The sequence below is a fragment of the Gigantopelta aegis genome, chromosome 4 (assembly GCF_016097555.1).
Source record: "Gigantopelta aegis isolate Gae_Host chromosome 4, Gae_host_genome, whole genome shotgun sequence".
NCBI classification, from domain to species: Eukaryota; Metazoa; Mollusca; class Gastropoda; order Neomphalida; family Peltospiridae; genus Gigantopelta; species Gigantopelta aegis.
Window position 1 is genome coordinate 104,320,806 of NC_054702.1, and position 127,383 is coordinate 104,448,188.

Genomic DNA, 127,383 nt, shown 5'->3' on the forward strand with positions numbered 1-127,383 from the left:
GGTGTAACAAAGGTTGTGGTATGCACTATCTTGTCTTGAATGCTGCATATAAAACATTCCTTCCTGTTAATCTGAAAGAGTTGCCTATTGCATGACAACAACAGGTTTCCTCTCTCGTTAGCTGTGTGGTCCTTGATCATATGTCACCATCTAACTAATTAAAATGTGTTGTGAATTATTAAATAAAATATTCCCCCTCCTCAAAGTTCTGAGACACCTGGTGTGAGACATAGCCCATTGGTAAAGTGCTCGCATGATGTCCGGTCGATTTGGGATCAATCCCCATTGGTGGACCCATTTTTCCTTCCAGCCAGTGCACCACAACTGGTATGTCAAAGACTGTGGTATATGTTATCCTGTCTGTGGGATTGTGCATATAAAAGATACCTTGCTACTAATGGAAAAATGTTGCGAGTTTCCTCTCTAAGACTGTATGTCAAAATTACCAAATGTTTGACATCCAATAGCTGATGATTAATAAATCAATGTGTTCTAGTGGTGTCATTAAACAAAACAAACTTCTGAGACACCTCTGCACATCTCAATCCTTGTGACATGTACATTGTTTTGGTATTGAGCTATGTTTCAGCTGTAGTCCATGGGAAACACCTTTATTCATGCTGTGGAATTTATTACACATTATTTATTTGAGACCCAATTGGACACAAAAACAGTATTTTGTTATTTCCAAAAAACTTTTACTTTTCTTCTTACATCAAACAAAACTGAAATTATTTATAAAAAAAAATTTGTAGGAGGATGGGACAGACTATAGGTATATATTTCATAAATATAATTAATATTTGGATAATAGCATATATATACAGTCAGTAACACAGGTGTTTTATTTTTTATCTATACAGTAAAACCTGTTGCCATCACATCAAGTCCTTGATCAATACTGTATCCCTGCACAGTAAATCACAGTATTTACTGACATGTTATGATGACCAAATAAATTTCATCATTTTTACTTTGGATATTTAGAAAATAGTGCTTAGTTATATTCTTTAATTTGTTTGTTAACAGGACCTCGGGTAAGAATATCTAAGTGTTAATTACGGTAATTATTAAAAAAAAATTATTAATGTATTGTACATTAGGGATTGATTAGTCGACAGGCAAAGCCTATTGAGATCTCACTTTGAATTTTAAAACTAAATCCTATAACCGTAGCATGTCAGCATCATCATCGATATTGTGATAATTGTCATCAGTATTGGCATCACAACCACTACAATACTATCACCACCACCACCATTATCATATACATGTAGATTTGGTAAAACGTATCTAGGTCATAGTTCTAATGAAATCCACCTGATTGTGTTTCAGTCACTGTTCCATGACTGTTGTGTGAGAATTAAGCCATATGTGTTATTCTTGGCATGTGTGTAGATGGGTTGCCTTTACTGTTGCAAGCAGATTTTCTTTTTTTAATATATTCTTCAGAGTAGCATGATTCATACCCCTAAAAATTTCACTTGCCACAGTTTAGAAATCCCCCCCCCCCCCCCCCTCTCCCCCAAATGCACAGATTCCTACACACATCTGTATTCAGTCTTATAATGAGTGGGTTTCCTTTCCATCACTTTCAGACAATATCACAATTATAATGTGTCTTGACACCTAACAGCTGTGTTATTAAGTAAAACATATTTTTCATGATCATCTTTATCATCTTAATCATCATGATTATCAGTTTGGGATTGATCCCTGTCAGTGGGCACATTGGGCTGTTTCTCATTCCAGCCAGTGCAACATGACTGATATCAAAGGTGTTGGTATGTGCTATCCTATCTGTGGGATTGTGCATATAAAAGATCCCTTGCTACTAATAGGGAAAAATGTAGCGGGTTTCCTCTGTGAGACTATGTCAAAATTACCAAATGTTTGACATCCAATAGCCAGTGATTAATGAATCAATGTGCTCTAGTGGTGGTGTTAAACAAAACAAAACTTTCATCATGATTACTACACAGCTGGTTCTATACATTGCCAGTACTTAACGTTATTGTCTTTCACATTGTACCTGAACAAGGGTGGAGCTCTGTTTGACAGTCGTGGTTTATTAGTTATCTCTGTGAGTGGGATAGATTTCACCCTGCTTAGCAGTACCACTGGAATTGAAACCACCCCTTGTTATCTTATATCCGTCCACCATCCTCTGTCCAGACAAGGTGAGTGTCAACAAATAATTAACCTGCATATTGCTATGAAGGGTCAGTAACATGTTTCCAAGTGCCATTGGACAATAGGGAATCCACAGCATTCCCAGGTTTATGCTGTTTTGAAGAGGTTTTCATACAGACAGCCCAAGTACTGAACACAATAACATGTCCCCTGGTGTTTTTCTCTGATGCGGTGATCTCTTTTCTTTGATGAAAACCTCATTTTGTGAACATTATATTAATCTTCCTAGGGATACATGTACAAGCTGATATTTTAGTAAGTATTTCATGTATTGTTTTACATTAATGTATTTGAAAAGTACATATGTACTTCCAAAACAATGTACATGGTATGTTACATAGAAATTGATACTGTTTTTATGTAATAAATTGTGAAGTGTTCAGGATTTGTAAAATTAACATGCTATGGTATATAGTGCATTAGCCAGTCTTGTGTATGATGGGATTGGTTAGTCATCCTTAGTGGAGCCATGGATGTATTTGTCATCACAACTGTTTCTCATTCTTACCAGTACTCCACAATTGATGTAACAAAGGCTGTGGTATGTATTGTCCTGTCTGTAAAAAGATCCCTTGCTGCTATTAAAAAAGAACAGTTTATGGAGTGGTGGCAGAAAATGTTGATTTTCATTATCTATGGCGTCCTTGACCCTTTTAAAAGAAACTTTTATGCCTTCCATTTCAAAGATAATCTACAACTGGTATATAAAAAACATATCTGTCCATTGAATTTCATGCTTATGTTTAAATAAGGTTGAAGCATGCAGTCCATGCCAGGGAGGGCTGGGATGTAGCCCAGTGGTAAAGCGTTTGCTTGACTAAAAAGGGTCAGAGTTCAAACACCTGGGATCAGTTACATCAATGTTAACCCACAGATACTTCAAATGTTCTTCTCTTATCTGCATATTGTTAACAACTACATGTATCTGGTGTGAAATAATGTTTACATAGTCATGTCTGTATACAAATACTTTTAAGTTTGTTTGCAATCTAAATATTCTTATTTGTGACTGTGTTTTAAACCTGTAATAGAGTTGGTTGTATCTGTAATCTATTTGGAAAATGATGCTATCAAAACAGTTTGTTCAGAAAAAGATAGCAGTATCTCGCTAAATGATAATATATTAGTTTATATACGTGTATGTCATTTCAACACATTTAAAGTTAATCTGTGACTTACAGAGCTACTCAAATGGAACACAACTGTCCATTTAGAAAATCATTTGGTTGAAAGAATTTCTCCATTGAGTGGCGGGATGTAGCCCAGTGGTAAAGCGCTCGCTCGATGCGCGGTCGGTCTGGGATCGATTCCCATAGGTGGACCCATTGGGCTATTTCTCGTTCCAGCCAGTGCTCCACAAATGGTATAACAAAGGCCGTGTATGTACTGTGGGATGGTGCATATAAAAGATCCTTGCTGCTAATTGAAAAGAGTAGTCCATGAAGTGGTGACAGTGGGTTTCCTCTCTCAATATCTGTGTGGTCCTTAACCATGTCTTATGCCATATAACCGTAAATAAAATGTGTTGAGTGCATCATTAAATAAAACATTTCCTTCCTTCCTTCGATGCCAGGGATTAACGTTGGTTAATTGTTGGTGGTTAGTGAGAGAGAAGTTGGTATAGTGCATGACATTACATTGTTACTTGGACATGATTAGATGTCATGATAGAATATACCTGTTCTTAATAGCTTTGTTTTTACGAGAGGTTGAAGTATATAGTTTTCCCCCATTGCTGCGGAACTCTTTTCCAGTCAGGGGGAGGGGGTAATCATTTGATTCCCTCTTTGTTAGGGGCCAGCTGTCCATCTTCACTCACACTTGACCAAAGATGTTTCTACATTCATCTTTCATCATCTTTGATCAGTATGTTATGTTTTATTTTTAAATTTGTGGTACTGCTCTTCTTACTACAAATTTCCCCCACCTGGAATCAATATTAAGAGTAGTGGTTTACTCTCCTGCTATTTCTGAATGGAGAAGTCTGGTTTTAGTGAGGTTGAAGGTGTAATCAAACCACTTTTCCACTAATCTTTTACGAAATGATTGATCAATTAGAAAAGAAAAAAAAATTACTTGCAAGCCAGGAGTGCAAAAGTTGTAATCTTGTAAAAATTTGTTGTATATTTATACCCATGCAGTATACATTATGTTATACTTCATTTAGAGTACACTATTTAAAAAAAATGGTTGGTTTTATAATTGTATATTGCCATTTATATTTACAGCTGTCATTATATACTGAGAGACTTTAATAACGCAAAGGATATTTCACTGAATATTTTCTTTCAGAAATCTCATATCATATATATGAAGCATGCGGACAAATGACATATTATTAACAACAGCAGCAAGGTTAAGTGGATTTTGTTCAAATCAGCAAAAATGGAATAAACTGTGTTTCAAGCAAAAAAACATAACTTGGTATTTATTACAACACAATATTGCATATGAAAATCTTTTTGTGTTACCTGCACTTTTCTTCTTATAATTTTTTTCCCCGTATGCCACAATAAGTAATGCTAAAAAAATACTGTTTTATTGCAAAACAAAAACAAAATAAGTTTTTTTCCAAAGCATTTTATTACCCCCCCCTCCCCCCCAATTTGAACAATATATTATTCCATTTACAGCTGTTACCAGTATCTCATTTGTCCACATTTTAATATAGATGATATGACCTTTTTATAAGAAAATATCAGTGAAATACATATTGAGTTATTTATGCCTCTCAGTATGTAATATATGTAAACTGTCTTTAATACTGTGCCATTGTATGGTCAAAGTTGAGGTGAAGAGTTTTGATGTGCATTTTCCAAGCCAGCTGTTATAGTGCACGCCTGTCCTGGACACATGTTCTGACTACTGCCAGGTTCTCCGTCCAGGACACTATATGGTGGTCGTAGTAAACTTCTGTAGTCACCTAATTTGACCTGAATTAGACAGCAATCAGCCTTGACAGATTGTATTTTGACAGAAAGATAATTGCTTGCTTACATTAGATATACCTGTATCAGTAGTGGCTATATAGTTCAAGGTTAGAGGTTGATTATTTACCTGCATTGATGCTGTTACTGTAATATTTCATTTATATTAAAGTCCTGCTAGTATGTTATTCTCTCACTAAATGTTTTAATCCAAATGGTAAATGTTTTTATTTCAATAAATTAAATTAATATAAATAATTTTTCTTGTTAATTCTGTAAAATCTATTATTCATGGAAAAGTTGTGTAGATTAATTACATCGGCTGTGGTATGTCCTGTCTATAGACAAGTGTGATCATTTGTTGCTTTTTGTAGCTCTCTCAACAAAATGTCAACATCATCATGCTAGACACCAAATAGCCTAAAGCTGTATCCTAACCAGCCGCGAGCAATGCGAGTGATTATTTTAGAAATCATTGATTTCAATTGCTGTATCCTAACCGCACATGTGTGACGCGACATATTTATCTGTCGTGTCATGTACGTGCGGTTAGGATGTGGCAATGGAAATCAATGATTTCTAAAATAATTGCTTGCATCGCTCATGGCCGGTTAGGATAGAGCTTTAGTCTAAAATGTGCTGAGGTGTCATTGATTTGCTTGGTACTAACTGTCAGTTGTGTAAATTCCAAACAATTTTCATCACCTATAAATAGTTTTACAATGTACAGTGTTGAAACTGTATAAAAACCCAGTATAATAAAACCACTCAACGGTATAATTATAGGTAAGCATGATCAATATTCCAACCACGTTTGTAACATTGATCCTGCCTACCTATGATTATATTCCATTACAGACCAGTATTAATGAGCTATTTATGGACATCTTCTAAAAAATGTGTATGTGATTGAGGTTCGTGCAGAGGAATACTTTTTTGATGTTTATACAAGTACCTGGTGTTTGCTTGGCATTGTTGCTCCCGGATATATACTGCCATTCCTCCAATATCATCACTTAGTAATACCAATAGAAATAGGCAATTTTAAGCTGTATGAATTTTTATACACCTATCTATGATGGGTCATATTATGGTATGGTGTTGTCTGTCTGTCTGTAAATCCGTCTGTTAACTTTTTCTTGTCCGGACCATATCTTGCATACAGATGACCATCAAACCTCAGATGTATGAACAACTTGGGATGGTGGTGTGTCACATACTATTACTAGGCCACTGTGACCTACTTTTCACGGTCTACTGCACATAACAGTAAATCCTTGTCCAGACCATATCTTGCATACACATGGGCGGATCCAGGAAATATTTTTAGGGGGGGGGACCAAAAAAGAAGGGCACATTAACTCGTCAAAAGGGCACCTTACTACAAGTTTTGATATTTACAATTAATATGAATTCCTACAGTTCTACGTCATAATATACTAGCAATAATGAAGTAAATTGGCGTCACTCGCGTTAGAACCTCAATGGGGCCCCATTGAGACTCAATAACACAGACACATATCTGCAAGCTTGCGCATGTACACGAAAATCTTGATTTCATTTAATCACAATATAATTATTGTTTACTTAAAAAAAAAAAAATTCTACAAACAAAAAGGGCACTTGGACATTTTGAGGGCACTTGAACAATTTTTTGGGGGGACGCGTCCCCCTGGTCCCCCCCCTTGGATCCGCCCATGATACAGAACCATTAAACCTCATGTAGGAACAACTTGGGATGGTGGTGTGTCACGTACTATTACTGATGTAATGTAATGGAATGGCCTCTTATTTTTGATTAATATGAAATATATTATGGGGTTGTGTGTTGGATTTTTAATAATAGGGTTATTATTATTTTTTTAATTTATTGACTTGAAATATGTTGTTTTTCAGAAATGTTTTTTGAATATTTTCAGTTATATATAGAATATCAGGTTTCTACGTTTTGATATTGTGGTTCTTTGGCATGGTTTAGATAATGGTGTAACAGGTGAGCTTCAACATGTTTCAGTCAAAAGTGGTATAGAAACTATTAGTTTATCGTGTAGAAAATACTACCAGAAGTAGGACAAAAGCATCTTAGGAATGGCATAGCCAGCCAAAACGTTATGTTTCCAAATTTTAAATAAAATACTTTGATTATATTTCAAAGTCTGTTGTGTCACAACATTACAATTTTTGTATTTTTTTTCTGAGGAAATAAATAAATGTTTGTCTGACCTGAAAAAGATCTACATCACTGGCTGCTAGTGGCTGTGATATCGGATGCTGTTTCAATGTAAGCATTATTTGCAGGAAGCTACTTGCTTGTTTATTTTAAAATGTTTAATTCAAAACTTTGCTAGTTCCAAATGGGTGCAAATAATGGAGAATTGAAAAATAAGAGATAATTTAATGTTTTGGGACGTGTAAATGCTATATTTATTTATGCAGTTCAGCAATTATTATAAATGGATTTTTGCAAAATGAGAAAACTACCTACCTGAAAATTTAGCAAACATCCATCATGTGCACAACTCATTTCCTAGTGAACTGATAACGCTTCAAATGAATATCATGTAGGGGTTATCAGGTCACAGGAAGCATGGCTGCATGATAAAAAAATAATTTTTGAAAACGTTTTACTCTTTAACTGTTCTAATGGAGAAAAAAAGTGTATTTTATATAACATTACCACTAGAGCACATTGATTTTTATTAATCATCAGCTATTGGATGTCAAACATTTAGTAATTAAAAAAAAAAAAAACATTTAAAAAACGATATTTGCCAAATAGTTTTTTTTTAAATCATAGTGATATTTGTATAGTTTTATCTTGAATTGTGAACGCGAAACGATAAACATGAAAACATATTTTTTTTTTAATAATAATCACATATGATCAGTGAAAACCCCCCACAAATTATATATATTTTACATAAAAGAATAAATAATATAAAAAAGGAATAAAAGTTATGAATTTTAATTCCCATATATGTATAAAAAGTATGAGTATTCAGTACTGTATCTTGAAAATTTATAAAAGATGGCACTGTTGAAGTGTTTGACAGCCTGAGCTAGCACATGTTTAGACAGAGAGTAATAACGTCATCACTGATTGGATGAAATTTGACCTCTGCTGGCTCTTGAGATAACAGTACATGTAGCTGTTCTGCTCACTCCCACTTGTTAAAAAACCCCAGGTGGAAACCTTTTGTTAATTTTAAAATCCTTTATAATTATTGGATACACTACATTGAACAGTCAACAATAAATACATTTATAGATTATTTTATTATATTTTATGCTATTTTAAGCAGTTTGTATTGCACAAAAGCCTCTTGCTTTGGACTAGGACAATCGACCCGACAGAGCTCCGTACACAGTGTTGACAGGTGTTGATTGTAACCAGTTCCACTATTTATTTATTATTTTAAATCATGCACGAGATTTGTCTGGGATGACCAATAGGAATTTGTTCCAATAATAGAAATGGACAGGTGCTTCAGATCAACAAGAATGACAAAAGTGGGACCGGCAAACGTGCGTTTTTAAAAAATAATTTCGGTCTCAAAGATCGAGAATAGGTCCCAGACCGGGAAAAAAAAGGGCTTTTCCCCACCCCTGTTACGGACCACACAGATTTTGAGAGAAAACCTGCTGTCGCCACTACATGGACTACTCTTTCCGATTAGCAGCAAGGGATCTTTTATTTGCACTTCCCACAGGCAGGATATCACAAACCATGGCCTTTGTTGAACCAGTTATGGATCACTGGTCAGTGCAAGTGGTTTACTCACTCAGTGTTTGGAGTCGGTATCTGGATTAAAAATCCCATGCCTCGACTGGGAACTGAACCCAGTACCTACCAGCCTGTAGACCGATGGCCTAACCACGACGCCACCGAGTCTGGTCATTTATGACAGTTAACGTAACGTAATTTAACAGTATTTTAACTTCCTCTAATTTGTGCCATACCTGTATCCATTTGTATGTTTAATACACACAATAAAAGTTATACTTAATTTGAGCAATGAAAACATTTTTTTTTTTTTTTACAGATTTGGCAATCTCCAACCCCCCCCCCCCCCCCCCCCCCCCCCCCCCCCCCCCCCCCCCCCCCCCCCCCCCCCCCCCCCCCCCACCCCCCCCCCCACCACCCCCCCCCCCCCCCCCACTTATTTGGTGCCAAATTTGTCACGTGATTAGAACGATCATTCTGTCTTTTGTTTCCACTATCTACTGATATTTTGTCAGTTGTAACTGATGATTTTTACTTTGTCATTTCTGTCATTCTGTTTATTGAGTAGTTCTTTATAAAATATTGTAAACTTTTCATTTTGGGGGGATATCACTGCTTATTAAAACAATGGAAGTGGTAGTGTTTATCATTAAAATAATTTATCTTGGGTGCCAAATAATATATACACTGCCTTTACAAAAACAAAACTACTTTTTTATGAGCTGGCAATTTTATCGATTCATTCGATAAAGATGGAAATAACAAAAAATGTATCCGACATTAGGGGATCACTTTACAAACATATTTATTGTTTTTGGCATATCTTGATATCTTTATTAAAATAATAATATTAAAACTGATCGGTTCAGCAAAACCGGAACTGCCCGTGAAGGTCAACCGATAACATCTTCAGTTCAATTAAAAACGAGTCTGCTTGCATTTCATATAAACTTTTTGCACTTTTTTGTAGACAAAGTCTACCCACACACAACAATATGGTAACCAAGCCACCACACACACCCTCCCCCCCCCCCATTTTTATTTAGTTTTTAGATAAAAAAAATTGGGGGGGGGGGGCTGCCCTCCTTTAATTTTCACCAAGCATGAACACTGCATACCACATTTTTTGATATACCAGTCGTGGTGCACTGACTGGGTCGAGAAATAGCCCAATGGGCCCACTGATGGGGATCAATCCCAGACAGACCGCACATCAATTATGTACTTTACCACAGAGCTATGTCCCACCGCTCTTATGGAGAAATTCTTTCAACCAAATGATTTTCTAAATGGACAGTAGTGTTCCACTTGAGTAGCTCTGTAAGTGACAGATTAACTTTAAATGTGTTGAAATGACATACACATATATCACCAATATATTATCATTTAGCGATATACCTTTTTCTGAATGAACTGTTTTGATAGCATCAGTTTTCAAATAGATTACAGATACAACCAACTCAGTTATAGGTTTAAAACAGAGTCACAACTCAGTTATAGGTTTAAAACAGAGTCACAAATAAGAATATTTAGATTGCAAACAAACTTAAAAGTATTTGTTTCATGGTCTCATACAGACATGACTATGTAAACATTATTTCACGCCAGATACATGTAGTTGTTAACAATATGCAGATAAGGCTCAACATTTGAAGTATCTGTGGGTTAACATTGATGTAACTGATCCCAGGAGTTTGAACTCTGACCCTTTTTAGTCCTTTGTTATGATTTGTAGGTATTCCAAGCCACACTGTGACTGTATTTCCCACCTGGTTAACATGGGATCCAGCAGTTACTGTCTGTCACTGGTTTCACCTGTAGATGGATGATGCGGATGTTGTGAATACCTCGACATGCTGTCTAATGTGTGACAACTCATCCAGATGTATGGTATAAAGAAGAGCCCACTTGATTGTAGCATGATGGCCTGTTTCTATGACTACTCACAGTCCTGACAGTTGATTCTGCAGAGTTCATATCACAAATGGTGAGCACACTAAAATTGCATTTCTAAATTTAATTTCTGTTTTTTTTTCTTCTGCTTTTGAATAAATGAACATTAGATAAATTACAAAATTGGGAACAAACGTTTGTCAAGATCATGTTTCATTTTATTCATAAATTAAATACTGATAGTCATAGCCAAGTTGTCCAGGGTATAATATTTCAAAATCTTAGGTAACCCAAAGTCAGTTCACTTGAGTTTTACTTAGGTAACCAATATAGTGAATATAGTTCTCGTAACCGATGAGTTAGGCCTGTCTAATCCTAAAACACTTGAACTACGGTTCTTTGTTACATTGGTGGTTCAGTTGTATTTAAAACAAACTGATTTTCATTTTCATTATTGATATATGGTACTTTTAATTTTGGAATGTAATTGTAATTTTGGAATGTAATTGTTCGTGATTTTAAAGTTGCGTAACCGACACACGAACAGAACAATTCAATTCAATTCAATTAATTTATTTCCTTATATTAATTATACAAATTATTTCTTGAAATATTGTGCCCTGGTTTTCTACTATTGATGATTTTTATTGTTATATATTAATTTAAAAAAACAAACAAAAAAGCCCTGAACAATAATGTTGGACATGTCTACCTCATCATTATGGTAACATTAATTACAGAAGAGTGGTCTCTGTGTTACATTGTGTTATGAGTGAAGATAGGGATTACAAAAATGGCTGTATTTAATGTTGTGTAAGTGTTATATGGCCTCAGACTGTCTTGCTGTTATGTATTAATGTTATGTTTTGGCAGTGATGGATATTGTTCTTTCTTTTGAGACAGAATAGCTTGCATAATCATCCAGCATTAGTTGAGGTCAAATGACTTGCAGTCTTTCACTTGTTTGTGAATAATCAGCATATTTATTAATTAATTATTCCAGCTTAAAATAATTAACTTCTTTGTCTCTTAGATTGTAAAAATTTGTCTAAAAGTTTATATTTGCTTGCCTGTAATAAAATAACTTTTTTAAATAACTGTGGATAATCTACAACACACATAAGCCAGTTACTAATTTTGCACTTATTGAAAGGAATACATAACTGGTTCAACAAAGGCCATGGTTTGTTCTATCCTGTCTGTGGGAAGCACAAATAAAAGATCCCTTGCTGCCTGTCGTAAAAGAGTAGCCTATGTGGCGACAGCGGGTTTCCTCTAAAAAAAAAACAGTGTCAGAATGACCATATGTTTGACGTCCAATAGCTGATGATAAGATAAAAAATCAATGTGCTTTAATGGCGTCGTTAAATAAAACAAACTTTACTTTTTATCGAAAGGAATAAAATATGGTGGGTTTTTTTCCAGATTGACTTTGAGAGAGATGAGTTTGAGATGTCCCCCTTCTCACATTCAGCCATTCAAGGATTACCACTACAAAATGGCTGCCAAGATGGAGGGACATATGCTGGGTATCCGGCGAATCAAGATTCAGATGACGATTTTGAAGGATATCAGGTTCTTTTTTCTTCATAAACTTCAGGGTGGGACGTAGCCCCGTGGTAAAGTGCTTGCTTGATGTGCGGTTTGTTTGGTAAATCACGTTCCAGCCAGTGTACCACGACTGGTATATCAATGGCCGTAGTATGTGTTATCCTGTCTGTGGGATGGTGCATATAAAAGATCCCTTGCGCTACTGGAAAAATGTAGTGGGTTTCTTCTAAATCTGTCAAAATTACCAAATATTTGACATCCAATAGCCGATGATTAATAAATGAATGTGCTCTAGTGGTGTCATTAAACAAAAACAATCTTTTTGTCATTATGAAAAGTATTTATTATTTATATTAATAACAAAATACATGTATGTATAATTAAACCTTTGAACAAGAGAGTGAGGAATGTATTAACAGTGACACTGTCAAAACAGTAATAATGCCAGGTGTTTGCAAAAAGATGAGCATATCTTTCCCAATTAATGACAAGTGTTAAGTACATTGTTTATGGTTAAAAATATCTTTATACACTCAGAACATAAACATGATATGGAATGGAATCTTGTTTAACATCCTATGAATAACATGCTGTAAACATGTGCAACCAGGATTCGAAACTTGCCAAAAAATATTAATGCATGTTGGCAAATTATAGTCAGCTAAACACGAGCAAGATTTTAATGTGGAATATAAATAGTAATAGTGGCTCATATCTTTTAGCTCTAAAGAAGATAATATTATTTGGGCGACTAACGCCATTATTTGTTTAATATTTAAGTCGCCCAAACAGGACATATTGGTCGCATTTGGTGACCTGGCCACAGGCTGTTTCAAGCCCTGGCAACATGTTTACCATTATCTCAACCAATGCCCCACACCTAAATATCAAAAACTGTGGAAAGTGCTGCCAAGTCTGTGGGAAAGTGCATATAAAAGATCTTCTGAAGACAGGGGACAATATTTCGAAATCTGAGGTAACCGGAAGTCGGTTCACGTGGTTTTTACCTAGGTAACCAATTGTTCGGTTACGTGAATTATATTTGCGTAACCCATGGGTTATCTGATCGGTTACCTCAAAATTACGTTGAAATTATATTTTAAATACATAGTTTTTAGCTGAAACAAAGTTAAAACAAATACAAAAGAAAACATTTTAAAAAAATAATAAAAAATGTCTTTAATGCTTGCTAAAGAAATTTTCATAGAATTATGCACGCCAAAGGCGTGCCCGAGCGGGGGGATTCGGGGGGCCTCCCTCTGTGAAAATTTTGAAACTCAGGACGCCTGTAGATGCATTTTAAAAAATCTTTTTTCGAATCAATTTTAAGAGGATATTTTATAGAACAATTACAGACAGCCTCGACCTATTCCCGGATTTTGTTTTTGCATTACGTACTGTGCGTAATGAGTGCTACGCCTTTGAAATGGATAAATACTCATTTGTAGGGATTCCTTTTTGCGATTTGCGGTGGCTATGCTACTTTCACTTCATCGATGGTACTTATATACTACAGTGACGTTCCAAATGTGGGTTTTTTTAAAGCTCATTATGCGATTGTTCAATTTTTGTGACACTTTTGGATTCCTGTTTACGTTAAAACTGTTTTTAACATATGTAAAATTATAGCCAATCCAATAGTATGTCTACAAGCGGTCCGAGCACATTTCTTTAAAAATGTTTTAAAACTGTAGACTGGTCGCAAGTTACAACTGTTGCAATATAACGTTGTTTACTGGTTTGCTGCGCATCAAGTATCTAAAAATCAGTCTAAAACATTTGTCGGAATACCAGTAGTATGTCTGCATGAATAAACTTCCTGTAATCGTGAAGTTTGCAAGTTTTAATTTCTGAACGTTTACAGATCATGACGTAACCGATTTGCGGTTCGCATAAATTTAATTTTGCATAACCGACATGCGAACAGAACGGCGGTTCGCGTGAAATATTGTGCCCTGTGAAGACCAAATGTCATAATTACCGACTGTTTGATATCCAGTGTGCTCTAGAGGTGGTATTAAGCAAAACAAATATTTAACATGCAACTTGGTATTTAATAACTTAAAATAATAGTTTTCATATCATCAGATGGCCTCTAAATGTTTATTACAAAATATGTTTCAGTATCATGTTTTAACAAATTATTTCTTGACCATATGGTAGGAATGTAACGTACATCATAAAATTACTTTTTAATTCCATTTGACCAGGAATAGTTATATTGAGTATCATGTTTTAACAAATTTGTTCTTAACTGTACAAATATAGGGTACATCATAAATGATTGTTTAAAATGAATTTTTTTTTTTAATTGTTATTTCAGGATTATACTGGTGAATTTGAGATGGTTGATTTTTACCTGACTCTGTATGCACATGAAAAGCGTTTTGGTTTTTCTGTTATGGGAGGACTGGACGAAGGTTTTCCACCGCGCATTGATGACATCACTCTGGGTAAGTAGATCACTGATGAATGTTTAACGACACCCCAGCACGAAAAATACATCTATGGTAATGGAAAAACAATATCAATAAAAAAATGCAATAGTAAAATAAAACGTAGTGTAAAGAACTGTGCAAAAATACAAATAGTAAAATAAAACAGTGTAAAGAACTGTGCAAAAATACAAATATCACAAATAGATCCCAACTTAAAATTTAGAGTAAAATTCAGTATCACGTAAATATTGTAAGATAATTTCTGGATGGAATCGAAATGATTCCATCACATTTCTTTGTCCAAATAAATCTTTTCGAGTTGCTGACAAATGCTTACACTCCACCAAAATGTGTCACACCATCAGAAGACACTGACAGTGCTCACACTGAGGTGGAGGATCTTTCTTAAAAATAAATGAATGGGTCAAGTAGGTATGACCGATGCGGGCACGACACAATCCTTCCTGCACTGTGTATAGGATGACTGCCACTTTTTCAAGACGGCTTGATGGCATGAAGCTTGTTCGCAACCACACCGTCCCAATCATGTTGCCAAGTTGAATAGATAATTGGTTAATACTATATTTAAAATCAGTATGCGGTACACCAACCCTGGCATGAGGCAAATCCAAAGCAGACTTGGCAGCAGAATCTGCCTTTTCATTACCCCTGATACCATACCTGATACTAGGTACCCAACAAAATACAACATCTTTATTGGCAATAGATAAAAAGACACACTTTCGTATCACCATCCCAATTAAGGGATGGTCCAGCTTCATATTGCACAAAGCTTGGAGATACGAAAGTTAGTTGGTAAAAATAATAAATTTGGATGCACTAGAATCCTTTATTTCTTCCAAGGCTTTAATGACTGCCCAAACTTCAGCACTAAAGATCAATGCTGAGTCAGGCAGTCTCATGGAAAGTATTGTGTATGATGGAAAAACTAGCACAAGCCACAGAATTCCCATCCCATGATCCATCTGTATCCACAGGAATGTAATCATGGTACTGGTCTTGAATTTCCATGAAAAATTGTACGATCTTTCTTCAGATGTGCAAGATCAAACACAGTTTTAGGTGATGTAAAAAAAAATAGGACACTGTAAGAACATTGATGAGTTCAGACTTGTTGCCCATATTGATAATGATGCTTTCATCTGTATTATGTTTGTGTCGGCAAATAATGATTTTCAGATAAAGCAAAGGCTTATCCTGCTACTAGCAAGATATGACTTGTGATGTTGTGGACACGACGATGTCACATTCACTTATAAGTGACAAAACCTTTCTTTTGACTTCGGTAATTGATCAGTTAACCGCAAAAAACAAGAATAATAATTTTTTCTTGTTTAGGCCTAATAGGGAATTTCTACTCTGTTTCCACATTCCTATCCCTATCTTCCCAGGATAAAAACAATATCCCACATCATGAACTAATGAACTATTCTCTATGTTCAGTCAAATAAATGTGTATTTTAAGAGCTGGTCCAAAAGAGAGCAAATGATATTAAAAGACTGAGTAATTGGTGCACCGATGTGTTCAGTTATACAGTGGGTTCCACCTAATCGCATGCCGGGTAATTGAATATATCGCCTAATTGCAATATTTGTTGAAACACCAAACCATTTCCTGTAGTTTGAATGCAAGACGTGCCATTTAATTGAATAGATTCTCTTACCAAAATCTGTGTAATTGCAAACCAAAATAGCAGAAAAGCAATTTTAAATGTGTATAATTCAACAAAATCTAATTAAGCATGCCTTTATTTCATGTCAAAACAAGTTGTAGTTTAAAATAAATTACGTAAGCGCTGTAATCAACAACTGCAAATCCATTACGCATCTGCGAAGTCGTCCATCTTTGTTGTGTCACGTGACACCGCCGGATATCGTAAGTCTGTATTACAGACTGTAGTAGTCGATAAAACTTGAGTGGTACATGCTGGTTAATTGTTTAGTCCATTCACAAATTTTCTTGTGTGGGATAACTGTTTTTATTGTTGTTTATTTTAGCTAATAGATACATAATAAAGGGATTATCGGCAAATAAAATAATTCTCTTGAAGTTTGTTGTGAGAAGCTGTGAATGTGAGATCAATTAATGTTTACCGCTGGTTGCTAAAATCATTAAAAGATTACTAGAGAAGAGGTTTATTTAGCGACTGAGCTGTCAACGATCAAAGAGCTGGGATGGTAATTTTGTATTACAAGTATACTTTAAATAAAATAAAGTGACAAAAGAAAAATAGTTGTTTCTTTGAAAATGACTACGGGTATTAATGAGCAATCAACTGATTAGGGCCTAATTAGTAAAACAACTCATTTTCACAAGGGCCTCTTTATGGCTTTTACTTTTAAGTATGGACACATGGAATGCACAATTATTCAATCGGAGAAATGGCTATGAAACGCAAGAGATGCGATCTTTCACTAGGAGACAAATATGAAGCAGTTAAACTTTTGGACCAAAAGATCTCTCAGACTGAAGTTGCAAAGAAATTGGGTTGTTCCCAGTCCCAAATTTGCAGAATTTCCGCCAAACGAGAGAACATCAGATCAATGTTCGAGTCAAATGCCAATCCGGCGAGAAAACGACAAAAGTCCGGAAAGGCAGCTGACGTCGAGGGTGCCCTAACAGATTGGTTTGAACAAGCTCGAGTAAAAGATATCCCACTGTCTGGGCCTATCTTAGCAGAGAAAGCCAAAGATCTCGCTAAACACCTTGATAAAGAAGATTTCAATCTAACCACGGGGTGGTTGTCAAGATGGAAGAAAACAAACAACATAGTATACAAGAAGTTACATGGTGAAAAGAAAGATGCCGACATCAATGCCGCTGATAACTGGACAACAACTGTGTTACCCGGATTGCTGCAGAAATACGCACCTGATGACATCTACAACGCCGATGAAACCGGCGTGTATTACAGAGCATTACCAGATGGAACATTAACAAAAAAACGGTCAGCGGTAGTAAGAAGCAAATGGAGAGAGTTACAGTGCTGGTGGCATGCAACATGTCGGAGAATTATAAGCGTAAATTACTTGTAATAGGAAAAAACAAGGACCCAAGGTGTTTTAAGGGAGTGAAAAGTCTACCTGTAGTGTACAGAAACAACCATAGTGCATGGATGACTGGAGAGATTTTGAGAGAATGGATGAAAGGATTCAACAGGGATATGGCAGCTCAGCAGAGAAAGGTGTTGCTGTTAGTAGACAACTGTGCTGCCCACCCAGCTGACAGCGCCGACAGACTGGACAACGTTGAATTGGTTTTCCTGCCGCCTAGAACAACATCGGTATTACAGCCATGTGATCAGGGAATAATCCAAAATTTGAAGGCCACTACAGACGGCATGTAGTAAAGAAAATCATCGACGACATTGACCGAGACACCGATATAACAGCCAATGAACTTGTAAAAAAACTGACGATTCTTGACACCATACAACTGGCAAGATCCTGGAAAGCGGTGACAGAAACTACCATCAGAAACTGTTACAGGAAAGGGGGATTCACCACACCTGAAACGACAACTAGTGATGAACACGAAGAAATTAACCCTCTACCTGGAATGACCGATGAGGAATTCACAGAGTATGTGAACAAAGATGAACAGCTTGAATGCTACACTATGCCGACAGATGAGGAAATATGCAGCAAGTTTCGTCCTCCACAACAGAAAACGGCTAGTGACGACAGTGACAATGACGACGAGGAGTTCGTTTTACCAGTGACAGCGGGTGAAGCAAGGAGTGCTCTATCCACACTGCGAAGATACTTTGGTGAAAGTAACTGTGATCACTTTGAGTTATTGTATAAACTTGAAGACATGTGTGAAGCTACCGCTGCTAATAACCGCTGGCAGACCAAAATCACAGAACACATTAACTGGATTCCGTGAAGATAATGACTACACGAAAGTGAACATTACAAATGTGAAACCTGACATTATAATTTAGTAATATTTACTGTTTGTTCTAATTTAATATTAATGAATTGGCTAAATGCAAAAGAAATTGTTTGTTTTATTTATGTTTAACCATGTGTCTGAAGTTATTAGTGCTTCATTAAATTGAACACATTTAAAATCAGTTGTTTTCGTTATTTATTTTTTATCGTTAACTTGAATGGGACATTATATTATATTATATTTTTTATATTTATTATTAATTTTTTATTTAAAATTATGACTTTAGTGTCACAAAAATTATTAGCTGGTCTTCATTTCTGTGAAACAGAAATGTTCTCGTGTACCGTAACAAATGTATGAAGGAAAAATGAAAAACAGTCATACAGATAACATATTCTTTTATTTAGGGACAAATAAAATTACTTTGTCACTGGTCCGTGACAATATGACCGTAATCTTGCAAAATAGCCCGGTCAAATGTACACTGTTTACACTACTTCGTTCTGGGGCAACGGATACCAGTTTAGTATTAAACTGGTGTAGCCAGTGTATACATACATGACCGGGCTATTTTACGAGATGGCCATAATGTGCCACAAAAAAAAATGTAACGTTTAAGCAGAGTGTAATGTGCAAAGAAAAAAAAGAAAAGAAAGTGGAACGTTTAAGCAGAGCGTAATCTTACAAAATAGCCCGGTCAAATGTATACTGTTTACACTATTTGTTTCGGGGCAACGGATACCAGTTTAGTATTAAACGGAACGAAGTGGTGTAGCCAGTGTATACATACATGACCGGGCTATTTTACGAGATTGCCGTAATGTGCAAAAAAAGAAAAAAAGTAGCGTTTAAGCAGAGTGTAATGTACAAAGACAAAAAGAAAAAAAAGTGGAACGTTTAAGCAGAGCGTAATCTTGCAAAATAGCCTGGCCAAATGTACACTGTTTACACTACTTCGTTCCGATGCAACGAATACCAGTTTAGTATTAAATGGAACGAAGATGTGTAGCCAGTGTATACATATGTGATCGGGCTATTTTACGAGATTGCCGTAATGTGCAGTATCAACTGAGGAGACCAGTTACAGCCTTTCGCGTAAATGACTAGATCGGGTAATTGACGTGTAGTCTATTTGCACAGAGACTATGCAATTACGCGGAACCCACTGTATATGTAAAATAAAATTTATGCTATTGTTTTAAAATTTCTTTCATTGGTGCATTTAGTGGTTATTAAAACACATTAGCAACTTCCTCTGATAACCAAATGTTTGACATTCAATAGCTGATGATTAATTAACCAATGTGCTCTAGTGATGTCGTTAAACAAAACAATCTTTTTTCTTTCTTTAAAAACAGTGTTGTACTCCGAACAAAAACCCACATGCTGTGTCACTGTTAATAAGATCTAAATCCCTGATATTAGACACCTGAGTAATTCAAAAGATTTCAATTGAAACATTTTCTGACATTTCATTTTCTGGCACAATTTGGTAGATTCTGGTCAGACAGGTGGATGATTTCTTGTTCTAGCCAATGCACAACAACTGGTTTACCAAAGATTGTAATTTGATAATCCTACGTTAATTTAATTATTCATACATTGTGCAAGTCTCTTAATTTGATTTGACTTCCCTTGTGGAAGTAATTGACAATTGCATAATTTGTTTACAAAGTGATGTGAATCATTGATTACTGTCGATCAAGTTAGTGGTTAGTAACAGAATTAGATACAATTCAATTACACGTGCTGACATGTTGGAGTGAACCTTCTCTTTTAAAATTAATATTGTAAGAATTGTTTCAGAATTATAAGATTGGGATGGGAGGTGAAAGATCTACACCCATAAAATATAAATTAAATTCTCATGCTGATTTCTGTTGATGCTGTAGGACAGGAGCGTCACCGACGACACTTTTGAATCACTGATTGATAAAGCTCCTTAAAGGGACATACCCAAGTTTTTAAACACTAAGGCATATTTTTCACTATTAGAGCCGTTTTTGTTAACTGAAATCATACTTTACTTATGGTTTAGATTATTAATTTCCATACCTTCAAAGTTTTTTGGTCATCCTGGTGTTTTAATATCACAACATTCATTTCTCATATTTTAAAAAAAGCACGTGCGTCTGAGAAGTAACAGTTATGGAGTTGAGTTTTAGTCTATTTTTAGAGGGTATTTCACCATTTCAAAGTCACAGACTCGTGTTTCACTAAATTGTAACTTCATCCAAATGTGTTACAGGTTTGTAGATTAACTAAACTTAGTGTTAATTTTCATGTGTTGAAACTAGGGTCTGTCCCTTTAATGAAGTCAAAACGTATACACTTGGTGTACATTATCTTCCAGTATTTAACATTTGTTCATTTGAAATATATCTACATACAGCAAAATAGCAAATGTTTGACGCCCAATAGCCAATAAATTAATGTGCTTTAGTGGTGCCATTAAAGAAAACAAACTTTATTACATAAGTTTGCAGATTATTTTTTTTGTTCATACCCAGATGAATGAAAAAGAAATAACAGACAGTACTTATAATTAAACTTGAATCATACTTGCTAATAATAACACTAACACTTCATACTTTATTACTGGCCTCGGTGGCATCGTGGTTAGGCCATCGGTCTACAGGCCGGTAGGTACTGGGTTCGGATCCCAGTCGAGGCATGGGATTTTTAATCCAGATACCGACTCCAAACCCTGAGTGAGTGCTCCACACGGCTCAATGGGTAGGCGTAAACCACTTGCACTGACCAGTGATCCATAACTGGTTCAACAAAGGCCATGGTTTGTGTTATCCTGCCTGTGGGAAGCACAAATAAAAGATCCCTTGCTGCTAATCGGAAAGAGTAGCCCATGAAGTGGCGACAGTGGGTTTCCTCTCAAAATCTGTGTGGTCCGTAACCATATGTCTGACACCATATAACCGTAAATAAAATGTGTTGAGTGCGTCGTTAAATAAAACAGTTTTGTTTTGTTTTTTTCATACTTTATTTTGAATGATTTTTTTGTCCATAAACAATAATACTCAATAAGACAACTTGCCCATATAAAATTATGTCATCAGATATGACATTCTCTGATGACGTATGTTTTTATGTTTATCGTGTAATGAACAAACTCGCGTTGCTACATCTAGACCAATGGGATGACGTTATGTTGTAATGAAGGTAACGGAAATTTAATTATATACTGATGGAAAGAAATGAGTGAGCATATAAATATTACCAGATAATATTGATTGCAACCAAAGAAACCACCCAGAGTATCAGTATATGTAGGAAAATAACATTTCAGTCATGTTTATTAATAGCAAAAGACACTTTAAAAAAAATTGCCATAGGCAGGGTTAAAATTGCCATTGGTGAGCTGTTTCACACATAATTTTTTTTAAAAGGTTCCTGTGTGAGACAAATTCTTAATTTCGAACCCTGTGGTATGGAGGTACTGTAAAATCTTTTATTTTCATAGGCTTAAATTTTCATTGTTTTGCTAAAATATACATTTTGTTGGGTACCTAAATTTGTGGATCAAAAATGTATCATAGATTTTATTTTCATTGTTGTTAAATTCGTTGACTGTTCTAGTCCACAAATTACATGAAAATTAAACCACCACAAATAAAAGTGATTTCATAGTATATGTTTAGGTTAATGCTGAAACTCCGATGGAAGTTTGTAATTGATAATCAGTCGGCTTGCATCAACTGATCAGTTGCCAATGAATTAGAGACACTATACTCTCTCTCTTTCTCTCTCTCTCTCTCTCTCTCTCTCTCTCTCTCTCTCTCTCTCTCTCTCTCTCTCTCTCACACTCACACTCACACTCACACTCACACTCACACTCACACACTCACAAACACCTATACACCTACACACACCTATACGCACACTCACACATTTTCACTCTCACTCACTCAGAAAAGAAAAGAAAAAAAAAAAAAAAAAAAACCCACTGTATCTGTTTCTATCTTGCCTGTCTGTCTCCCTCTCTTTATGTACGTGTTTCTCCTCTCTACTTTTACATGCTCATATACCACTGGGGTTTCTTTTTAATCATGAATAAAGATGTTAAATTTTTTTTTTTTTAAAGTCTACAACTGATATTTTGTTGACAGCCTTTGAATTAAAAACCAACATAACCTGAATACAATAAATATATAGGTAATACCAGATGCATAGTGAAGATGTTTGTCAGTTTGAAAGGTTAAAATATCAGTTTTGTAAGAGATGTCGCTATTCCCCAGCTGGGCATTAAAAGAATTCATTTGATTATGTTGGTTATCCCAAATGTTGGTGTCCCAGGAATGTTGTTAGCAGGGATCGAATTTAATGGTGGCCATGAGGAAAATTACCACAATGCCCTAGCCATTTGCTTCAATGCCTCAAAAATTAAACAGTCTTGTGGCCAAACTGGCTGTACGTTATTTTGCATGCTAGTAATTGGTCATCATACTGGAACATGACTCCTGAAATATGTTTTATTGCAAAAACATGAAACTTCACGCTTATTAGTCCCCTACCGGTCCAACTGGAGAGGACTATAAGTTTCATCACCATCCTGTCTGTCTGTTCTTCTGTCCTTATGTCCGTCCGTTCGTCCAGCTATCACAGATATAGTTTTCTCAATCTTTTTTTTTTTTTTTTAGAATGCCATGAGATATTCAGCTGAAATTTTGTGTATATCATGTACTATTACAGATCAAGTTTAACTTTCAGGGCAATTTACCAATTTTTATATGGCCATCAATGATGGGTCATATTATGGTATGGCATTGTCCGTCGGTACCTTTTTTCTTGTATGGACCATATCTTCAATACAGATGCATACAGAACCATCAAACCTCACATGTAGGAACAACATGAGATGGCGTTTTTGTTGCATACTATTACTAGGTCACTGTGTCCTACTTCTCACGGTTACTGCACATAACTGTAAATCCTTGTTCTGACCATATCTTGCTTACAGATGCATACAGGACCATCATACCTCACATGTAGGAACAACTTGGGATGGCAGTGTGTCATGTACTATTACTAGGTCTCTATGACCTACTTTTCATGGTCTACTGCACATGACAGTAAATACGTGTCCAAATCATATCTTGCACATTCAGATGCATACAGGACCATGAAACCACATGCAGGAACAACTTGGGATTGGTGGTTGGTCCAAAACAAACTGTTCATCCATCCCATTGCAAACATTTCACATAATTATAATTGAATCATATCTGTAAAATATTCATTAATATAGATATGGTTTTCCATCAAACTCCTGATAGGCATATCATGTACCTCACCAGTACTCTTTGTTGATAGAGTTATGGCCCTTGAACTTAGGAGATATGGAAAATGTTTTCCCCAGACTATTGTTTTGCAGTGCCTGAAGATATTGAGGTGAAATTTTGTAATTTGCTTTATCATGTACTTTCATGGTGATTTACTCACTTTTGACAGGCTTTTGAATTGTTGGGTCAGGTAGGGGACATGTATTGATTTAGCAGTACACTCATACTGCCTGTTTATTTTGAATGGGTGCTGTTGTGTTTCATTAAGACTGTTGAAGTTTGCCATCTTGCCCTTCTGGCTGTAATGCTTTTACAACAATCTCTATCAGTCTAAACCAATTTACTTGCCAAATTCAAGGCCTGTGTTAAGAATTGGTCTTCACAATATGTAATGATTTGTATTGCAGGCCCCTGTATTGCAGTATATTGTAATACAAACATTTTGGCAATATCTTTCACTAATATACATATTAATGACCCTTTGTGGTTAAATGACAATAAGAATAGCTTATGTGGTGGCAGTGGCTGTGTCTGCTGATTAAACTTTGTGTTGGATGTATGATTAGATGGATGGGTGGATGATTGTATTGTGGCTGGCTTAATGGTGGATAAATGGGCACATAGACAGATGGTTAGATAATTAATAAAAAGGTTAACCAGTTAAATGGACAGAAATGAAGACATATGGATATCATATACAGTTTTAGAAGGGTCTGTAGGGGATAGATTACAAAAAACAAAAACAAAAATCTAAATTGGATACTGTAAGTTTTTTTTATGGAATCGAAATTGCTTTTCACAGAAAGGCCTCTACAGGCAAATTTCCAAAGTGTTGATTTTTCAATCTGATTAGTGTTCTTAAAAGGCCAACAGACGCAGTCCATAGCAGTCTGAGATTTCATTATATTTGATTAGCCAGCATAGCCACAACTCTTTTTTTTTTTTTTTTTTATCAAATGCCAGTTTGGTAAGCTCTGGTTTAATTTATTGATTCCTTCATACATGTAAATGAAAATACTAGGCTATCTGTCCTCTTGAGGAAATTAACACATCCACTATTGGAAAAGACGAGTCTCATTTAACAAAGAATCAAAATCAATTCACAATGTATCATTATCTTCGAATGCAGAGGGCTGTTTTGGTGAAAATAGGCAGTTATATGGCTTAGACCCTGAAGGTTTTTGACATTAGATTACTTAAGACTAAAGATAAAGTCTGTGTCACTGGTCACAAAAATATATGCCTTCCACGTATAAATGAAAGGAAATAAAGCTTTATTTGATAACATCTCATTCATCCATCCCATCCATCCATCCATCCATCCATTCATCCATCTATCCATCGAATCATCCACCCATTCATCCATTCACCCATTCTTCCATCCATCCATCCATCCATTCATCCAACCATCAAATCATCCAATCATTCATCCAATCATTCATCTATCAATCCATCCATCCATCCATCCATCCACATCCATCCATCCATCCATCCATCCATTCACCCATTCATCCATCTAATCCAACCATCCAATTATCCAATCATCCAAGGAACCATCCATCCATGCATCCATCCATCCATCCAACCATCGAATCATCCATTCATCCATTCACCCATTCATCCATCTAATCATCCAGCCATCCAATTATCCAATCATCCAAGGAACCATCCACCCATGCATCCACCCATGCATCCACCCATCCATCCATCCATCGAATCATCCATTCATCGACCCATTCATCCATTCACCCATTCATCCGTCTAATCATCCAACCATCTAATCATCCAAGGAACCATCCATCCTCCATCCATCCATCCAACCATCCAACCAACCAACCAACCGTCTGTTCATCAATCCAACTACTCGTCCGTCCGTCCGTCCATCCATCCGTCCATCCGCCCATCCGTCCATCCGCCCATCCCATCCCATCCCATCCCATCCCATCCATTCATCCATCCCATTCATCCATCCATCCATCCATCCATCCATCTATCTATCCAACCAACCATCGAATCATCCAATCATCCAATTATCCAGTCATCCACCCATTCATCCATTCATCTATCCATCTATCCATCTATCCAACCAACCATCCATCCAACCATCGGATCATCTAATCATCCACCCATTCATCCATTCATCTATCCATCCATCCATTCATCCATTCATCCATCTATCCATCCATCCATCCATCCATCCATGCATCCATTCATTCATCCATCCATCCATCCATCCATCCATCCATCCAACCATCGAATCATCCATTCATCCATTCACCCATTCATCCATCTAATCATCCAGCCATCCATTTATCCAATCATCCAAGGAACCATCCACCCATGCATGCATGCATCCATCCATCCATGCATCCATCCATACATCCATCCATCCATCCATGCATCTATCCATCCATGCATCATCCATCCATCCATCCATCCATCCATCCAACCATCCAATCATCATCCATTCATCCACCCATTCATCCATTCACCCATTCATCCGTCTAATCATCCAACCATCCAGTTATCCAATCATCCAAGGAACCATCCATCCATGCATCCAACCAACCATCCATCCATCCATCCATCCAACCATTGAATCATCCAATCATCCACCCATTCACCCATCCAGCCATTCACCCATCTAATCATCCATCCATCCAATTATCCATTCATCCACCCATTCATCCATCTAATCATCCATCCAATCCAATTATCCAATCATCCAAGGAACCATCCATCCATGCATCCATCCATTCATCCAACCAACCAACCAACCGTCTGTTCATTCATCCATCCAACCACTCGTCCGTCTGTCCGTCCATCCATCCATTTATTCCATCCATTCATTCCATCCATCCATCCATCAATGCATCCAACCAACCATCCATCCATCCAACCATCGAATCATTCAATCATCCACCCATTCATCCATTCACTCATTCATCCATCTAATCATCCAACCATCCAATTATCCAATCATCCAAGGAACCGACCGGCCTCGGTGGCGTCGTGGCAGGCCATCAGTCTACAGGCTGGTAGGTACTGGGTTCGGATCCCAGTCGAGGCATGGAATTTTTAATCCAGATACCGACTCCAAACCCTGAGTGAGTGCTCCGCAAGGCTCAATGGGTAGGTGTAAACCACTTGTACCGACCAGTGATCCATAACTGGTTCAACAAAGGCCATGGTTTGTGCTATCCTGCCTGTGGGAAGTGCAAATAAAAGATCCCTTGCTGCCTGTTGTAAAAGAGTAGCCTATGTGGCGACAGCGGGTTTCCTCTAAAAAAATCTGTGTGGTCCTTAACCATATGTCTGACGCCATATAACCGTAAATAAAATGTGTTGAGTGCGTCGTTAAATAAAACACTTCTTTCTTTCTTTCTTTCATCCAAGGAACCATGCATCCATCCATGCATCCATCCAACCATCCAACCAATCAACCAACCGTCTGTTCATCCATCCATCCAACCACTTGTCCGTCCGTCCGTCCGTCCGTCCATCCATCCATCCATCCATCCATCCATCCATCCATCCATCCATCCATCCATCCATCCATCCATCCATCCATCCATCCATCCCATCCCATCCCATCCATTCATCCATCCCATTCATCCCATCCATTCATCCATCCCATCCATCCCATTCATCCATCCATCCCATTCATCCATCCATCCACAGGCTTCGAAATTCACGACGGCTCCACGGCATTTGCCGTACTGCCTTGTGCCTTAGCCGTGATGCCTCAAAAATACCACTTACTTTACGGCTATGAATAACCGTGCCCTTTTAATTACCTGCCGTGGTGCCCCTTTTGTGTATGTTTTTTTTTTTTTTTAAACTTGTATAACCCTAACTTTTATTTTAAAACATTAAACATGCACGAATTCGATGTTCCTCGGTAGTGTTTGTATACAGTTTCTTGGTCATGTATTATAACTGCACATCGAACGTAACAAATGATAAATTACGGTTGAAACGTACAGCATTACGGGGGAAAAACTCCACCGTAAATTGCCGAAAGTTTTAACGTCGTACATTTACGAAAAAAACCGTAAATAGCCGAAAAAGAATCCCAAGGCAATTTTTTTTTCAAAATAGGCTAAACCATGCCTAGAAGAAAAAGAAGACTAAAGAAGACAAAAATTGTCAAAAGATTATTATTATTATTAGCTATTTAAATGTCAGCTGCGTTCAACCAGACTGAGCGGAAAAAAGTCCGCTAGACTGGTTTATGCGCTTCACAATAAACCAAATGGCCACGTTGAGAACCAATCAAATAGTTCACGAACGTTAGACAAACGTTTGCTGGCTGAACGTGGGGCTATTGTTATCGATATTCTTCATGACAAATTTTGAAATTATAAAAAAAAGTCTGTCCCATCATTCTATAAAAAAAGATTTTTGCTATTAGTTTCAGTTTTGTTTGACGTAACAAGAAAAGTAAAAGTGTATTGGAAATAACAAAACAATACTAATTTTGTGTGCAATTTACAAATCAATCAGCTTAGAAATGAATAACTTATAGTAAATTTCATAGTAATAAAAAAGGCGTTCCCTGTGGGACGGACTTATAGTTTTAATGTTTATTAGCCTATTGAACGGACCCATGCTAAAATCACCCAAATTAATTTATTCCCAATTAACTGAAACACTGAAATAAATGTGAACTGTTTAATGTTTGTGGTTATTCTTTAATATTCCGTTTATTTAATTATTACCCATGCTCAGCAGTTGATAGGCCTATACATTACTGGCGTAGGAAGCGGGGAAGGGGTTACTTGGTACCACCCCACTTTTTGGTATCTTCCTACAGGCTACAGCCGTGTATATTGACAAATTCTGGGTACTAGGCCTAAGCAATAGCCAACAACGAAAATTGTACCACGTCTTCTTCAGATGACCTTCACCTTTGCATGCGGTAAAAACGTGATGACTTGTAGTCCGTGCATGTGGTATCGAGAAATCCTCGATTGTTTTGTTGAGATCGCACGTTGTTGTTTTTGGAAAATAAACCTACAATGTATGATATGACTGGAGTTACGATAATACAATATATTTTCCTCTATAGGCCTACAGTATTTAGCAGTTTGTAATAAAAGCCGTTTAATCGCCACACGCGTTACCGTACTGTCATGCGATCTCGTGTGTCATCAATTACCGTGGTACCTAATAAGAGCACGTGTTAATGATTCAAATTTCAAACAAATTAGTTATGCTCATTCAACGTCCAGGCATGTCTAGTCTGGGTCCAGTCTCTAACAACGCCAGTGATTGGGTCCAGGGCACGGCGTAAGAAGGTGCAAAAAAGTGCGGTGGGGGTGTATAAAAATCATCGCTGCTGCGCCCCCCCCCCCCCCCCCACCCACACACACCCCTCAACCTCCATTTAAAACACACACACACACACACACACACACACACACACACACACACATTAAAAATAATCCATAAATGCTGAACACATACTTAAGAAAATAGGCCATGGTGTCCTTCGACAATGTTTACGTTTTTGTGGATACGGTCACATGACAGAATGGGATTTCCCTCCACATTTTTTATTCTAATTATATGGGTCATTTGGTTAATCTTGTTATTACAATTATGTTTGTTGAAATTAGGGTGGATTTTCTTTATTATTATTAAATATAGAATTTACAACAAAAATAATATAAAGATTAAATTTTTATAAACCTAAATGATTTGGTTTGAACATTTATTTATTTAATTATTTGTATTTCAAATAATTTAACACTGAACATTTCATCCCTTTTCCTAAAGCTTTAATTGTATTGTTCTGAAACGTAATACACATATTCTTTTGGTAGTCTTCACTTGGTAGTATTGAGATTGTAAAATTGAAATAGAAATCTTGATTGGATAATTCTGAAACTTAGTACCTGTATTCTACAGTGATTCTCTGGAGATACCTTCACAAACTAATAGATAAAATTAACATATCTACTTTTATTATAGATTATTTTATTTTATTTCTTTAATGTTAAGACTTTAACATAACAGTCCAGCCATTCAAATATAATTTTCTTTCAGTCATACTCCATCTGCTCAGATGGTCCGAAACCAGTGGACTTTGATCCATTACCTGCTGTAATGAGATGGAACAGCAGCAGTGTTTGTTCAAGGAGACCAGATACGTCATAATCTCTCTCCACCAAAGTTGTCTTTAAGGACACCACAAAAAATTTAAAATACTGTTTTGTTTAATGACACCACTATAATACTTTGATTTATTGATGAATGACCAATTTAACAGAATTACAGATAAAAAGTTTTTTTCTGGTTAAAATGACTTCCTAAAAAAGATTGCCTTGGTGCCCTTTGAAAATGTATGAACGTAGCCTTTGTGCCTTTTAGGTTAGCCTTGGTGCCCTTCATTTCCTAGATTTTTAAAGGCTATTATAGCCTGCCCTTTTAACACCGAATTTCGAGGCCTGCATCCATCCATCCAACCATCGAATTATCCAATCATCCACCCATTCATCCATCTAATCATCCATCCATCCATTTATCCAATCATCCACTCATTCATCCATCTAATCATCCATCCATCCATCCAGTTATCCAGTCATCCAAGGAACCATCCATCCATGCATCCATCCATGTATCCAACCAACCAACCAACCAACCAACCAACCAACCATCCGTCCATCCATCCATTCATTCCATCCATTCATTCATTCATTCCATTCATTCATTCATTCATTCATTCCATTCATTCATTCCATCCATCCATTCTATCCATTCATCCATCCATCCATTCATTCTATCCATCCATCCATCCATCCATCCATCCAACCAATCATCCAATCAACCATCTGTCCATCCATCCATCCATCCATCCATCCATCTAACCAATCATCCAATCAACCAACCAACCATCTGTCCATCTGTCCGTCCATCCAAACAACTCAACAAAATAATCCTCACCATCCATCCCATACATACTTTGACTTTTATTGTTTTGCTTTGGCCAAGTCACAAGACACTTTTGAGATGGCGGCAGCAGCGACATCAGCTTTTGTTTTTAACTCTCTAATACATTACGTTTTTTTCATTTAAATAGCTCCATTTTTCATGAATTGTAAATGTTGGATCAATGAAACTTTATTTATTGTTATTTCTGTGAATGTTCCATCTTAGTGCATGGTAAAAATATTTAAAATTTATTAAATTTATTTGGATTTTTCATTTTTAAATTTAATTTAAGCTTTGTTTTTATTTTTAAGGAACTAAATTAATCCTAATTGTTTCATCACAAGTTACAGGTTAAAATTGGTCAGCTTTGATTTCTTTACTATGTAAACAAACAGGCCATTAATTTTGGAAATGTGAAGGTCTATACATAGCTTTCTTCCTTTTTTAAAACAGTTTTTCATGCTTATATGCAATTAAGGTTCACCATGTCCTGGGCACACAACTCTGCTATCTGTTAGTTGTTAGAATGACCATATGTTTGACGTCCAATAGCTGATGATAAGATAAAAAGTCAATGTGCTCTAGTGGCATCGTTAAATAAAACAAATTTTACTTTTTTTGTTAGATTAAATGTGTGTAACTTTGCTGAGATTTTTAGTGTTTCTGGTATATTCTTGGGTATTATTTAGAAAACCGGCCTCAGTGGCGTCATGGTTAGGCCATCGGTCTACAGGCTGGTAGGTACTGGGTTCGGATCCCAGTCGAGGCATGGAATTTTTAATCCAGATACCGACTCCAAACCCTGAGTGAGTGCTCCGCAAGGCTCAATGGGTAGGTGTAAACCACTTGCACAGACAAGTGTTCCATAACTGGTTCAACAAAGGCCATGGTTTGTGCTATCCTGCCTGTTGGAAGCGCAAATAAAAGATCCCTTGCTGCTAATCAGAAAGAGTAGCCCATGTAGTGGCGACAGCGGGTTTCCTCTCAAAATCTGTGTGGTCCTTAACCATATGTCTGACACCATTTCTTTCTTTTTTTATTTGTTATTTAAAAAATACAAATATTCTGCTTTTTGGTGGTCGATTAAAACATTTTAAAAGTAATTCTTTGCACTGTTGGATTAATTGTGTCTAACTTTGCTAAGAGATTGAGATGATGATTGGAAAAGTGCTTCTGGTATATTCTTGGATATAATTCAGAAGATACTGGGTCAATTAAAATGTCATGTCAGCAGCATATCCATCTCGGGCCCGGCCTCTGGATAGCCAGTGGTCTGGTCTGGGACAGAATCAATGGTGGTCGATTAAAACATTTTAAAGGTAATTCTTTGCACTGTTGTATCTAAGAGTTGTATCTAAGAATTTAATTTGATGATTGGAAATGTTTTTGTGCTATATTCTTGGATATAATTCAGAAGGTACTGGGTCAACTAAAACAATTTTAAAGTAATGTAATTCTCTGCACTGTTAGATTTATATCTATCTGTGCTGCGAGTTCTAGGTGATTAATGTTCCAGGGTTTCAGTTAACACATACAGTAATTATGGTGGAGAAGTCTTAGTTAAAGAGATATATTAGCTTAGTTACGGAATCTTCGGATTCTTCATTACGGTTGGGAGCAAAATCAATGCATCTAACTTTATCAATGAAGGAAGTTTTGCCTCGGCCACTTTCCAGTTTTCTGTCAGAAAGATAGATTCTTCTGTCATCATGGTGAGGTCAATTTTGTTTGATATCCTGAGTACACATATGTTATGACTTCTTATTTGTTCACCCAGTATCCAGTGTTCGAGATTAATGGTATCCCGATATCCCAGGGATACCAGATTTTAATTTTGGATACCAGACTTCAAGAAACCAGTATCCCGCCAGAATACCATATAATGTTGGGTGTTTTTAATCCTGAGTTTTTATTTTTTGTTTAAACAATGAAAGTCATCATTTATGGATGAATTTAAGTAACAGTATTTTTTAGCACATACTCAGACCAATGCTACACCGTAACAATAATTCTCCCAACTTGTACCCAGTCACTATTGTTTTTGTTGTGATGTTTCCTTCCAGTCTAAATATTCCTTCATTAGGCCTTGTAATTCCAAAGTTGATAAAAACAGTAAAAAGGCAAGTAGCCATTATAAAATGTTTTCAACCAATACAGCCTTTTTTTAGTTATTAAAATTAAAATTGGCTTGTTTGCTGTATTTGAATGTTAGGTAACCATATCCAAAAGTGGGATACTAAATTCTCAGGTGGGATCAGGGGTAGGGAAAAGCCCTTTATTCCCGGTTTGGGACCGATTCTCGATCTCTGAGACCGAATTTTTTTTTTTTAAATGCGCGTTTGCTGGTCCCACTTTTGTCATTCTTGTCGATCCGAAGCACCTGTCCATTTCTATTATTGGAACAAATTCCTATCGGTCAATTGGACTGGCCAGCCCAGACATTGGTATCTCGTGCATGATTTAAAATAATAAATAAATAGTGGTCAATATAGCTGGTGTTTCAGACGTTTGTGATTTTAAAGTATGCGTAAGTATATCGCCAGTCACTGAAGTCGGACCTATTAGACACTAGGCTAGCCATTTGTCAAAGTCACTGAGTCGGTCAAGAGATTAAACAGACGTTAACGATAGCACCATTCTTGGTTTAGAGAGCCATCAAGGTATTACATTCCAATTAAAACAAAGGACCCAGAATTTGCAACTGGTTATGATCAACACCTGTCAACACCTATGTACGGAGCTCTGTCGGGTCGAGTGTCCTAGTCCGAAGCAAGAGGCTTTTGTGCAATAGAAACTGCTTGAAATAGCATAAAATATAATGAAATAATCTATAAATGTATTTATTGTTGACTGTTCAATGACGAGTATATCAAAGGCTATGGGATGAGCTGTCCTGTATGCTGGAAAGTCTATATGTGTAAGAATGACCAAATGTTTGACATCCAGTAGCACATGAATAATAAACTGGTGTGTTCTGAAAGTATTTAAAAAGGAATCTGTTAACTGAGTTTTTACTTTTGAGGGATTTCACTGTATGTAATAAAAGATACTAACTGAGACTTTTTACATTTTTTAAAATTCAAAATTGGGAATAAAAAATGGACAAAGAGCTCTGTTAGTGAATGATGCCAAATAACAAGAGTCTTGTAACATAATAAGAAAAAATGTGTTATGACTATGAATGCTGATTCGATTTGATAGACAGTATAGAAATGCTTGATTACACTTGGTGTCATATAGAATAGGAAACTGCTATGTTATTTCCTCTAAAAGTGGCTGTAATTCCTAACTGACTTTATAAGATTGCATTATTGTCGTCATAACAGTGGCTTGCACTGTACAGTGGTCAGTGGAGTGTAATGAAGAATTGCTCAAAATTGCAATCAATGAGTGAATTTGCCAAGGGCAAATGCGGAGTCTCAATCAGCGGCATCCATCGAACTGCCTCTCCTGAGGGTTTGCCTTCACCCTTGATTTGATTCACACTATATCTATCTACGAGAAACCGTTGCATTTCTCATAATTAGACCAAGTCTATTCACACTTAATTGGACTTCAGGATGTTGATTTTATATGTAGTCTTGTCCAAGCTGAAATAATGTGACATGATGGCATCGGACATTTTCAGTACTGCATCTTACCAAGTTTGAGGCATGACACACCTGAATATTGTTTTAGGTGAATACAGTATGTTGTAATGATTACCATTTTGAAAAATGCACATGTTGATGGCACTCTTATTTTCAGAATGTAACATTTTATTACTATGCATGGGCTCAAATATCTGTTTTTAACTTCTTGTCATTTGAGGCACAATAACCATTGGTTTAAATTATTAGTATATATAGGAAAACAATAGAGACTATTTTGCAAAATGTATACTGACATTTTTGGAATTGTCATCCCAGCTCATTTTGTTCACTGGGTCTCCTTGATCTCGAAAATCACAAATCCTCCATAATTTAATTGACTTTATGTCTTCTTTAAAGTATTTGATGTGAACAGCTATTGCAAAAAATAAAGTTTTTACCTCTCCTAGTGATAAATGGTGACTGCATGGACTTGTAATGTCCGTATTGTGAAAAACATGTTGGTTTATTAAAACTGTAGTTCTTTTTTTGTGCCCATCTGTGATATCCGTTCATCTGCATGTCTGTTCATCTGTCCACACGTTTGTCCATCCGTATTTGTCTGTCTGTCCGTCTGTTAACCTTTTTTGTCCGGACCATATCTTGCATACAGGACCATCAAACCTCACATGTAGGAACAACTTGGGATGGCGGTGTGTTGCATACTATTACTAGGGCACTGTGACCTACTTTACACTGTGACCTACTTTACACTGTCTACTGCACATAATAGTAAATCCTTGTCCAGATCAGATGCATACAGGACCATCAAACCACACGTAAGAACAATTTGGGATGCTGGTTTGTTGAAAACAATCTGTTCATCCATCCCATTGCAAAAATTTCACATAATTAGATTTGAATCATACCCGTAACATATTTGTTAATATAGATATGGTTTTCCATCAAATGGGCATATCCTATACCTCACCGGTACTCTTGTTATATTTGAATTAGTAAGAGATACATGCAGATAGAATAGAAAAGTTAGATTACAGCTTTAATATGACTGGCTGCACAAGTACATAATCTAATGATACTTTCTGGTTTTATCACAAATGTAATTACAAAAGTAAAACAAGATACACATCATATTCATACTTCACTGCATTGGGATTTGATTTGTGGATTTCAAATAACTGGCAAATTACTTTTTTCCATTTGCACTGATACGAAGTTAAGACAACTGAGACCATTTAATGTCAAGGGAATTGCTGCAGTAAATTTGGATCCTGCTGATGAACATTGAGATTGCTTTAACATAGAATTGATTGCATTTAGCAGTTTTAAAATATTTTGGCTTTCGTATAAAAATGATGGAAACCAATTTGGTCTAGTAATTGAATGCAAGTTCAAATTCATGCATGCACAAGATTTAAATTTTGAGCGATACTTAGATTTGAATCTAAACCTTTGATGTTGTCCATTAATGTGCTCCAGGGGTAACAAAAAACAGATTTAAGGGGAGTGATTAACTGCTCCCTTAACTTAGATTAAAGGGAGTCATTTAAGATATTACCTTATTGATACCATATAATTTCACATGCTAAGGGAGCTAAAATTACTCTCCTTGAACTAGTGTCAGGTGAGTGATGGGGAGCGGGAGTAACAGCTCCCTTTAAATAACAAGGACTGGTCTGTTAGAAAATCTATTTGGCTTAAGTATTTTTATTATGTTTAACAATTATTATTTGGACACAGAGTGATAATCATGTTCCTAAGTCACACCCATGTTTTGAGGTGTTTGTGATGAAGGTAAAAAAATTACTCATGGGAGTAATAGGGAGCAAGAGTAATAGCTCCTCTTTGGCTTAACTGATGATGTTCGACTATTTTGCTAAAGTATTTTTTTAATTATGTTTGACAATTATTATTTGTACACAGAGTAATAATAATGTTCCCAAGCCACCAATGTTTTGAGGTATTTGGGATCGAGGTTAAAAATAAGCCAGGAGCGTAACAGCTCCTCTTAAATGACAAGGACTGATCTATTTGTCTTAAGTGATGATGTTGACTATTATTATTTGTACACAGAGTAATAATGATGTTGCTAAGCCTCAGCAATGTTTTAAGGTGTTTGGGATCCAGGTCAGACTGCCACATAAGCCCTTGATTCTTTGTGCTATGTGTACCGCTGATCCCTCAGACCACAAGGCAGTCTAATTCCCCTTTTATTGGACAGCTAGCACTTGGAGCTGATGACATGTCTTATATTGCATTACCAGCAATCTGATCAGTGGGGATATTACATTTTCCCACCGCAGCCTCATTTGGCCAGGAATGTTTTCATCAATACAACTCTACTTTAAAGTGGATGAAACGCTGTGGTAACAAAATTTGAAGGTGTAGAGCCGTAAAAAGTGTTTTTCATTAAGAGTTTTCATTAGTATGTTCATGTGTTTATGGCAAGAACCTTGTCTGTCACATAGGGGGAGGAGATAATAAATATGTAATAACTAAGACAGTTTGTTATAGTTTATGGATTAATGTAAAATATGATGCCTCATATAAATGTGGGATGGGACGTAGCCCAGTGGTAAAGTGTTCGCTTGATACACGGTTAGTCTAGGATCGATCACCGTCTCTGGACCCACTGGGCTATTTCTTGTTATAGCCATTGTTCCACAACTGGTGTAACAAAGGCTGTGGTATGTACTATCCTGTCTGGAATGGTGCATATAAAATATCCCTTGCTGCTAATTGAAAAGAATAGCCCATGAAGCGGCAACAGCAGGTTTCCTCTCAATATCTGTGTGGTCCTTAACCATATGTCTGATGCCATATAAACATAAAAAAATAAAATGTGTTGAGTACATTGTTAAATAAAACATTCCCTTTCCTTTTCATATAAAGGTGTTGTAGTTAAAGCCATCAGAGTTAAAGGTAGGGTCAACTCAAACAAGAGCCTTATGTGTTGGAAAGATGCATACCCGGACCACCAACACATACTGACACTTTAACAAATGAAAAACACGTAATTTTAGAGTTAATAAAAAAACCCATGATTATTCCTGCTAATTGGGGGCAGCCATTTTGTTTCGTTTTTGTGACATCCGGTGGTATAACTTGAGGCAAAATGATGTCAGCTCCGTCCATCTTCTCTATGCACAGTGTAAACAAACGCTCTAATTTACGACAAGGCGCTTCACTTTCATGAACCTGACTTGTAAAACAACATAAATGACTTGATAGTATAATAAACTATTTAACTAAATATATTTCAGGTTACATCAATAGAACGAAATGGAGTTGTAGTATTTTTCTTCTTTTTTTAATCCAAAGAAAAAAAAAGCATACTATTAGGCCTATTGGTAGGGCACGTTCGAGCAAAAACTACCACTCACGATACCAAAGTGATACTTTTCTTTTCTTTGGGACGACGTAATTGGTCAGGTTTGTGATTTTAGATGGGAAAGTCTACTTAATCAAGGGTTTTACAGAATTACTTACAGTAATAAAGCAGGGCGGTTAGTAATGTCCATTACGATTTGAGGTGTATCCGTGCTGTTATCACACAATACCCTGTGATCTTCATAAAAGAGGCACGTCTTTTTAATGTGTCTAGACACAGTGTCTGGGGACCATCTGAATATACACCTGCCAATCAGGAACCACAGAAAGGCCATGGAAAGAAAAGACCAATTAACCAAGAAAACACTGATTATTGTTTCAGTACGTGGGTTAATTTATGTACGAAACTTAATACAGTTATTTCAACATTTTGACAATCGTGGTTTATTTTGTATTGAATAATAGTATATAACTGGTGCTTTCTTACTAGGAAAGATATAATTACAGAACACTGCGATGCATCTGTTTTGTTTCTTCATTTCGAAGACTAATTACTGACGTGACACGTTAAGGATTATGTAACCACCAGCTCGCCAGAGGGCGTATTCACTGGGATGGTACAAAATGGCTGCGCCCGTTATATATAATAGCCGTCACATTTAACCATTTTATTAATTAACTATACAATTATACTTGTTGATATTAAGCAATAATGTGCATTATATATCGTTGAATATGCATACCAGGCCAAATGCCTTAATTGTCCCCTCCTTTAAGGCTGGTAAGTACTAGGTTCACCCCCAGTACCAGCTCCAATCCAAAGCATCTTTTTAACTGGATAGACAGTCCACATAGCTTAAACCTTAATTGGATATAACCATAAAATAAGTTGCTTTAAAATTTACTTTACTTACATCATAAATGTTTTACTAAATACATAAAAACTTGCATATTGTGTGTGTGTGTGTGTGTGTGTGTGCGCGCACATGTGCATGTGCATGTGCATGTGTGTGCATGCATGCCTGTGTATTTAACATTTAATTAGTAACAGATCAAAACATTCCGTTTAAGAAATATATTATTTCATAAACATAGTTAAAACATTGCATACAGGATTTATCAAATTTCATTCATATCTTAGCTTAATTAGTACATTATATACATGTAGGACTTTCAATGTTGTTGGCCCAAACCTGAACACAATTTTACAAGTAGGCTTTTTTTTCTTTACTTGATTATGGTGCTGAATAAAATTTGGATCACTATAATATTAAGACTCTTTTTTTCAGTTTACGTCTGCTGCAGGGTTTTCATTTAAATTTGCCTCATTATCTGACAAACACATTGGAGAAGTTTGGACAGGCAGATCTTCAGACTTAGTGAATAATATCTAAAGAATCCTCATTTTTTGTTGTTGCCTTCATATTTACAAGTTTCAAACACTCTAAATTACAACACCCTCAGGCCATTACTGTGATTATTGAGAAAATTGATTTCGTGAAAATGCGACAAGCTTGACCGAATTAGCCGTGTATTATGAGTGATGGGGATCGCCACTGATCCCATTGCCCAATAATATTCCACGCCATAATCAAATGATGCTCACAGTTTGTGTATCGAGCTAAACTTGTACCTGTTTGTCCGTCTGCTAGTGCCACAGATCGACCGGGCACTCTAGAGATGTGACCGTTCCGTTGCCGTCTGCCTGTGACATATTCTATTAGTGTTTAGTGTAGAAGCATGGATTTGAAGGGGTACGTTATTCTGTTAGTGGAAACAAAGGATGACAAAATCAAACTTTATGGTAAGAGAATGGTTTAAATTATTTTCTGAAGTAGCAAAGCAAAAGTCTTCTTTCTTTTTTGTAATAAGATTACTGCTACTATTTTAAATGTTTAAACTGAGTGATTGTGAAGAATTAATAGTAAGATATACTAGTTTGAATATATAAAAGATATTAGGAAAGATTAATCGTCATGGCTAACATATTATGTTATATATGACCAAAAAATATATGTGATGTAAATATAATTTATGGTAATGAAAAATGAAGGTACATTGTGAATATTGAAACATTTTGGTTTACTAACATGCATGTGATCAGGATTACATATGCAATACACAAGCATGCACATGAATGCGCATGCATGCATTCATGTGTGCACCCACACACCCACACACACACACACACATGCCTATAACACATAAACATACATGGCACACATAGGTGTAAAAAAAAAAATCATGTCTCTATCTCTTTGACAATTTCAATATGTATACAAATTCTCAATTTTTTGGATTCACTATAATGGCAACTACAACAACAGTTCTCGTCTTAGAACAAAAAAATAATTTCTTATTCATCAATATTTTTAACAATGGTAATAACTAAAATTTATTCTTTAATTTATTTACAAATTGATCAATAACAGAAAATTAAGCCATATCCTTCCCCAATATGTTAAAAATAATAATAATAATGGCACAAAAATAAAATGAAGGGTTAACAAAATATTCGGATTTATTCAGAATTCTGGATTTTAATACTAATCAAAAACTGTTCCTGTTCTTTTATGAATTTAAAACTGTTATCCCATATTTTTCAAGACCTTGCAAAATTTTCTGGATTTAGTTCCAGTCATTTTTATCCCAATAAATAATATGCTTTTTTTAAATTAAATAAATGGAAAATGTAGATAGAATTTAAAAACCAAATGTATTTGCATTGAAAGGATGGCCAAACAAATATATCAAAATTTCCAAGAGTTTGTTTAACAGCTGTCAAAGAATAGGACACCATTCCTCAAGTTAACTTCCATGTTTGACATGCCCAGTCCAGCTGTCTACATATTTGAAATATTAGGTGAACAAAACAAACATATATTTCCTTTTCACTTCTGCTGGGAGAGATCATAGGTGATGCATAAAACTACAACTAGATTTAGGGACTTAGTCTTGCTGGTAGGGGCAGGACGTAGTCCAGTGGCAAAGTGATCGTTTGTCTTGCTGGTAGGGGCAGGACGTAGTCCAGTGGCAAAGTGAACGTTAGTCTTGCTGGTAGGGGCAGGACGTAGTCCAGTGGCAAAGTGAACGTTTGTCTTGCTGGTAGGGGCAGGACGTAGTCCAGTGGCAAAGTGATCGTTTGTCTTGCTGGTAGGGGCAGGACGTAGTCCAGTGGCAAAGTGATCGTTTGTCTTGCTGGTAGGGGCAGGACGTAGTCCAGTGGCAAAGTGAACGTTAGTCTTGCTGGTAGGGGCAGGACGTAGTCCAGTGGCAAAGTGAACGTTAGTCTTGCTGGTAGGGGCAGGACGTAGTCCAGTGGCAAAGTGATCGTTTGTCTTGCTGGTAGGGGCAGGACGTAGTCCAGTGGCAAAGTGAACGTTAGTCTTGCTGGTAGGGGCAGGACGTAGTCCAGTGGCAAAGTGATCGTTTGTCTTGCTGGTAGGGGCAGGACGTAGTCCAGTGGCAAAGTGAACGTTAGTCTTGCTGGTAGGGGCAGGACGTAGTCCAGTGGCAAAGTGAACGTTTGTCTTGCTGGTAGGGGCAGGACGTAGTCCAGTGGCAAAGTGATCGTTTGTCTTGCTGGTAGGGGCAGGACGTAGTCCAGTGGCAAAGTGATCGTTTGTCTTGCTGGTAGGGGCAGGACGTAGTCCAGTGGCAAAGTGAACGTTAGTCTTGCTGGTAGGGGCAGGACGTAGTCCAGTGGCAAAGTGAACGTTAGTCTTGCTGGTAGGGGCAGGACGTAGTCCAGTGGCAAAGTGATCGTTTGTCTTGCTGGTAGGGGCAGGACGTAGTCCAGTGGCAAAGTGAACGTTAGTCTTGCTGGTAGGGGCAGGACGTAGTCCAGTGGCAAAGTGAACGTTAGTCTTGCTGGTAGGGGCAGGACGTAGTCCAGTGGCAAAGTGATCGTTTGTCTTGCTGGTAGGGGCAGGACGTAGTCCAGTGGCAAAGTGAACGTTAGTCTTGCTGGTAGGGGCAGGACGTAGTCCAGTGGCAAAGTGATCGTTTGTCTTGCTGGTAGGGGCAGGACGTAGTCCAGTGGCAAAGTGAACGTTAGTCTTGCTGGTAGGGGCAGGACGTAGTCCAGTGGCAAAGTGATCGTTTGTCTTGCTGGTAGGGGCAGGACGTAGTCCAGTGGCAAAGTGAACGTTAGTCTTGCTGGTAGGGGCAGGACGTAGTCCAGTGGCAAAGTGATCGTTTGTCTTGCTGGTAGGGGCAGGACGTAGTCCAGTGGCAAAGTGAACGTTAGTCTTGCTGGTAGGGGCAGGACGTAGTCCAGTGGCAAAGTGATCGTTTGTCTTGCTGGTAGGGGCAGGACTTAGTCCAGTGGCAAAGTGATCGTTAGTCTTGCTGGTAGGGGCAGGACGTAGTCCAGTGGCAAAGTGATCGTTAGTCTTGCTGGTAGGGGCAGGACGTAGTCCAGTGGCAAAGTGATCGTTAGTCTTGCTGGTAGGGGCAGGACGTAGTCCAGTGGCAAAGTGATCGTTTGTCTTGCTGGTAGGGGCAGGACGTAGTCCAGTGGCAAAGTGAACGTTAGTCTTGCTGGTAGGGGCAGGACGTAGTCCAGTGGCAAAGTGATCGTTAGTCTTGCTGGTAGGGGCAGGACGTAGTCCAGTGGCAAAGTGATCGTTTGTCTTGCTGGTAGGGGCAGGACTTAGTCCAGTGGCAAAGTGAACGTTAGTCTTGCTGGTAGGGGCAGGACGTAGTCCAGTGGCAAAGTGATCGTTTGTCTTGCTGGTAGGGGCAGGACGTAGTCCAGTGGCAAAGTGATCGTTTGTCTTGCTGATAAAATGAGTTTGCTAATTATCAAGGATTCTTTGCATTCCTTTATATCTGCATTGATTATTTGTGGAAATACTATTATCTATTGCAAATAAATTAATGCATTTTTATTTAATATACAGAACTTTGTACACTAGAGGCTGAAACTAGTGCAGAGCACCCCAAAACAATGGAACAATGATTTTCAGCACAAATTACCTAGGATTGCCAATAAAGACATTAAATAAATCTCTTAAATGCACACATTTTCCCAAATAGATTAAATGTGGGGTGTCACAATTTTATTGTTGTACTGCCTGTATGTGTTAATAACAATTGCTTTATTAAAAAATGATAACAGCAACAATGTGAACTGATTTCGTCCAAGAGAACAGTTATTTGCAATCCTATTAAGTTTTCCATATTTCAACAGTTATTTACTGTCTTGAGATATTGTGTTAGTTTGAATATTACTTGACAAAAATTTATTGTAACCATAAATATTGTAACCAGTATTCTCCATGTCCTTTTAATGATCATTCAAAATTTGTGAAATATACTTGCCCTTAAAGCAATAAGTTTATGAACTACTATAGTCGGAACTTATTAAACTAGACCATGTTTCACACTGGGTGACTTATCACTATATCAAATTTGTCATTGTAACAAATTTGATAAAAGTTATTTCCTTTGCCATAATGATGTATTGAAAAATACTGCTTATCAGTTAATATTATATCATAATTATAATAGAAGACTGCATAGCATTTAAATAATCAATGCATTGCAGTTATCAATTATAAAAAACAACAAAAATAATACATGTACATGTAATATTTAAAAACATAAAGAATCAATTGGCAGGATTTGAATATGCTTTAAAAAAAGCAGCATTGAATCTGCTAAAACCAATAGACTTGACACCAAGGTGCGTTCACTCACTTCTATGATTGGTACCTGCTTGGTACCTGCTTATGTCATATACATTTACCAACAGAAGACATAATTATTTTAGGTTAATCTTTTAATTAAATGACCTAAAGCTTAATATTTTCAAAAGCAATAATACATATTTGCAGATTTAGCTTGAACATCACGTGACACGGTTGGCTTGCAATGAAATCAAAGATGCCAAGTGGCTCTGTGTGTAATGCTAACTTGGTCATTTACTGGTGCACCATTTAATTGCTTAAAGGAATGCTAAAGCAAGGCTTTTGGACTGGTGTGCATATTCAACAATACATAATGCACATTATTGCTTAATATCAACAAGTATAATCGTATAGTTTATTAATAAAACGGTTAAATGTGACGGCTATTATATATAACGGGCGCAGCCATTTTGTACCATCCCACTGAATATGCCTTCTGGCGAGCTGGTGGTCTTCGAACTAAAGAAACAAAACATACCTGATTTTTGCGGATGCATCGCAATATTCTGTAATAATATCTATCCCAGTAACACAGCAACGTGTATATGTGGTTTATTTTTCAATACAAAATAAACCACCATTGTCAAAGTGTTGAAATAACTGTATTATATTTTGTATATAAATTAACCCACGTACTGAAATAATAGTCGGAGTGTTTTGCTTAATTTGTCTTTTCTTTCCGTGGCCTGTACCTGTGGTTCTTGATTGGCAGGTGTATATTTAGACGGTCCCTAAACACTGTGTCTAGACACACTAAAAAGATGTGCCTCTTTTATTAAGATCACAGGGTATTGTGTGATAACCTCAAATTGTAATGGACTTTACCAGCTTTATTACTGTAAGTAATTCTGTAAAACCCTTGATTAAGTAGACTTTCCCCATCTAAAATCACAAAACTGACCAATTACGTAGTCCCAGAGAAAAGAAAATTATCACTTAGGTATCGTGAGTGGTAGTTTTTGCTCGAACGTATCCTACCAATAGGCCTAATAATATGCATTTTTTCTTTGGATTTTTTAAAAGGAAAAAATACTATAACTCCATTTCGTTATATTGATGCAAATTGAAATATATTTAGTTAAATAGTTTATTATACTATCAAGTCATTTATGTTGTTTTACAAGTCAGGTTGATGAAAAGGTTGTCATAAATTAGAACATTTGTTTACACTGTGCATAGAGAAGATTGACGGAGCTGACGTCACTTCGCCCGAAGCTATACCACCGGACGTCACAAAAACGAAACAAAATGGCTGCCCCCAGTTAGCAGGAATAATCTAATTTTTTTATTAATTCTAAAATTACGCGTTTTTCATTTGTTAAAGTGTCAGTATGTGTTGGTGGTCCGGGTATGCATCTTTTCAACACATAAGGCTCTTGTTTAGTCTACCTTTAAGGCATCTTTGATTATGTAATGTCATTGTAAAGAGGTATTTTCAGAAGTTGATATACATTTGTTCCTAATTTGCTCTGTCTGTATTGGAAGGTGTGAATTCCAGTATAATAAACTGAATAATATTGAGGTATGTTTGTTCCAGACACTCTTAATAACAACGTCTGACTGCACAGCTAGCATATCTTACCCAACGTAGGGTATAAGCATATTTGTAGTTAGTTTGTTTTGTTTCATGACACCAACAGAGCATGTTGGCTAATTAATCATTGGCTGTATTGGATATCATGGTTGGTAATTTTGATGCAGTCTTAAAAGGGAACTGCTACTTTTTTCCATTCCTACACAGACCGGCGTCGTGGTTAGGCCATCGGTCTATAGGCTGGTAGATACTAGGTTCGGATCCCAGTCAAGGCATGGGATTTTTAATCCAGATACCGACTCCAAACCCTGAGTGAGTGCTCCGCAAGGCTCAATGGATAGGTGTAAACCACTTGCACCGACCAGTGATCCATAACTGGTTCAGCAAAGGCCATGGTTTGTGCTATCCTGCCTGTGGGAAGCGCAAATAAAAGATCCCTTGCTGCTAATCGGAAAGAGTAGTCCATGAAGTGGTGACAGTGGGTTTCCTCTCACAATCTCTGTGGTCCTTAACCATATGTCTGACGCCATATAACCGTAAATAAAATGTGTTAAGTGCTTCGTTAAATAAAATATTTCTTTCTTTCTTTTACTACACAGATGTCATCTGCCATTGAAACCCATGTTAAATTGCCCAACTTTAAACAAAGATTGCCAATAGAACAACATACACCATTGCGAACATACATTATATAAGCATTTATTTTCACTCCAAAATTGAGAACATTTCTGTCTCAGTTTTTGCTATATGACCGCATATGGCTGTAGTACCAGTCCGAACAGGTGGTTCATTAACCGATTCACTCCGGCTGTCTCTTGTGCTGTACACACGTCCCAAAAGGTTGATGCACAATATTACAAAATAACATGGGTAAAATACGGCCAGAAGGCTTACCATTAAACATACATATTGTTTTAATTCTTCACCATTTCCTAGAAGTGAATATGTGAACCATGACATGCCATGTGTCCAATTAGGAACTATAGTGGACCGTGATCAATGTGTAGTGAGACCTTAGCAGCAGGGGATCTTTTATATGCACTATCCTACAAACAGGACAACACACACCACTACCTTTGATAATACCAATCATGAGACATTGGTTGGAATGGGGAAAACCCAGTGGGTCCTCAAAGGCAGTTCGATCCTACAACCTAAGCACATCAGGTGAGCACTCTACCAACTGACCTAAATCACGACCCCAAGTTTGGCAATGTGAGGTTGTGAACTACAGCATTTATTTTTGCAGTAGTGGTTTATTTGGTATAGTGGTTGTTTGCCATGTGTTTGAAATCAATAACAGCTTTTCAATTCTGAACCAATACTTGAGCATTTCAAATGATTTAACTGTGAGTCTCACTTGTTCTATGTACCAAACAACACATGTCAGTCCAGAACCAAGTGCTTTAGAAGTCTTTTGCAGAAAACAAATTTCAAGGAACTGTTTTCACTTCCTTTTGAATATGTAATATGTTCATATATACTGTCACATCTTCTGTTACTCCAAAGTCCATTTCCTTCAAAAGGAATCTGTTCCCTTAGAAATGAAGATTTTGATGGATATTTGAATGTGGGATTTCCCAGCACCATGAGCTGTTTATCTACATCAGAATATTGTCAGTTCAATTAGAAACCTTGATATAAATATGCAAATGGATTTTAAAGTAGTCGGCACAATTCTTCAGCACAGCTAAATTGAAGTTTTCTTTCCAACAAGAAGAGAATAAGATTAATTGGACAAATTTAACTCACTAACAGATCCATCTCCTTGGTGTTGCTGTAGATATTTAAAATTACAAACAGTGCTTCATGACTGGTGATTCAAGCTCTCATAACATGAACTCTTATGATGGTAAAACATCTACCCACTTGAATATGTGGGGCCAAATTTACAAATCCTCTTTATGACTTACACATGTGTAACTATGTATATTTACAAAGCTTAAACACCTGCGTTTAAGAAAAACAGGCTTCGTAAATTTGGTGCATATTTTTAAATCCAATCATTGGTCTCAGAATATTCAATTAACAAAAAATGTTTCATTCAATCAATACTCATAGTGCTTCTCATTTTGTAATCGGGGCCCAATTTCACAAAACATTGTAAGCCAAGTTTTGCAGGTAAACATAAATCTTCGACTAAACCACAGTTCTTATTATTATTAAAAGTACAATAAGTATAGCTTGAAATACACACACATTTCATTTTATTTTAACCTTAAAATGCTCCCATCTTTCGTAATGATGTAATTTTCTCCATGAAATTGATGCCAAACACGTGTAAACGAACCACTGGTATAACTGCTAGTCGCAGACGTAAACTTACAATGTTTTGTGAAATTGGCTCCAGCTTTTGTTTTCTTCATTCAAATAACAAATGGAGGGCCCAGCAGAGACCTTTTCAATGAATTACACGGAATAACTGCTACTGGTACAAATTAGTGATGTTCATTATGTCAAGTATAATTGATTTGAGGTAAAACAAACTTTTACAATCTGCAAAAGACTTTGATGAATGTTGTACAAGATAACATTTAGGGATATAGAGCTTTGTTTTTGACAGATGTCAAGCAGCCGTAAATAAAGAATGTCGATACTATGTTGTCATCATTTGGATGGTGACTTTTTGACTCTTGGCTTCCGAAGGGGTCACTGAATCAACCTTCCTCCGACTTCTGCTGGAAGCAGGAGATTGGGAATTTGTATGGTGGGTGAGAATACATACCATGGCCTTTATTACATCAGTTATGGAGGAATAGAAGCATATGAAATAGCTACTGTCATCTCGAGAAACAGAAGTTGAAATGTTAGTGCACAATCAGTTTTAGTCAGTGGTAATCTGTAATGATTCCTTAGTGGCATGACTCCCTATTTGTGAACAACAAATGACATTGAGACCAGAGTCAAGTTAGGTTCAATTTGTAGGGCAAAGTCACTTCTCTCTCTTAATTTTAAGGAGAAATTTTCAACAAGAGAGAGACGTGATTTTTCTTTTAAAAAGAAAATATAAGTAAATTAAATTAAAATATTATATATTTATTCTATGCTTAGGAAATAAACAACTGGGCTACTAAAAGTTATACATCAACTTTCCTGTTGCTTTTAGCACCAGATACTGGTGTGGCCCATGTTTGACCCTGTGACATATCCCTTCAAAAAAACATAAATGACACTTTATATCTATAAAAGTTGTTTAAGTTTTTTTTACCTTTTATCTGTGACTGTATACAAAGCAGTGGCCTCTGCTATTTCTACAAGGCAGCATCAATTTCACCACAAAAGCAATTATAGGGTGATGTCATGCTAATTAATCAAAGTGAAAATTTTGATTACTTATCCTGATGCCAGTAAAGACATATGCCTTTACCCAGACTATTGAAGTTAAAAGTGTGCTTTCTCAAAAAGTGTTATAAGACTGAGTAATTACAAAATTTTTATTTAATTTTGAAATAAAATTAAAAAAATTCATACATTAGATACTTTAGTTTCTTTCAAATAGAGACATTTTTTTAATCCATATATTCTAAATCAGTCCATCTTCAGCTACAGGGGCGGGACGTGGTAAAGCGCTGGCTTGATGCATGGTTGGTCTGGAATCGATCCCTGTCGGTGAACTTGTTGGGCTATTTCTCGTTCCAGCCAGTACTCCACAACTGGTATATCAAAAGCTGTGGTATGTGCTATCATGCCTTTGGGATGGTGCTTCTAATGGGAAAACATATAGCTGATGTGTATTTAGTTGTCACAGGGGTATTAGAGTGCCCCATTTTATGTTTTGTTTAGATTTTTTTTTTTTTTTTTTTTACAACAATCCATTATTTTAATAAAGTTAAATATTATCATAAATATTGTCATAAATATTACAAGTACATTTCAAAAACAAAACCTTTCAAAGTGTCCTGTTGATGTACATGCCGTGTTGCACAGAGTAATAATGCAGCTAAGTAATCCTAATGAAGTGTGTACCTCGGACCGCTCTCAAACCTTTTACCTGATTACCCTCGTTATTGATTCTAGTGCCACCGGCTCCATGCCTTTTATTACGTCTAGCACTGGTGTGGAGATTCCCAAATGGTGCCGTCGGCTTACATATGGTAATTAATGTGCAGCTCATCCAGGTCTGGGAAGTAATTTAACAAATGTTTAGTCCATCCAGTATATTAGTGATTGGTTGTGTCAATATATTAATGGTGACCCACATTTAAGTCCAAACAAAATTGTGTGTTTCCGGCAACATTGAAAAAAAATAGATTGGGTTGGTCAGCTTTAAAAAAAAAAAATAATAATAATTTAATGTTAGTTTTGCTCTCTTCATCTTCATTTAATTTTTAATAAAAAATTATAATAAATTTATATAAAAATAATAATACATTACTGAACTTATTTTTATGGTAATGTCTGTGTCTATGTGGTCATATTCCTGGAAATTTGTTAATTTGAAACATGTAGGTACATAATATATGTATTTTATTACCTGCATGATTTACAATAAAAGATAGCACGGTTATCCTGTTAATGCATGCTATGTTTATGGCATGTGTTATGACACACAAGTGATATCATTAGTCTCTACACAGACTACAAGCTTGCAGCAGCTTTGGTTTGTGAAATAGACATAAATTAATACAATTTAAATAAGTGCTATTTACTATGTTTGTGACATTATGATTTTACTTTTTAAAAACATTTGTGACATAGTTAAATTATATTAACATCAATTAATGTACCAAATTTTGTGAAGTTTTAATTAATATAAATTACAGTATGAGTATAAGGAATACAATAGAGGGAGATACTCATATGTACTATTGACAGTGGATTCATGCACAGAATATGAATTGATTTCCCTGAATATCTTAGTGTAAGTCATTAAATATCACTGTTACAAGATGTTGCAATTGACACAAAGGTGTTTTATAATGTATGTCATTTCATGTATATAGTATGCAGTGGAAAGACATTTATATGGCCTGCAGCCCATTTTCCAATCCATTTCATTTATTAATGGAATAAATTTAACAAATTTAAGATTGCTTTTTAATTTTATGTAATTTATGGTGAATTTCCTGTATTTACAGGTTCGTCAGCCGACCGTGCTGAACTGGAGGTGGGGGATGAGATTATTGAGGTGAACAACTGTTTGGTGGAGAACTGCAGTCACGCCGAGGTTATTTCACTAATCCACCAGGTAAAAACCCACAAATGATGAGGGCAATTCCACGGTAACTGACGCAACATTCAGAGATTTTTTAACATCTTGATTATTATTATTTTTTTAAAGTATTCAATAAAATTCTTCAGAGTGTTTTTGATTGAAACAAATATGTTGTAACAAAGTCATGTCAAAAAAAAAATTCATTGCATACAATCCCAGCACAACTACAATCACAAATGAAGTGTGGGTAACTGATGCAGCAAAAAAAGTAACTTGTATTTGAATTGTCTTTGAACTTGCCAAAATTCTCTGAATCTGAAGCACCAAGTTTTCAGGTATATATAAAAATATGTAGTGCACAGGTAATCTATGATCACTAGAATGAGAACTAAGTTTTCTACAAGGAATTTTTTATAAACTTTTTTTATTAATGGGTAACTGATGTAACACTAAAAGTAACTAATGTAACATTTTCTAATCATAAAAACTAATAAGAACATATTTTAAAAATAAAACATTTGTCTTGGCAACTGGTTCATCTAAATTGTAAGACATACATAAATCTTAAAAGTGAATTAAATAAACTAACAATAGGAGCATGTTCAGGGTGGTGGGTTGGGGGTCAACCCCCCATTTCCCAACCCCCCATTTCCCAACCCTATCCCTGCTCAAAGCAAATTATTATTATTTTAATATGCATATACATGCATTTGTCATGATGAATTTTACTTGTAGAATGCAAAAAATTGCATGTTAGGACATCAGGTTCTCACAATCTCTCTTCCCCCTCCCCCCCCCCCCTAACTTGGGCAGTTGTACCATCGATGCCAGCCAGTCTAAACCCCCACTTTCTTCAAAAGTTTCTGCACACATGCCTCAACAATGAGACAACAGCTTACGTTTACATGTACATCTTGATTGGAAGTGCAATGAGTTGGGTTTTTTTTTGCAATTTCCAAGTATATATACTGCATTCACTTTCTTATGCCATTACCAAATGACTGAACCGAACGAAATGTTTTTTAAGAAATCGATGGGAATAAGGCAGATATTGTAAATAACCCATATTCTTTCTTTAAAATGTGGGTTTTTTTATTCTCAGCATGCTGTCCAGTCTCATTTTTGTTCTTGTTTGATTTCACTTTATCTTTCTCCATTTTTCACTATTCTCTCTTCTTTTCCCTCTCCAACCTCTTTCTGTCTTCATTCAAATGTGCTCGATTCTCGTTCATTGTCTAGGTTGCTGTCTTGGTAGGTATTCTACTAAAAACATCAGGATATTTTCAGGAGTAGTAACCAATTTATCAAATGAAAGGACATTTGCTATTTAGAACTATTACAGGGGCAATATCAGTTGCATAATACATTTATAAAAATTATTATTATTTTATTTATCTTTTGAAATGTAAAGATTATTCTTGAATTAATTTACATGCCTATAGAATATTACAACCAAATAACTTCATTTACAGGTAAAAAAATAATTACATCATTACAAAATTCATTTCAGGTGACCAACAGTTAATTGCGTGAAATCACATTTTGAATTTGATTTGCAATTCCACAATGACAAAGGATTGGCTGTTTTGTTGAATAACTGATGCAAACTGTTTATGTATTTTACAATTTTAGCCAAGAACTCATGGGAAACCACTGTGGCAGTATGGTGTAATGTTGATTTATTTTTCTGAGTTAATTATGAAAGATTATGTATCATCTAATACGTAGTTATTTATCAAAATAAATGTAAAAATAGCAAAATAAGTGACTTGCCACTACATGTATAAAACTGCAATTCTAAATTTGTGTTACCGGTAATTATTATTGAACATTATAGATACTGTTTACAATAAATGATGCTGTACATATATTAATCTAAAATAATGAAACAATGTCTACCTCTGACATCACAAGCAATACAATATATCTAATGAAACAAATTCTATGTGCATCTGACGTCAATAGCTATACAATATATATCTTGATGTATAAGGGTGTATGCATTGATGCTTGTGAAACTGTCATCTACATACATGTATAAATTTAAAAACAGTGTCATGATTATTTTATTTTAGTGAGACATCTTTAGATTAACTTCTAAGGAGTGACAGTATTTGCAGCTCTTGAAAACAATGTTTTACTATAGTTTTACAAAGATGTGATAATAAAGAAATTATAAAACTAACAAGTGCAAAGGTCAAGAAAATTCTGAAACTTATTGTTAAATTTTTTTATAGCACTCCTCTAGTTTGGGAATTAACACATTTCACAATCTTACATATGCTTCCAAGAAATATAACAATGGAAAATAATGCATGTGTTAATGTGTTGTGTCAGTTACTGACTAGGGGAGTTACATCAGTTACCAATAAATTTTAATTCTTGGTGTGCCCACTTAGATTATTATGTTGTCATGTTGTAAAACCATGGCACAACTAAGAGAATATAAAAAAATATAATATATGGTAGCACTGTAGGAGGACAGTATTAAAATTAAGCTTCAAAAGGTAACTGATGCAACGAGGTCATGCTATAAGTTCAAGTTTTTATTCATAAAAATCTATTACAAATTTATTAAATTGTGTTGTTTGGGAATTACCATTAAGATGTTACAAACAAAATGCAATACTTACCTTTATCATATTCATCCAATTTTAATGACATTTTTGAAAAAAGATTTCATTGCAATTTGCGTTCTATTCTTAGGAGGAAATAGCACAAATGAAAGATGGCCGCCAGGTCACATGACACAGTTTTGAATTAAAACCTGAGTATTATATCGTTTATTGATTATTAACAAATAATTCTATATGAAAAATAAAGGCATAACAGGGGAAAAAATTTTCACTCCAGAGGTATTATTTTTCGTGGAATTGCTCGTGGAATTGCCCATGAATAATAATACCTTACACATCCATGTGTGAGAGCAACTGTTTTAGATATTTTCCTCTCCAACATTATTTGGTTGTTCTAGCACTAGGTAAATGTGAATAATAATGAAAATTAGATATAAATTTTCTAATTATCTTATTCAACATACGTTGGAGATCACTTTTGAGACTAGTGATTGGTTGTTCCACAGTGATGACCCAGTCACCACAGCCATACCATCCAATAAAATAGCACTGCCAGAATTGATTGCTTCGTGATGTATAAGGTAATCTGAAACTGATTGCTCTGTGATGCAGATTAACTGCAAGCATGAAGTTTAGTTTGAAAAAGTGTTTCAATTTATTTTAAACCTGGTTTTCGAGGATATGTAAGCAAAATAAAATACTATGTTTGTGTCCATTGAATACCATTTATCTTTCAACTTAGAGTTTGAAAACATATGTGTTTGATATGAGTTTCTTAAAACAACTCGTAAGGTAAATGGAATCTGATGGCCACTCATGTATAAAAAGTAAGGATACTAAAAATGTATGGATTATGTAAAGAAATTGCAATTATATGATATATTTTTTAATGGAGTAATGTTTATAAAAATTGAGTTTTAAAGCATGCAGCAATTTCAGTCTGTGCCTGGAAAGGCAAGTAATCGCTTGTGATCCCCTCCACACTTGTCTTGAAAGTTTTAGACAAGTGGCAAATTGATCACCTTACATGTAAATTCTTAATGTAAATTTTATGTGAAATTTCTAGTGCTTGCTCGTCTACCACCATTTCATTTCAGGAGACTGATCTAAAAATCATCTTGATGTTGCTCATGGGAAGACTGCGTTTATGTTATTGTACATGATGTAATAATTAAAACTTAAATTCTTAGTCATTAAATTAAATAAAGGGGAAAACCCCAAAGATTTGATTAATATACAATAATGAAACATTAGCCCATCTATTTTTAAAAATATATATACTTATCTATAAATACTAATAATACTGATATAATCATTTAATAAATTTAAAAATAATAATAATAAAAAATATATATATATTTTTTAAATATTAATGTGTGGCTAAAAATATTTGTTATATGCAAAATGCTCATAATTAAATATTTATAACCTATTTAGAAATGCATATCATTTAATAATATATGGAAAAACAATAGTGTCATATTTATACTAGTATCAAGTATTAAAACTATTGTTCACAAATGCAAATATACATGTATACGCTAAATTTTCATTAAACTTTTTTTTTTTAATTGTAATTTTAATATTTATTTTATAGTAATTAAAACAGTCAATTATGTGCATTTAAATTTACAAATTGCTAGGACATAAATAGAACAGAACAGTTGAATAAACAAGTTATCTATCCAAAGGGCCATCTTTGTTTATGTTCATAACTTGATATAGTTATCTGAATGAAGCTGGCCAGAAAGCTTGCTCATATTAACTGTTTATCACATGGGCTTGTGTTTACTTTTGTGCAGGGCATAAGGGACCCATTTAATTGACCCACTTGGTGGCGGCCATATTGAATTACTGGCATATTTGATTGGTGATTACTGTTGAATACAGTGTTACTGGTGAGCAGGAAGAAAATGCCACCGAGACCTGACTGAAAGCCCAGATTGTTGAAGCAACTACCGAGGATTTACTGGTGGCAGAAGTATACACTGTACCCTGCACCACCACCGTGGGATGTATTGTGACCTGGTCTACAGGTAAAAGGTTATATTTCACACCTTTAGGCTGCTTGTACCTTTCTCCCAGGTGAGAGAGAGAGAGAGAGTGAGTGTGTACGAAGGTGTGTCCCGTACTGCTGACAGTCACTGTTGTACCCTGACCCAGCTCAAGTGTGTGTTTGTGTCTTCTGATTTCAGTGCATCCATTCTAAGGCTATACAGTTGAGAGTGAAGCGGCCCAGTGTCCGACATAGCAGTAAGTACGAACACAGCTAACCTTTACCTGTATAAACCATGCCAGTTGACATTGATCTGTTGCCAGCCCAACAGCCATGGGACTCTGCTGGCTTTGTTGACAGTCAGTCTCAGTCTTAACCCAAGCCATTTTATATTACAAATTGTTGCTCACGTCTTTTTGGTTACAACTTACACCTCAGTAACTAACTACTGTACAATATATTATTAGATACACCTACACATAATACACATCTTTTCTTTGAATTACATTTTTAGGTAAATAGTTAAGACTGTTAACAAAGCCAGTTCTTTATACTAAGATGGAGACCTATTTTCCAGTTTTGGTTCGACTTGACATTTTGTTTTAGTTTAAGTACAAGCGAGATGTGGTTAAAATTAAATTTGTCAATTACCAACTGAAACAAAGTAATTTACACATACACACACACACACACACACACACACACACACACACACACACACACACACACACACACACACACACACACACACACACACACACACACACACACACATACATACACACACACATATACATATAATATAAAAGCCACATTTTATTACTATGTCGTTTCTGTTATGGAGAGGTAGTGTAGACTGCTGGACTGTGTACCCAGGACCTTGTACCTTAATTGGATATAAGCACTTCAAATACTTGTAAGTAAATAAGTAACTATGTGGTTCAACAGGGGACAAGATCCTAAGTTTGTGTTTTGTTTTTGTTAACCTAGGTAATTAAATATAACTGCATTGTCACTTCGACCCAGAGTGTCCAAATATCAGTTCAGAATATTTTGGGAATATGAAAAAAGTTCTGGAAATCCTGAAGTTTTTATTGTTTAACTTTTAGAATACAATGGTAGGTAATGGATTAAAAGTTGTTTAATTGCCAAGCAATGAGAACTATGGTTCACAAGAAATATTATGCCCTGGTATAATGTATAGTTTATATCACTGTATTAAGTCTCAATAGACATGTACACTGACATAGTTTTATGAATATTGATAACACATGATTTATTATACAACTGTATGAACCTGACAAGAGACAAACATGTATGTAGACCCAAACCTCTTGTAAATTCTTTTGCTTGGTTAGATTAAATAAATAATAAATTAAGATACAACAAATTAAAAACAAAATCTCAAATTTTATAGCATAAACTGTTTAGCATTTCAGTCAGTGCATTTGTTATAGATACATCATATACATTATGTATATTGGTTGTTTGTAAATAGATACACTATACTATCAGCCTTTGATAATCTAGATTAAACATTTAAACTGAATTTAATCAATAAGTTATTTATATTACTTATTAGTCTACCAAGAATCAGAGAACTACATAGGGGAAATAAGTCTGTATTGTATAGCCATGGGTAATAAGTCTGTTTTGTATAGGAGAAATAAGTCTGTATTGTTACTTTGTATTAAGTTTTACTCAATTATGAAATATAAAGTTCTTGAGTAGTTTGTTCAAGTGAGCGTTGCTTGATAACTTAATCGGAAAATTATTAATATTACTGTATAGTGTCTTATAATATACTGGTACATACTCATTCACATAGGATTGAGAAGGAAATAATTCTATACAGTTATTGCAAAGAATTAAAAATGCTCGACTCTCTTTGTTAAAAAACCTGTTCTGTTTACTGACACCACCTCAGGTGAGAGCCCTACCGACTGAGCTAGATCCCGCCCCTGGTTCTCTTTGTAGACTAGTACATAATTGTTTTAATTACCCCAATAAATGCAATTAAGGTTTTTAATCGCACTTAAGACCAACAAATTGAACATATCCGTTGAAGTCATATTTCTTAGGGGTGGATCCAGTGGGGTGCTCATTACCAGTTTGTCTTCAATGGGTTTAGGTAGGGTGGAAAGAAGGTGTGAATATAGATATTGTTAATCATCTTCAAGTATGGGTAATATACACATCTTGTTGTCTATTTCATACCTAGATAGCATATATTGCTATAGTGTATAATAAAACACTATGCTGTTAACTGTGTATTTATTTCGTAGATTGCAATACTACTGTAGTGTATAACAAACTGTATAATTCATATTTGTATTGTAAATCATACTAACTATGTGTATTTCATATGAGATGAGTGTATTTTATATTTAGATTGCATATTGGTGTAGTGTATTACAGTGTATATTTCATATGTAGATGGTATCAATAAACATGGTTTGCTATGTGTGTATTTTATATCTGGCTTGCATGCTGCCTCCCATGCAGCCAGTGTTACAGTTGGCTGCTGGTCAGGTCTGTTAGATGTTACATAACACCAGTGTGTGCAGCCTGTTGAAGCAAATCAACATGCAGTATTTCATGCTGCTGTGAGGGAAGACAGTTAAAAGTGCCACTTACTATTAAGATGATTATATGCATGGATGAACAACCTGGGTGGGTATCAAGCAGTCTTTATGTACAATCACAGGATGGAAATTTACTTTGTATTCATTATATTCATACAGCCCTTCCAGGGGTAGGAAACATTAATTTTCATCCTGTTTTATGGTGTCTGTTCTACGGCTTGTGCAACTTCATATACAGTCAGACCTCATTACAACGACCGTCGTTTACTATGATATTTACACCATCCGACCACAAATTGTCGGGAACAAATGTACATCAGTGTTATTCTGTTCATTACACTGGAATTCATACCTTCCGACACCGACAGAGCAAATTGGGAACAAACGTGCATCTGATGTCTCAAAACACTTTACAATGACATTACATAATCACAGATACCGTAGCACGTTGTCAGTACACACAAAGCCACTTGATCTTGTAGTGAGCCGACTGTGTCGTTTGCTGTCCATGCTACCGATGTCTGCTAAATCTGTCTGTAGACATGTATTGCTTTTGCAAATAAGCCTTTAGTCAATCAATTAAAGGATTAACTTCGAACGATCAAATCCTCTAGTTTCATGATATTTTGTAAACAAAACAGGTACCAGTTGTAGATGTCTTTAACCAAGCAATGATTAGACTGACGGTGAATGCGCCTTGTTTAATATATTTAATGTTTTTAAAAAACCCACATATTTAATATATGGATGTATATTTGTTGTTTTTAATAATAATTGCAATGCATTAATTATTTAAATGCTATTCAGTATTTTATTGATTGGTCGTCGTAACGAGGTCTGACTATTTGATTCAGTAATGAATGTATGAATGTTGATACGAACATGGTCGTTGTAACCAGGTCTGACTATTTGGTTCAGTAATGAATGTATGAATGTTGATACGAACATGGTCGTTGTAACGAGGTCTGACTATTTGGTTCAGTAATGAATGTATGAATGTTGATACGAACATGGTCGTTGTAACGAGGTCTGACTATTTGGTTCAGTAATGAATGTATGAATGTTGATACGAACATGGTCGTTGTAACGAGGTCTGACTATTTGGTTCAGTAATGAATGTATGAATGTTGATACGAACATGGTCGTTGTAACGAGGTCTGACTATTTGGTTCAGTAATGAATGTATGAATGTTGATACGAACATGGTCGTTGTAACAAGGTCTGACTATTTGGTTCAGTAATGAATGTATGAATGTTGATGAGAATTGGTTCTTGATTATTGTAGATAATCAGGAAAGGAAAACATTATTTGTTTTATGACAACTCAGCACAGTTTTGAACTGAGATTATTTGGTGTTTAGTGTGTATAGCTGTAGTGAAACCCCTTTAAACTGGACACCCATAGCACCAAGTAAAAAGTCCAGTTTTAAGAGCTAAGCAATTTAGAGAGGTACAATAAACACATCCTGTTTGAGGGATTTCACTGTATTTTTTACTCTTGGTTGAGAAAGACAGGAAACTCACTTCCACCTTACAGGCTACTCATTTGTTAGGACTTTTTTTTTATAGAGGACAGTACATGTATATTATAACCTTTGATGTGCCAATCATGGGGAACTTGATGGGATTGGGGGAGTCGTGAAAAACATGAGCTCTATACATAATGGGATGAACAAAATTGCAATGTTTTCTACACAACTTTTGTGTGTGTTACGAGACATATTGTACAAGTCACACAGAATGAGGTAGGTCTTGAAAACAAACTACTATTTTTTACATTCACATAATTGAAAATTGTTTTACAATATCATGCCATCTGTTAAAGATATAAATTATTGTTTAATGATATCCAAATGGTATCATCATTTAAAATACATTTGCAGTGGCAGGCATTTGAATCTAAAAAAACAGAAAAGCAAATGTATGAGACTTTTATGTAATATAGAAAATAAATTGACATCAATTTTTCATTTGACAAATGCACTTAGCAGGCATTTGCATCTGGAAAACATAAAAGCATGTTGATGGGACCATTATGTACTGTAATTTAGAAAATAAATTGACATCAATTATTGATTTGACAAATACTTAGAATGCATTTGCAGCTGGAAAACAGAAAAACAGATTTATGGGACTTTTACGTAATTTAGAAGATATATTAAACCGATTGATTTTGTACAGAGAGCCAGATCATGGGTAACAGAATTCTGTTGATTGATTTACTCTCCTGCCATCTACACAATCTCCAGGCAATGACGCCACACTGTGGTGATGCATACTGACCATTGTCACTGTTTTCTGCACAACATTTGTGTGTTAGGAGACGTATTGTACCAGTCACACAGACTGAGGTAGGTCTTGAAAACAAAACCTGTCATTTACTTTCAGTTTCTTAGCCTGGGGAAATTTATGTCATTTGTTTAGAACCAAAACTGTCTTGTTGACAAAGGTAGTTGATTCATGTTTTGAACAAAAATTAAGGTAGATAGTCAAAATGTTTTATGATGTGAGGTTGTGAATATAGGGCCAGTAGATTTTGGTATTTTTTTGCTAGTATGACATTAATATGGCAAGAGTTTTGATATAGATGACATCCACCCATTGTTTTAAGTAAAATATGATCTAAGTGATAAACAAAAAATTCTTGTAAATGCTGGGTTTAAAAATAATTTTTTTATGAAAACTGCCAAAATGTGCATTCATTTAGGATTCTTTGCATATTGGTTCATAATAATACTGTTCATTTTGTTTTCTCTAAATTGTTTAAATCATTAATTTTATAAAGATTCCACAATGTCGACCGTACAAATTACAGTGGAATAAGCTGTATTTTTTAATATGATACTGAAAGAAAAATAACAAAAATATCTACTGGCCCTTATCTAATTTTGTTTATTATGTTATATAGCATACTATTGAATGGTTTAACAGTGTGGATGAAGATGTGTTGGTTCTAAATAAAAGAAACGAGTGTTTATAGATCTGAATACTGGTATGTGAAGTAATGAATTAATATTTAATGACAACAGAATCCAAATTCGTAAGTAAGACAAAGCTATATTCACAATGACATGTACAGCATCAGTGTTCTATGTTTTACTTTAATACTTTGGTTAATGAGTGGACATATTGATCATCGATTCATTCATAATATATTTACCTTTGTTTAACACCCAGTATAACTAATATATGTTTAGTTCTGTGGTGTCATTAAAATTCATTCATCCAACCAACCAACCAACCAACCAACCAACCAACCAAACAAACAAACAAAGGAAATTAGGAGTGTAATAGTAATTTGTGACACTAGGCGTATAGAAATTAGAATAAAAGAAGAAACTCGCCTTGTGTTGCTAAATTCTCATTGCTAATTAGTGGCGTCGTGGCAGGCCATCGGTCTACAGGCTGGTAGGTACTGGGTTCGGATCCCAGTCGAGGCATGGGATTTTTAATCCAGATACCGACTCCAAACCCTGAGTGAGTGCCGCAAGGCTCAATGGGTAGGTGTAAACCACTTGCACCGACCAGTGATCCATAACTGGTTCAACAAAGGCCATGGTTTGTGCTATCCTGCCTGTGGGAAGCGCAAATAAAAGATCCTTGCTGCTAATCGGAAGAGTAGCCCATGTAGTGGCGACAGTGGGTTTCCTCTCAAAATCTGTGTGGTCCTTAACCATATGTCTGACGCCATATAACCATAAATAAAATGTGTTGAGTGCGTCATTAAATAAAACACTTCTTTCATTGCTAATTATAATTAGCAGAAATGGATTTGTTATGTGCATATACCACAGTCCTTGGTGCAACAGTCTTTAAGCAGTTTGTTTAAATGAGGCCAGTGCAAATTACAGCTGCACAATGATCAAATAGAAACAAGCTATTATGACATTAAGATGTCTGATAATTGTCAGCAGAAGTTTGTTATCCATAGACTGGCTTTTAAATAGTAATTATACTTGTATTTAAGCCATATCTGTTTTAAAGTATTCCTTTTAGTTGACTTGATAATCCACTAGGGTTGTTGTTATTTTCATCCAAGGCTATTCATTTATTTTTAACAAACATTGATAAACAAGCTTAATTGTCACCTTCGTTAAGTTTGATTCTTATTAACCCTATAATAAAGTTCTGATGTCCTATAATAAAGTCCTGTCATGCACAATATTCCTGCTCGTGTGCACACATTGTAAACAAGCACAGTTATATTTATTGATTGAGTTCAACATAATGTTACCAATGTAACATGCTTGGTGTGTGGATGCATCATTTGCACAGCTTTGCAGATTAAATATTTGCCTGGCAAATGGCAGAATGAAGGTATGCACCTTACTGAATTGCATTATGTACATGTTAACTCTGAAGATATTGTTCATTTTGAATGTAAAGTATATTTTTTTAGAGATTACAATTTCTGACATTTCTTTTAGTTTAATGAAAAAAGAAGTTTGTTTTATGTTTAATGACACCACTAGAGCACATTGATTTATTAATCATCGGCTATTGGATGCCAAATATATGGTCATTTTGACAGTTTTAGAGAAGAAACCCACTACATTTTTTCCATTAGTAAACCAGGGATCTTTTATATGCACTATCCCTCAGACAGGATAGCACATACCAAGGCCTTTGATATACATTTACCAGTCGTGGTGCACTGGCTGGAACGAGAAATAACCCAATGGGCCCGCCAATGGGTATCGATCCAAATCCGACCAGTCATCAGGTGTGGGCTTTACCACTATTATGCATCTGCTATATCCTCATTATCCATGGTTTAAGTAAAATTTATTTTATGGGCAGTGGGTATATTTAGACTCCCCGATGAGATTACTACTGGATCAGTCCTTAGTTTACCTCATCAGAGAAGCCACAAATCTTAAGAGTGTGATAATCATGTCCCCAAGTCCTACTGGAATGTGTGGACTTGCACCTTTAATTAGCTCTACAATACATCATCCCCTTAGAACCGTGTATTGGGACAAAGAACCTTGTATTGGGACAAAGAACGTGGGTTTTTTTTCACCACCATTACTTAGTCATCTCTCTGTGCGTGGGCTCATGTACTCTTTGAGACACTCCTGGGTCAGTTTTAATATTCAGGATAATGTTTATGATGACAATCTTTGCCAGGAAAACTCACCTCGATGTACTTTGAATTAAGACGGGTCATTTTAGTGGAAAATGGTGATTATATAGTGCTTATTTCATGTTTCTTGGCAATACAATTTATATTATGTTATAAATTAATCAACGTTTGAAACATGCCTACATTCACTGAAGATGTAAACATGTTTATTTTGAATGGGGTGGGGGAAAGTCTAGTACAGTGAAACCTGTCTAAACCGGATCCTGAAATACCAGTGCCGGATTTATAAGGGGTCAATTGCCCCCGCCCCCCCCCCCCTCCTGCCAGAGGGGCCCCCACACTAAGGACTTCCTTTATTTTAAAAAATGTAATAATTATAAAATTAGTTCATTTTTTTTATTTGTCATGTAATTTAATTTGTATGTTGAGGGGCCCCCTGAACCTGAAGTGCTCCAGACCCCCCAAGGTCTAAATCCGGCCCTTACTCTACCAACTGAGCTAATAGGGAAATTCCCTCATCTACTGCACCTTATAGGTACCAACACTGCTACATGTACATATCAAAGGCTGTGGTATATGCTGATGTGTCTGCAGGAGAGTTCATATTTAAGAGATCATTTGTTATGACTGAAAAAATAGTATTTGGTTTCATCACATTTCTTATCTAATGTTCTAAACTAAATGTGAGATATGCTGAGATTTCATTCATCAAACATTAATTTTCTTAGAAGTGACTGGGTTTTTTTTCTTGAAAACATTTTATTGCATAAACAATAAAAAGTAGAGTAGGCACAACTTTTCCAGCTTACCATAGGCCCTCTTTTTTTAAAATAGCATGTTAATTTTCTTTCTAAGTACGTACTTATCTTGTTCATATAGTGAGCCACTGTGTGAACGTAGGTGTAATAAAATAACCTTGCTGGTTGGTGATTTACCATGGTGCTCAGCGAAGCATGACGACCATGGTTCTCAGGTAAGTTTGTGACAGGACAGACAGGATGCTTCAGTCAGGTGACCTGCAGCTAAATTAACCTCGGCAGTCAAGTCACGATTTCACAGGGAATATTTCTCTCCTGACTTGTGCTGTGTTTACAACTCATATCCATGAGCTAGTCTTGTTGACATTATAGCTTCCCAGCTAGGACTGAATGTTTTACATACCTCCTCCTCACTGCCTGCCAGCTATAGTGGACACACTTTTTTTCACAACACTGTTATCACACCTTACATGGTAATATATAGGAGTTGAGACGTAGCCCAGTGGTAAAGCGTGATCAGTCTAGGATCAATCCCCGTCAGTGGGCTATTTCTCACTTCAGCCATGACTGGTACATCAAAGGCTGTGGTATGTGCTACCCTGTCTGTGGGATGGTGCATATATGCTGCTAATCGGAAAGAGTAGCCCATGAAATGGCGACAGCGGGTTTCCACTCTCAATATCTGTGTGGTCCTTAACCATATGTCTGATGCCATATAACCGTAAATAAAATGTGTTGAGTGCATTGTTAAATAAACCATTTCATTCATGGCAATAGATATGGCTGGAAATAGGTACAGGATGGAGGTTTCATGGGGAAATATTCCTGTACCATAATATGTTTAATATAACATTTTATTTCACAGTCAGTGTTGCATGAAATGTAATGATGTGTTTATGTAATTAATGCTTTAAGAATTTAGTAATTTAGTATGTAAAGATTTTGAAATCTTGAGACTGACATACACTGGGTTGGGGTGTAGCTTAGTGGTTGACCACTATTAAAATTATATTTTATTTACATAGTTCATGATGTAAAAAAAAGAAAAAAGAAAAGAAGATTTATATTCTGATCATTTACAGTACATGTTTATATGGTGGAATTATAAGCTCACCCTGTACATTGCCAAATTAGCTAATTGCTAATTTTTATACAAAATGGCTTACAAAATTTAGTCTATGGCTACAAAATTTAGTCTTTGGCTAATAAAATATTCCCCAAATTAACCACATTTTAATAAATTTCAAGAAATTCTCTACAATTCTGAAAATTGATTAAACCAAACTTTGTCCCAGTGTGAGCCCTGGCTCCGTCTATCTACATGTATCTGCCTGTCCATCTATCAAACATACATTTTACCAGACCTTTTTTTGCAGTGCTACAAGATATTGAGCTGAAATTTGGTGTATAGCTTTATTATGAATTTGCTCATAGTTGACAGAGGAATGTCCATTGAACTTAGGAAATTAGATAATTTGTTGGGGTTTTATTGCTTTAGCAGTACTCTCAGGATGTTTGTTTCTAGAAATAAAGTCTTTCATAATAAGTTTAATTAACTTAAAAAAACAAAACCCTGACTGTTTTATAAGGAATATTTTCTAGACCTTCATGCATTGAAAAGGAAGCTTTCCACTTCAAAGCCTTGCCCCATATTAGATTGTGATATGCTCCACATTGGATGTGCAACATTGTTGTAAAGAATTATTTTCTCCACTAATCAAGGTTATTTTGGAAGTGTCTGTCACCTCGCAGCATTCACAAACAAAAACAGAGAATGGCCTGTCTGTCCAACTAAGGCTGGCCTCTCTGGGTCAAACACTTCTGAGCCATTGTTAGAAATCCTGACAACATTTTCACCAGGTGCTTGGCATGTTTTTCTTTGTGCTGTCCTAGTTAAATGTTATGTCATGTTATGAAGTTTATCTTGTCCTCGTCATGTCCTGATGAAATTGTCTTTTCTAGTTAAACAGTTTAGGCGCAAAACGTGATATATCCATTTTTTCATTTTCGATAAAAATGATTTTTTTAATTGGCGTATATCGCGTTTTGATAAAAAAAAAAAACGGGTCTTGCCCAATACAATTTCATACAATAATGGCTTTAACAAAAAAAAAGAAAGAAAATAGTTTATATCGCGTTTTGCACCTGAACTCTTCATATATACATGTACTCTTAATTGTATCTGATCCCTATTATGTCATGTCTTAAAATAGTACCTTTCCCAGTTACCTGTAAATACTTGTGTGTTACAAAGTTAATAGGTTTTGTCTCATTAATTCAGTCATGTCATGAACAGAGAACATTTTGGTTTCAAAATTTTGATTAGTGACATTTGAAATTGAAAATTGATTACAAACTACTATTTAATATTTTAAAATTGCGTAGTGATTTCTAAAACTTAAGTAGCAAATCGTGATGCGACAACTGAAAGAAAAAAAAGGTTCCATGATGAAGTTCTCATATGTCTGAGTTAAATCCTGAATGTCGTGTTTTGTTTCATTTCAGTTACATATGTTGTGTCATATGAAATGTTTTGAAATTTTAGATAGTTGTAAATACATATGTGTATATTTTGTGATCAGCATTTGTTTTCTCCCAGTTAAGTACATGTATCAAGCTAATATGACATTCCCCCTCATTCATATCATATTTTTAACTTGTGTTCTATGGCCATCCTGTAGATGTGTCAATGCAAAAGAAAAGTATTAGATAATTGTATTTGATATTTTTATAAATGCATTACATTGTATATCTTACTTGAAAACATCTACAAAATGTAGCTAAGTGGTTAGCTGTTATGACTATAAATATATACAGAGCTTGCACCTGATTAGCTATGCAGGCCGACATGTACATTTGTGTGCAGTTTTAGTCAAAAGTAGAATTGCTGGAATGAACATAACCTGTATTGATGATAGAAAGGTTTAACCATAAAGGGTCTTAAATTTCACAGTAAAATGTTTGAAGTAAAGAATGAGTGTTAATATGTAAGGAAAATGTTGTATGCCATGCAATATGTAATAATCGTTTGTTATATTATTCTGTCCATGCATCAGTGAGCACACGACAATGAATCTGTAATTTTTCCATGTCAAGCCATTCAGTGTTCAATAGCCATAGCGTTAATAGGTGTGGACTCAATGGGCATTCCCATACAATCAACTTATTCACTATAGCCTGAACCTGTTCTGTTTAGATTGATTGAAATGGGTAAGAGCATAGCCGTGTACAGGTACCACTAAAGAAATGTATTGTTAGTCACAGTTAAAAATAGAAGCAGAAATTTCTGTTTTCAAAACAAGTCTGTTCTTTGTCAGTATACTTATAAAACCTAGTCATTAATGTTTTAAAAAACTTTTATGATCTAGTTCCAAATTTTAGAATGTTCAGTTGTGGTTCAATGGGCGTGACATTCTTGGTCTCCTTAATTGGACAGACCCAGTTAGTTTGTCCTATTCCAAACAATACTGATAATTGAAAGGCCTTGGCATTGTGGGAAAGTTTTTCTTGTCCTATAAAATCAGTTTATCCTATTCCAACCAGTACTTCACTACTGCCTTGGCACTGTGGGTAATTTTGTTTCGTCCTATAAAATCAGTTTATCCTATTCCAATCAATACTTCAATACTGCCTTGGCACTGTGGGTAATTTTGTTTCGTCCTATAAAATCAGTTTATCCTATTCCAATCAATACTTCAATACTGCCTTGGTACTGTGGGAAAGTTCTTGTTTGCAAAAGAATCATGAATGGGCATGTTTTTGTAGTACATAATAATAATAAAAGGATTTTGAATGAGTGGTTTTAAAAAATGAGGACCTCCATGAAGAGCTCAAACAACATTTTGACAAAGTGTGCATGGAACCACATGTGTAAAGTTAATGGACAATGTATGTTTCAATATGTTTCTGTAGCAGATACATGAATTGCCCTTGGCTATTGATCCTCTTAGCATGCAAGATATGTTTAGTGAGGAAATGTATATAGATTGCATGATTAAACAGTTTGTCTCACATGTCAAGACGGAGAACATACACATGCTAAAATATGATACCTTGTGTCCATTATGTGTAAAAGATCATGATAATGCTGGTTTAATTGAGGAGGACTAGGATACTGGAAACCACTTAGCAGATAACACAGTAATAACTTCAGTTATTTTATAATTGTTTCCCAGATCATTCTCTAGGTTCTCTTGTACCAAATCAGGGTTTTACAGTTTAAGCTGTTCCAAACGTGTAATAAATTGTAATTAACAAAGAAACCCACACAATACAAAGTTAATTATTCTTCTATTTTTGTTTTCCAAAGCAATAGGGTTTATAAAGTCCATCCTGGCTTCTTGAAATGCATTTTCTCGTTCCAACCAGTGTACAACAACTGGCTGTGGTATGTGCTTTCCTGTCTGTGGGAAAGTGCATATAAAAGGAAAAATGGAAAAATAAATAATGAAAAAATGTATGTGATGACTGTGAGTCAGAATGACCAAATGTTTGACATTCAATAGCCAATGATTAATTAATCAATGTGCTCTAGTGGTATTGTTAAACAAAAACTAACTTTTTTTGAAATGCAACAGTACTGGTTTGGTTTTGATTTATTTTTCTATCCAGCACACTCATTATTTTCCTGTATTTTATAAGTGGTTGCTAAAGATTGGCATATTGGTCACTCGGTTAATGAAAGGCAAATACTTGAATCAGCCAACCACGTCACATCGTCTTCCACGAGAGCGTTTCCCTAGTACATACAGTGCATGTCAATCGATTGAATTAATCCTCAAGTCATGCAGAAAAACCATAAATCCTTAACTGGATACATCACCATGTTGGGGAGTTTTTTTAAAGTTTTTTTTTAGATGCCTTTAAAACCTCATGAATTTCCACTATTCAAAGTGTATGCTGTAACTTGAGATTGTACTTTGATGAAGTTTAAATACTGTATCAATTGTATGAAAGTGTTATTTTGAAGTTAATGAAGTTTTGTATAGCATGAATATTGCAGTGACAAAGCCATCAGTTGGGTTACAGGATGGTGAATGCTGCATAGATTTCTTTCCTATTACCATGTCCAGCCTATTCAAAGTGAATGCACAAAACTTGTTCTCCTAGAAACATTGGCTAGACAGCATGATTTAAATTTATAAGCTAAAAAAAAATCAAATTAATAGAAGCCTAAGTTACCTTATTGGCAGGGCACAATATTTCACGAGGTTACGTAACTTTAAAATCACATGACCCGCCAATCGGTTATGTGGTGAACAAATTACGTCCTAAAATTATAAGTACCATATACCAGTAGTCTATTTCAAAATCAGTTTATTTGTTAAAAACATTTGAACTACCAATGTAGCACAGAACCGTAGTTAAGTGTTTTTGGATTAGGTAAGTCTAACTCATCGGTTATGTGAATATAGTTCACATAACCGAACAATCTGTTACCTAATTAAAAACTCATGTGAACCGACTTCTGGTTACCTAAGATGTTGAAATATTGTCCCCTGTATTGGTGTCATTCCATGTCAAATCAACCAGTGGTAAAATAAAATTTTAACCGGTTGCTAAATGGCCATTTCTGAACTCATCCATTAAAATCTGGGCTTGCTTAAACATTGTTAGTAATGGTGTATTACGTCAACACCAAAAATTGCACCCATTCTTTGGACTTGCTTTCAGATACCTCCATTTAAAAATGTTTACAAATTAAAATTCTGCAATCTGGTTTTAAGTATCTATATGTACATCAGTTAAAAGTTTGTTTTGTTTTTAAACAAGAACAAAAAATGTGTGTAGTTGGTAAGTGGGAGATTTTATTCTAAAGCTAGATCTGTATTCTAAGACTGACCTCTGATTTTCTTTTTCATACATGTGAGCGGGACGTAGCCCAGTGGTAAAGTGCTCGCTCGATGCATGGTCAGTTTGGGATTGATCCCTGTCGGTGGGCCCATTGGGCTATTTCTAGTTCCAGCCAGTGCACCACGACTGGTATATCAAAGGCCGTGGTATGTACTATCCTGTCTGTGGGATGGTGCATATAAAAGATCCCTTGCTGCTAATCGAAAAGAGTAGCCCATGAAGTGGCAACAGCAGGTTTCTTCTCTCAATATCTGTGTGGTCCGTAACCATATATCTGACGCCATATAACCGTAAATAAAATGTGCTGAGTGCATCATTAAATAAAACATTTCTTTCTTTTTTCATACATAAACTAACTGGCTTCTAGTAGTTCTACTTGAGACTGGCCCTATGTTCAGAACCTGGCTTGTATTCAAAGATTTATGCCAGATAACTTGATGTTTAATGTACTCGAAACTGATACACCTGACTGAAGTCAGTGTCTACAGTTAAACGTATCAGATTTTCGCAGCGAAACATGTAACAAGGAACTAATGGATGCACATTTTCTAAAGTTTGCGGGTCACTACTCATTTAGTGTTGTGACCTCGCCTAAGTTATACATTATTGTTCATGCATGGAAGAGGAATGTGAAGATATTGATATATACTTGTCAGGACAATCTCATTATGTAGCCAAATGAATAGGAAAAACCACCAATAAGCTTGGTTGAAAAAGGAATACTGAAAGCTTTTGGATGACTACACACTGTAAGAAATATATAATTGCAATGAATATATATATTTAATATTTCGGTTCATTAAATCAAATAATGCTCATTGTCTGTCTCTGTCTTGTTCTTTTTTTCTCTCCCTCTCAGCCCTCTCTATCTGTACCCCTTACATCTCCCTCCCTCTCTCTCTCTCCCTCCCTCTCTCTCTCTCTCTCTCTCTCTCTCTCTCTCTCCCTCCCTCCCTCCCTCCCTCCCTCTCTCCTCCCTCCCTCCCTCTCTCTCTCTCTCTCTCTCTCTCTCTCTCTCTCTCTCTCTCTCTCTCTCTCTCTCTCTCTCTCTCTCTCTCTCCCTCCCTCCCTCCCGCCCTTCTCGCTCGCTCGCTCGCTCACTCACTCACTCACTGTCTCTCTCTTTGTCTCTAAATATAAATGGCTAGTCTGGGACTTAAGTGAAGAAATAAAGACATTTTTGTTCATTTATACTTATTTTTATTGCAATTAAGGTTCAAGCATGCTATCCTGGGCACACCCCATAGCTATCTGGGCTGTGTCCAGGACAGTGGTTGGTTGTTGGTGGTTAGTGAGAGAGAAGTCAGTGTACTGTCCTTAAATCTACTTATTGAGTCCCTCTGAGTGGAAGTCAGTACTGAGGTGTGAACCAAGTACCTACCCGCCTTCAGTCTGATGGCTTACCCACTATACCACCGAGGCTGGTAATAATTACATTTCTTTTGCCTCATGGGTTGTACCTAAGTGAACAAATAAGTACATTTTTTTTCCTTCATTGGTCGTAAGCAAATGGTGGTGACACCCTAATATCAAATATTGTAAATTTAAAATAAACTTTGAAATCATACATGCTCCATTGGTACATGTATACCTGTAACTATGGACTAAACCAATAACACAAAAATGGAAAGTTATTTCAGCACTCACAACTACTCTTTTTAGATTCATGTCATGTCTTAAAATTGTTTAACTAAACTGAAAATGGAAATTTAAGCCACACAGTTCAAAGGTTGCCTTTGAAAAGCAAGAGAAATATTGACTTGTTCTCGTTTGTAGGTCATAGAGTGAGGCAGAAATGTAGATTTTTCTTAACTCGACATGTTCGCAAGAACATTTGTGATTTCAATGGATAAAACAGATTTTGTAATCAGTATGATTTGCTATTTTAATTAATGAATGTAAAACAAAGTTTCTTTCCACTTTGATTTTCTCTCACATTACATAATTATAATGTAGTCTTTAAGAAGACACCTCACATCAGAAATAATTTAATCTATAGTATCACTTACTATCTGTCTTAGAAAACCACCAGTTTTTAAAATCTAAAACCCCTTCAAATAATTCCATGTAAAATTTATTATTTTCTTATTTGTTTAAAATGAAATTTTATTTTTTGTACCTATTTGTTTAAAAATATCTGTCGCCTAAACATGTATACATGTATTGCAGGTTAGTGGCTAAAATGGACCACATTTTGAAAAATGCACACAAAATGGCAACCTGAAAGTGAACGAGTATTGCATTCTTAATGTGTCAATCAAAGGAATTTTGTTTTTTTGTTCTATACTCCCTACAAAAAATAATTGAAGCAAATGAAGTTTTTTTCCATATATATAATCTTTCGAACTGCATGTTGATTTACTTTAACAATGTTGATAATATATCATACGCATATATGCCTCTTCCAAACCACATAAAAGTTAGTTTGTTTTTTGTTTAATGATACCACTAGAGCACATTGTCAAACATTTGGTAATTTTGGCATATAATCTTAGAGAGGAAACCCACTGCATTTTTCCATTAGTAGCAAGGTTTTTTTTTATATGTATTATCCTACACAGGATAACACATAACACAGCCATTGATATACCAGTCATGGTGCACTGGCTGGAAGGAGAAATAGCCCAATGGGCCACCGATTGAGATTGATCCCATGCAGACTGACCACACATAAGCGAGCACTTTACCACTGCAGTATAATAAAAACACCCTGTTTTAGAGTGCAAAATTAAATGGGATTTATTTTTGGTGCAAATGTTATTAACTGGACTATCAAGGGACTATCATATTAAACTTTATTGCCTTAAGCTAATTTCTTGAGAAATGGTTTTGCTCTGAATTCCAAAAAAGTATAGGATGCCAGAAACGGTTCCATAGTTATATACTAAACGTCAAAAGAAATTTACATCATGGTTACATTATACTTGTAATTAGACTACGTTTACTTGATTAAAGATGCTCAATTCTGTGAAGTGATAAACATCAACCTGTATTTCTACTGCATCTCTGTGTTATCTCCTTCATATAGTACAAAATATTAATGTTACAGCTAAAAATTATATTTGCATTTTTTTTTTTCATTTTCTGTATCTATTATGCCTGGGGTTTGTTGCATCTTAACATCTCGGTGGATCCATTTAACTTTTGATGGGTTTTCTCTCGTTCCAACCAGTGCACAACTGGTCAAAGGCCATAGTATGTGCTTTCCTGCCTGTGGCAAAGTGCATATAAAAGATCCCTTGCTTCATTAGGATAATGGAGTGGGTTTCCTCTGATGACTGTCAAAGTTACTAAATGTTTGACATCCAATAGCCGATGATTAATTAATCAATATGCTCTAATGGTGTCTTTAAAGAAAACAAACTTTTTGTTGCATCTTGTTTCCCATGTATACATGATTTAAATAAAAATTTATTTTGTGGGTGATGGGCACATACAATTATTAAAAACTGTTTCAACACCGCTACCCTTTCATGTGACTAATTTTGTAACAGCCCTATTTTGATGGCGTTATTTAAATTTGACTGCTCTTGGAATTGCATAATCTGCTAGCATTTGGCTGGAATTTGATAAACATTCTCAACAGCTTTGATGAGTTCAGACCAAGTTAATTAGAAGATAAAAGGTAAATACCGACACCTGCTCCCCTGTTCAGTTAACACTAAACTTACATAAACTGTGACCCAAATAGTTTTACATAATACCTGTTAAATTTCATTGGCCAAAGTATGCTTGTCTTATCTGATAAATATATCCCACTATTTTCTGACGCACGTTTTGCAGAGAATGTCTGAACCGTTGCCCAGGGCAGATGTGCTTGAACCGCAAGTGGAAATGATCACGTAAACAGAATAACATACCTTACCTGGAGCACCCTGTGTGTATAAACAATCACCTAAATATGCATGCCTTAAGACAATCTTCTGTGTTATTCGCTGGCAGAGTGACAAAATAAAAGATTAACATTCAATCCATGCTGTGATTTTCTGTCATTTTCACATTATTAATCTACGCTTGATCTGGTGTTACAAACTGAAGAAGAAAGAAGAAGAAAAAAACATCGCCTGTGGCATGATATTGTTGCTCATGTAATGTGAGGTTACGGATTCATGCTGCTGTTGTTGTTATGATTAGAAGCTTGTTATTGTACCTTGCAGTATTATACAGATCCTGCATAATGTGTTATGTCAGCTATGCGTTTATACATAATGGTTTTTATTACTTTTTTACGCAAGCGCAGTATTTGTGTTCAGAGTCAGTTGTTATATTAATGGGGGGAAAATTTCAAAGTAGCTTAGTATCTGTGCATTTTATTCAAACTGTTGATGTGGTTTGCAAATCAACAGTGTAACTTCATGCTATATAATTTAGGACAGGTGGTTTGTAACTTTTCAAGACTTATATTGTTGTTTATATTATATGGATCCAAAATAACAGCAGCTGTATTTAAAGAGTGATGTTGATATTTAAAAAAAAAATCAATCCAGCACAACTATAGCAGCTATAGTGCATTGTTTTAAAGACGGATGATAATATTTACAATTATTGTTCAAAATTGTTATACCAGTGCAGTGTTTGTTACAAAATTGGTAATGGTGTGTCAATGTTTTTCAATGAGAGATGGATTTAATTGTGCTGTTTTATAATGTGGTTTTTCAATGAGAGATGGATTTAACTGTGCTGTTGTTTTATAGTGTTGTTTTTCAATGAGAGATGGATTTAACTCTGCTGTTTTTTATAACAACCTGTGTTCTTGTTGATATATTCCAAACTAGAATTTGTTTAATAACAACTCCCAAATATTTTGACTGTTATGCATTGCATGATACATGATTACAAGATGCATGGTATGTGCGTACTGTCGCTATTCACTTTATGATTGTGCCATAACGACTGTGTTATTCTACCCATTATGAAAATATTAGTAATACCTACAAGTTTGGAGAAGTTCCATGGTGCAATATGACAGACTCATTAACCAGCCAGGTTGGATGAACACACATACCATGTGTCACTGGTCATCAGGTTTTCTCTGTGTCATGGAAAGGGGTTATATATTGTGACAGGAATCTTCAGCCGTCTGTTTGACATCTCATTTGACCTGGGTGGTTATCACAATGCTGGTGTGAGCCACAGGTTGTTGATTGTCTCTTCACATTGGGACATGTTTGACATTCACGTATAATTAATGTTGGCTGATTCATGCATGTATTCATGAGTGGTTCAGGTTAGTTCAGGCTCTGACAGCCATTTTCCACAATGTGATACTCCTGTGTATTTTGTCCAGGTGATGTAGCTGTATAATTGGACCCATGAAATGATCGGTAATCTATTCTCTACGTGCTCTGGACAAATGTTTCTTTCGAATCACACAAAATTAACTTATTCTCGGGTATTGACTTTTCTTTACATTTCTTTGGTGTGCATTGACAGATGGACGTTTCTATAATCAATTCATTACTTGTGTGGGATCCAGGTTTTTTATGTATCATACAAGCTAAACGTTATGTGGAATATTGACTTTCATTAACCCATCTGTGGTGTACACTGAATTTCTTCAATATTTACTGAAAGTTTCACTTTCATTGAAGAAAGTGTTTATCTTTTCTAACTCTAAACATGAACACTGCAATGGAGTATTCAAGCTAATTTTTAATTGCCAAGCAGTTTGGGAATATTATTACATAATTATTCAACATGGCTATAATATATTCCACACCAACGAAGGATGAAATAATTGCTGTATGAAATAATTGCTTTGGTATCGGAATACAGTGTGCTTCAGTTTTTATCATTTGATTTAATCTGATACGAGCTATAGAGTTTCTTGTGTTACCAGGAATAGGACTTGACTAACTTGTACTTGTGCACTGCAATGGCTTGCTTCATGTCTGTGAATTATCATTTGTCTGGCTATACAGCAACCCCTGGGTTATCTGCCGTGTAAGACCTGGACATTAACTTTTGATCCCCCGTGGAAGTGATGCTTTGTGTGGTCTGATTGTGAACCGGTCTTCTTCATCATCGTTTGTGCTGGTCTAATTACGATGTTTGTGTACGTTGTTGGCAGTCATGGCCAGGAGCAGGAACTACAGCAACTTGATGTGCGAGGTATTTCAGGTGAGTCCATCTGGTGACAGGGCTTCATGACGACTGTTCTAAAATAATCAACCACTTCAAAATGTGTGAAGATTATCACATAGTATCTCAACAGTTTAATAAATTTCATACATCTACAGGTATTGCCCATGATTACTCCTTATTTAGTCATTAGAATAGTATGATGTTTGTTTGTGTCTTGTTTGTGCATATGTTTTGCATCCAGCTCCGTATGTGGAATGTCTATATGCAGTAAAGTTTTTATCTTTATCTCTACTGTCAAACTAAATTATAGTGGAGGGACTTAGCCCAGTGGTAAAGCACTCACCTGATTCACAGTCAGTGTGGTATCAACCCCCATTAGTGACCTATTGGGCTATTTCTTGTTCCAGCCAGTGGGCCATTACTGATATATCAAAATCCATGGTATGTGCTATCCAGTCTATGACATGGTGCATATAAAAGATTTCTTGCTACTAATGGAAAAATGTAGCAGGATTCCTCTCTAAGATTATTTGTTACAATTACCAAATGTTTGTCATCCAATAGCCAATGATAAATAAAGCAATGTGCTCTGTTGGTGGTAACAAAACAAACTTCTTTTTTCTTGAGGACAGTTCTAAAATAATTATCGGTTTCAAAATTTGTAAATGTTATTACGTAGCAGTATATATTCTGTATACAAATTTTAAAAAGGTAAAAAACATTTATTTTGGTTAATGACACCACTAGAGCACATTGATTTATAAATCATCGGATATTGAATGTCAAACATTTGGTAATTTTGACTTATAATCTTAGATAAATTTCCATTAATAGCAAGGGATCTTTTATATGCACCATCCCACAGACAGAATAGCACATATTGCGGCCTTTAACATACTAGTTGTGGTGCACTGGCTGGAACGAGAAATATCATAGCTGATGGGGATCAATTCCAGACTGACCACATATTAAGCGAGCGCTGTTACCTCTGGGCTACGTCTCTTAAAATGTTCTGAGGTTAGGATAAACAAATATTGCTTTCCTTTCCTTTACTTGTCTCAATCAATTGTTGCAATAGCCATATTATGGTAAACACCAAATAACCATAGTTTAAAATGTGCTCAGTTGTCATTAAACAGCAGGTTTCTCTCTAGGCCTTTCAAAATAATTACATATATGTTAAACACTGAGTAGCCATAGTTTAAAATGTGCTGAGGTGTCATTATATAGGAATAGGACCAGCCTCGGTGGCGTCGTGGCAGGCCATCGGTCTACAGGCTGGTAGGTACTGGGTTCGGATCCCAGTCGAGGCATGGGATTTTTAATCCAGATACCGACTCCAAACCCTGAGTGAGTGCTCCGCAAGGCTCAATGGGTAGGTGTAAACCACTTGCACCGACCAGTGATCCATAACTGGTTCAACAAAGGCCAATCATTTTATAACTTGGCAAAGGCAAATAATATTCCAATCAAACTACATAGCATCAAAACGAAATATTCCCTTAGTAGAGAGTGAAAGCTGTTTGACTGTTACCGTATGGCACTGTACAGCATAGTTTTGTGCAAAGACAACAACTTTATTTATAAACACTGACAACAGATCACTACGATAAAACTGAAAGTACATGTATCGTCGGTTAATCACATGTTTTGCCGCCATATTAATACATGTAAGGAGGATAACTCTGGAAAAATACATTGGTTTTTGTACCAAATGATGTGTCCCTATTGCTCTAGTGAACTGCAGAGATCAGTCTATTTTAAGGGAAAGCTCAGTAATATTCATGAAGTTAATCACCGACAAAACATTGTTTGAACAACCATTAATGCCAGTGACCAGATTTCAAAATAAACTCCGGCAACAGGTAGTTAGTATTGTTTACATTTTTGCTATTAGTGATGACTGTTATTTTAACTAAGTGGACTGTTGTCTTGGCATATGAGTGAGATCGCACGCCTTTTCAAATAACCGAAACCATTATAATGCCAAAAAAAATAGGTTATAAAAAAATGAAAGTGTCAAATTAACATATTTGAGTATAAATACAGGGCATACTTCAACAATAAAACTTGTAAAATAATCCCCAAAACAGTAATATTTTTGGGTGAAATTTTTTTCACCCTCTTATAAGTCGACCCCCCAAGTTATAAAATAATTTTTGGGTGAAAAAAATTCGACTTATAGGCGAAGATATACGGTAGCCTATGTGGCGACAGCGGGTTTCCTCTAAAAACAGTGTCAGAATGACCATATGTTTGACGTTCAATAGCCGATGATAAGATAAAAAATCAATGTGCTCTAGCGGCGTCGTTAAATAAAACAAACAAACTTTATATAGGAATAGGATATGATGACTATATAGCTGGATGGACAAATTAAATATGCGATATTTTCAAATAGTAATCTTATTCATCATTTAATAGTGACCTGGCTTAATTTATACAATGCCTTTAAACTGATATCCCATATAGGCTGGAGAAACATCAAATGTATCTGATAACCGATAACCGTGGTGTCAATGCCAATTCAGTCTCTGTCATTACCATTTTCATACTTTTATTTCCCAGTGGTGATTATTCCACATTCCTTGATAGTGTGTGGCATATTTCCTAGGTTTCTTTGAAATTGGATTTTTCTTCAAGGCTGAGTGTAACGGCTGTGCATGTTTGAGCTGTGGTGTTGCGACCATATCGAGTCTTATATTGATCAGTCTGAGAACACGATCCATCAAACACTGACCATAAGCCTTTGGGCTGTAACAGACTCCATAGATCCACATCCAAAAGAAGTACAATTGTTGATTTATCTCCTACAAACATTCAACCATGTCTCGCTTAAACAATTATATTACCATTCTCTATTGATTCTATTGAAAAGTTCAATAGTTTAGGTTCAAGAATTGATGAATTGTTGTTCTTCTTTGTTGCTTCACTTAGAGTGGTTTGTAGGTGGATGAAAACTCTGAAATAGTATCTGAAGACCGCTAGCACTGTTAAACCAATCACAGGGAGGTTTAGGATTGATCCCTGTCAGTGGGCCCATTGGGCTATTTCTCACTCCAGCCAGTACACCACCAAAGGCTGTGGTATGTGCTATCCTGTCTATGGAATGGTGCATATAAAAGATCCCTTGCTGCTAATCAAAAAGTGTAGCCCATAAAGTGGCGACTGTGGGTTTCCTCCCTCAGTATCTGTGTGGTCCTTAACCATATGTCCGACACCATATAACCGTAAATAAAATGTGTTGAGTGTGTTGTTAAATAAACCATTTCCTTCCTTCCAATCACAGGGCTATTTCTTATTCCAGTCAGTGAATCATGACTGCCATGGTATGTACTATCCTATCTGTGTGATGGTGCATATAAACTACCACTTGCTGCTAATGAATTGAAAAGAGTCGCTTATGGAGTGCAAGCCTTGAAATAAAAAAAATTGGTGTACCTGACACAATGTCCTGCACCAATCAATTTGTGCCTGACATAAAAGAAATTGTACCTGTCAGAAAACATTGTAAATAAAAATGAAATAATAATTGATATATTTAATTACTAAATAACCAATGCAGCAATTAAGGCAATAGTCACCAAATGATGACATTTATTATTGTTACGTACTTACTAGTCTATGATGCATTAATATATGTCCTCTGATAAAGCTGTATCCTAACTGGCCGTGAGCGACGTGAGCTATAATTTTAGAAATCATGGATTTCAATTGTCGTATCCTAACTGCACGCGTGCAATGCCTTTATATGTCGTGTCGCGTGCGTGCAGTTAGGATGAGGCAATAATCGCTCGCATCACTTGCGGCCGGTTAGGATAGGGCTTAACTCTTTCACCACTAAGTTTTACAGCCTTGACCTTCCCTGCACACTGAGTTTAAATAGCAGATTTATGATCATGTTTGTTAAAGGATAAAACTACTTGTTTTATCATTAATTTTAGTTATAGGCTATACATTTTCAGAAAGGTGAATGGACGGCTGTCTAGATAAAAAAATAATACTTTAAAAATGTTAGATTCAACAGGTATAAATCTGGTAATTACAGGTAAACTATGCATATTACTCAGCTATTTGAGTAGGTAGGACTGGTAATTTTAAAAAAACTACAGTACAAATGTTTTTCTTGTTGGATAATTAATTACCGTATTTGACCGGAAATAAGCCCAGGGGGCCAAGACAACTCATTGTGAGCTTGGCATGGGGTGGGCTTATTCCCAGACAAGGGGCCAGTTTTGTTGAAACATTTTTTAATAATAATAATTAAAATAAATAACAATACTTAAATGAACTAGGAAGAAAAAAAAAAGTTTAGTAGCACATCTATTAATTAGTGTTCCATTTGTTATTAATAAATAATAATTGTTTATTAATTAAATTGTGGTTTTTTTTACTAGTATCTAATTATCAGAAACACACCTTCTATGTTACAATTACTTACCAGTGCTGTTTATTTACATCCAAAATTTAATGCTGAGAAGACTTAAAACAACAGCAATTAACAACAAACTCTTTGTATACACACGTTTCTGACACAGGCAGCCAGCTTACACTACAAAGAATTGTCAATCTAAGGTCATTGTTCTTAGCCAATCAGAATAAGGTATTTGCTTAATTAGCATTAACTGCGGACCCAGTGTGGTGTTAAAAATAGACATTGGTTTTTAGTTCATACTTGGGCTTGGATACTTCAGAGAAATACTGCAGGCAGGAAATTGAAAACAATGTTACACACTGTTATTGTTAGACTGCTAAATCTCACTGGTGGTAAAATATTGTGTTACATTTGTGTTTAATTATCTTTTAAATGAACTTTGAGCAAACTTGCAATTTCATGTTATTTATAAGGTGACGAAGTTGGGGGTGGGCTTATTTATGAATGAGGGCCTAATTTCTTAAATGCTATCAAAACGGAGGTGGGCTTATTCAAAGACATGGGCTTATTTCCGGTCAAATACGGTAATTAACATTCCAGTTACAATTTTAAAAATATATTTACAATGCTTTTGCAAAATTAACAAGCCATAATAAGCTTTCATTTCATCATACCACACACCTTTGTTGTTAGCAGGATCTGTATCACGATTTTTTTTGGCATTCATGTTGGTAAATTACACAATTTTTCCATACACTGTATTGGAATAAAATAGCGAAAGTACTCTATGGCGTTTGTGTTAACGTCAAACACTTTTATGAGCCCCGGATTTTTGGTAAACGTTGATCTGCAGGTAACCGAATATGGCTCATGTGTCCAGGTAAACTCAGGCGCGTGGTAAAACAGTGGCAAGTCATCGGTATCATTTTCTTCTAAATTGCCATGTTGAATGACATTTCGTTCACGATCGCCAATCTCGATTAAATCAAATGCACCAAACTCCATATTATCCCACATTTCATCATCGGAAAACCCGTCATCTGAATCGCAACCATTGTTTTCAACAGACAAAATTTCGTCACCTCGGTTCATGTTTAATTACAGTCAGAATATCAGTATAAACTTGGAAAAACTCATTCAAAATTCGCTAGAACATGGGCGCAGCCATTACAGTGTGTCACAAGGCAGCTATGGTCGCGCGAGATTTTGTCTAATTATAATATTGACGCATCACTCGGCGCCAAATATGAACAGGTGTTACAAGCCGCTAAACCGGCCTGTCGTGCTGAGAGGCACTGGATATCGCTAGCCGGTATACCGGCCTGTTGTGGTGAAAGAGTTAAGAAACCCATGAAACTGTTATCACTATCACTTTGTGTTGAACTTTCAGATTCATGATGATCTGACTGAGACTCATCCATTTTTTTCAATGTCATCAGTGTCTTGTTTGTGGTAATATTCTATATTTTTGGTTGCCGAGTGATTTTTAGCATTTGTTACACGGATTTGTGGACCCTTTGATCCACGCGTCTGAAAAATCATAATTATACTGCATGTCATAAGTGTAACCTCGCCTTTGGTGTTTTCTTCAAACTGTAGCCACAAAGAGGCATTTGTATTAACTAAATCCTCCTTTTACCATTTTAGTTCAGTGCTAGATTTTAAGATCCTACCTCGCGAGATATTCGTTTGGGAATTTCCGGGGCATGATTTAATCGGAAGCCGCATGCCCGCGGGTACTGGGAACAGGGGCAGTTGATTTGTCATTATCGGTACCTGTCTGTTCTTTTACAGCAAAGACTGGAGTTATTTTGTTCAACATCCTTTGTTAACCACGAGGCAATTTGAATTGCAAACTTTAAACGAAAATGCCACAGGAAGTATATACTAAGTACGAAAGGTCAATTACTAATAATGCGTGACGTGTAAGTTCCCGAAAAATCCTACTAAACAGGTACACGGACTGTAGATGAACTTCGTGTTGGACTGTCAAGTGCCCCGCGAACCGGTTCGAATCCCACTGGTACACATTTGTGTTTTTTCATTCGTAATAAAAAAAAAAAAAAATCGGTGCATTAAGTGTATTCGACTCCAAAACAGCCAGCTTTTACTACAACGTGAGCTTCGGACATGATGACTGGCGCAATCGACATTGTTACTGACAAGTTACAAATTTGTACCGGACAATGACCGTGACTGGACGCTTATTTCAAGGCTTGGAGTGGCGGCAGCAGGTTTTCTAACTAATGATGTCTTTGGTCTTTAACCTAACACCATATAACTGTAATTAATGTGTTGTGTGTCATTAAAAAAGTTTTATAAAACGAATTGTTTTTAGAATAATCAGAAAACAATTTTGTAATTTAGAATCATCGGAATACTTTTTTGTCATTAGGAATGATTTATCATGCAGTTTTATCATGCAGAGCACAATTATTACAATATGGTTTTGTCATTCAGAATTATCACAATATGGTTTTGTCATTCAGAATTATCACAATATGGTTTTGTCATGCAGAATTATCACAATATGGTTTTGTCATGCAGAATTATCGCAATATGGTTTTGTCATTCAGAATTATCACAATATGGTTTTGTTAGTCAGAATTTTCACAATATGGTTTTGTCATTCAGAATTATCGAAATATGGTTTTGTCATTCAGAATTATCACAATATGGTTTTGTTCAGAATTCTTAAAATAGAGTTGTGTCATTCTGAATTATTAGAATAATTTTTTGTCATTCGGAATTATCAGAGTGCTGCTGTTTACTGTGTCGAAGTGCATTGAAAATAAATGAAGTTTGTTGTTGAAAACACCATCTCTGGAAATTCATCCTTGCTATGTACATTTATATTCATGCACATGTCAAAATGAATAAAGAAAGTAGTTGTCTTTGAACACTGATTACATAATTTTGCTTCATTTGTCTTCTTACATTTATGTGCAGGGTAGATTGCATTACAGCAACTCATTTCATATTGATGATGATGTTAACCTTTTCAATAAAGTTGGTGTAAGCAGCACCAAAAGAAATGATTGGTTTTTTAATGACATCCCCAGAACATACCTGATTATAATGGTGATATTTGGTCTATACATGAACAGACATTGAAATAAGAATGTTATCCAGGTTACAAAGAGGTTACGACATTAAAAAGGTCGAGACTAAAAAAACTGCCTAATGGATTGTTATTTAGGTAGTACTAAACCAGATAACTTCCGGCTGGGTCAAAGTTCGAGGTGCACCGAACTTTTGATAGAGAAGTGAACACCACAAGTCCTGTGATTGGTTATAAATGTGAGTGTGTTGGTTGTAAAAAATAATAGTTTCATCTGGGTAAAAAAAATTTGCAATTTTATTTCATCTAGTACCAATGTGTCAAGTAGCCTTGTGCTTGAAACATGTATGGGGTACCTGTAAAAAAAAGTACTCGAATTTTGTGCGAAACTAGGGTAGTCATAGACACTACCCGTTATCTCACAAGCGAGCAGCTTGACCCCCATTTTTTTCTGTTTCACTTTAAGTGTAAGGGTTGGTAGTATTTATATCCGTGGCGTTTATGTCGGTTGATACGTTGCAGGTAGGAGTTTTAGCCACATATGTTACTATTGTCGTCTATGGGATTTGATTTGGTAGTATACACCCTATAGCACATATTCAGTGCATAATAAACAATATTATGATTTTGTCATTGTATTTAATTAAACTATACTGGTTGATTAATTAGCCATCACTCGATCATGCAAGTTCACAATGACCTTGACCTTGACAATAATCTCTGTACATGGCTCTGAATGGAGTTTGAATCAAAGTTAGCACTGAAGAAAAGTTGGTTTTGGCCTATAATTCATACTGTAAAGATTTCAATAATTTCTTTTTACATGGTATTTGACTTGCCATATACAACTGCTCTTAAATATGGTATTATATATAGGCAACCTGAACTAAGATTTTAATAGCAATTTATTTTTATATTAAAAATAGCATGTGCCAATAGTGGGTTAATGTCTTTTAGTTTCCATTAACATTGTTAATTTTTTATGTATGAAATTCTGAAAACTCAAATTTGTAAAGAAGTTGATTTTTATTGTCATTTTGACATATTTATAGGGTGCTAAGTTATATTTTAGACAAATTTGTAGTTTTTGCAAAATTTAAAGTAAATTTGAAGAAAAACTTTACCAAAAACAGAATTAAATTTGTTGTCACTATTGTGTCTTCTGTTCTTATTTGTACATAACAATAAGGTTGTTAAACATATACTTAGATTTTTTCAGATCTGATTATCTGCATTGGATTAAGTTGATAATTTATTTTATTGTTAAAGCTGTATTACCTAATGTTACTAGCTAAATAAAATGCTGGATTACAGATTGTAGGAATACATCTATTGTACATATTGTATTCATCCGGATTAGAAAATAATGCAAGAAAATAGATGTTCGGGTAATTTTGTCATTTAAAAATAGTTTTTTTCAGTAATTAATCAAAAATAAATGTGTTAAAGCTGCATGATTATTCCAGATATCACAACTATTAAAACCTCCAACTACAGTAGGCTATAAATAAAATATAGTCAGGAATATTGGTGGCTGCCAATAGTTTTGATGGTTCATTATGAAAATCAGCATGGCCGATGGATTTGAAATTCCCACACCTGGTAACTTGAAGACACCCACACCCAGCATACAGGATTTCCTCCCAACACTAATGTTCAGGACATTAAGTCATTACTTCATACAGGTTTGTGTTTCCTTCCTCAGACAGTGTATTTTTTTAATACTGATATTTCTTTGATGTGCCTGTTAAGGTCTTCATAATCTAGGGGTCAATCAAGTGCATGTGTTTTAATGGAATTCTTTAAAGGGGTAGAGGTACTCTGACTATCTTTGTTGTCTCTACATATATACCTGAGTACACACACCCAACTGAAAGTAAATATCTTCAGGAGTTTTATTTTAAAACATTTTGTTGTTTAATATGACATATTGCATTTGTACAAAACTATATGCAATATATATGCTTTTTGAGGTGTACATTATATTAGGTTGCACTGTAGAAACAACAGTTTCAGTGAGGTTGTCAGTTTATGTCAGAATACACCAGATCCTGGTTGTCATAAAGACACATAGCTGGACACTTTTTGAAAAATGTATGTTATCAGTATAGGTAGTACTAAACCAAATAACTTCCGGCTGGGTCAAAGTTCGAGGTGCACCGAACTTTTGATAGAGAAGTGAACACCACAAGTCCTGTGATTGGTTATAAATGTGAGTGTGTTGGTTGTAAAAAATAATAGTTTCATCTGGGTAAAAAAAAATTGCAATTTTATTTCATCTAGTACCAATGTGTCAAGTAGCCTTGTGCTTGAAACATGTATGGGGTACCTGTAAAAAAAAAGTACTCGAATTTTGTGCGAAACTAGGGTAGTCATAGACGCTACCCGTTATCTCAGAAGCGAGCAGCTTGACCCCCATTTTTTTCTGATTCACTTTAAGTGTAAGGGTTGGTAGTATTTATATCCGTGGCGTTTATGTCGGTTGATACGTTGCAGGTAGGAGTTTTAGCCACATATGTTACTATTGTCGTCTATGGGATTTGATTTGGTAGTATACACCCTTTAGAAACACATACAGCATCAGTACAGTGAAGAAACTGCACATACATAAGGACGGTAAAGTCTAGCATTTCATCTTCATCCAGGGCCAGAATGTAGCTCAGTTGGTAGTACGCTCACCTCGTGTGATCCATGCTCTGACTGCTTTTTCAAGCCTCTGAGAATTGAAAATCTGTGTGAAATGTTTAATCATAATCATGTAATATTATTGTCATGCTGTCCAGTTTAGATGGATGAATATTTCATTAGCTTTGTTAATGACAGGCAATCGAATGTATTGCTTACGCACTGTCAACAAAATCTATATCAGGTTGTCATCTGTACATCACTTTAAAAAAAATCTTAATCTTCCTGAGCAATGAGATGCTTTCAAATAACTTAAGCTTGTTTTGAAAACAACAAATGAATTTAGTAGGAAGCTATTTCCAGTCATTATTACAAATGGTTTAGATTTTTTCAAGACCTGGGACTGGTGCAATCCTAAACAAGCCACCACACGACTGTCACTAATCTTCAGCTGACAATGGCTTGCAGCCTAACATTAGAAAAGTGGCACTTAAGCAATTTCCGGCTCACCGTCTGCAACGTTGTGGTAAGCACTTGCGAGCTGCCAAGAAAAATGTTGCAATGCAATTGGCTTGTTTGTTAAGGTGAACCGGACCGAATGTTGAAATTGTTAAACAAACCGCTTCTGTTGTCTTTATTGGCTTCCATGAATGTTGTAAAACATCAATCTCCTCTTTGATGTATGTGCTCATCTCATTACTAAGATAAACAGATGCTTGAACACATGACGATATACAAACCCTTTTTTAATGTCCATGTCTATGTGGGTCTGATCAAATGTATTGGTGTGCCATGACGTGGACACAGGCAATCATGTTCCGTGTTTGTTTAAACATACCATTATGAACAGGAAGAACAATGTAGATGATAAATCAGTTACCTAGATTGGCTTAAATCGATTGTCTGCTTATCTTGGACATTAGTAAACAGGAAAACCTATGCAGATGTCAGAAGATTAACAAATGAAATATGATCCTCATTAAACAGATCTTGATTTGTTTTTGGTTTTTAAGCATGCTCCTATCCATTTAATGTCAAAATATTTTGTCCTGGACATGTACCTGAGCTATTTAGGCTGGCTGTCTAGAGCAGAGGTTAATGGTGAGATGTTGACTATTAGTCTGAGAGAGAAGTTGTATGTCTATTATAGTCTTCCCTATTAAAATTTTCAGTTAACTCTGAGAATGGGGAGGGAGGATGTGGCCCAATGGAAAAGAGCTCACCTAATAATGCAAGATTGATCCAAGATCAATCCCAGTCAGTGGGCCCTTTGTGTCATTTCTTGTTCCTGCCAGTGTTCCACAACTGGTGGGGTGGGGCGTAGCCCAGTGGTAAAGCATTCACTTGATGCGCGGTTGGTTTAGGATCGATCCCTGTTGGTGGGCCCATTGGGCTATTTCTCATTCCACCCAGTGCTCCACAACTGATGTAATAAAGGCTATGGTATGTACTTGCTGCTAATCGAAAAGAGTAGCCCATGGAATGTTTCTTCTCTTCATATCTGTGTGGTCCTTAACCATATGTTAGACGCATGTGGTCCTTAACCATATGTCAGACGCCATATAACCGTAAATAAAATGTGTTGAGTGCATTGTTAAATAACACATTTCCTTCCTTCCACAAGTGGTGTAACAAAGGCTGTGGGATGGTGTGTATATAAAAACATCCATGCTGCTAAACAAACAAGAGTAGCCCATGGAACTGACATGTGAATCCAACACCTGCCAAACTTTAAACCTCTTGAATGATCCATACTATTTGGTTAAACAAAAATAATAAAAACACTGCATTTGTATGTGTGAAGGGTGGATTTTAAAGAGGGAATTCTGTGATTTTTGAGATTGAAGCAAATGAAATAAAAAATTTTTGCAGTGGTACAGTGCTCGCTCAATGCGCTTTCTGTCTGGGATCGATCCTCGTTGGTGGGCCCATTGGGCTATTTCTCGTTCCAACCAGTGCACCACGACTGGTATATTAAAGGCCATGGTATGTACTACCCTGTCTGTGGGATGGTGCATATGAAAGATCCCTTGCTGCTAGTCAAAAAGAGTAGCCCATGAAGTGACGACAGTGGGTTTCCTCTCTCATTATCTGTGTGGTCCTTAACCCTGTGTTTGATGCCATATAACCATAAATAAAATATGTTGAGTGTGTCGTTAAATAAAACATTTCCTTCCTTCCTTCCTTCCTGATCAATCTTTGACCCTCAATATATAATTATGTATGCTGGATTAATCGTTGTTTTGCACACCACACCACCCTACGTGCAATGCATGTTTCCAGTGTATTAACAACAACTGTAAATCATTGTCCAGGCCAATTTCTGTCCACACCTCAGTTATTTGTAAATTGAATGGATGTTTAACGACACCCCAGCACAAATAATACATCGGCTATTGGGCATCATACAGTGGTAATGAAAATAAATAAAGTGATGATCAACATCAATATAAAAATTCAAGACTTAAACAAAAACAGTGTAAAGAACTGTGCAAAAACACAAATATCACAGAATTTTACGGATACTGAATTTTACTAAAAACTTCAATTTTGTGCTGTATTGGCCATTCTCAAAGAGAATGTTCACCCCTGCACCACGGTGAGGTTACAGCACACGCAGGGGTCAGTTATTTGTGAGGGTGTATCTTGGAACAATGGTAACATGAAGGTCCATGACCATCATGAACTTATGACAATGACACTGTCAAATTATCACCTATTCATGAAGGTGTTGACCTTGTTTAGGTTGTGCTAAAAAGCTGTAAACAGTTAGGACAAACGGTCTTTTTTACATAAACCATTGCTCATGTGCTGTATTTGAATTTGCTATCTTGTGTTGTAATAAACACATTGTTGTTTTGGGGGATGTTGAACTAAGTTTCAGTTTCAGTACATACATGTAGGTAGGTAAGTGATAAGTTGTTTTTACCCAAGCTGCATTTGGATTGCCAATTGCTTCCAATATTTAGGACATAGTCTATGAAAACAAAAATGGGCCGTTTTGGAGAGGTGGGGGGGGGGGGGGGGGGGGGGGGGGGGGGGGTTGTGGAGAGACAACTACCCTTCTTGCCATATTTTACACCGGGTATAGTCACGGTGATAGTTTATTGATAGCAAAATTCTAATTTTATTCTATACAGAAAGTAGATAAACAATAGTGTATGGGTCCATAGCAGACGGAAATATGTTTTAAAATTGACTTTATCATGTTTTATACATGAAGCTTATTGATTTCTGTAATATAACAGAATTTCATTACTGCCAGTGTATAAAATTAATAATGATTTTAACAATGACTTCTTTTTTAATTTCAGTTTCTGAGATAGAAAAAGTCCAGGATGCGTTTATTGTTGCTGTAGAAGATGATGCCCAGCAGAAATTGGAAAATGCTGCAACACTTCAAAATGTCGTCCCTCGGGATATGATTAAACTGTCTTCTGAATCTCATAAATCTACAGACAAATCACCACAGCACTCGGATACATTTGTAAAAGATACTGTGACAAATACCGTTTCCATGCCGATAGGAAAGAGCCCCAAGAAGAAGGCCAATGGTCATGCCAGCAATGGAGAAATGAACGGGAACACACAGTTCATTGAAATGAATGGATACCTTGAAAATGACACCCCTAAGAAGGGCAAGGGAAAGTCCAAGAAGGATGGAAAGCGCCAAAAGGTGGAGAGAAATTCTGAAGCCCCCTTGATAGAGGATCTTGATGCTCAAGGGCTACTTGCTCCAAATGGACACCCTTTGAGTCAGAACTTGCAGAATCGGTCGAGAGAGAACATTACAGACAGTGAGGTAGAACACAGCTCGTTTGAGTTCGAGGATCCAGGACCTCACAGGGAAATGGCAGTAGACTGTCCTGATGGATTTGTTGCCACTGTTAAGGGCCCTCCCAGATACCCCCCTACCCAGCCTCACACACCCAGAGGTTCACAAATGACACCTGTAAAAAGTTTAAATTCTTCCAGAGACTACTATGAATCAGACCCGAGCCTCGCCACTGGAGCGGGGTCGGTTCCCAACAACCAGATGCAGCCAACCATGGAACAATTGGAGCGTCTCCGCCACCACCAGGAGGAGCTGCGCAAGCGGCGTGAAGAGGAGGAGAAACTTAATGAGGAAAATGAGTTCTTACGCACCTCAATTCGTGGATCTAAAAAGTTGCAGGCCCTGGAGGGCAATAAGAAAGTGCTTCCAACGGGAATTTGTAACACTGCCTTCATGGATGGGGAGGAGGAAGATATGTATGATGGAATGCCTGCTGCTCCTCTTCCACAACTGACGGGCAAAGAAAACTACATGAAGCAGAACATTGGTAAGTTTACCCAGTCGGTGTACATACAGTAAGTAGTTTTAGCTATAGTCCTTCCCACAGGAAGGTTATTTATTTCTGAGCTGATTGTTTTCTAAATTGCACACACATTTTTTAAATTATTATTATTTCCAAAACACACTTCTTTTCTTCTTACATCAAATAAAACTGATATTATTTACTAAAACATTGTTCGTGTTTTTGCCATAGGCAAATTGCTCACCTAAGGCAATTTTGGCCTGCCTACAGCAATTTTGGGTCTGCCTACAGCAATTTTAAACCTGTAGCTTTGCAAGAAATATTAAAGTGATCAACCACTGCCGTCGCTAGAGCCCATGATCCATCAGTATCACAATTCATATTGCAACTACAGCAATTTCCGTCAGTGTCATTGTTAGGTTTAAGCTTTGAATATTTGAAACTATATTCAAACAACTCAATTTGTATTCTATTTAAACAGTTGAGTTGTAATTAAAGTGTGTCATTGGAATACTTAATATTCTCAAACACTGGGCATCATAACAGTTTCGACAGAAATTCATGAGTGCATAATATGTTAAAATATCCCTGGGGGACTGTGTGCACAGAAGTAAGAGTTTGAAGTTTTTAATTTCTTTTGACTGCTGGAAAAACAAACATATTTGCCAAACATAATGTCTGGTAACTATAAACAAATTTACCGGCCTCAGTGGCGTCGTGGCAGGCCATCGGTCTACAGGCTGGTAGGTACTGGGTTCGGATCCCAGTCGAGGCATGGAATTTTTAATCCAGATACCGACTCCAAACCCTGAGTGAGTGCTCCGCAAGGCTCAATGGGTAGGTGTAAACCACTTGCACCGACTAGTGATCCATAACTGGTTCAACAAAGGCCATGGTTTGTGCTATCCTGCCTGTGGGAAGCGCAAATAAAAGATCCCTTGCTGCCTGTCGTAAAAAAGAGTAGCCTATGTGGCAACAGCGGGTTTCCTCTAAAAACAGTGTCAGAATGACCATATGTTTGACGTCCAATAGCCGATGATAAGTTTAAAAATCAATGTGCTCTAGTGGCGTCGTTAAATAAAACAAACTTTACTATAAACAAATTTGTTTATAGATTTATAATGTACTTCATTAAAGTGTCACATTATACACCATTACTGTCTGTGAGATGGTATTCTTTGTTCAATCTATTAGATGTCCATAATTTACTGTTTAAATGACATGATAAAGTTGTCTTTAATTCGATCTATAACATTTAGCATTTGAGCTTGACTATAAATTAATGAAAATTGGTCCAGAAGGAGTGCTTTAGACAGAATGTTACCATAGTAATAATGCTAATTAGATGAAGAATGAAGACATTTATTCCAGGTTCATGCTCTTGAATTTGGTTGACATATCTGTGTTGATGTTTTTCCCAATATTCCTGCTAATTCTTCCACAGCCAAATTGGTTTGTCCCCAGTAATGGACAAGAATGAATTCATTAGTGCTTCGTTTAATCATCTTTTCAAATGACTGTCATGTTTTCAGCTGTACAGAAGCTGATAAAATTGATATTTATTTGTGTCCATACACAATACATACAGAGTTCTTTATTTTCTAAACTTGATCCATCTCGTTTTGCGTGTATATATACACTGAACAAAAAAAGAAACTTCCGATTTGTACATATAGTATTTGTTGTGTTAAAGAATTCATTACACAATGAATTCTTTAGGTAGTATTAGCCTTGAGCTGTATTATCAGGATTCATGAATTTTATCGATTATTTTTGCACTGTTAATCGTCGACAACGTGAAATTCAATTTGCATGTGCATGCATGGTTCGACATGTCCCGTGTAGTATTTCGGTCAATTTGTTTTACTTGTCTTACTGACATTGTAGTCAAGTGAACGAAAACGCTTCAAAATTTGTAAAAAAAATTAAGTTTTTTACATTGTAGCATTTTTAGTATGCCAAGAATACCCAATAATTTACGCGAACGGCGATTGGCATGCTTGATGCTGGCATATCGACAGAAGATGTTGCAAGGCATGTTGGGAGTTCTAATCAAGCGATACGAAATCTTCGCGTAAGATTTTGAACAACAGGAAGCACCAACGACTTGCCAAGTCGTGGACATCCGCGTGGTCAAGACCACTATATCATGAATACGCATTTGCGCAATCGATTCCAAACTGCCACTGCTACTGCTGCTAACACACCTGGGCTTCATAATAACCAAATCAGTGGGCAAACTGTTCGTAATCGTCTGCGGGAGAACGGTTTACATGCACGACATCCTTACATCGGATGCGTTTTAACGCAACGTCATCGTCTAAATAGTCTTAATTGGGCACGTGTACACACTCGTTGGATACGGCGATGCTGGAATACCGTTCTTTTTTCGGATGAATCCCAATTTTCTTTACAACGTGGTGATGGCAGGGTGCGCGTCTACCGTTGGAGAAATGAATGCTATGCTGACTGTTGTGTTCTTGAACGAGATCGTTTCGGGGGTGGGGGTTGTGTCATGGTCTGGGCAGCCATTGCCCATGGTTATCGTTCATCACTAGTCATCATTGATGGCAATTTAAATGCTCAACGTTACCGCGTTGACATTCTCGCTCATCACGTCATTCCTGTGTTCCATAACAACGCCAACATCTGGATTTTTCAGCATGATAATGCCACCTCTCATACAGCTAGAGACACTGTAAATTTTCTTAGGACAAATAACATTGATTTCATTGATGACTGGCCCGCTAAAAGTCCTGATCTCAACCCCATCGAGCACGTCTGGGATAGTCTGGACAGACGATTGAGGCGTCGTCCCAACCCACCCGCTAATGTCAACGAACTTAGTCAAGCGCTCATTCAGGAATGGAACAATATTCCACAGGCAGAAATCAACACTTTAGTCAATTCTATGCGCCTGCGATGCACTGCAGTGGTCAATTCAAGAGGTGGTCATACCCGTTATTAAGTGGGTGGGTTTTTTTTTAACCCCTACCACACTTCGTCAAAATTTCTCCCAGTTTGTTAACCTATGGCCATGATTTTTGCACCAAACAATGCATCATGGAACACTCTTTAAACGCATATATAACAATTATTCCCCCGGTTTGTTTTCATCAAGTTATGTTCAAGCAAAGTTAGTGGAAGTTTCTTATTTTGTTCAGTATATATATATATATATATATATATATATATATATATATATATATGATGTCAAAATTGCATGCTATTACAATGCACCAAGTTGAAAGTTGAACTGATTTCAAGTTATTTTCTCCAGTGGAATTTTAAAGGATTCATATCTTTACCCGAGTGCAGCTATTGAACCCCATAAGAGAATTGGATATACAGTGTCTTAAAGCTACGTGCACTTCATTCTCAAAATAATTTCATCATTATTTTTATAAAATGCATACAATACCTTCCTTAATATATTATCCTATACACATCAAAAACTATATAAAGTTGGGTGTTTTGTTTTTGCTGTAAAGTGGCAGTCCTTGTACAGAGAGAATTGAACCATATACTGTGGTCAAGAACAGCTCTCCCCTGTAGATAAAGCACTGCATACCCTTATGCCTATATAATATCTTTTGAAATTGGTTTTGTGCAGAGATATGCTATGTACATGTAATTGCAGATTAATAATCATCACACATGTTTCAGCTTTTATTGCTTTAGTGTTTTGGAGTAGATTAATGCATATTATTGTTTGTTTTGGGTTTTTTAAAAACCCAACACTTTCTATTGAGAGTGAAGTACAGTTAAAGGGCATGTGTTAAGTTTATAAAATTGTAAATATTATTTATTAATATTTGTTTTAAAATTTATAAATTATACCTTGAACATGCTAATAATTTTTTTTTACAATTAATTAATTTTATTTACTGGTATTTAGAAAATGTTTGTTCTTAATTGTAAAATCTTTACATAATGACTTGAAGGTTAAGCATGGGATATTACAGTTACCACATATATGTAATGTTTTTTTCAGCCATATTTCTTAATGGTGAAGAATGTGCTGTTACTTTGATAGATTTGTATAGGATGGATTAATTTGTAGATATTTAAAACAAATAAATGTACAACTGAGAGAAATATGAGACAAATATTTGTTTCCATATAAATAGTCCATATACATATTTTTTCTTTGTTATTCAAAGTCATTTTTCTTATTGTGTGTCTGCGTTCATGCATCTTTGTTATCAAACTGGAAGTGAAATATACTGAGCTATTCTCAACCAGTGTTTTTATTTATTAAGTCTTTGAGTGGGTTTATGAAATGAACTTATTTGCATTTCATTTACTTGTGATTATAGTTTTATGTTTATTTTCTCCTTATTGCTTTACCTACATTAAGTTTATTTACAACCTTCTTACTTTCAATCATCATTTTGTTTTCAGGAATTGAAGACTTGTTTCAGTCTCTACATCACATTCGCAGTGAGCTGAATTCTTCTGAGGATCAGTCAGAAATTAAATTTGTGAATAACGTGTTCCATAATCGCCAGTTTCAGCAGGCTGTGCAGATTCACCAAAAAATCGTAGACATTACTTCACAATCCCCTCCACCCAAACCCACAGCTGTGAACTCTCAGGATATTACGAACGATGTGTTTAATGTGGTGCAAAATTCTCCAGACCCCTATGCAAGAGAACTGGCCAATCTGTTACGGAACCCTCACCTAACGGTTAGTAATGTGTAATAGGGTTTATCTTATTACGGTAGTCCTCTACCGGTTTAACGCTTTAACCGTATGGGCTATAGGTTTTGTCTCCATCCTTCTCTCTGTCTGTTTTCCTGACTTTTTTTGTGTGTAATATCAGGCGCGGATACAGGTTTTCTGAAGGGGGCGGGTCCAACTGTGATGACTGATCTCTCCTTTTACACAGAACAGTTAATATAATCATGTTTCCCCTTAAAGATTATGGTCGGTTTTCAAAAAGGTGGGGGGGGGGGGGGGGGGTGGAGAGAGAGTCTGGACCCCTGGAACCCCCTGGATCCGCTACTGTATATTGAACTGCAATTTTATGTATAGCTTTATGTTTTACTGTTAAAGATCAAGTTTGATTATCATGGTGATTTATCCATTTTTGACAGAGTTATGGTCCTTGAACTTAGAGATAAGAAAATTTGTTGGGCCTGATACAGTGGTAGGTGAGATGTATAGCTTTAGCAGTACTTTGAGAATGCTTTTTGATTCCAAGGTCTGTCGTTCTTATCAAATCATATAGGATCATCAAACCTTGCATGCAAGTACAACTTGGGATAACGGTGTGTTGCATATCATAGCCAGGTCATCATGACCTCCTTTTCACACATTACTGCACATTAAAGGAAATTCTTGACTGAGCCATATTTTCATTATCAATTCATATAACCCTTTCAGTAATTTGTGTGCTTGTCCATTATACTCCTTACAGGCATATTATGTATCATTATTCTAAGTTTGTTAGTCACTAAGCACCCAACTTGTATTTCCCTATTCCAACTGATCATTCATGGCCAGATATAAGAGGGTTGGTGACACACACACACATGTATTCATGCACACACGCATGCATGCACACACACCCACATATATATATATATATATATATATATATATGAATATACACACACACACACACGTATATATATATATATGCATGCATGTCTATATATAAAGGGGGTTCAAAAATGACACTACATACAGTAGATAGAGAGGTCAACAGAGAGGTCAACATCAAGTGTTTCTGGGCTGACTTTGTTAGTGAAAACAACTCCCTGCCTGTTTGAAGACCCACCCTACAGGCATGCTAGTAGTAACGGCTGCATGCTAGTAGTAACAGCTGCCTGTTTGAAGACCCACCCTACAGGCATGCTAGTAGTAACGGCTGCCTGTTTGAAGACCCACCCTACAGGCATGCTAGTAGTAACGGCTGCATGCTAGTAGTAACGGCTGCCTGTTTGAAGACCCACCCTACAGGCATGCTAGTAGTAACGGCTGCATGCTAGTAGTAACAGCTGCCTGTTTGAAGACCCACCCTACAGGCATGCTAGTAGTAACGGCTGCCTGTTTGAAGACCCACCCTACAGGCATGCTAGTAGTAACGGCTGCATGCTAGTAGTAACGGCTGCCTGTTTGAAGACCCACCCTACAGGCATGCTAGTAGTAACGGCTGCATGCTAGTAGTAACGGCTGCATGCTAGTAGTAACGGCTGCCTGTTTGAAGACCCACCCTACAGGCATGCTAGTAGTAACGGCTGCCTGTTTGAAGACCCACCCTACAGGCATGCTAGTAGTAACGGCTGCATGCTAGTAGTAACGGCTGCCTGTTTGAAGACCCACCCTACAGGCATGCTAGTAGTAACGGCTGCATGCTAGTAGTAACGGCTGCATGCTAGTAGTAACGGCTGCCTGTTTGAAGACCCACCCTACAGGCATGCTAATAGGAACGGCTGCATGCTAGTAGTAACGGCTGCATGCTAGTAGTAACGGCTGCCTGTTTGAAGACCCACCCTACAGGCATGCTAGTAGTAACGGCTGCCTGTTTGAAGACACACCCTACAGGCATGCTAATAGTAACGGCTGCCTGTTTGAAGACGCACCCTACAGGCATGCTAATAGTAACGGCTGCCTGTTTGAAGACCCACCCTACAGGCATGCTAATAGTAACGGCTGCCTGTTTGAAGACCCACCCTACAGGCATGCTAGTAGTAACGGCTGCATGCTAGTAGTAACGGCTGCCTGTTTGAAGACCCACCCTACAGGCATGCTAATAGTAACGGCTGCCTGTTTGAAGACCCACCCTACAGGCATGCTAGTAGTAATGGCTGCATGCTAGTAGTAACGGCTGCATGCTAGTAGTAACGGCTGCATGCTAGTAGTAACGGCTGCCTGTTTGAAGACCCACCCTACAAGCATGCTAATAGTAACGGCTGCATGCTAGTAGTAACGGCTGCCTGTTTGAAGACCCACCCTACAGGCATGCTAGTAGTTACGGCTGCCTGTTTGAAGACCCACCCTACAGGCATGCTAATAGTAACGGCTGCATGCTAGTAGTAACGGCTGCATGCTAGTAGTAACGGCTGCATGCTAGTAGTAACGGCTGCCTGTTTGAAGACCCACCCTACAGGCATGCTAATAGTAACGGCTGCATGCTAGTAGTAACGGCTGCCTGTTTGAAGACCCACCCTACAGGCATGCTAGTAGTAACGGCTGCCTGTTTGAAGACCCACCCTACAGGCATGCTAGTAGTAACGGCTGCCTGTTTGAAGACCCACCCTACAGGCATGCTAGTAGTAACGGCTGCCTGTTTGAAGACCCACCCTACAGGCATGCTAGTAGTAACGGCTGCCTGTTTGAAGACCCACCCTACAGGCATGCTAGTAGTAACGGCTGCCTGTTTGAAGACCCACCCTACAGGCATGCTAATAGTAACGGCTGCAACATTCTTAGCCATTACTCAACTACATGTACAAACATTCCTTTAGTTTCCTTGCTGATATCTCTTCATTACTCCAGACTCTCGGTGTTGCCCACCATGCAGCAATAAATACTGGTTTATGGATTCCAGAATACTGAGATAAACCATAGAAGTGTACTTGGAAACACACCCTTGGGTTATCAGTAACTGTATAGTCGCAGATGTGACCTGGTGGTGGAGACATTATCTCCGAGATAGCTCTAGAGGATAGGCATTGTTCGGGACAATGATTTACAGTTGTTGTTCACAAATGTCTATACAGGCACAGTCCTCAAAACAAATTCACTTCCAGTGATTCATGATTTTCATTGAATAATTATACAGTCTGATGACTGAGGCATGGTACTACACCATGCTAAAACAAGCTGGGGTAAATGCTTTAATAATGCATAAAATAAACACTAGGAATCTCGGGGGGGGGGGGGGGGGGGATGTGAAAATAAGATACCAGTAGTACATGAAACCAGTTGACTATATCACATGGATATTGTGAAATGACCATTCATTTATTTTGAATTACTTAGAGAATTGTCACAATTATTGTTACAAAGTGCATTTGTACACTTGTGCATCTCTAATTTTCTGTTAATTTTATAGTCTGAGCTGGATTCACCGTAAACCTTTATTATAAGAACCTCATGCAAAGCTAATGATACATAATTGTTTTTGAGTCATACATTACAATACTCAAGTACTCTGGAACGGACCGAGTCTAGCAAGACTCTTAAGTCCATTCACAGGACTCTAGTACCCTTACAAGAAAGAGCACTCTCATTAATTATATTTTTCTTACATTATTTTGCCATATGCTTGCCACAAGTTACATTATAGGGTTATAAGACATGGAGGGAATGCAATACAATGGCATGATTTGGTATCCCATGTTTACCACTGGAATTAAGATGCTTAATGCTATCTTACTTTATTCCTTAGTCTCATTATTATCTAGTACTAGGGTCCGGGTTGAGTTTGACCCTTGAGTACTCGAGTCAAATATTTAGGATTCGCTTAGGCCCTATTTATAAGAATGCAACAAACATAGTTTTCTTGTAGAAATTAATTAATAAATGTTTTATAACAAACCTGCAGGAATAAAAATGGCTTGTACACCCAATAAACAGGTGTACATGCAAAACAAATTAATAATGTATTCTTCACAAAGTGAAGCTTAAAAAAATATTCTACATTTAGGTAATCACAAAGTTAAATGATTTGTATCTATTACAAAAAGTGTACAAATTTGACTGCTCACCAAAGTGAGTCAGGACCAATGGCAGATAGAGGATACATACAACTTCATGTAAAGAAACAGACTGCCGTTAAATTGATGTTGTTAATAATTGTGATTGCTTGGAGTGCCAGTAAGTTGAGCATCAGATGTGAAATGTAGTTGTTAATAACATGTTCTTCATTGATTGAGTGCGGTTGTCTCCTAGACTGGCCACTTAACATCTGCAAATAACCCTGGCCTTTCGAATACTCGCTGTGCCAAAAGTCTGTTTAATTTAGCTTGTCGTCTGTATGCTATTCTGTGTGACTTCCGCATCAAGACACCTCCTGCTCATTACCAGTGGTGTCAGTGTACACGACATCCCATCTCGTCTCCCCGTCTCCGTTTGTCAAGCAAGTCATTCGCGGTACAGCCAGTGATACCACACTGACAGGGTCTACAGGAATCCAGCAGACATTTATCACTTTCACCTTCATCTGGTAGTTCAAGTACAGTGTTACATGTATTTTGGGACATAATTAATGCAGAACAAGAGGGCTCCACCTACAGTACGGGGAGGTTTAAATATAAGATAGTCTTATTCAACTTACTGTACTAGCACAACAACTATGCTATACAACCTGAGTCATCTCCTCCACTGCAGAATTGTCTTCCCTTGCCGGATGTATATCCATATCCGCGCATGGGCAGACCATCGTTCTCAATTCTGCAGTCCTCCATTGTAGACGTTTATTACGAGCTCTGCAAACTTTTCGGGTTTTTTTCGTAATTGTCTTACGTGAAACGTTTATTAAAGTGTATTTGTGTTTATTTATTTCCTTAACCCGTACCAAGGCATACAGCAGTCGTCGCATACCTCAATCGTTGGGGTGGCACCAAGTCCGAGTCACTGAGTCGCAGGGCCTTGGAGATCCAGGAATTGTGCAATCAGTGGGGCATTGTGTTGATGGCAAAACACATTCCCTCATCAGTCAACGTCTTGGCGGACGCTTTGAGTCGTCGTTCACCTGTCCAAACAGAGTGGATGTTGCACAAGGTTGTTGCGGGCAGGATTCTGCTATTGTGGGGGAGTCCACAAGTGGATATGTTCGCGACCAGGCTGAACCACCAGTTACCGGTGTTTGTGTCACCGGTTCCCGATACTCTGGCTCTGGAGTACGATGTGTTGAACATGGACTGGACGGGGTTGGATCTGTATGCCTTCCCGCCCCCAGTCTTACTCAGCAAGGTTCTGGCCAAGGTCGGAATGCAACCGTGTCGAGTGACGCTCGTGGCGCCGGGTTGGGCAGCCCAACCATGGTTTCCTCAGCTTCTGTCACCATTAGTGCAGGAGCCGGTGCGCTTGCCACCCCTTCCGGATCTGCTCAGCCAGCGGCTGCGGCAGCCGGTGTAGCACCCGAAGCCGGAGGTCTTCCTGCTTCACGCGTGGAGATTGTTGAGTTTTCCCTGCGAGGCAGAGTCTTTTCGAAACGAATTGCTGAACTCGTCTCCTCTTCGAAGCGCCGGTCAACTGAGCGAGTTTACCAATGCCACTGGAGCGCTTGGGTTCGTTGGGCAGGTGAACGGGATTTCGATCCCTTATCACCTACTGTCAATGACTTAGCTGAATACTTTCTGGCCTTGGTCCAGGAAAGGAAGCTTAAAGTTCAGACAGTCAAAAGTCATCGTTCTTCCATCTTCACTACTCTCAGGCAGTGTGGTCGGACAGACTTTTCCACAAATCTCGTATTGCATGATTTACTCAAATCTTTGCAATCCACGGTTGAGAGGCCTTCGCTTTTGCCAAAATGGGACGTCTTTCTGGTTCTTCATGCGCTCAAGGGTCCGCCTTATGAGCCATTGCGGTTTGCCACTCTTCGATTTTTGACTTGGAAGACGCTTTTCCTGGTCTCTCTTGCGGTTTGTCGCCGTATTAGTGAGATTCATGCGTTCTTGCATGATTTGGTCGATTATAACCCTGATAGGTCGGTTACGTTGCGGACTGATCCCATCTTTGTGGCTAAGAACCAGGCGCCAGGGGAGGAGTTTCCTCCGGCAATCATTCAAAGTTTGTCTTGTACGTTGCCTTCTGATAATTCAGACCGTCTTCTTTGTCCGGTCAGGGCATTGAAGTATTATCTGCATCGTACTACACTTCTTCATGGTGGGAAGAAGAGGCTGTTTATTTCTTACACTGAACAGCCGGGAGATATTACTAAGAATGCATTGTCTCGATGGATTGCTGCAACCATCAAGCTGGCGTATGAGACGGCAGGAGATCATGTTCTGCGGAACCTCTCAGTTCGGCCTCATGAGATTCGAGCGATCTCAGCTTCCTTGAATTTTCACGATTCCTTGGATATTATCAAGGTGATGAATGCAGGAGTGTGGAAGGGTCGACATACGTTCGTCCGCTTCTATTTTCGTGACATGGCAGTTGGTCCCGATGGTACTAGACGTATCCAGTCGGTGATTGCTGGTCAGCAGGTTGTTTCTGTACGACAAGCCACGAGACGAGGGAGACCTCTATTCCGGTAGGCAGCTCGTACAGGTCATGTCGGGAGATAGTTGAGCCAACTTTTTCGGGAAAGGGTGTGGTTGCTATCTGGGGCAGTCTAGTGTTTTCCTTTCACTTGTGAGATGGTTTTGCCTCACATGGGGGGTGGAAGATGTTTATTAATTCGGGTATTGATAATTAATAGTCACTTAGACTTTTATACCTCGTATGTCTTGGTTGTTTTACACCTTGTCATTACTTGAGACGATTCACGTTGGTCGAATGGGTAAGTCCTCACGTTTTCTTACCTCCTCCCATTAATGTTGAATTCACGTGCTCTAACGGTGTTAAATCACGTCCGTTATAGCATAGTTGTTGTGCTAGTACAGTAAGTTGAATAAGACTATTAGAAAATTTGTTTCTAATTTTCATTATTATTCATACTTACCTAGTACTAGCACAACAACGGTAACCTCCCACCCGCCCCTAGGAGATCTTCCCTGGATTCGGTCATTACGGACTTTGAATCGAGTGCGATGGTCTGCCCATGCGCGGATATGGATATACATCCGGCAAGGGAAGACAATTCTGCAGTGGAGGAGATGACTCAGGTTGTATAACATTGTTGTTGTGCTAGTACCAGTAAGTATGAATAATAATGAAAATTAGAAACAAATGTTCTAATTTTAGTTATGGGATTGCAGCTACTTTTGTACATGTAGTCAGCAGTGAAACCTCTTTGGATGTGTCTGAACCTAAATGGGCATATTAGGCAAATTACAGAGTTTCTGTCCTGTTTGATATCCTATCCATGACAATCAAATAGATGTTACCATTTAAAATGTAATTAAAATATACTGACATCCTCAGGGGTTGAAATTAAATTTTTACCACTATCCCAAAGGAATGGTGAATTTCAAAAAAGACCATTCTGTCTAAAAATGTAACATCCCTTCAATTATTAATGTACCACTAGTTTTCCTGACTGTGCTACGTCGCCCTGTACAACATTGTTTATATACCAGTCTATGCATTACTGCGTACTAGCTAGAATTACAAACGAACTCACTCCAAACATTAGTCTCGATCAAAACGACGTTTTATTTTGTACCGGTAAGTGCATGTGAAAGGTCTTAGTAGCGCGAGGATTTGTTCTGCAGAAATATGTAGCTGAAGAAAAAGCTTAAGTGGAATAGTCTCAGGCGATTTTTGGTATTCCGTGCTTTATTTTCACTTTCATGACGGAATATTGGAAAAATTGTTTTTATGGGGGTTTTCACTAACCGATGTTATATAAAACCAGTAAGATTGACTTCTTCCCAAGCCACACTCCAGATGTCTAAAATATAAAACACCCAGAAAATCAAACCCAAAATACTCTATCTTTAAATAAGGGGTGCTAAAAGCACCATAACCTGCATTTTGAACACTGTACGGGCCAAATTTATGAAGCCTGTTTTTCTTATACGCAGGTGTTTAAGCTTTATAAATGTATGTAGTTACATGTGTGTAAGACACAAACAGGCTTTGTAAATGTATGTAGTTACATGTGTGTAAGACACAAACAGGCTTTGTAAATGTATGTAGTTACATGTGTGTAAGACACAAACAGGCTTTGTAAATGTATGTAGTTACATGTGTGTAAGACACAAACAGGCTTTGTAAATGTATGTAGTTACATGTGTGTAAGACACAAACAGGCTTTGTAAATGTATGTAGTTACATGTGTGTAAGACACAAACAGGCTTTGTAAATGCGGCTCTACAACTACATTCAGAATGTTACATCATTGCCATTGCCATTGACATTGACATTTGTGATGTATGTTATGCCATATATTTATGTGTACAGGGACCATTTATGTAATGTAATATATAGTCAATTTTGTAAGCCACCCCTATATTATATTTTATAATGCTAAGGTCAATTACCTCTAAAATCACACAGTTTTCTTGTTATCTCCCTTTCCTTTCACTGTCAACATAACATAATTGCCCAACATTATTGGGTTTTCTTTTTGTATTTTTTATATATTTCTTTGATATTAATAAAAAAAATCATCTATGGAATTGTTAATAAATGCCAGTATTTAATTTCATGAATAAAAATGAACCATGGTTTTGAAAACATAGCATAACTCTACCAGACATTCCCCCAATCCCTTGTTTTGTAATATCCCAAGAAATCCCCTCCCTCACAAAGCATTACATAACTAATAAATAACTTAAAACAGGCTTAAAGTTCTTGTCCACTCTATTCCAAGTTGTTATAATTGCACTAGTCACATGCTATTCCATGTATTGCATTATAGTTTGAATCTGGTGAACAGTGAAACCTCGGAACACTGAATCCACTGTAAACCAGAATTCCTTTTTAAATGTCCGTACAGAACAGAACCTTTGTAAACCAGATATCCCTTTTAACTGGACTTTTACTTCGATTCCATGGGCAGATCTACACATGGAGTGGGGGGATGCAGTCTTTAGTGGGGGAGGCATAAGACCAAATTTTTTCTTATTTATATAGAATAGGACCAAAAAAAGAATCTGAACCCCCTCCCCCAGTTCCTACTGGCCTAATGGGTGTTGGTGTTGAGTTTAGAGGGGTTTCACTGTAATAGTGTTTATTTTTAATACATGACAGGGAACATTTTGTTTTCAAAATTTTGGTTAGCAATATTTCTTGTCAATTGAAAATTTATTAACAACTATTGTTTAATGTTTTATAAAAGCGGCGGGACGTAGCCCAGTGGTAAAGCACTCGCTCTATGTGCGGTCGATCTGGGATCGATTCCCGTTGGTGGCCCCATTGGACTATTTCTCGTTCCAGCCAGTGCACCATGACTGGTATGTCAAAGGCTGTGGTATATACTACCCTGTCTGTGGGATGGTGCATATAAAAGATCCCTTGCTGCTAATGGAAAAGAATAGCCCATGAAGTGGCGACAGCGAGTTTCCTCTCTCAATATCCGTGTGGTTCTTAACTTTGTGTCTGATGCCATATAATCTTAAATAAAATGTGTTGAGTTAAATAAAACATTTCTTTCTTTTTCTAATGTTTTATAATTGTTTAGCGATTATGAAATTATTTTTAGTGAATTGTGACACAATACTGAACATGGTGCATGTATATGTATTAAATATGTATATACATACACTTGTGATATTTAGTTTTGACTGTCTGTACTGAGTTTGCTGCAGACTCATGATGCTATGTTTGAAACTTGAGTAGTGAATCTCAATGGGATACTGAAGATGGTGCATGTATACATATTAAATATATATACTTGAAATTATTAGTTTTGACACTTCGTTTTTGCAGACTTTGCTGCAGGCCCATGATGCTATAGCGGAGCAGCAGCACAAGTCTGTGGCGGACGTGCAGCTGGACGAGGGTCTGGAGTACTCACTGATTCCATACGGAGAGGACACCGTCAAGATCATACACCTCGAGAAGACCAATGAACCTCTCGTAAATATAACTCTCATACATCCACATAGCAAACATTCATTTACAAAACATGATACAGCTATTTGTAATTTTGAAAAAAAAATTGTATGCACCAACATGACTGTATATTACATGAAGCATTGTTTTAAGATCCTGTTAAATAGGCATAGATTGTCTTTTGATGAATGATCCTGTTAAATGGGCATAGATTGTCTTTTGATGGATGTTCTATCGTCGTATTGCTGAACAGGCTTTCTCAGAAATTCTGCGAGAAAATAATTCAAAGTTATGTAATAAAAACAAAAAAGACTTAAGTGCCCCAACTAGGTTTTTATGAGTTTGAAATGTTTTGTTATTGGACACTACATTTCATGTGATTTAAGAGATTTTAAACAGAAGTCCCCTTCCCATCATCTATCTAAAAATTATACAAACATATCCACAAATTTCCAAGGTTTTAGGGTACATAATTTTACCTTTTGTACCCTCTGGCAGAAAGCCTGCTGACTTGTATCACCATCAGTCTACCTTCATTGCTACCTCCATGATTAGAAACTGATGCGCGGTCAGTCTAGGATTGATCCCTGTCAGTGGGCCCATTGGGCTATTTCTCGTTCCAGCAAGTGCACCACGAATCGTATATTAAAGACTGTGGTATGTGCTATCCTGTCTATGGGATGGTGCATATAAAAGATCCCTTGCTACTAATGGAAAATGTAGTGGGTTTCCTCTCTATGACTGTCAAAATTACCATATGTTTGATATCCAATAGCCGATGATTAATAAATCAATGTGCTCTAGTGGTGTCGTTAAACAAAACAAACTTTTTATTCAGTTTTTTTTCATAATTAGGAATTGGTGTATATCACATTTTGGAAATGAACTCTTTATATATCTCAGTGAAAGAAATAAGCAGAACTTTTCACTAGTCCACTGGACCAATATATTATAGAAATCTACTTGTCAGCCAATACTTTACTTGTCCAAATAAGTTGTTAGTTTTATTCAAGTGCTAGGACATCAGTTTTGATTGCTCAAAATCAAACTGCACTGAACATTTTCACTTGCCCACTGGACAACCATTGATGTACATTTTGCTTGTCCAACAAAATGTATGTGTTTATTTTGAACACTGTATCTCAGGTCTGTTCAGTAACTATATTTAAATCTACCTCGGATATACCAGTCTGCTTTAAGACAATTCTTCAACAGGTTCAGCTGGTTTAAAGTTTGATTGCACAGACATAATAAAATATTTTATGATCTTATTTGGATTAATTAATTAATTAATAAATAGTCAAATCATTTGTCCAGACTAACTTAGCTAATTTACTTGCACCATTTATCCTAATTAATTAAATTTTTAAATACAAAGAAACTAAATGTAAAAGTCTTAATTCTGGTTCTAAAATATTTTATTAAAAAAAGACAACAATGTTACATGTACAAATTGTGCATGTTTGATCTATGAACATTAGTACAGATATTAATATAGAATTTTTGGTGTTTGGTTCTTGACAGTTGTAGTTATAAACACTCTTTAGTTATATATACAGAATTCCATTGAAAACGCATCACCCAATTTACAGTTACTGCTATCGTATGTGTGAGGTTGCTATAAAACACAATAATCCTAACTCTTGTATACAATTTTCGGTTATTTACTGTCTACCAGAATACATCCAGTTATACAAAATCTGTTAAGTTTTATTATTTCTTGTCATGTCTATTTTATACCAACAAATCTTACTGGTGCATTTTCAATGAAGTTCATTATACTTTTTGGATTTTTTTCTTGATTGACATATCTTTTCTATATTCTGTAGCTTCACATTCTCTTGGGGCACCTGCTGGCTAAATTATTTGGAGGCAGACATCCTAGTTTGTCAATGTTTATGCTATTTATTTTACCAAGTTAAAACACAACTTTCTTACATCACAGACAAAGACGTCTATTTTTCTGTTGTTTATCGTAAAGAATGAATCATTGGTCCTCCTGCAAAAACCTGTGAAATAAAACTGTTTAATCAGATTCTCAATGCGAATCTTGGCAGATTTTAGACAAAAATAAACATTAAAAGACTGGAATATCTATTTTAGACAGTTTATACACATGTATACAAGTAACAATACAGGGCAGTACTTTCAAACTAAAATGGCACTTTTTTACATTCGGGGGTGTATGGGGGTCAACTGCTAGCTGCATGTCTGCTAGGTTAGCCATGCGATGTAGGTTTTAATATACTATATCAAAATGATGCATATTAGAAAGTATGTGTGCAGAGTGGGGTTGAAACACCCTGCTCGAAGCAAATTTTCTTTTTTAAATGTATTTTCTGGCGAATCATAACCCAAACCCTACTAGAAACTTTACTCGTCAAAGACCCACTACATAATTTGCTGCATGTGGGCCTTTCTCAGTGATACATACCTACATTGATGACAATGACTGAATGTAATATGACATAATAATTTATTTATATGACATGTATCTTGTTGACTGTCAGTTGGAAAAAACTGGAAAAAAAACTCAACAAATATACAGTTTAAAAGAAAATGTTTAAACAAATTTTAGTTGGTCATAACAGATGTAGTGATGTAACCAACAACAAATATGGAGTGTGAATAAGAACATTCTTGAGATAAATCTGTAGTTGTGGTCTTATTACAATCCCCAGATGTAATAAATAAAACAATATATCTTTTTTATGGGAAAAGAATTCTTTTATGACAGTAACTGATTAAAGGTCTTCTCTGGAGTATCATAATGGCTGGGAATTCTTGATTAGATAATCAGATTTGTGTAACCAACACTTTACTAGGATTGTTTCCATCTGCCCCTAATCAGGTAGTATTATAACAAGGCACTTGAGGTTGGCAATTCCAGCCATTGTTATTTAGCAAGCTTTGATAACCTGTTGCTCTCTCTTGCTATTTTCCTTCATTTCACAGATTTCCCAAGTGAGAGCTGTGGCTTATTTTTTTTGGCCAGGTGAACTCATTAAAAAAAGGCTCTGTTTATATATTCTGTTTTGTAGGTTTCTTTTGGCCTCAAATATTTTCTTTGATACAAAATGAAATAGGCAATGTGTTATTTCTGTTTTTAAGATGGGCAATGTGTTTTTCTCTCTTTAAACTGTAGTAGTGTTAGGAACCGGATAAATAGCTACGGAGACTAAATGCATGTAATTAGGGATAGATAAATATTAATGTTTGCTGGGTTTTGATGTTGATGTCACTTACCAGTTTCTTTTATGTCTGGTAATGTAATACTGTACATGTACAACACTTTTAGACTAACATTCCTGCTTCATGAAATATGGCTTTATTTGTAGAATTTCACTGTTCACAGGTGTCATACTAGTAGTAATTGTTTTCTAATCAAAATTATGTGCTTGTATAGATACAATACTTATTGTACCTTTAACCTACTTATATGGTTATGATATACTGATGAAATAGGGAACACATGAAATTATAGATAAAATTTAATTTACTACTAGCATTGCATTGTCTATATTTCATATGACATTATGTGGGTTTGGAAAGAAAGAAAGAAATGTTTTATTTAACGACACACTCAACACATTTTATATGGTGTCAGACATATGGTTAAGAACCACACAGATTTTGAGAGAAAACCCGCTGTCGCCACTCCGTGGGCTACTCTTTCCGATTAACAGCAAGGGATCTTTTATTTGTGCTTCCCACATGCAGGATAGCACAAACCATGGCCTTTGTTGAACCAAATATGGATCACTGGTCAGTGCAAGTGGTTTACACCTACCCATTGAGCCTTACGGAGCACTCACTCAGGGTTTGGAGTCGGTATCTGGATTAAAAATCCCATGCCTCAACTGGGATCTGAACCCAGTACCTACCAGCCTGTTGACCGATGGCCTAACCACGACTCCACTGAGGCCGGTCTTATGTGGGTTTGGATGTTGGTAGTATTGAACTGCCAGTAAAATGATCAACTTCTGACAATATGGATTGATGGTATTGGTTGCAGCCGATATTTGCTTTACAATTTGTGTGATCTCTTATTTCTTTCCATCAGTATAGTTACTGCACATCTGACCTCGATTAGTAGCCCAGTGAAAACACTTTGATGGGATGGATTTAGGTACATTTTGTGTTGTCACATTAATTCATTTGTAGTGCAGGCCAACATCAAAACATACAGTAGCATCATTTCTTGACATTCCTTGAAAATAATGTTAATAAGTTATAAAAAAATAAAACTGAAGTAGTCTCACCCATGTAGTAAGGACTTTGCCATTGTGAAATGAACCTTAAAATTTATCTTTTTAGACCATATTACATGTTAATTCTGTTATATAGCAACCCTCACAGTTCACAAAGCCTTCCAATTTGTGCATAGTATCTTGTAATGTACAGTGAAACATCACAAAACTGGACTCTCTGGAAACTGGAATTCCCTAAAAATTGTAAATTTTTTCATTGGTGCTCTTTAAATACTAGTACAGAACAACCTCTATAAAGCGGATGCTGGTTAAAAGTAAGATTTGTTTCTGTGTTCTGTGAGTGTCCGGTGTAGAGGGGTTTCATTGTACTTGTGTGTATGTGCACACTCACTGAACTCTGTCTGATCACTTCTGATCGGGCTGTGATTTATGATATATCTTTGTTGTGGTGACTATCTCGGTGTCAGGGATGACATCATGGGTTAGGGTCACCTTTCTTCAGGAATTTTTAAAACTTCATTGTGAAGTGACAGAAGTAACTAAAACAATATGTTTTTAATATATTGAATTGTATGATATGATTATTTCCACTTTTATATCAAGTATAGTCATAATTCTTAATATTCAGTTGTATTTACTGTCTTGCTGTTTTGTTGTTGGCGGCATAATTTTTAAACCTATTCTCCACACACCCCATAATAAAAACCCACCAAAAAACAACATAACAAAAAGATCCCAAAGACTATATACAGAACAAAAAATAGGTTACTGTATTTTTGACATGTGGCATTTTTATGTTTAGGTTGTTATCACCCTTTACAAATACGTAGCCTACATCAGAACTCTACTGTGAAAAACACTGTTGTTGTAAATACAGACAACTAGATATTGTTGTGGTACCAGTTTGAAATTACGTATTTTACACATTTTATAAGATAGATTCTTAAGCTTAATGGGCAGAATGGTCTTGGATCGATCACCATCAGTGGGCCCATTGGGCTATTTCTTGCTCCACGACTGGTATCAAAAAGGCATGGTATGGTGCATATAAAAGCTTCCTTGCTGCTGTAGACAAAAAGAGTAGTCCATGCAGTGATGGCAGCAGGTTCCTCTCTAATTATGTCTGTGATACTTGACCATATGTTCTACGCCATATAACTGTAATTAAAATATGTGATGAGTGATTCATTAAATAAAATATTTCTTCCTTCCTTCCTTCCTTCCTTCCTTCCTTCCTTCATTTTTAAACTTAATGTTGCTTTTTTCCCTATCTTAATGACTGTATTATTTCAGGGTGCCACTGTGAAAAATGATGGTGACAGAGTTGTTATTGGAAGAATAGTGAAAGGTGGTGCAGCAGAAAAAAGCGGTATGTCATTTTAATGGTATCTTATATAGGAATACTGAAGGGAAACTTTTAAATAGACCTCAACACAATTTAAGCAATATATAATTGAAACAGTTTTGCAATAACGCTTCTGTTATGGTACGTTAAAGAATCCAGTCATTAGAATGATGTGGTTTGATAAGCACTGCTGACTTTGTCCCTGTAAACATAATGAAGCATGATTTATTTGGAAGAATCAGGTGGTAGTAAAGAGAAAACAGACTTAAACCAAAAACAATATCAATCATCATCGCACCATCATGAAATAAAAATAATGTGGTATGGATCAAAACAAATGTTGACCTGTGTGAGAGAAAACTTTATATATAAGATTCTCTTCAAAATGGTCCGCTATACTGGAGGTTTATCATGGATTATGAAAATATCTTGCATTATTAAAGCAGGGTACCAAGGATTTATGCAGGGTATTTCGCCAGGTTCGCCATCTGATGATATTGGTAAAATGAGTGCTTGTAAATCATACTTGGGATATGTTTTTAGTCCACTGAATAATGCAGTACACCACTGTTAAATTAATTTATTAGAACCTGTAGACATAATTATTGGGAATTTTTTTAATTTTTAGTATAAATATTGGGAAATTTCTAAGTCATTTTTGTTTGGTAAGGGGCCTTTGTTATGACCTACAGAACACCTGGATAAATCTCTGAGTACAGTTACTATGAATCTTTGCAATAAAGGAGCACATTTTTTATTGCTCTGCTCCTTCAGTAATGATAAGTTTGTAGCCCTCGACTTTATAGCGCAAGTGTAAGCAATAAAGTTTTGAAGTTCAATTAAAAAACATTTTTTTGCTTCTTTATTGATCTTGACAAATAACAATAAGTTTGTAGCCCTCGACTTTATAGCACAATATAAGCAATAAAGTTTTGAAGTTCAATTAAAAATATTTCATTTCTGTATTGATCTTGACATTTACACAAAACGGTCATGATGATAAGTGACACCTGTAACATAATGATTTGGATTATTTTGCAGGTTTGTTGCAGGAAGGGGATGAGATTCTTGATGTAAATGGGATTAATATCCAAGGCAAGAATGTGAACGATGTGTCTGAAATGCTTGCCAACATGTCCGGCACTATCACATTCATGATTGTACCCAATCACAGCTACAGCAGCCCCACACCCACGCCAACCCCAAGAACAGATATGGTAAGACTTAACATGTGTTTATCTAAAAAAAAAAAAAAAAAAATTATACTAAAGTCATGCATTAATGTTTTTAGATACTTATCTGTAGCAGTGGCAGATTAGTCCAACATTGCTGTCTTGAAAACCTAGCAGAGCATATTTAAGTTCTGTCATATTTTTTTTATCACCCATGAAACATTCCAAATGAAAATAATAGCATGGCTTTTGAAAACAATAGATTGATACGATAATAAAATACATGGTGTACCAAATGTTTCTTCCACAAGCAACTATGCTCCAGTCATACCAGTTCAGATTCCAATGAAGATTCTACTTCATTATGGTTTAAATAATGTTACTTCTTGTCTATTGTTTCTTTCAATGTTTCACTCACATGAAGGCTTTGTTTTACTATGTTAAACGTAATGTGTTCTTTTCGGTGTTTCAGACTCACATGAAGGCTCTGTTTTACTATGTTTCACTATGTTAAACGTAATGTGTTCCATTCCATGACTCCCATGAAGGCTCTGTTTCACTATGTTAAACGTAATGTGTTCTATTCCATGTTTCAGACTCACATGAAGGCTCTGTTTCACTGTTAAATGTAATGTGTTCTATTCTGTGTTTCAGACTCACACGAAGGCTCTGTTTCACTATGTTAAACGTAATGTGTTCTATTCTGTGTTTCAGACTCACACAAAGGCTCTGTTTCACTGTTAAATGTAATGTGTTCTATTCTGTGTTTCAGACTCACACGAAGGCTCTGTTTCACTATGTTAAATGTAATGTGTTCTATTCTGTGTTTCAGACTCACACAAAGGCTCTGTTTCACTGTTAAATGTAATGTGTTCTATTCTGTGTTTCAGACTCACACGAAGGCTCTGTTTCACTGTTAAATGTAATGTGTTCTATTCTGTGTTTCAGACTCATATGAATGTTCTGTTTCACTATGTTAAATGTAATGTGTTCTATTCCATGTTTCAGACTCACATGAAGGTTCTGTTTTACTATGTTAAACGTAATGTGTTCCATTCCATGTTCCAGACTCACATGAAGGCTCTGTTTCACTATGTTAAACGTAATGTGTTCCATGCCATGTTTCAGACTCACATGAAGGCTCTGTTTCACTATGTTAAACGTAATGTGTTCCATTCCATGTTCCAGACTCACATGAAGGCTCTGTTTCACTATGTTAAACGTAATGTGTTCTATGCCATGTTTCAGACTCACATAAAGGCTCTGTTTCACTATGTTAAACGTAATGTGTTCCATTCCATGTTCCAGACTCACATGAAGGCTCTGTTTCACTATGTTAAACGTAATGTGTTCCATGCCATGTTTCAGACTCACATAAAGGCTCTGTTTCACTATGTTAAACGTAATGTGTTCCATTCCATGTTTCAGACTCACATGAAGGCTCTGTTTCACTATGTTAAACGTAATGTGTTCCATTCCATGTTCCAGACTCACATAAAGTCTGTTTCACTATGTTACGTAATGTGTTCCATTCCATGTTCCAGACTCACATGAAGGCTCTGTTTCACTATGTTAAACGTAATGTGTTCCATGCCATGTTTCAGACTCACATGAAGGCTCTGTTTCACTATGTTAAACGTAATGTGTTCCATGCCATGTTTCAGACTCACATAAAGGCTCTGTTTCACTATGTTAAACGTAATGTGTTCCATGCCATGTTTCAGACTCACATGAAGGCTCTGTTTCACTACGACCCCGAGGATGACCTGTACATTCCGTGTCGCGAGCTGGGCATCTCATTCAGAAAGGGCGACATCCTGCACGTGATCAACCAGGACGATGCCCACTGGTGGCAGGCCTACCGGGACGGGGAGGAGGACCAGTCGCTGGCCGGGCTCATACCCAGCAAGACCTTCCAGGAACAGTATGTATTTCATTAAATCCACTATTAGTTACTAATAAGAAATTAAGCGAACAATATGTATCAAGAAAAGTGCAACATAAATAACTGACAGCTACATGCTTCATCTTGCTGTAGTCTATTCACCATGACTACATACTTCAAGAAATAGTTATTCCAACAGGCCTTGGCTTAGTGGTTAAGCCATTGGACTACAGGGTAGGTACAGGGTTCACAGCCCAGTACCGGCTCTAACCCAGAGCGAGTTCTTACGGGGTCAATGGGTAGGTGTAAGGCCACTACACCCTCTTCTGTCTCACTAAACGCTAACCAACGAACAACTAACCCACTGTTCTGGACAGACAGCCAAGATAGCTGAGGTGTGTACCCAGGACAGCGTTCTTGAACCTTAATTGGATATAAGCATAAAAATAAGTTGAAATGAAAATGAATAGTTATTCCAGTGGCAGGGTATAGCTCAGTTGTAGAGTGTTTATTGCCTGAGGTGGGACAGATTGTGGGTTTTTTTCCCTTTCCTAACCAGTGTCTCTCAATGGGTACATAATAGAAAATTAATTTAAAATATTTTTTGTTGCTTTTTTATAAGAATGGCCCATATATTTAGCAATGGGTTTCCTCTCGCAGGGCTTTAGATCTCACTACTTTGTGCACAACAGATTTGGTTTCTTAGTACAGAGAGATCTTTTTAGCACATTGATGTTATTAACAACTACTGAAGGGTCACAGATATTCAGAGATGCATTTTAAGTTGTTTTAATCTAATTCAAGCATAATATTTTACTGATTTTGAGGTTAGCACATTTGTGTTTAATTAGGTATGTTTATTTTGGGTATAGTTATTTTGGTCACAGCATTTAACATCTTTGCTTTGGTGCAATCAGCCCTGTGTCATTCTCTAAGCCAAATGTTGAAACAACAATGGTGTACTGTTTAAAATATGCTTAAATCAACTTTTATATATACTACTTAAAAGAATTTAAGGGTCAGACGATATTTTCGACATTATTTTCTAAATGTCAATTATATTAGCTAGACCATAATGTCACGCATGGTATTGTTCCATTTTGACGAAAGTGGGTCTAAGCAACCCATAAATGAATTAAAATCTACTGTCATTGACACTGTCGACTAGTTCTAATGGCGAAAACATGCTTACATTTGCACGTAAATTAGGGCGAAAGCGAAAGGTCTGCTAAGTGCCTATAACTTGCGTTTTTCACAAAGCGCTTCATTTGCACGCTTTGCACGTGTATTCCATGTTCCCAATGCTGAATTTCCGTATAATTGGAGCTTGCGTTAGTGTACGGTGCACACTCCAAATTCGACAATGGTATGACTTCAACTGACTATCGAAGATCAAGGAAGGGCTATTCCTTGGCTTCAGGATGGCAATACGCAAAGAAATGTTGCTCTGAGACTTAGTGTCAGTCAGAGTGTCGTTGGCCGACTGTGGCAACGGTACCAAGCAACGAATTCTGTTCGAAATCGTCCACGTTCGGGAAGACCCCGAAGCACTACAAATAGAGAGGACCGCTACATCACCAATATGGCTCTACGTCAATGCACAACCACTGCACGCCAATTACGTGACAATCTGCGGACTGCAACTGGAACTCGAGTGTCTGATCAAACTATACGCAATCGTCTGAGAGCCAATAATCTACGCTGCCATTGCCAGGCTGTTCGACCACCACTCCTACCACGTCACAGAACGGCCAGACGTCACTGGTGCACGCTTCATCTGCGGTGGCAACGTGTTCAGTGGGGTCGAGTGATGTTCACTGATGAGTCCAGGTTTAGTCTCCAGTTCAACGACGGTCGGGTTCGTGTCTACAGATGTCCTGGGGAGCGCTTCGCTGACGTTAACGTTAGACAACGTCACCGGTTCGGTGATGGCAGCGTCATGGTGTGGGGCGGCATCTCTATCCACCACAGGACCCCCCTCTATGTGGTGGATGGCAATCTGAATGGAATCCGCTATCTGAATGAGATTATCCAGCCGTTGGTTCTCCCAGGCCTTCAGCAGATTGGCGGCGGGGTAGTTCTGCAGGATGACAATGCCAGACCCCACCGCGCCAGGGTGGTAACGGACTTTCTCAGACAACAAGGTATCGCCAGGATGGATTGGCCAGCATATTCTCCTGACTTGGCCCCAATAGAGTTCGCCTGGGACGAATTAGGCAGGAGAGTTCGGGATAACCATGCCCCTCCGGCCAACCTTCATGATCTGGGTCAACTTCTTGTGGCAGAGTGGCAGGCCATTCCCCAAGAGTTCTTCAGACGTCTGATCAACAGCATGAGGCAACGATGTGTCGAGTGTATTCACGCCAGGGGTGGATTCACACACTATTAAACGAATGTTCTAATGTGTAAAATCCATGTTTGACAACCTTCAACTTTGACAGCATGTCATGTGACTTTCTTGTATACAGTGACGTTTATTTGTGGGTTTTTGTAAATATGGAACAATAAATAAAAAAATTGGTGTAGTTTACATCATCAATCTAATACACTCTGAAACTTATTTGGTTATAAATTTTTGACCCTTAAATTCTTTTGAGTAGTATATTTCCTTTCCTAGAGGAAGTGATCATTCCAAATCAATATAGCACAAAATTTGACTTAATCATTAACTGTATTTACATTATGTATGGTATTTCTTACATCCAGTAATATTATTTGCAGACGTGAAGCCTTGAAGCAGTCTCTACCAGCTGATGGTAAAGAGAACAAGAGGAAGGGAAGATCGTGTGTTTGTGGGAAAACCAATAAGAAGAAAAAGAAGAAGAAGAAATCTTCCCTGTACTCTGGCACTGGAGAAGGTGTGCAAGACTAGGTTTCAGACATGGCTCAACTGTTTTCCACTTGTTAACATCATAGTTTTTGGCATTTTATATTTAAAATTGCTAATGACACTTAATTCTTTAAATAAATAAATAAATCCCAACCAATGCTTACTTAACTCTTTCACCACTAAGTTTTACAGTCTTGACCTTCCCTGCACACTGAGTTTAAATAGCAGATTTATGATCATGTTTGTTAAAGGATAAAACTACTTGTTTTTTCATTAATTTTAGTTATAGGCTATACATTTCCAGAAAGGTGAATGGACGGCTGTCTAGATAAAAAAAATAATACTTTAAAAATGTTAGATTCAACAGGTACAAATCTGGTAATTACAGGTAAACTATGCATATTACTCGCCTATTTGAGTAGGTAGGACTGGTAATTTAAAAAACCCAACAGTACAAATGTTTTTCTTGTTGGATAATTAATTAATTAACATTCCAGTTATAATTTTAAAATATATATTTACAATGCTTTTGCAAAATTAAGCTTTCATTTCATCAACAGAAATATCATACCACACACCTTTGTTGTTAGCAGGATCTGTATCACGCTTTTTTTTGGCATTCATGTTGGTAAATTACACAATTTTTCCATACACTGTATTGGAATAAAATAGCGAAAAGTACTCTATGGCGTTTGTGTTGACGTCAAACTCTTTTACGGGCCCCGGATTTTTAGTAAACGTTGATGTGCAGGTAACCGAATATGGCTCATATGTCCAGGTAAACTCAGGCGCGTGGTAAAACAGTGGCAAGTCATCTTGTAACTCGTCATCGGTATAATTTTCTTCTAAATTGCCATGTTGAATGACATTTCGTTCACGATCGCCAATCTCGATTAAATCAAATGCACCAAAGTCCATAATATCCCACATTTCATCATCGGAAAACCCGTCATCTGAATCGCAACCATTGTTTTCAACAGACGAAATTTCGTCACCTCGGTTCATGTTTAATTACAGTCAGAATATCAGTATAAACTTGGAAAAACTCATTCAAAATTCGCTAGAACATGGGCGCAGCCATTACAGTGTGTCACATGGCAGCTATGGTCGCGCGAGATTTTGTCTAATTATTATATTCACGCGTCACTCGGCGCCAAATATGAACAGGTGTTACAAGCTGCTAAACCGGCCTGTCGTGGTGAGAGGCACTGGTATCGCAAGCCGGTATACCGGCCTGCCGTGGTGAGAGGCACTGGTATCGCAAGCCGGTATACCGGCCTGTCGTGGTGAAAGAGTTAATAAATAATTTTTGTGATTATTTGTTTGTGCAAGTTTATTTATGTAGTTGAGATGGACTAACCTGTATATAACAGTCACCTGTCCACGATAGCCATTATTAAACCTCCCTACGTATTACCTTCTTTATTTTATCTGTAACAGTCACCTACTTTACACAGCCAAAATTAATCTGTTATAATGGTCAAAAAATAACATTGACCATAGATCTTTTTCATTATCAAAAATATGTTAAATTAACTATGTGACCACATGACTGCTGTACACTAAGCTTAGTTCCAATATAACATTTAAAAAGTGAAGTGTTATTGTACATAACAGATTTTTAATTTTAAAGTTTCATCTATGAATGTACTAATGTGATTATATCATTGGTATTTTTCTTACATATATACAAATTGCAATAATTTTGTTACATTTTTCAGAAACTGAAGAGATTCTGACATATGAAGAGGTGGCAAGATACTTACCCCAACCTAACCGCAAAAGACCAATAGTTCTGATTGGTCCATCCAATGTTGGGAGACAGGAGCTGCGACAACGACTGATGGAGTCTGATTATGACAGATTTGCTGCTGCTGTACCACGTAATTAGAAATATTGTTCTTACCTTTATTTATTTTCTTGCTTGTTTTTTTCCTTACATAAAATACAAATATATGGATATAAAATGCATTTTTGAAACCAGTATTAATGTAATTTACATATTTTCAATTGATCATCAGTGCATTGGGTGGAAGATAAGATCTTAATTTAACTCAGTGGGTAGATATAAAAGACACTTTATGCTAGTGGTTAATCCCATTATGGTAAAAGCAGGTTTTTTCTCATGTGCTACAATGACCATGTGCTTAAAACATAATTAGATAGACACTTGGTTGTGTGGTCTTTAACAAAAGAAAATAGATCTAGTATACAAATGAATAATGAAACACATCCTTTTCCATTTTCTTTGTTGACCCGAAACAACATTGTACATGTTACAATTACAAAGTGGCTATAACATTAAGATTTAGCTAATAAAATTTTCATTAACTTACCCACATTTGAATAATTTTGTAAAAATTGCCTAAATCGGGATTCCTTCCAGTAAAAGCCCTGTACAATCACCAAAGAATGTTTGTAATCATTTACATTTGTTTGTATATTTAAATATATACCCTTGTTTGTTTTCAGACACAAGTCGTACGAGAAAGGAGGAGGAGATTGATGGTAAAGACTACCATTTCATATCGAGGACAGCGTTTGAAGATGATATTTCTGCCAACAAGTTTGTGGAGTACGGGGAGTTTGAGAAGAACTTGTATGGAACGAGCGTCCATGCTATCCGACAGGTGGTCAACAAGGGACAGATCTGTGTACTTAACCTTCACCCCGAGGTATGTTCATCAGATGATGAGCTGGTCTCGTCTGTAGCTAAAGTTGGCTACAAAATATACTTGGTTAATCAAATTTTACTTTGGTATGTTGGCTTTTTCGTTCAAACAATAACTGCAAGTTTTCAAAAAAACGTCTGAGAGAAAACAATTCTAGCTCAGTTGTTGTTACAGATCTGTGCGAGGTGTACCTTATTTGGGAGGTCAGGTCATAAGTTTTAAGGTGCACTTTTTCAGAACAAGCTGTTGTAGCACACGTCTGTTTGGAAGAACATTAAGGTGTCCTTTTATAGGTAGGTAGGTAACTGGTTTAATATGTTCATATACCACTAGGGTGTCAAACACGCCATCTTTTTATAAAGACTGTCCTGAGTTTGAAGCCATTGTAAGATGTTTTCCACTAAGAGACTTCTTGGTGACTAAAATTTCATAATAAATACATTTTCTTGGTTTGAACTATTACAAACATTTAGACAACAACAAACACCTTATTTATCCAAACACTTATATTCTAAACAAGGAAATATCTTTATTGTATAAATTTAGTCATCAAAATGTTATTTTATTATAGCCAGTGAGACAGAGGTGGCTACAGATTTGATTGTCATCTATTTGTTAATGTTTCTCTTTCATTTCAGTCTTTAAAGATGCTGCACAGTTCAGACTTAAAACCATATGTGATATTTATTTGTCCACCAAACCTGGAAAAATTGCGAGCACTTCATCAAAAGCTGGGCAAAGCTGGAATACCGGTGTGTATAAAGATTGTTTTTTAAAGCCAAATACAATTCATTGGTATTTAAGTATTTTATCAGTTGTTAGGTTTACTTTAATAATGAATACCTTTTATACTGTAATGATTTTATGGGGTCACATCAGGATTCTAGAAAGTGAACCATGCTTTTAAACTAATATTCTACGGGATGCAGCTCAGTGGTAAATTGTTCACCTGATGCGCAGTTGGTCTAGGGTCCATCAGTGTTGGTAGGCTCATTGGGCTATTTCTTGTCCAAGCCATGACTGGTATGTCAAAGGTATGTGCTATCCTGTATGTGGGATGGTGCATATAAAGATCACTTGCTACTAATGAACAAATATAGCAGGTTTTATTTTAAAGATTATATGTAAAAATTACGAAATGTCTGACATCCATTAGCCGATGATAAGTAAATCAATGTGCTCAGGTGTTGGTGTTAAACAAACAAACTTTGAATTGTTGTATTTGACCATTTGCAGGCATTAATTAATATAGGTTTTTTTATTGCTAATTTAATTTTACTGGCGATGTGAATGAAATATGTGTTGAATTAGAATTAAATTATATTATTGCCACAAAAATTATTATAGATGGTTTCCACACACAGCCAAAACTGTAAACTATAAACTTAATGCAAAAAAAAGCCCCAATAATAGTATAAATAAGCTACTTTATTGGCAACTATCTCACATATCTTATGGCAGCTTAAAAATTTATCGTACCATTACTAAAGAACATTTGACATTATGAAAATGTCAGTTTTGTTCTTTCATAATCATTTGTTTGTTGATTTTAGGATGAGGAGCTGCGTGAAATCATAGAGAAAGCGCGAGAGGTGGAGGATGTGTACGGACATTTGTTTGACTACATTCTCGTGAACATGGACATCGACCGGTCCTATGACGAGTTGCTGCGGGAGATCAACAGACTGGAAATGGAGCCCCAGTGGGTCCCAAAACACTGGCTGGATGCCAACTACATGTGATCCTACGGTGGGAGATCAACAGACTGGAAATGGAGGCCCACTACATGTGAACCTTAATATCCTAAGTGTCTCGTTCACAGCTACAGCATTCTGTTGGGATACCTCGCCTGGTGTTTATAAAATTTTGGAGTCTAGACCCCAGACTCTAATAGTCTGAGACTTTTAATGTCATGGCAATGTCATACAAATTGAGTCTGAACTCTTAAAAGTTCTATAAGTACGGGCTCGGGCTCAGATGTGTGTGAGCGACAGACATGAAGCATGTCATATTGGATCGTTCCAGTGATATGTGGAATTGACAGACACCAAGGATAGCATATCGGATCCTTCTAGTGATATGTGGAATTGACAGACACCAAGGATAGCATATCGGATCTTTCCAGTGATATGTGTAATATCGTTATTGGAAGCCTATTGGAGAATTCTGTGTGGTTGTTCAAATTTATTATCATCAATCCGTTTATATAAAATGCTTCCATGACTGTACAGCAATCAACATATATGCATGTTTTTTTAATATCTGTGAACATGTACATTGATTATCTTATATGTACAGCTGTAACTAAATAGGCCAGTAACAAAATTGCTTGACCTTGACGAAAAAGATGTACATTGGTTTCAGACACATACGCAAATGTTCCTATGGAGGGCAGGGGTGGGGTGCAGTTTATTTTTAAATGTAAACCTTCACAAGTAAAAAATAATCTTATATTTTGTTCAGGTGACCTAATATGGTGGGTAATTTTAGTTTCCCCCATGGGTATATATATCAAAGATATATTTTTACCTAATGCTAATCTTTAAAGATAATTTTTATATTTCATATAACCCCACTTTCATAAAATCATCACAACAAATATTTTTCTACTCCTGTATTTCTTTTCTTTCCCAAAAATTAATTTATGTAACTTAAAGGGACACGCCTTAGTTACGGCGTTGTTTTTCGCTATTAAACCCATTTTTTCACAAATAAAATTGCACTTTACTTACATTTTATTATTTAGAATACACATTTCCATTCACCTGAAGTGCTTTTTGGTAATCCTGGTAATCCTGATGTTTGTAAAACCACGAAATGCATTTTTATTATTTCTTAAAAAGCCGCGTGCACTCGAGAAAAAACCGTTAAGCAAGCGAGGTCCAATCTATTTTTAGAGGGAATCTTCCTGTGTAAACATCACAGACGTTGGTATACCATGTGACCGTTATCATTTTGGTTCGGTTTGTTTTCTCGTGCACGGTTCGTGCAATCAACATCCGATTTGTTGTCGTTTGCTTGTTGTTCATTTGTGAGATTTTTCTTCACAGTTCGTGAACATTTTCAGTAACAATAAAGTTCAGACAAGTAAGTGTCTCAATACAAAATGTTACAAACCCTTAAAACCAATAATTTTGCTAAGTCTTACGATATTTGGAGAGGGGATACAACCAGGACAGAACAGTTGGAACATGTCCAGGAGAGGTGAAAGGAACGCACCCCAAGTCTCTGCGCACTCTGTGAAATTTGTCGTGACGTAGGCATTGTTGTGCTTCGAGCGACATCTACCGGTGACATCAGAAAACTAACTTTCAAAATTATTTCAAGCAATTGGGACATGGGGATACCCATGGTATTTATCGATATAAAACCTGCTTTTTCACTCCATTTGATAAAAACGTGATCTAAGTGTGTTACAGGTTTGTAGATTAACCAAATTATAATTTATTTTCGCTGGATGGAACTAGGGTGTGCGGCTTTAAAAGAAAATAATAAAATCACTTCCCTACTAATACACTACTAACATGGTGGACTGGTTAGTGCAGCCAACCAGTGTTTTGGTTATGCATGATTGAAGTGTGTGGGGTTAAAGAACTAAAGTACTGTCGGAAATAGAATAAAAATTATTTTCGTCATATTAAGTTAAAGAACTAAAGTACTGTCGGAAATAGAATAAAAATTATTTTCGTCATATTAAACTGACACGTAAATATTTTGTAAATACCCATTCAATGATACTCTACCTAATTTAGCATTGACTTGTTTGGGCTCTCATTGATGTACAAGGTGGTGTTTACTCTTGAAATTAAACTAAAGATGTCAGTAAACAGGTGATTTGTGACCTTTATTGGAACAGACTAAAGCACATTCTGATCGATGTGTGTCAATTTCATTTACCCTTAAACAAACTTTTAATTTAAAACTGGAAGTTAACTGATTATATCGAATTGCAGCGTAAATTATTAATTATGACAAGCATATTTATTGAATATAAATTCAACATAAGTACATTAGAAACTTACACAATCTTGCAACAATTTAAAGGTGCTATATCATAGTTATATGCGAGCTGTGATAAAGATTCTTCAATAAAATGTATTTTCTACCAGTAGATAAACTTATTTCCTATAATTATTTATGGGCATATTGTTAAAGGTGTCTTCTTTGAATGTTGAATAAAATATATATATATATATATATATATATTTTTTTTTTTTTTATTTGCAGTAGTTTTCATTGTGCAACATTGAGATAGCACCTTTAATACGGTATAATGGATCACTCATAATGGTTCCTGACAGTTTGCTCAAAAGTTACTTATAAATGACTACAAATATTTTGTATTGGAGAGGGATAGGGGTAAACCATCATCAGAAACAGTCCCAACAGCAGTGAAATTGACACATTGATCAAAATTTGTTATAGTCTGTTCCAATAAAGTGCACAAATTACCTGTTTACTGACATTTTCCTTTTAATTTCAAGAGTAAACACCACCCTGAACATCACTGAGCATCCAAACAAGTAAATGCTAAATTAGGTAGACTACCATTAAATAGATATTTACAAAATATTTACTTGTTTGTTTAATATGTAAGAAATAATCGATGAAAATCATTTTTATTTTATTTCTGACAGTACTTTAGTGATTAGTACTATGTAACTTTGAATGATCTGATATTAGTGTACATTTTGATATTATAGAGTTGTGAGTGCATGTTCTGCTGGTGATATGAAGTGAGACACATGAAGGTTATGAAAGTGCAATGAATGGTCAGTGACCATGTAGCTTGGATTTTGTTAAGATACTATATGGATGGAAAGAAATGAGGGATCACAAAAATATTAAGGGCAATTAATCCACACCTGTGACATCACACTTGTTCTAGGTATTATTTTTCAAGAATTTACACCTGTGAACCAATGCAGTTTAAACTTTTTGTGTATTGAGGTCTGTGAACCAATGAAGTTTAAACTTTTTGTGCATTAAGGTCTGTGAACCAATGCAGTTTAAACTTATTGGGCATTCAAGTCTGAACCAATGCAGTTTAAACCTTTTGTGCATTTCAGGTCTGTGAGCCAATGCAGTTTAAAACTTATTTTGCATTTAGATCTGTGAATTTAAACTTTTTGTGCACTTGGAAGGTTGGATTTATACATTCTCTACATAATAAAGCCAAACTCTACATCCATTGTGACAGAAGTTGACCCTGCCACAGGCAGTCAATTCAACATAAGGACATTCCATCCCAAATTACAACTTCGTAATGAACTAAATCTGGTCTACAGTATCATGTGTTCACTTATTTCCTTCTATCAGTATGTTAATTATTTGTTAATACGTTGTTATGACGACTATTCATGATTGTTATTCTTTATTTTCTACTTGAGTGAGTATGTAGTACTCCTACCAGTAGGAACTTGTCATACAAAAACTATTACATATCATTCTTCCATATACCACACTAAAATACAACTGCTTATAATCACGAAAATTTTGCTGTTATAAGATTTAATTACTTTTGATGGGATGATGTCACTAAAAAAACTTAATATGATTCTTTGATAAAAATTGGAAAGTGACAACAGTGAAACCCATCAAAACCTGGACCCTCTGTAAGGCAAAATTTCCTCAAAACTGGATGGGTTTTTATAGTCCCTTTGTAACTATCAGTACAGAACAGAACCTCTCTAAACCAGATAACCCTTAAAACAGGACTTTTTACTTGGTCTTTTGGGTGTCCGATTTAGAGGGGTTTCACTGTATATGGAAAATGGGATGTCATTATGGAAAATTGATACAGACAAAAGAAACAGAATTTGTGTATTTTGAAGTCTCTGAGTTGTGTTATTTACTAATAAGAATTGTTTTTTTAATGAATTTATACATTTTGTGTCCGTTATTGAAAAATTCACAAAAGATTATTATATACTAACAAGCTGCTGTAGTGAGCACTGCAGTCCTGTTAGCGACATTTCTTATTTGGTACTTTGGTGGAATGGAGGAATACTTTAAAGTGGTGATTGTTACTTACAAGCATTCTATGGCACTGAAAAAAATAAAGTGTTAAAAGGTTATAAATATGACATCAGCAGCCGAGATGAGATTTGAATCTTTTGGTTGACTATGCTTATGGTAGGCAAATTTCAAAGTAAGTTTGGTTTGTTTATATATTTAAATTCACATTGAAGAATGTGAAATTATAATGGTTAGTAGTTTACAAGACAATATACATGTATCTAAATTCTTGCTGTTGACCAAGACTCCAACATGGATGGTGGTTTAATGTTTATTGCGGTTGTAATGATGCTAGAGTCTGGAATCCAACTTTGGTTTCTTGTCTGAATTAAATGTTTAGCCAAGGTATTCAAACTGCTGTTTTAGAGACTGATCATCAATTACTTGCATTATTGCAAAATTCAGATAATCTTTTTATCTTCCTACCCGCATTTAAAAATGTAGTTTGAATGCAAATAACACATTCCATAACATATCCCCCACCCCATGTATTACATTATTGTTGAATGGTTCCTTATACAGGATTTTCTTATTTGATGTTCAAATTGTATTTCTCATGGTCACACGTTAACATATGTCTCAAAGTTATACTTGCATGGCAGTTCCTATATTATTTGTTTTCTAAAAATATTTAATAAACCGTTTTATTTATCCTTTTGTTCACAATGTTTACTTCATATATTCATATATATGACTGCAAATTAATAAATTTTTAAAGTACATATCAAAGTATTTATTATCAAATTTAATACTATAAATACAAATGACTATTTTATTTTTAACCTCGTGATGGGAGTAGTAGTATAATTTCTTATTTGAGAAACTGGACTTCATTTGTTCAGAAATGTCTCTGAATATGAATGTAAAATATTTTGGCAATACTGATATAATTATTTAACTCCTGACATAAACTTGATAACAATGCTTGTACTTTAACTTGATTTTTTTTTTATCTCTTGCATAACTGGGAGTGTGACACGCCTTTAATTTAATTATGTTGTGAACAGGATGGTGAGTTGATTTATTAATAGCAAGTGAAGGCTCAGTCCAACACAAACATATTTTTTTTTATCTTTATATGTCAAATCACTTGAACATCTTGTTATAATAAAAGTTACACTGAAAATTGTAGTAAAGTACAAAAAAAAAAAATTGTTAATGCTGACAGCATATTTTGAATGAATACCTACACATCTACACAAATATTTTAAGTATCAAATCTCATTGTAAAACTTAGGGATTTGATAGTCTGAACAATGATTGGGATTTGATAGTTTGAACAATGATTGGAGCATTTTTCCGTATTTAGAATTATGGTAGTGTTTTGGAAGGGGTACTTGGGTAATTGTGGTGGGGGGGGGGGGGGGGGGAAGACTCAAAATACACCTACATTAAAACTCATCTCAAGTATATTTTTATTTAAACATTTCATACAGAGAACAGATTTTGTTTTCTATATGTGATACATGATTTTTAAAATGTATGCATTGGCTATCTGTTTCACATACAAATGTATTTTTTGTCTTCTTGAAGGCTGTATTTCTCTGACAAAATGGCATTAAAGGTACTGTTCTGACTTTGCTGCCATTATAAAATGTTCCTAATAGAAAGACTAACAACTATAATCACATGTTAAATACACATTTTCATTTAGAATATGATCAGTGTCTGTATATTAAGTGTGTTTTTGGTTATCCTAATGTTTGTAGTACCTAAAACTTCATCTTACTTCCTAATGTATATTTTTTCATACATAAATAATTATTGCGAGGTAAAATAAAGTCTCAGCTTCTAGACGCATGCAGACGATCAGAAACACTTTGTATATACAAACAGTACAGTGAACACTCTCAAAACTGGACCCATCTGTAAACTGGAATCCCCCTAAAACCGGACGTTTTTCAGTCGTTTTTATAAAATCAGTACAGAACTTAACCTCTCTAAACCAGATACCTCTTAATACTGGACATTTTACTTGGTTCCGAGGGTGTCCGGTCTATTTGTAGTTTGAATCGTGCTACAATAACAGCAAACTCTGAACAGTCTCTTAAGATTTGTCACTCCACAATGTCCATTGGTAGTGAAACAAAACGTTTATTGTATTAACTTGTAGTGTGTGTTTTGCATTAACAAAAGATGGTGAAGAGATTAGATTGGTGCTCTTTAACTGAAACCCACATGGATGCTATCATAGAGTGAAGTAACAAACCTGTGATAAGGTAGATATAGTTCACTGTTAAGAGTAAAGGAATCAGAACTGTGGTACTGAAACATTATCAACAGTAGTATTTTAGTAAACAAGTTAAAAACCTCCAAGAAGCAATCATTGCCATCAGGTGTTGTAAATAAACATTGTGATAATCTTTAGCACTAGCTTTTATATTAATATATTAGTATGCTAAGCTTTGAATAGATTATTTGTTCCTAATCCAGTTAACTGGGATTGCATCATAATAATACTCAGAGAAAATCATCAAACATATTTATCACATTCCATAATTTTGTTATTTATCACAAGTTCTTATATTACATTGTATAGTGCCAGTGTTTCTTATAAGGAAAGTAGTATTCATAAAACTAAACACTTTTAAACAAAAAGTCTCTTTATCATTTTCACCTAATTTTCAATGGCTGTTATTTTATGGTTTGATATAACGTATTCTTTGGATAATTATGAAGTATATTGCTCACTTATTTAAGATTCATTGTAAAAAATTAAAAATGTCTCATTTTGTTTTGTTGACAGTTTAAATCTTCCAGTGTATACTGCATCATCTGAAATTTTCAGGTAGTAAATGTTAGTGTTGGTTATTGTCATTATTTTTATGATTAAGTAGAAACCAAGTAATCTGATCAAAAAGCTGCAAAACAATAATACATGTTATTTTACTGTATTTAGAGTGCATTTGATAGCAGACACAAAAAGAGCAGTTTTAAAACCTGTAATATGTGAGCTATCCAATGAAATTAATACAACAGACTCGGATTGTACACTGGAATGAATTTTTATATTTCACCCAATTCTCATTTAAATTTCATCGTGTGCTTTATTGCTATTAATTATTAACAAAATGTTTTGTTTTTGTACTTGGTACATACCATTTTATACTTAATTATTTTTTTGTATTAAACAAGCAATATGTACCAAA

The 127,383-nt window shown here is 36.2% G+C and overlaps 2 protein-coding genes across 6 annotated transcripts; both read left to right on the top strand.

The window, feature by feature from the left end:
• The first annotated feature begins 17,129 nt into the window (after window positions 1–17,129).
• Window positions 17,130–18,636, top strand: LOC121370131 (tigger transposable element-derived protein 6-like). Its single transcript, XM_041495238.1, has 2 exons — window positions 17,130–17,695; window positions 18,084–18,636. The coding sequence occupies exons 1-2, from the start codon at window positions 17,130–17,132 to the stop codon at window positions 18,634–18,636; spliced, it is 1,119 nt and encodes a 372-aa protein (XP_041351172.1).
• A 31,483-nt stretch (window positions 18,637–50,119) lies between these two features.
• On the top strand, window positions 50,120–120,092 carry LOC121371653 (MAGUK p55 subfamily member 5-like). 5 transcript variants are annotated; one of them, XM_041497698.1, is made up of 13 exons: window positions 50,120–50,213; window positions 54,952–55,009; window positions 88,494–89,501; window positions 93,882–94,168; window positions 103,976–104,125; window positions 109,606–109,681; window positions 110,699–110,874; window positions 112,554–112,753; window positions 115,436–115,572; window positions 117,266–117,427; window positions 118,017–118,219; window positions 118,855–118,968; window positions 119,770–120,092. In XM_041497698.1, the coding sequence occupies exons 3-13, from the start codon at window positions 88,601–88,603 to the stop codon at window positions 119,956–119,958; spliced, it is 2,595 nt and encodes an 864-aa protein (XP_041353632.1). In that variant the 5' UTR covers window positions 50,120–50,213; window positions 54,952–55,009; window positions 88,494–88,600; the 3' UTR covers window positions 119,959–120,092. The 5 variants fall into 5 exon arrangements, with proteins under 5 accessions (XP_041353632.1, XP_041353631.1, XP_041353633.1 ...); XM_041497697.1 differs by lacking the exon at window positions 50,120–50,213 and adding an exon at window positions 54,601–54,792; XM_041497699.1 differs by lacking the exons at window positions 50,120–50,213; window positions 54,952–55,009 and adding an exon at window positions 54,601–54,792.
• The last annotated feature ends 7,291 nt before the right edge of the window (window positions 120,093–127,383 follow it).

Coding starts and splice junctions, on each gene's coding strand:
- LOC121371653 (XM_041497696.1), top strand. CDS start 75,082: ATGTTTGTGTACGTTGTTGGCAGTCATGGCCAGGAGCAGGAACTACAG. Junction 110,875..112,553: donor CAACCCCAAGAACAGATATG/GTAAGACTTAAC, acceptor GCCATGTTTCAG/ACTCACATGAAGGCTCTGTT. Junction 112,754..115,435: donor AGCAAGACCTTCCAGGAACA/GTATGTATTTCA, acceptor TATTATTTGCAG/ACGTGAAGCCTTGAAGCAGT.
- LOC121370131 (XM_041495238.1), top strand. CDS start 17,130: ATGGCTATGAAACGCAAGAGATGCGATCTTTCACTAGGAGACAAATAT. Junction 17,696..18,083: donor GGAACATTAACAAAAAAACG/GTCAGCGGTAGT, acceptor AGGCCACTACAG/ACGGCATGTAGTAAAGAAAA.